Raw genomic sequence first — 121,896 nt, forward strand, 5'->3', positions numbered from 1 at the left:
AATTTTCCCCCAAAGAATTCCCCTCAAAACCCATTTCCCCAAAATTTACCCAGAGAGCACTAGATTTCCCCAAAATGGGGAAATTTCCCTCAATCTGGCAACACTGCGAGCAAGGAGGGAAGCAATCATTCGGCTCCGCTTGGTCTGCCGCCAAAACGAAAATAATGTCTGACAGTATAAAATGTTAGAATATCAGTACAGTAGACCCTCGTGTTACGCAGGTTTATTTTATTTCGATTTTACTTGGATGCGGCAATGCAAACAAATAAAATTTTTCCTCTTTCGAAATCCAAACTCTTAAAGATTGCAGATTACGCATAATCAACTGCATTTTGGCGTGCTTATTATGGAGCTTGGTCCACTGGAGACATTTAATGCGATTGGTTCCAGAGCTCTTTCCAGAAGTAAAGTTATTAAACTCATACAGTTCAGAACTCACTGGAAGAAGAGCTTTTAGGAGCGACAGAGGAGGCCAAAACCAATGATGACATCGGTGACGCACAAACGTTCACATTGAAAATTTTGAGCCATTACTAAACAACCGAAATGATCTTTCTGATTTGTTAGTGAAGGAAGATTCTATAATGGAAATGACGCAAGTGATCATGGATGAGTTAATGCTCTGAAATTGAGAAAATGCACTTTTTTTCAATGTTTCTTTCCCTTTTTTTTCATAAGAGTTGAATTATTTTGGAATATTTTCCCCTTGTATAAGTTGATCACCTCCCTCCCCCCCCCCACCTTAACATTAAATTTTTACAGAGATTTTCTTTTCTCTCAGTAGTTTTTTTTCCTTTTTTTTTTGTAAATTTCATACTCAAATGGGGGATAAGATGACCGGCACTAAGTGCCATTTGCTTATCTATCTAACAGTTTCCGGTAAAGTAAATAAGTTTAGAATGATCTCAAGTTTTAAACTTTGTTTGAAGAGAAGGTTCTACTTTTATTCGAAATAAATGGCAAGACATTGTGCGTTATTATTGAATGAATCTTTTTTCTTTCCCTTTTTCTATATCAGCTAGTAGGGATTAAATTGAAATTGTTGATACAAAATGTCAGCATTTTAACAGAAACATTGCAAAATTATTCAATTTCATGGGTGTGAAATCTTGGGCTTGAACAAATGTTTTATATTGTTTTCAGCTGTCATTTTAATTTTGAAAATGCACTTTTTTTTGTGCCTGTGTATATATATGATGACTCGTTGTGTTTGGTATGTAATCATTATTCAACATCGTAGCCATTAACATTATCTTTTAAACTAAATAGAATTTCTTATTGTTCAGCTGAAATTCCTGTTTCTGGTGACTGGATTCATAACATGCAAGGTTCTTTGCCTGCAATGCCTCAGGAAGAAGCTAGCATACCACCTTCTTTGCACAATTTTAGTGGAAACCGGTATCCTGACATGCTGACTTTGGAAAATAATCATCCAATAGATCAGACATTTCAGGTATGTACATGAACCAAACTTTATAACCATCATGTATTTTCATTTAGGTCAAATCAAACAATGTGATGCACATAGGAAATGAATCTTTCAAAGAAACAAATACACTGAAAAGCTAATGTATGCATTGTATGCTGTAGTTGGGTGGGGGGGGGGACAACTCACCTTGGGGTATAAGGGGACTCTCCTAAAGAAAAGGTGGTTTGAAACAAATTTATATTTGCATTATTTTTACAGTAAAAAACAAATAGTTCAGGAGATGCTCCCTCTTTCCCATTACAGCACTGAGTGTATATTTGGTGATCCAAATGCCTGTAGACTTCCTTAATACCTTATAACTGTTGGACTGTTTGCAATAAAACGATGTGGTTTGCACAAAAATGCTTGGAAATATTAGGAATTTTTTTCTAAAGTAAAAAAAAAAATGTGTATTTCATTACTTTTTTCACCAAAAGATGGCATTAGAGGTAACTAATAGAATAATATTATAATACAGTTCATTTTGATCAATAAAAGTGTTTCAATACAATAGCTATTCAATGTGCTTTTTATCATTAAGAATTAGTCGTCAGACAATAGAAAGCACCTAGTGTTAAAAATCATTTTAGAGGGCTTATTTCAACAGGGCCAAACAAGTTCACCGATCTCTATACACACGTGAATTTCAAAAACCCCACAACCTGAAATCACATGGTGCATTATTCAGATACAATGGTGCTATTCATACAGAAAATATTGACAAGGATTTGGCTGTCTCCAAATGTCAACCTCAGATGTGTTGTAATAGGAGTACCTATATTCGGTGGTGCACCATTGTGCATAAAAGTTATTGAACGAAGTTCTTGCAAGTAAGAGGTGAATTTTTAAATAATTTTTTTTATTGTTCAACTGTGACTCAAAAAATTTGAAATGCGTCACCATGAAGCTCTTTGAAGGAAAAAAAGGTTCTGAATTTAACTTTAGTGCCACTCTTTGGTCAAAATCAAAAATGTAACTAATGCAAAATATGATTTTCGTGATAACAGAGTGGCAGAGGAAGAGATGTTAAGATAAAAAAACATTTATTGGTTTATGTTACATTCAAAACTAAAAGGTGAGCTCATTGAGCTGATTAATAAACTTAAATTATATATCTGATCCGGCATGACATCAATCACACCATTTCTCCGTCGACTATCAAACCAATCGAACTAATTTCCAACTCTAGAGTCCTTACATATAACCGTAGAAAACAGCTACGCCATCTAGGCAATTTACATTTTGTTGTTCTTTGCATTTTCAGTTCAAATACTGTCATTCGGCCCTATCGGCATGTGTCGAATTTTCGATAACTGGAATTTTTTCGCATTCCCTGCAACTTCGACTTATTGAAGTTTCACTGTATTTGCATTCCCACTATATATTTGTAACTATTTTGTGTACATTATCTTTCATTTGTAATTAAATATAATTTTGTCATGACCAGAACTATCAGTTTAATTAAAATATAAATATGATATGTAATTGATTATTAATGTATTTAGTATTAAATTTGAAATGCTAACTATAAGTTTAAGTGTTTATGAATTTAAAACATCTAATTTTATACAAAATTACCATTTCACAGGCTGTAGCAAATAATGCTTTCCCTTTTATGAATGGATTACCTCCTCATATGATTGCACCTCATCTTTACCAAAATAACGCTGCTGCAACGGTTGCAGCAACTGGTCAAGTGGATGCACAGATAGAAATGTGGGGAGTTCCTAAAGTGCCGCTTTCTTCCGGTGGTGATGGTCTACCTCAAAGTGTAGAACCAAAAATGGTATGTAATTTTTCACAGCAGAACTCAAAAGTGTCATAGAAAAAATCTAATCAGGGACACTTCCTAGTAAAAGTTACGAAATCGTCAAGGATCTTGCGAAAACAAAGTCGTAAAAACTTTTTTTTTTTTTTTTAAATTTGAAGATCTAAGGAGGATAGTTTAGGATTTCTCTCCTGGGAATGTTTCGAAGGAAAGCTGAAGTCTTAAAAAAGTTAAGGTTAGAAACTGGATTCTTGAAAATGTAAAATAAGTCTGTGGTAACTTTTAAGAAAAGAGATTCAACTGTGTAACCCAAAGTTTTTTCGAAACTGAAGCCCTAAAAGCTAAATTTTAGGCTATAATTGGATAATTTAAAGGGACTGGAGATTCAGTGACTTTTTCTATAGAAATGTTTGAGACTGAAATCATCTCTAATGAATTCAAGGCAAGGGATTTGGAGGGTACTCTCTCAAACATTTTTGTAAGCTGAAGTATTAGAAACTCTGTTTCAGGCTGTTTTTGGAGGACTTAAAGGAGAGGGAATTCTGATGCTCTATCCCTAGAAGGTTTTAGAAACTAATGTCTTAAAACTTTTAGGCTTCTCTAAAGTAATTTCAAGGTAAAGGGAGAAGGGTTTCTTTGTAGAAAAGATTCAAAACTGAAGTCTTAAAGACGCAACTATCGGACATTTATGTGATGGGGGCTCGGGGGTTGTCAATGCCCCCCCCCCCCGGAAATATTTTGATGAGGTATTTGTTTGCTGTCTTTTGCTCTAAGCTGTCTTTCAGTGACTTAAGGAAAGTTGTATTCAGATGTTGTATTATGAAAAAATTTTGAAATTGTAGTCGTAAAACTTTTAGGTTGTCTTTGGTGAAGTTAAGATAGGAGCAGGTGTTCTTTCTAGAGAAAATTCTAAAGCTGAAGTGTTAAAACTCTAATTGAAGCCATCTTCTGATGAATTTAGTGGAAGAGATTAAAGGGCTCTCTCACAGAAAATTTTAGAAGCTGAATAAGAAGCTATCTGTGTGTGACTCATTAGAGAGGAAATTTGGAGGCTCTTGCCTGAAAAATTATCAAAATTGAAATTTTAAAACTTTTCGGTAGCCCTTTGGTGACACAAATATTGGGGACTTCAGAAATATTTTTGAAACTGGAGTCTTATAAACTTGGCCATCTTTTGTGAAAGTAGAAGTGTTTCAGGGTTGCCACAAACCGGGAAAACCTGGAATTGTCAGGGAAATGAAAATGGTTAGGGAAATGTCGGGAATTTCTTTTATTTTTCGATCGTTTTTAGCACCGGTGCTATATGACATCAAAAATAATTTCTTTCAAATGCTTTTTTAAGTCTGCAATTCTGAAGTTATTACTATTTTGAGTAAGCGGTGCATTGTTTTGTCTGAGAGTAGGTTCGAAGTTCTTAATGAGCTGCAATAATCTTTTCATGTTTTATATTATTTCTTTAAATTCAATTAATGAAATCGTTTTCTTCTAAACAGTTTTGTTCTGTAAATTTAGTTCATTAGACAATTTTAAATTTAGAAAGTTTCCTTTTTACAGGAATATCGCTAATCTTTTAGTATTTTGATAGTGATCTTTAATAACCTTCAATGTGCTTCTTTCTTTCAAAATAAAAGTTATCGGATTTTTAAAAAAAATCTGCACATCAGAGAGTTTGTGATTATTGCTCAAAATTTTATTTTATGAAAGGGGGTCATGGCGCAAGTTGCACCATAAAAATGTTTGGGGGGATTTTTTAATTTTTTATTATTTAAATTCATTTATTGATTTATTTTTATTTAAATTATTTAATTTTATTTTACTTCATTTATTTATTCTGTGTGTGTATTTTATTAGCAGAGTGCAGAATTTTTCTTTCAAAACATTAATAATTAAAAATAAATAAATAGGTAAATAAAAAAGTATTTTTAAAAAAAATAAAAAAGAGGGTTAAAAAGAAAAAGCGCAAAGGCATTCAGAAAAGGTGCGGGGGAGGGGGGGAGGGGGCACCCCTGCTTTATGAGCATCAAATAGGGAAAATATGTAGAGTTAAAAGATGCATGTTTTTTTTTTTTTTGGCCCAAGTCTATAAGTGCAGTGAATGTACTGGACTGGAGGGGTGGAAGGCAATAATTGAAAATGTTTAGGTTTCATAAGTTTTTAGTTCAGACTATTAGCAATTAACTTTTTTTTGTGATGCAGATGTCACAATTGTTTGTTTCGCTGTTCTTTCACTTGATATAAGGCAGCAGTGATTTGTTTCACTTTTGTTAGTACATTAGGGTGGTTCAAAAATACACGTAAAAAAAAGGTTCTCCTAGATAACAGGACACCACTCAATGTTTTTAGACTTGTAGATAGTAATATACTGGAAGAATTTTAGCTTCCTATTTCAACTGAAAGAGGGTGCTCAACCCCCTCCCTCAAACTTCTTAAGTATGAGGAGGGGTTTAAAACAGTACATTAAACTGAAAAAACAATATATACGAGTTATATTCATGTACATTGCAATAAAATAATTATTTACAAAAAAAAAAAAAAAAAAAAGCTGGGGAAATTAAATGTTTCTAAATTTGTGACTTTTTCTGTGCTACAGTTAATGTTAAATTAAGGGGTCATTAAGCGCCCTCTTAAAATTTAAGTAAGAAGCTAAAACTTTTACAGCACAATACTATTAGTAAGTTTAAAAAAATAGGGGGTGTCTTGAACTCTAGTTGAAAAAAGGGTTTTTTGAACCACCCTATAGTACATATTTTTGATTTTCAGCTTGAGTAAATTGAATTTGGTAACTATTGTTTGTAAAGTGTGAAAATGAGGTAAGTTTTATCAAAATTTGAGATGTATATATTAATATTGCAAAATGAAGGTGGACATCAATAACCTGGAGTTTTTCTCAAAATAACCTGGAAAACCTGGAAATGTCAGGGAATTTCATTTTTGAACTTCCATGGCAACCCTGTTAATGATTTAAAAGCCAAGCTGCTTATCTTTTGTACAGTTAAGAGCAGGGTTGGCAAAAACCCGAGTTTTTTTTAAAAAGCCCGTGGACCCAGGATTTTTTATAATAAAACCCAAATAAAGCTGGGTTTTTTTAAAGGAAATGTGTTTTTTTTTTTTTTTTTTTTTTTGTTTTTTTTAGGGAAAATGTGGGTACCTGTCGCATATTGTAGCACAAGAATATGGACAAAGCACAAAAATTGTCTTGGGGTAAAAAAAAAAGAGTTGAAAAATTCAGCGTTTTCTGAAGAAAAGTATAAAAGACGACGAAACCCAAGAATGGTGAAGTTTCAGACTTTTTAGTTTCCATGATTACCAACAGTTAAGGCGAAAAGTTACTTCTCGAGTGATAAAATCTATTGTTCGTTTTTATTTATTTATTTATTTATTTATTATTATTATTTTTTATTTTTTTGAATTTTACTTTATTGTATTTCATTTTGTTACACAAAACTACTATAGAACCTCAAGTAGTGAAATCCTTTTTTACTGAATTCCAGCTTAATCAAGACATTTCTTTGAATTTTATGTTGCCTGTTTTTCTATTTCTGTGTACAGAGTAAGAAATATTAAACTTTTCGTAAGATAATGAAAATACTGTACATCCTATTCTGTTTTCTGTCCGACCGTTTGTAACACCTGTTAATTTCTAAAAAATATTCCTTGTTTATTCGAGATTTGTGACGGGTTGGTTCGCAGAAAATAATTCAAATGAAAGCCTTTTAGCTAGAGTAGTTTCCTCTGTACAATCTACAAATATTGAGAAAATCAGACGTGACAGGACTAAGTCAAGATAATTTGAGTTATTTTTCAGTTAAAGAAAAGTTAAATATATTTATTTAAAACCTTTGAAGTATTTTTTAAATGCCGTCAAGAGTTAAGAAATGCTATTTAAGTTCAAAATTCTTTTTTTATGTCCATTGTCTGTGATGAAGAACAAATAAAAAAGAAGTTTAAATTGTGTAAATATAAATTAATTTTTTAAAAAACTTCTCAGAAAATTTTTAAAAAACCCAAAAGTGAGCTAAATAAGGATTTTTAAAAAAAAAAAAAAAACACCCATTGGGTCCAATCCGGCCAACCCTGGTTAATAGCAGGGATGCCCTTGTCCCTGAAGTATGTAAATAACACTTAGGAAATCTTTGAGTGACTTGGAGGAGAAGGGTTAATTTGGATCCTGTCTTTCAAAAATAATTTTTAAAACTTTTCGGCTGTGTTTGGCAAGGTAAAAATAATGCTCTTCTTTGCAAATTTCCGTAACTGGAGTGTTAAACACGTCAGTTTAGGCCATCTTAGGTGACTAAATATTGAGAGGATTTATGGACTTTGCTTTAAGTTTTAAGCTATCTTTTGTGAAATTAGAGGAAGGGGTGCGGTGGGGATGTTCTATAAAAGTGTTTGAAAAACAGAAGTCTGAAGAACTATTAAACTCTCTTTGGAGATGTATTGAGAGTTATAAACTAATTTTAAACATAAATCATTTTCCTTTTGTTAATGGCGTGTTTTCTGTGTTATTAAATAAATTAGAAAAATTATGCAGCTTATTTTTTCTCTAACAAATCGGCAGTCTCAATGTATTGTTGCTCATTTTGGTACATAAATAACACAGTCTGCAATGAAAAAATTGTAGCACATTTAACTAGTGGGTTTAACAGTATTTCTTGTGTTGATCACGGAAAAAATAGTTAAAGAATTCCATCACACACAGATAAATCGCAAATTTCACCTGAAATTTTCTTATTTTTAGAGGTTTTCAGGTTTAGTTCAGTATGTGTGTACGATTTTTCAATATTATAGCCTATAAAGTGGTAAATTTAGTCTGAGTTATGGAGCTTTCATGGTGAACCAGTTACTAAACAATACAAGTATGTTCTTTGCAAAAAAAAAAAAATTGTTTTTATTCTATTTATTTGAACAAAGCAATGAATTTAAACTGGGAGAATCCAGTTCCTACTGGAACAAGACAGGTCCCTGCCCAGGCCTGGATATATTAATTCCTCCCCCCCCCCTCCGCCGCAACAATCTGTAGGGCCCCTCCCCAGATGCCAGCAGTGTATATTTGCAACATTAACAAGTCTTGTTAACATTTTTTTTTCAATCCCCCCTTCAAATTCTTATGTCATTGGGCCCCTTAAGAACATGCCCCTCCCCACTGCAGGATCAGTGGATACATAGATCTGAGCCTGTATCTGCTTGTCTGCTCCCTCCCCAATACTACTGTCTGCTAGACATTGTGAGGAATGTAGTGAGCTGTGACCTTGATTGCAGTCATTGACTCTGTGTGGAGCTAGCCTAGCCACCGCTGTGTACACATCAAATGACTGCTAGAGGATGTGTCAACTTTCTTAACTATTTCTGTTTTAGTTGTGGGTCTTATACCGTCAAGAAGCAACAAAGAAACATTTTAAATTTTGCTTAGAAGATTTATTTTGAATACTTTAGTATTAAATTAGGGATACAAGGACTCCTTGGCAGGGCCATCCGAAGAGTTGATGGCGCCCAGAGCTAAAGTTTCCTGGTGCCCATTTATATACACACACCCCCTATACACACAGAAAAATCAAGTTAGTTATAACCAGGACTGTGGAGTCGGAGTCGGACTGATTTTGGGTTCCTTGGGTTGGGACTCCTTTATCAAAAATCGGACTGCTTTTTAATCAAGGAGTCAGAGTCGTTCGTAAATATGCCGATTCCAATTCCGAGTTTCTTTTTTTTTCCTTAATTTTCACTCACTCTCCTTGCATTAAAAAAAAAAACTGACTACCAATTAATTTGATTATATGTATAAAGGCCTACTAATAATAAGAAAATAACTGTCACTTTGGTAACCAGCTGGCTTGATTGTTTATGGGACTTTCTATAACAGCTACCTACGTCCCGTCGTCTCCTAGTTTGCTTATTTTCTAACTTTATTTAACTGATAGCAACTATCAGCAAGCAGTTTTGTTTGCGTAACATTTTTTAAGAAATCACTTTCAAATAATAGTTATTTACCTCGATCTTAGTTATAAAATAGTGAAAGGAATGAATAATGTACCGCTTTTAAGCAAATTGGGAAACTTCTGAGGGTGCTTGGTAAATTCAAATAGGTTATGGTACAAAAGCAATAATCCAAAACATCCGATAAAATATATTTTTTTTTTTTGTTTAATCTAAAGACTTCATCTAAGAAAGCTTGGTTATCACTGAAAAGTATAAAATAAAATTAGTACATGATTTATTGGTTACAACACTCAATAATTGTAGTCAATCCTAAAATCTTCTTATTAAAGTTAATTAGTAAGTTAATTAGCTGCCAATAAAATTAAAACTGAGCCACGAAATGTAGATATACTAAAAGCTTCTAGTTAAGTAAAGTTAATTAGTAAAGTTAATTAGCTGCCAATAAAATTAAAATTGAGCTGCGAAATGTAGATATACTAAAAGCTATTCGTACAAAACTGTATCCCGCCGCATTTTGTGTAGAATTTGCTCTCCAAGTACATCTATCCGACCCCTCTCCGCAATATAGTGCAATTATTTTGTTGAAATTTTTAAAATGAAAGTCAAGATTTATTATTGGGGAATTTTTTCTGAATAAAAGTATTCCAATTTTTATTAACACTGAAATTAAGTTGAGGTGTCACCCACCAGATGGGTGTCACCCGGGGGAGGGGAGCACTCCCTCTCAAGAAAAGTTTTTTGACTTAGCAAAAAAAGTTTTTTTTCTCTCAAAACTCTTTCTCTCCCTTTTTGTACTTTTGAAAATTGAAAGCACAGGATATGAAAAACATCTATTTATTAAACATGAAAGGGAAGCATATAATTCCGTTTCATTTTTTAAAAAAATGGGATTTTTAAGTAATCTCACTTTAGAAATCGCAATTGTGGGATAAGTTGATTTTTAAATTGAATTTCTAACGTTATATGCATCTAAGATTACAGTAAAATACAATGCGAAAATTTTATAAAAAGGAATTAATGTTGCAATCTCTGTTTAGGGGTTCCCCCCTTTCCATGAGGGGGGATGGTGATTTGAAAAAATAAATAAAGCCGGAGCCGGAGGTTTCAAAATACTGGGGTTGGAGTCGGCCATTTTTCTTCCGACACCGCAGTCCTGGTTATAACATCAGTGCATAGTACATACTTGAATTTTTTACATATTAATGAACCAAGCAATCAGAGGGCTATGCATAATACAAATTAAAACACAAGCAATGAATCTGTTTCTAATATTTGTGAAACATTAATGACCCAAAAAATGAAAATGTTAAAAACCAAATATTAATCATGTAAAATGTTATCCCACTAAATAAAATATAAAAAACAAACATTTAAAACTGAATTGGTTATACATATTGATCAAACTAAGAACACGAATAAATAATTTGCTGATTATAAATAGAAAATGTATTTATCGAAGTAAACGACACTTAAAAAAAATTAAGTGGAATACCCCCTGAATTAAAACATTGCTTAAATTTTTTGAACCATAATTTTGAACAATCTTCTTTGGAAATGCTCCATATCCTCCCATCTATAAAATCTTCACAGTTTATCTAAAGTTGCGGTTTTGAAACTTCAATTTTCAAAACTTGTAGAGGGGGAAAAAATTGATTTTAATCTATTAAAAAAAAATTGATCAGAAACAGTCTCTGTGCTCCCTTTCTTACCCTAATGTCAAAAAACATGACCTATAATCACGTTTTCAAGGCTAAAATTGAGTTTTGAAAACTAAAAGTTGAAAAAATTTATCCGACCACCTTTTGATCTTTTTTCCTATCCGATCAAAAAAAAAAAATCTTGCTTTTGTTTTTTCAATGTGTGCCCCCTTAAAACTTTTTTCTGGTTACGTCACTGCATGCAGGGACATAATTGGTGAGAACTAGACAAAGGAGAAGTGCCTTTTGTTTGATTCTAAACAGTTATGCTTGCAGAAGTTGTATCTGCTTCAATGATACAAAGGAAACACATGTTTTGGAGACTTATTAGAGAGAGGAATATTTTTGTGCCCTAGGGAAAAAATAGAGAATCATTGCAATGATTCTCTATTTTTATGTGTCTATGGCTGTGTGTATCTATGATACACAAAATGAGGGGGTGCCGCAAAGTGTCCCTAAGGCGCCCCTCATTTCGTGTGTATGTCGTCATGTTCCGTCGCCCCCCCCCCCCCCCCCCCGTTGGGACGGCCCTGCTCCTTGGACTCCTCATATAGTGTGTGTTGAAGAACTGAGACAATAATTTTATGGTAAGAAGTCATTTTGTTTTGACGTACCAAGGATTTGGAAAGATCCTAAAAATCATACTGATGATTTGTTCAGTGCAAGGTTTCAATTAAAAAAACAAACAAACCAGGGAGAACATTTCATACCCAACCAACATTCGTTCCGCTATTTGCCCTTTTCCTCATGGACCTAACCTGACTATTCCTTCACTTCCGGATACCCTGGACAATATTTTAGACAGACAATTTAGACCAAATGTCACATAGTAGCAGTGATAGTGAAGACAGCTACGATCCAAATGACCTGAAACATTTCTCTCCATCAGACTTGAATGCTTAAATATGAGACGTGGACCTTTCAAAGGATTCAGCAGAAGTTTAAGGGTCTACACTTAAAGAAAGACAGATATTAGCATCCAGTGTTTTATTTTCATGGTACCGATTTAGAAAAAAAGAATTTCCCTTTTTTTACTCAAGAGGGTGACTTAGTTTTCTGAAACAATGTGTACCTGGAATCATGGAAACATTCAAAATTACGTATAAACAAAAGGAATGGAGACTTTATATCTATTCTAGCAAAAATGAGTTTGAAAGCTGTCCTTATTCACAATGGTAACCAATATGCTTTTGTGCCTGTTGGATACTCAGTTCATTTGAAAGAATCAGGGGTGATTGTGACTCCATGAAAAAATACCTGAACTTTTTTTTCCAAGAAGAAAAAGTTTTTCGAAGGGCATCTATATACGCATTACCTGTATGCACACATTATTTATGTATATAATTATTTGCTGGGGCTAAAACTCGAAGTTTTAATTGGGCTTAATACGTCCTTGTGCATGGAGGGGATTAAATTCTTTCAATTTTTCTCATTTCTTAAAATTTTTCAAAGAATGTTTAATTTTCCTAAACTGTATCTGAATCCTTAAAAATTAATTACATTGATTTACTAAAAGTGCATACTGTCTGACCACAGATTGTATGGAAAGACAAACGTCCGTTTTACAGCCGGAAATGAACGAATCTATTATTTTTTAGCGATGCCAGCTTTTGCAGAAGCAGTCTCATTCAAATGAGCGGAATAGCGGCATCAAATTTTTACTTTTCCCCCTCATTCGGATAGATTCGTCTTATCTGGACGTTTGAAAATTCCATACAATCCGTGGTGAAAGATTTCAGAATTAAATAAGTTTGGGGCAATTGGGGCAGCATGTATTATGATCACTGTGCAATAGGGCTTGTCGATATCTGAATTTTAATACCACGATATATCGCTCTCCAAATATCGATATTTTTGATATATATAGGTCGTTAAACTCATTTTATGGGGGGGGGGAGGGGGGCGCTGCAAAGCCTATTACATAAGCATCTGCAACAGAGAAAAGCCATAGGCCATCTTGGTGAATAAATATTTTAGCAATTTATTCTAATAATATAGCTACAGTAAGGATTTTCACGTGTTTGTTCTCCGGAGGGGGGGGGGGGATCATGAGGCAGATTATGCCACAGAAACTTTTGGAGAAATTAATTTAGAAGAATTCAAGTCTTTTTATTAGTGGGTGGCCTTGAGGAAAAAGGGGGCTGGGTAAAATTGAGGGGTGCCATTGCAGTCGGGGGGAGTAGGCACCCCTAGTTACATCATCTGCATATTAAGATATGCAACAGAGAAACGCTATTGGACATCTTGAAAAGAAAATATTAAGAGGAAAAATATCAATTAACCCTCCTTCCTCTTCTTATCTAGCCTTTATTCCTTCTCCCACCCCAGCTGTTATTCAACAATTACCATGGAGATTGCAAAATATGACGGTAGCTTACACTTTATACCAAACGAAACGTCTTCAATTTGGACTTTCGGCTTTTCATTAAACATCAACCTAAATTTTACAAAAGTGGGTTTTCTGAAAGTATAAGAGTTCCGGTATTTTTGAAGAGGAAGATACCGGAAATCAAGATGAAAATACCGGAAATCCAATAAAATACCGGAACACAATCACCCCTGAAGAATGCTACGAAAATCTTATGTTAGTTCTTAATAAGCTCGGCTACTCTGATCATAAATGGACCATTTGTGGGGATTTGAAAGTTATTTTCATGTTATTAGGTCGACAAAGTGGCTAGGTTTCCAAGTTTTCCTCTGTGATTGGGATAGCCGTGATAGGAAACAACACTATGTCAAGCAGGGGTGGCCAATCAGAAAGGCTCTTATTCCTGGAAGGTCTTACTTCCACTTCACATCAAATTGGGGCTAATGAAACAGTTTGTGAAAGCATTATGCAAAGAAGGAAAGTGTTTTGAGTATCTTTGTGAACAATTTCCTGGTTTTTCTGATGCTAAGCTGAAAGAGGGAGTCTTTGTTGGGCCGCCTGACACCAAAATAGGTTTAAAAGAATAAAGCTTTATCACTAAAATGGAAATTTAAAAAAAAAATCTTGGAATTTATTTCAACTTTGTTGTAATAGGCTTTCTTGGAAACAAGAGACCCAAACTACAAAACTTGGGTTGCTGAACTGTTACAAAACTACAAACTGTTTGGCTGCAACATGAGTGTCCAAGTTCATTACCTTCACTTGCATCTGGACTATTTTCCAGAAAATCTTAGGGATATAAGTGAGGATCAAGATGAATGTTTCCATCAAGATAACAGAAATGTAGCGTAGATACCAACATGATGGCAGACTACTGTTGATGTTAAAAAGGGGAAATTCACAAGAACACAGCCGAAAAAGTATCAAAAGAAGCTTTGATGGAAAAAGAAAAATTTTACAACGACTGCTAATAACTTTGCAACACATGTAAATAAATCACTATTATACCCATTTTAGCTTGGTATCGTAGTTTATTTATTTATTTATTTATTTTTTTTTTTTGCTTTTACTTAAAATAATGAAAACAAATCCAAAATTTTGCTTTTTTTTTGCATTTTTCTCAAATAGTTCAACTTTATTTTGTAGGCAAACCTTAGGTGATAGAAAAAAAACCTATGTCATTTTTGAAATCAGCGCAAAAAACTATATAAACATCAATTAACTTAATCAAAACAATATTTAAAGTTTTTTGGTTTTTTTTGCAGACCTGTGTAATTAATGCCTGAAATAGTGCAAAAGGAGCTAGTGTATCCAAGTGTCAAAGAGTAGGAATGTAGCTTTAAAAGGATACAAATCGGTTGTAAGAGAAATCTGGGAAAGATTTAGTTGGACAGGGAAAATGATTTTGTCTTCCCTGTGGCCACTTTGAAAAATGATTGGCTTTGAGTTATTTATAACAACCTTGTTACATTCTTCAATTTTTTTTCCTCTACCCAACACACCTTCATTAAAATGGACTCTTCTGAAACTCGTCATGGTTGAGTACAAACACCTGACAATCAGACTATACTCGTTTGTCGATTACTGAAATCTGTAGGTGCCGAAACACTGTTCTTTTCTGCATGCTAATTGGGAACTATAATTATATATTTGTCAAAATATTTGTTTTTTTTTTTTTCTTAAAAGTGTTTTATGCATGTATTATAAAACTTCAATTAATGTGTATTGTTATTTATTTCGATAATTTTGTACTTTTCAGAACTGGCAAAGTTGGAGCTCCCATCAAGCCTGATGTATTCTTTTTTCCTTCCCTATCACTTGAAACTATTCTTACCCTGTAGAAAGAAAATTCAAACCATGGCTTCTGCTCTAAAAGAAGAGGTTTGCTGTTGCTTTGGACTCTATACCAAGAGAATACTTCATTATTTGTTTAGTACTATGCAAACAAACTGGTGGTTAGAGGATATTGGAATTATTGTAATATTTGTGTGTTCGCTATGATTGGGTGAATGTATACAGAAGAGAAATAATTAAAATAAATGACTTTAAATTACAAGATTGAAAATTATGCACTAAGAGATTGTATTAGCATGATGGATTGTAATGGAATTTCATGTTATAAGTAAAAATTTCCTACCTGCATTCCCTCTTCGAGTATTGATTTGTAATTAGCTGCGAATTCTGCTTATGTGAAAAAATAGTATGTATTCATTGTTACTCTTTAATCTTATTTTATAACAAAGTAAATGAATTAGTTTGAATCTTTAGTTTGATCACTAAATTTTCAGGAATTTTGAATATATCACATTGCTGCAAAACATCTTGTTAACTAATGCAGGGAGATATAATTTGCATCACTGCAGTGTGTTTATGAATACCAAATTAAAAAAGATACCTGTCTATTATTTCATTTTGGACATGCAGAATTCCAAACTAATTTAGGATTGATCAAGATTACTTTCAATGCATCATCTTTTGTACATTTTAGTTTTTCCTCTCTCTCTCTCTCTCTCTCCAAAATATTATATTGAAAATAGCTTTTAGTTTAACAATCAGATTATAAAATATTTTTTAAATAAAAATAAAGTTATTTCCCATTTTATAAAACTATATTTTGCTATTTATTTAAACTTAAATTTTCTCATACAAAATTGAACTGCATATCAGTTGAATTGCATATAACTCATATATCAATTGTACACCATATATATATATTTTTTTTTTTTTTTTTAATTTATATATTTGGGGGAAAAATAAATATCCTTAGAAAATTATTTAAAACTTATTTTTAAATAAGGAAAAAGTATAACTAAGTTCAACTAAAAAAAAAAACTTTAAACAATTTAACTCATCGACACTACATAGTTTTTACTCAGTGAACTGAAGTATGAGGGTACTTTCAAAGATTTTCTTCTTAAATGAAAAACTAATCTGATTAGATGTAAAATTGCCAATAAAACTGCGTTGCAGGCATGCTATTAGTAAAGTTTAATGAAAATATGAATTATCTTCAAAGATACTTTAAAAGTGTTGACTTCCATCCACCTTCAGTGACCACTAATAGTATTCAATTATCAATGCTCTTTTCATTTCTGTCATTGCATTCACCTACCCCATCATTCAAAACTTAAAATTTTAAAGAAGCAAAGATTGCTTCAAAAATGCTAACAAAAACTAAAAGCTAAATTTTATCACTTCAAAATGCAATGACTGAAAAAATTGTTTTTTACAAAGGGTATAAAATGAAATGGAAAGCTAGAATAAAGGGGTAGAAGGGATAAATATCTTGTGATCTTTCTTTTGACAAGCAATAAATTGTTGCTGCATATATATTTTTTTAATACAATTATCTGCTATCTATATACAGTGCATCCTCCAACACCCAGACTTTTCTTTGAATCTGGTGTGGACAAGTTGCAAGTAAACATTTTGAGAACCATGCTAAAAAAATGTGACAATCAAGTTTAGAGATCGGAAATTTGTAGTTTTTGTGACTATGCCATTTGTAGAGTACTGCTAAGTCAGGGGTGCCCACGTATAGAGGGGGGATGTTTTGACGGGTATTTTTCTTATTTTTAAGGGGGGCTTTTGCTTTTGAGGGGTCTTTGCAATATTTAGTGGGGTGTGCCCTTACCCTTGGAGGGGGGGGGCACCTCTGGCTAAGTCACTTGCCAGTGTTGGGCATCAACTAAAAAAATCAACTAAATTTGTAATTGATTGATTAGTTGACTAAAGTAATCTGACTCCCATTTAGTTCAGACTAATATTTTAAAAATTTAATTCAATTGCAGACGAAGATTAACGTTAGTTTAAACTAACTCGTTAGTTGACTAAAAAAACTAATTTAGTTCTGATTGATTTAGTTCAGATTAAATTAATCAGATTGAATTTAATCAAACTAAAAGTAATCAGATTAAAAGTAATCAAATTGATTTGATTACTTTTTTAATTCAGATTAAATTCGTAAAATATAAATATCACATGAACAGAGGCACATTTGTATTTCTACGTGTATATATATATTTATGCAAGCATACACGAGTTAATGCGTGTACATACGACTACGTGCGGGTATATACGTATATAAACGTGTTATCCCGCGTATGTTCGTGTACGGAGGTATATTTGAAATTTTAAGTAAATATACATATTTATGTGTGCATACACGAGTAAATACGTGTATATACGAGTATGTACGTGTATACAAGAGAATATGCATATGGATACGTGGAACCCCGAATATACTCGTGTACAGAGGCAAATTTGCTTTTAATTGTGTATACACATACTTATGCGTGCACACAAGCGAAAATACGTTTATATACGTGTATACATGAGAATATGCTCATAGATACGTGTTACCCCGAGTATACTCGTGTAAAGAGGTACATTTGTATTTCGACGTTTATATACATATTCAACATGCATATACGAGAAAGTACGTGTACATACAAGTATGTTCGTGTACACACGAGAATATGCGTATAGATATGTGTTACCCCGAGTATACTCGTGTAAAAAGCTACATTTGTATTTGTACGTGTATATAGATATGTATGCGTGCACAAACAAGAAGGTACGTGTATATAAAAGTATGTTCATGTACACACGAGAATATATGTAAACATACGTGTTACCCCGAGTATACTCGTGCACAGAGGTAAATTTCGATTTAAACGTGTATATACACATTGATGCATGCATATACGAGAAAATACGCGTATATACGAGTAAGTACGTGTACACATGACAATAGGTATATAGATACTTGTTTAACCCGAGTATACTCGTGTACGATGAAACATTTGTATTTCTACGTTTATATGCATATTTACGCGTTTATAAACGAGTAAATACGTGTATATACGAGTATGTACGTGTACACATGAGAATATGCGTATAGATACGTGTTACCCCGAGTATACTCGTGTAAAGAGGTACATTTCTATTTCGACGTGTATATACATATTCAAGCATGCATATAAGAGAAAGCACGTGTACATACAAGTATGTTCGTGTACACACGAGAATATATGTAAACATACGTGTTACCCCGAGTATACTCGTGCACAGAGGTAAATTTCTATTTAAACGTGTATAGATAATTGTTTAACCCGAGTATACTCCTGTAAAGAGGTACATTTGTATTTCTACGTGTTCATGCATATTTAAGCTTGCATATACGAGAAAACACGTGTACATACAAGTATGTTCGTGTACACACGAGAATATGCGTATAGATATGTGTTACCCCGAGTATACTCGTGTGAAAAGTTACATTTGTATTTGTACGTGTATATAGATATTTATGCGTGCATAAACGAGAAGGTATGTGTATATACAAGTATGTTCATGTACACACGAGAATATATGTAAACATACGTGTTACCCCGAGTATATTCGTGCACAGAGGTAAATTTCTATTTAAACGTGTATACACACATTGATGCATGCATATACGAGAAAATACGTGTATATACGAGTAAGTACGTGTACACATGACAATAGGTGTATAGATACTTGTTTAACCCGAGTATACTCGTGTACGATGGAACATTTGTATTTCTACGTTTTTATGCATATTTATGCGTTTATAAACGAGTAAATATGTGTATATACGAGTATGTACGTGTACACATGAGAATATGCGTATAGATACGTGTTACCCCGAGTATACTCGTGTAAAGAGGTACATTTCTATTTCGACGTGTATATACATATTCAAGCATGCATATACGAGAAAGCACGTGTACATACAAGTATGTTCGTGTACACACGAGAATATGCGTATAGATATGTGTTACCCCCGAGTATACTCGTGTAAAAAGCTACATTTGTATTTGTACGTGTATATAGATATTTATGCGTGCATAAACGAGAAGGTACGTGTATATACAAGTATGTTCATGTACACACGAGAATATATGTAAACATACGTGTTACCCCGAGTATACTCGTGCACAGAAGTAAATTTCTATTTAAACGTGTATACACACATTGATGCATGCATATACGAGAAAATACGTGTATATACGAGTAAGTACGTGTACACACGACAATAGGTATATAGATACTTGTTTAACCCGAGTATACTCGTGTACGATGGCACATTTGTATTTCTATGTGTATATGCATATATATGCGTTTATAAACGACTAAAAACGTGTATATACGAGTATGTACGTGTACACATTAAAATATGCGTATAGATACGTGTTACCCCGAGTATACTCGTGTAAAGAGGTACATTTGTATTTCTACGTGTTCATGCATATTTAAGCTTGCATATACGAGAAAGCACGTGTACATACAAGTATGTTCGTGTACACACGAGAATATGCATATAGATGCGTGTTAACCCGAGTATACTCGTGCAGAGAGGAGAATTTGTATTTAAGATTGTACATACAATTTTATGCGAGCATATTCGAGAAAAGACAAGTATGTACGAGTATGTTCGTGTACACAAGAGAATATATGTAAACATACGTGTTACCCCGAGTATACTCGTGCACAGAGGTAAATTTCTATTTAAACGTGTATAGATAATTGTTTAACCCGAGTATACTCCTGTAAAGAGGTACATTTGTATTTCTACGTGTTCATGCATATTTAAGCTTGCATATACGAGAAAACACGTGTACATACAAGTATGTTCGTGTACACACGAGAATATGCGTATAGATATGTGTTACCCCCGAGTATACTCGTGTGAAAAGTTACATTTGTATTTGTACGTGTATATAGATATTTATGCGTGCATAAACGAGAAGGTATGTGTATATACAAGTATGTTCATGTACACACGAGAATATATGTAAACATACGTGTTACCCCGAGTATATTCGTGCACAGAGGTAAATTTCTATTTAAACGTGTATACATACATTGATGCATGCATATACGAGAAAATACGTGTATATACGAGTAAGTACGTGTACACATGACAATAGGGTGTATAGATACTTGTTTAACCCGAGTATACTCGTGTACGATGGAACATTTGTATTTCTACGTTTTTATGCATATTTATGCGTTTATAAACGAGTAAATATGTGTATATACGAGTATGTACGTGTACACATGAGAATATGCGTATAGATACGTGTTACCCCGAGTATACTCCGTGTAAAGAGGTACATTTCTATTTCGACGTGTGTATACATATTCAAGCATGCATATACGAGAAAGCACGTGTACATACAAGTATGTTCGTGTACACACGAGAATATGCGTATAGATATGTGTTACCCCCGAGTATACTCGTGTAAAAAGCTACATTTGTATTTGTACGTGTATATAGATATTTATGCGTGCATAAACGAGAAGGTACGTGTATATACAAGTATGTTCATGTACACACGAGAATATATGTAAACATACGTGTTACCCCGAGTATACTCGTGCACAGAAGTAAATTTCTATTTAAACGTGTATACACACATTGATGCATGCATATACGAGAAAATACGTGTATATACGAGTAAGTACGTGTACACACGACAATAGGTATATAGATACTTGTTTAACCCGAGTATACTCGTGTACGATGGCAAATTTGTATTTCTATGTGTATATGCATATATATGCGTTTATAAACGACTAAAAACGTGTATATACGAGTATGTACGTGTACACATGAAAATATGCGTATAGATACGTGTTACCCCGAGTATACTCGTGTAAAGAGGTACATTTGTATTTCTACGTGTTCATGCATATTTAAGCTTGCATATACGAGAAAGCACGTGTACATACAAGTATGTTCGTGTACACACGAGAATATGCATATAGATGCGTGATAACCCGAGTATACTCGTGCAGAGAGGAGAATTTGTATTTAAGATTGTACATACAATTTTTATGCGAGCATATTCGAGAAAAGACAAGTATGTACGAGTATGTTCGTGTACACAAGAGAATATGCGAACAGATACGTGTAACCCGAGAATACTCGTGTACAGAGGTACATTTGTATTTGTACGTTAAAAAAACATATTTATACTCGCATACACTTGTATATACGAGTAAAAACATGTATTAACGAGTAGTTTTGTGCATATCCGTATATATACGCGTTATCCCGAATATTCGTGTATACTGGAAATTTTGTATTTCTACGTGTATATACCTATAAGTACGTGTAAACACAAGTAAATACGTGTATATACGAGTAGATAAGTGTAAACCCATTTTTTTTTTTTTTTTGCACTTCTACCTGTTATCCCGAGTATATTCGTGGACGGAGGTATGTGTAACTTCTAAGTGTATGTACAAATTTATTTGTGCATACACGAGTAAATACGTGATTACACGGGTATGTACGTGTACACAAAATATATGCGTATGGATACGTGTTAATAAGAGTATACTCGTGCACAGAGGTATATATATATATATATATATATATATATATATATATATATAAATAAATATATATATATATATATATATATATATATATATATATATATATATATATATATATATATATATATTATATATATATATAAATAAATTTATATATATATATAAATATATATATATAAATATATATATATAAATATATATATATAAATATATATATATAAATATATATATATATATATAAATATATATATATAAATATATATATATAAATATATATATATATATATATATATATATATATATATATATATATATATATATATATATATATATATATATATATATATATATATATATATATATATAATATATATATATATATATATATATATATATATAAAGTGTTTAACCCAAGTATACTCGTGTACGAAGGCACATTTGTATTTCTACGTGTGTATGCATATCTATGCGTTTATAAACGAGTAAATACATATATATACGATTATGTACGAGTACACACGATAGTATGCGTAAAGATACGTGTTACCTCGTGTACAGAGGTAAATTTGCTTTTAATTGTGTATATACATACTTATGCGTGCACACAAGCGAAAATACGTGTATGTACGTGTACACATGAGAATATGCGTATAGATACGTGTTACCCCGAGTATACTCGTGTAAAGAGGTAAATTTGCTTTTAATTGTGTATATACATACTTATGCGTGCACACAAGCGAAAATACGTGTATGTACGTGTACACATGAGAATATGCGTATAGATACGTGTTACCCCGAGTATACTCGTGTAAAGAGGTACCTTTGTATTTCGACGTGTATGTACATAACATATTCAAGCATGCATATACGAGAAAGTACGTGTACATGCAAGAATGTTCTTGTACACACTAGAATATGCGTATAGATATGTGTTACCCCGAGTATACTCGTGTAAAGAGCTACATTTGTATTTCTACGTGTATATACATATTTAAGCGTGCATATACGAGAAAGTACGTGTATATACAAGTATGTTCGTGTACACATGAGAATATGCGTATAGATGCATGTTAACCCGAGTATACTCGTGCACAGAGGAAAATTTGTCTTTATGATTGTACATACACTTTTATGCGTGCATGTAAGAGAAAAGACAAGTATATACGAGTAGTACGTGTACGCACGAGAATATGCGTTTAAACCATTGTTGTGCATTAATCAACTAAATCCTCAATCGACTAAAGTAATCTGACTCACATTTAGTTCAGATTATATTTAATCTGATTTTTTCAATTGCAGACGACGATTAACGTTAGTTTAAACTAACTTGGTTAGTTGTAGGGAAAAAAAACTAATTTAGTTCAGATTGATTTAGTTCAGACTAATTTAATCAGATTGATTTAGTCAAACTAATTTAATCAGATTGATTTAGTCAACTAAAGTAAGCAGATTAAACTTTATACTAAATCTAGAGAGATTGAAAAAAATCTACACCGTATGTACTTGTATTTTCTCATGTATGCACGCATAAAAATGTATGTAAAATCTTAAATACAAATGTACCTCTACACACGAGTATACTCGGTGTAACATTTATCCACACGCATATTCTCGTGTGAACACGTATACTCGTATTCTCTTATATGCACACATAAATATGTATATACACGTTTAAAAGCAAATTTCTCTGTGCACAAGTATACTCGGCGTAACAAGTATCTTTACGCATATTCTCTCGTGTGTACACATACATAATCGTATATACATGCATTTACCTATGTTTAAGCGCATAAATATGCATATACACATAGAAATTCAAATGTACCATTGTACACTAGTATACTCGAGCTAAAAAGGAATATATACGTCTATTCTCGTTTGTACATGAACTTACTCGAATATACACGTATTTTCTCGTATATGCATGCATATATATATATATATATATATATATATATATATATATATACATGTGATGCCGACTCTGGTACACCCTGGTACACTTGCATAGCCATTCTTACATTTTAGCCTTCCTATATGGAAAACTCGCCAAGAGATGACGGCGTAGAGTCCGGCGACAGAACGAACAGCGCCAAAGGCGGTAAAACTTTTTGATGAGTGAATCACTTTTGATGAGATGAAAGACGTAAGACGTGGTATAAAGACGAGCAGCAAGACGGCTGCACTTCTGCATTGTAATCATTTTTGTAAATATTAGTTATGTGTAGTTTAGTTATCATTAAATGTTTAGTAGCTAAAATTATGTTATCAATGAGTGCTTCTATAAGTGAATACAAGCATTTTCATAGTTATTATCAGTAGCTCGGCTCCCACATATATATATATTGGGTTGTTCGGAAAGTAATTTCGTTTTTTCCCGTCAGAGGACTTAATTACGTTATTTCGAAACCAACTTCAGACTTAAGCCGCATAACCATTATATGTCTTGAGAGCTGATATTGCAAGGCTTGTGTGTGAAAAAGTTCTATTAATTCTACGCAGTAGTTTTTGGTTGGTGCCCTTTTAAATATGGAGAGCAATAAGCAGCATTTTCGTCATATTTTACTTTTTTACTTCAGAAAAGGTAAAAGTGCTGTCCAAGCGAGAAAAAAATTGACGGATGTGTATGGAGAAGGCGTGTTAACAGTACGCCAGTGCCAGAACTGGTTTGCAAAATTTCGATCCGGCAATTTTGATGTCGAAGATGCACCACGGTCTGGAAGGCCGGTCGAAGCTGACAAAGATGCGATAAAGGCATTAGTTGATGCAAATCGGCGAATAACCACACGAGAGATCGGTGAGAGATTAAATTTGTCGAATTCGACTGTTTATGGCCATTTGAAAGGCATGGGCTTAACCTCGAAGCTCGATGTGTGGGTGCCCCATGTCCTTACGGAGCCTCACACAAGTTTGGTCACTCGCCAAAAACTTTTACAGCTTGAATGGGATGTACTGCAACATCCACCATATTCTCCAGATCTGGCGCCTTCCGACTACTATTTGTTCCGGTCCCTGCAAAATTTTTTGGATGGCAAAACCTTTACCTCAAATGAAGATGTCAAAAACCACCTGAACCAGTTTTTTGCCAGCAAGGACCAAAACTTTTATGAGAGGGGAATTATGTTACTGCCAGAAAGATGGCAAAAGGTGTTGGACCAGAATGGCCAATATATAATTTAATAAAATATTTATTCATTATACGAAAACTGTCTTTCATGTTCCCCCAAAAAAAACGAAATGACTTTCCGAACAACCCAATATATATATATATATATATATATATATATATATATATATATATATATATATATATAAATAATATAATATAATTAAATATGTATATATATATACATATATATATACCTCTGTGCACGAGTATACTCTGATTAACACGTATCCATACGCATATTTTTTGTGTACACGTACATACCCGTGTAATCACGTATTTACTCGTGTATGCACAAATAAATTTGTACATACACTTAGAAATTACACATACCTCCGTCCACGAATATACTCGGGATAACAGGTAGAAGTGCAAAAAAAAAAAAATTGGGTTTACACTTATCTACTCGTATATACACGTATTTACTTGTGTTTACACGTACTTATAGGTATATACACGTAGAAATACAAAATTTCCAGTATACACGATATTCGGGATAACGCGTATATATACGGATATGCACAAAACTACTCGTTAATACATGTTTTTACTCGTATATACAAGTGTATGCGAGCATAAATATGCTTTTTAACGTACAAACACAAATGTACCTCTGTAAACGAGTATACTCGGGTTACACGTATCTGTTCGCATATTCTCTTGTGTACACGAACGTACTCGTACATACTTGTCTTTTCTCGAATATGCTCGCATAAAATTGTATGTACAATCTTAAATACAAATTCTCCTCTCTGCACGAGTATACTCGGGTTAACACGCATCTATATGCATATTCTCGTGTGTGCACGAACATACTTGTATATACAAATACTTTCTCGTATATGCAAGCTTAAATATGCATGAACACGTAGAAATACAAATGTACCTCTTTACACGAGTATACTCGGGGTAACACGTATCTATACGCATATTCTCATGTGTACACGTACATACTCGTATATACACATATTTACTCGTTTATAAACGCATAAATATGCATATAAACGTAGAAATACAAATGTTCCATCGTACACGAGTATACTCGGGTTAAACAAGTATCTATATACCTATTGTCATGTGTACTCGTACTTACTCGTATATACACGTATTTTCTCGTATATGCATGCATCAATGTGTATATACACGTTAAAATAGAAATTTACCTCTGTGCACGAGTATACTCGGGGTAACACGCATGTTTACATATATTATCGTGGGTACATGAACATACTTTTATATACACGTACCTTCTTGTTTATGCACGCATAAATATCTATATACACGTACAAATACAATAGTAGCTTTTTACACGAGTATACTCGGGGTAACACATATCTATACGCATATTCTCGTGTGTACACGAACATACTTGTATGTACACGTGCTTTCTCGTATATGCAAGCTTAAATATGCACGAACACGTAGAAATACAAATGTACCTCTTTACACGAGTATACTCGGGGTAACACGTATCTATACGCATATTTTCATGTGTACACGTACATACTCGTATATACACGTATTTTCTCGTATATGCATGCATCTATATGTATATACACGTTTAAATAGAAATTTACCTCTGTACACGAGTATACTCGGGGTAACACGTATGTTTACATATATTCTCGTGTGTACATGAACGTACTTGTATATACACGTACCTTCTCCTATATGCACGCACAAATATGTATATACACGTACAAATACAAATGTACCTCTTTACACGAGTATACTCGGGGTAACAAATATCTATACGCATATTCTCGTGTTTACACGAACATACTTGTATATACACGTACTTTTTCGTATATGCACGCTTAAATATGCATGAACTTGTAGAAATACAAATGTACCTCTTTACACGAGTATACTCGGGGTAACACGTATCTATACGCATATTTTCATGTGTACACGTACATACTCATATATACACGTATTTTCTCGTATATGCATGCATCTATATGTATATACACATTTAAATAGAAATTTACTTCTGTACACGAGTATACTCGGGGTAACACGTATGTTTACATATATTCTCGTGTGTACATGAACGTACTTGTATATACACGTACCTTCTCCTATATGGCCGCACAAATATGTATATACACGTACAAATACAAATGTACCTCTTTACACGAGTATACTCGGGGTAACAAATATCTATACGCATATTCTCATGTGTACACTTACATACACGTATTTTCGCTTGCGTGCACGCATAAGTATGTGTTTTCACAATTAAAAGCAAATTTACCTCTGTACACGAGTATACTCGGGGTAATACTTATCTATACGCATACTATCGTGTGTACTCGTACATAATCGTATATATGTATTTACTCGTTTATAAACCCATAAATATGCATACACACATAGAAATACAAATGTGCCTTCTAACACGAGTATACTCGGGGCACTTATTTGTCTTGTTTACATATACTTACTCGTATATACACGTATTTTCTCTTATATTCATGCATCTATATATTTATACACGTTTAAATAGAAATTTACCTCTGTGCACGAGTATACTCGGGGTAACACGTATGTTTACATATATTCTCGTGTGTACACGAACATACTTGTATGTACACGTTCCTTCTCCTTTATGCACGCAGAAATATGTATATACAAGTACAAATACAAATGTACCTCTTTACACGAGTATACTCGGGGTAACAAATATCTATACGCATATTCTCGTGTGTACACGAACATACTTGTATATACACGTACTTTCTCGAATATGCACGCTTCAATATGAATATGCACGTCGAAATACAAATGTTCCTCTTTACACGATTAGACTCGGGATAAAACGTATCTATACGCATATTCTCATGTGTACACGTATATGCACGTATTTTCGCTTGTGTGTACGCATAAGTATGTGTTTTCACAATTAAAAGCAAATTTACCTCTGTACACGAGTATACTCGGGGTAACACATATCCATATGCATATTCTCTTGTGTACACGTACATACTCGTATATACACATATTTACTCGTTTATGCACACATAAATATGTATATTCACTTAAAATTTCAAATATACCTCCGTACACGAACATACGCGGGATAACACGTTTATATACGTATATACCCGCACGTAGTCGTATGTACACGCATTAACTCGTGTATGCTTGCATAAATATATATATACACGTAGAAATACAAATGTGCCTCTGTTCATGTGATATTTATATTTTACGAATTTAATCTGAATTAAAAAAGTAATCAAATCAATTTGATTACTTTTAATCTGATTACTTTTAGTTTGATTAAATTCAATCTGATTAATTTAATCTGAACTAAATCAATCAGAACTAAATTAGTTTTTTTAATCAACTAACGCGTTAGTTTAAACTAACGTTAATCTTCGTCTGCAATTGAATTAAATTTTTAAAATATTAGTCGGAACTAAATGAGAGTCAGATTACTTTAGTCGATTGAGGATTTAGTTGATTAATGCCCAACACTGTCACTTGCCAATGGGTCATTCCATGTTAATTCAACCAAAAAAATGGCATTTTGACACCCACCGATACGGATTTTGATAAAACTTGGTGAGTTTAGTCCTTCAATGTAGAAAAGTATCCACATCAATTTTTTCTTCTCAATCTGGTTTAGTTTTCATTTTACAGCCCCAGTAGCAGAAACTTTCTTGCCAGTCTGCGACACTGTTTTGTGCAGTTGAAAATAATCTGCAGCATTATTTTTACTTTTATTTTTAGTTTTCCTAAAATACACAAATCCCTTGAAAGGTCAAGATTCGGATATGTTTCAACTGGTCAGTGGCCACTAGACCCGAAAAACTGGGGGGGGGGGGAGTCACTACTTTCATAAAAATAAATAGAACTCTGCATACTATGAGAAACAATTATTCAGTTCATATTTATTTAAATGTGAAAAATTCAAGTTAAAATAGGTTTTTGAATTTTTTTCAAAAAATGAATAAATAAATAAATTAGTGAAGTTGGCAGGAAACTGCATTTTAGATGAATGTTTTAGTTTATAGCAGAGCTTCCAAAGCAATGAGGATCAAATACAATTGTGCAGATAATAATTCATTCTCCATGAAAATAATTAAAATTAAAAATAATAATAATTTGAATTTTGTCATCTTGAATTCAAATTATGTTTTCCGCAATCACGAGTGTGTGTTTGTGTGGGGGAGGGGGTATGTGTATGTGTATAGGCATGTGTGTTTGTGTCTGTGTGCAGTCATGAGTGTGTGGGTAGTTGTGTGTATGAGTTTGTGTGCGTGGGGGCAGGGTATGTGTATGTGTGTGTAAGCATATGTGTTTGTGTCTGTGTGCAGGCATGAATGTGTGGGCAGTTGTGTGTATTTGTGTGTATATGTAGGTGTCTGTATGCATGCGTGTGTGTATGGTGGTGTTTGTGTATGTGTTTGTGTGTGCGTGTGTGTTGGTGCATTTATGTATGCGTGTGTGTGTGTAGGATATGGACGCAACCTGGAGACGGTTTTCGCTATAGGAGCAGCATCGTGAGGCCGGCCGCCGTGACGGGTGGTGCTGGCAGAGGGTGGCGCCGCGCCGGTGGGAAAAATGATAGCACGCCAAAAACAGTCAAATGAAAGCAATAAGCAATCGTGATTGCTCAAAAAAAAAAAATCATGATTTATTGTATATTTTATGTTACCTTCAATAGTTTGTATTGAAGTAAACTGATCAAAACTTGATCCAATTCTTTTTTAGGGAACTTAGGCTCGTCTATTTCCCTCTTGTGAATGACCAAACATGGCGTCTACGCGAAAAATTCAATGATTATAAATAGATTTTTTAACTTGCAAAGTAGGAATAGAGAGAGAGAGATTCAAAATCCTGGAAATAGTCGGTTTTTAGCACATTAGCCTCTAAAACAATGAATATAGGACAATATTGTAAAGATAAAGTTTTGCATTTTTCAAGACAATAATTATGAATTATCTGAAAAAAATGGCACATTTTGCACAATTTTCAACAGTATGAATTGCAATAAACATCCAATTCCGTTTATGAAAACTTAGGCACTTAAAGAGTCTTGCGTACCAACTTCTTGGGCATGATCAAATATGGCGACTGCGCCAAAAATTAAGATCTTAATTTCTGAATTTGTTGCTGAAAAATAATTTGAAAATAAAAATCCTCATGAGACTACACTTAAGTTGAAAAGTTTTAGCGCTTTTGTGTCCAAAGCAATCAGGATAAGGTGAAATTTTAAATATAAAATTTTTCATTTCTCAAGAAAACTATTTTAAAAAATCCAGAAAAAAAAATGCTACACAGTTTAAGTCATTTTTATTAGTTTGCAGTTAAATGAAACATCCAATTCTCCTTTGTTTTGGAAAATGTAGGCACTTAAGCATCTTATCTACTTCGATCTTATGAATGACCAAATATGACGACTGTTTTTAGCTGAAATGCTGAAGCATCCATCGCTTTTCAGGTGAGAAAACGAACTCCGAATGATCTTTTTGCCAAGTTGAATTTCTTTTTTTTTTTCTTCTTTTTTTTATTAATTTTTTTGAGCAATCACGATTGCTTATTATTCTTATTTGATCGTCTTTGATCTTCCGTGCCTTTTTCAACCACCACCGTCACCTGCAGGCGCGGCTCCGTCCTCCGGTAGCCGCTCCTGGTCGGTGGCGTCCATGTCCTAGACACACGCATGCTCATACACATATGCACTCACACACATACACACAGGTCTACGCACACACAAAAGCCTACACATACACACGTCTCCGTTCAACAGGAGGGTAGACTTGGAGTGACAGGAGCCGTGTCTAGAAACAAGTGAGTAGAGTAGTAACCAATGAGTAGGGTCCTGTCGCAACTCGTGATTGCAAAGAACATAATTTGAATTAAAATTTTTTATCTTTCTTTTTGTTTTTTAGTAAAATTATCTGCAGGCTGCTGAAAAATCTGCGACGCACGTCTCGCAGTTTCTGCTACCCGGGTTTACAGCCAGTCGAAGTTTTGAATGTTTAGTATTTTCCAAACTATGATGATTCTACTCGTTGACTGAAAATAATTTGTATTTAATTTATTTTTCAGCCAATTTTTATGAAAATTTACAGTAATATTAATGAAAGCATGAGGATTTCAGAAAAAAATATAAAAAACTCGTTAGTAATATTTTAAAAGTAGAAAAAAATCATTTTCAAAATTTTTTTTCTATGAGTATGAAATACGTTAAAATCAATATCAACCAAAGGGAATATGATGATCAAAAAAATTCATTTTTCCTGATGATCTTAGATGTGTGTTCTGCCATTAAAAAAAAATAAAATTAATGGCTTTTTCAGTTCTTTATATTTTTAGCTTAAAAATATATCTGTTTCATTGTTTTTTTTTTTTTTTAATTTTATTTTTTTATTTATTTATTTTTCCATACTATTATCAAAAAATGAGTGTATTTAAAAATATAAATATCTCAATAATTTGTACATGAATTTAATTGTTTATTTTAATCACAAAAATGCTATTTTTTTTACAAATTTCATTACATAGTACACTAGTGCAGCCAGAAATACCTTCTGGAGGGGTATTTTGGACCAAAAAAACCTACTGGAAGGGTTTTTTGGATCAGTAATACCTTCTGGAGGGATTTTTTGATCAACAATAGCTTCTGAAGGGGATTTCTTGATAAAAATCTTCTGAAAGGAGATTTTTTCATCAAAACTGTCCTTTCATATGCATAAACTATTGTATTAGAATATGCATGTATGTCAAAACCAATGCCTTTGGGGGGTTTCACCCCCCTCCCCCAATTTATGTGCTGTTTACTCATTTATTCATTTGTCTGTCTTGCAAGGTGCGGGGTTCCGTAGAGTGCTGAAGAAGTTACACTTATGGATACAAGGTATATGAAATTGAAGGCATATAAATACTTTCGTTTTCTCAGTAACTTTTGATCGGAAAATTCGATTAAACTTAAGGGAAACAGTACATAGAGCCTATGCGAACGCCTGCTTCACTATTAAAGTGCGGTAAGGAGTTGCTGTGTTTATTAGCAACAATTTCCTATGAGCTTTTAATGATGAAAAAGAGAAGGAATGATTTGCACCCCAAACATACATCAGGGATGGGGAAAATATTTTATTTAAATAAAATTTTCTGGGTGAAACTTGCTACAGTGTGAATTACACAGTTTAAAAAAAAAATCAAAGGAATTAACTATGCAACTTTCTTTGTGGTGTATGTAAAAAAGGAGTTCATGAAATTTGTTCAGATTGAGTTTCTCTTAACAAGAGGGCATACAAATATGTTTGATAAAAAGTACCCTTTTTTAAATATCTGATTATTAAAGCAGTTTTATTGATTTTCAAAAATAAAAGAAAATTCTTAAGCACTCAAACTAGAAATTGCAGTCAAATGATAATTATGTGCCGTATATTCCTACTAAACAGCTAGACTCATCCTATACAAGGAGTTATAAATTTAAAGACTGTTCTAGTTTTATTGCAAGAAAAAGGATCATATTGTTCAACTGAGTTTCTAAAGGGTATTTTCTAAAACTATTCCTTAATGGCCATCTGATTCAATGTTACAAATAAATATACTGTTGAGTCAGAAAAAAACTTGTTTTTTAAAATTTGATATCCTCTTTTGAACAATGTTTCAAGGAACAAAATGGTTCTCTCACACACAGAGAAGCAAATTAAATGCTAAACATAAAGTAAGACTGAAACTGTCGGATATTTGAGTCAAACTTTGAGATACTTTAATTTCACAACTATTGCAGTAAGTTGCATTTAGATGTTCTGTGTGCTTAGAGCTGCTTATGTTTACCTGTTTTAGTAAGAAAAATGGAAGATAGGTGTGTGGGAGAGTTGACATTAACTCATTGTCACAAATTTAGTCACGGAGCACACAAGTTATCGAAAATGTTAATGATTTGTCTGAAGATGAACAGATTTTCCTATAAAGCTACGAACTGAATCAGAATAAGAATTCAAACTATTTGTCTGCATCAGCGCCGGACTGGGACCGTTAAAACGGCCCGGGCGATTACACAAAATCGGTCCGTAGCTCAGGGGTAAACTCCCCCCCCCCCCCCCTTGTAACTAATCTTGTAATTTTAAGGGTTTTTTAAAAATGGGAGGAGAAAGAAAAAAGAAATAAAACAAATGCAGGGGCCACAGTGCAAGGTCAAAAACTTGGAGAGTGTATGAGATTGGCGGGAACTTGATTTTTAACGCATTCTACAGAAAGAGATTTTAGCTTCTGGTTTAGGAGGATGTCATTACAAGATTGAAGTGTAAGCAATATAAACCTAATCGTAAGTGTAACATTCTCTTAGTTATAGGGAGTTTGGGGCTTCTCCCCCGGAAAATTTCCGAAATTGTAGTTTTATAAACGCTGTTTTGCACTATCTTTATAGCGTGAGGGAGGGAGATTTCGAGGGCCCTCGGCCAGTAATTTTTTGAAGTTGAAACTTTACAAATACGCATGCAGATTATCTTCTATTATGACGGGGGGATCTTCATAAGAAAAATTTCGAAATTGTAGTTATAAAAACCAAGTTTCAGCCGATCTTTGGTCGTGCAAGGTAGAGAAGAGATGGATTTTTTCCAGAAATTTTCGAAATTGAATTCTTAAAGGATCTCGAAATTAAATGGAGGAGTTTTCTGGGAGTCTCTTCCCGGAAATTTGCCGGAATTGTAGTTTTAAAAGTGCAGTTTTTAGACTATCTTTGGTACTGTTTTGAAAAGAAAGGTTTGAGGGTCTGATAATTTTTCGAACCTGAAGTTCCAGAAACACAATTGTAGATGATCTCCAATTGATGTTATGAGAAGAGGGAGTTCAAAATCTCTCCTCCAGAAATTGTTTAGAAGTGATGCCCGTTATCGAAAGTTCAGATGATCTTTAATGATGGACGGGGGGGGGGGGGGGCTGCCCCCTCGGGGAGTTTTTCGCAATTGAAGTCCTAAATTCTCAATTGTGGTTTAAAAACGTTCCCTCGGAATGTTTCTAAAATCAAAGTTTCAAAAACACTCTTCTATGCAACCTTTGGTGATATAAAATAAAAGAACAAGGTTCGAGGAACCCCTTCTTGACTATCCTCTGATATTTATTCTAATTATGGTTAATGTGCAAAACCCACCCTCAGTATTCTTTTCCAAAACCACCGAACTGCTTTGGTTGCTTTGTTGAGTCTAGTATTTTTATTCATTTGGAATACAAAGCTGTTTATGGCCCCAATAAAAAGAACGTTTTACATTTTGGCATAGGCGGATTTAGGACTGAGTTCTTGGGAGGGCAGGATTTTTTTTCCTTTTTGTGAGCAGCATTTTAATTTACCCCCCCCCCCCCCCCCATGTTTTAGTTTGTCTCCGGTGATGCATAAGGCCATGCTTTACCTTTTTCGTGTGTGTTTTTCATTAATGGTGTGTTTTCATGCTGTCCTTTTTTAATTGACTTTAAGAGAGGTGACTGGTATCAAGAGAGCGACGCAGGGCTCCCTTTTAAGTGGAATATAGAATATCTTCAATTTTAGGGGGTCCGGGGGTTTCTCCCCCGGAGGAAATTTTGTAAAATGGATACAAAATTCTGCATTTTGAAGCCTTATAAGGGTTAATTGGACAGACAAAAATCTCGGGGAAAAAATAGACAAATAATTTTTTTAAAAAAGTTTCATGATTGAAATGTGCTTTGTGATGTAAGTTAATACTTTAAAAGAAATGCTGTACAGATTTAGAAAATATGTAAAATGAGAGTAACATACTACTTATTAGAACAATTCATAATTTATACACTTGATAAGAAATAAAATAGAAGCACACTTTGCTTAGGAGTTTCAAAGACTTGTCTAATTATTTTCAAGGTTTGGTTGGTTAGATTGGGTGTTTTGGCACAAGAGCCCTAGTAGGCTATACTTCGCCAATTCTTTTCAAGAATTTTAGAAGATTTAATAATTTAAGGCACCTCATTTGCACTTTCCAGTCTCTGAAATTGAGTACTAGATTATACAGTTGTACAGTATTATTCTAACTTTATATATATAAAAAAAAACAGCTATTTTAAGTTTAAAAGAAAAAATAAACAAAAGAATTCTCTCATTACAACAACCTTTTTTTTAAATTATAAGCAGTGCAGAAAACGAAAAGAAATAGAAGTAGTGTATCATTTTTTCTGGGCTAAACAGATTAACAATATGCAGTAGAAGCAAGTTAAAAGCAATCAATACAGAAGAATTTCCAAAATACTGAATCTGGGATTAAATAAATAGCAAGATATGAAACATGTGAGTCACAAAAATTTATTTCAAGTAATATGCTACAAACGAAAGAACCATGATTTTTACACTTTTGATGCAGGATGTTAGCAAGGAGCTGAATTTGACATATTTTGGCATTCATCCCCCTAGCATTTGTTAGAAATTTTAAAATTTGAGGTTTGTAGCCACACGTTTCCAAATATTCAAGGTTTTCAAGCACTTGAAAATAAAATTAGTTTTTTCAAGCACTTACCATTTTTCAAGGAACAAATCATGCAATTTTTTTGCGAGTTACAGACTCAAAATGAAAATAATGAAAATATAGCTCGTTTAGCCTATATTCTCTTTTATACACTTGCCCAAATGGTTTTCAGTTCAAAATAGTGAATATAGGCATATTTTCAGCACCCCAGTAAAAGCTTTACTATTTGTATTTAATGTTTTTTTTTTTTCTTTTCTCCCTCCTATTCTCTTCATTTTCATTGAACTATTCAAAAAAGAAAAAAATAATGATTTTTTTGTTTTAAGATTTTGGATGATGTGTTGTTACTATTTTAAGTTCTCCCAAAACTGGGGGGGGGCATTGCCCCCCTATGCCCTCCTTCTATAAATCCACCCATGCCCAAAAAAATGATTAAAACAAAAATTGAAAATGTGTTGTTACTACATAAAGTCCTCCCAAAACTGGGGGGGCATTGCCCCCCTCTGCCCCCCCATAAATCCGCCCATGCATTTTGGACTGATGTGGTGTACTTTGCAATCTTTTTACCAGTTTTTTTTTTTTTTTTTTTTTAAATTCTAAATATCATACCTCCTGAATCTCTAGTTTATTTACATTCACTTTACTTCTACTTGTTTACTTAGAACAACTGGTTCGCATGTTCATTACAACATTTCAAAATTCTCCCACCGTATTTTAACGTCTTTTTTTCTGTTCAAAACATATTTTGGTAGCTCTTGTGTTTTTCCCTATTTAACTGTGATTTTCGTGATGATATTTAATGTGAGCGATTAAAGATATAAATAAGTCGGTGGTCCCTATGAAGCAATGAATTTTATTATTTTTTATTTATTTGTAAGCTGAAGCTTGCCATAAGTTTTTGCTACGTCTGTAGTAACTTTTTTCTTTGAAACAGTTTGAAACTTGCATTCGTTGACCTTTGATTAGATAATCTTAATAACACAGAATTTAGAATGATTCTATTTTATGATTACTCAAACTTTTAAAATTTTGCAGAATAAATACTTTTGTTACTCTTACTGAATTTGTTCATTTATTATTAATATTTTAATTTTTTAAGACTGTGAAGGCCTTCTTTTCTTGTGCATCGCTAAAACATAATTGGGATGGAATTCTGGAAAAGGGTGGGGCGTATAGAACCCTTTTATACCCTTTTGTAGACAACCCTGAAGTACACTCAGGGCCGACGAGAGGCCATGTAACCTAGTCGGAAACTAAGGGCCCACCTCGGAATCGCGGTCGTATAAGTTTTAATGCATAAGGGGCCGGAAAACCAACAAACAGCGGGCCCTCACTTTGGCTCTCGGCGGTCGTGAGTACACTCAAAAAATGCCTAGTAGGCACTCCTGATATTAAACCTATATTCAGAGCCTGATTGCCTCCCAAGCCTCTATTAAACATAGGTCTGACGCTGGCGTCACCGAATTTGATGGTCCTTCAAACTAGAACCCCTATAACTGGAGAGGCCGATGCATACGCCATTTTGGAGCAAGCGTACAACAGGGAAAGCTACCCCTTACAAAAATGGTTGATAGAGCTTAATATAATTCTATAGAAAAGTATATAGAAGTCTATAAGAAAGTTCCTATAGAAATTATTTCTATATAATTCTATAGATATTCATATATAACTTGAGAATGAAGTTTCTATAGAGAATTTCTTCTATAAAGTTCTATAGAAACTGCTATAGAATTTGAGCATAAGGTTTCTATACATAATAAATTCTATAAAATTCTATAGAATTTGTTCAGAAAACTTCCCTTACTGTAGAATTTTGTAAAAAGTTGAGAATTCGTTCATTTTGTTTACAATTATAATTTTCATTAGTGTTTATGTAATACTTCTAGTTTGGAAAGCCTAAAAAGCTCTAATTAATAAGGAAGTCTAATCCCTAAAATGAAATGGTTTGATTCCTAATTAATCTATTTAATTTTAAGAATAATTGTTTTAACAATTAATTATTTGTTAAGGTCATATATTTTTTATTACAAGGGCGGATTGTAGTATGGTCTTTAATAATAATACTGTTGCATTTTGTCATAGTTCGATGAAAAAAATCAAACTTAATTAAATAAAAAAAATATACTCATAAAAGATTAAAAATTATTTATTATTTACAATGTTTAAGTTATTTTATAGTAATTATAAAACTTCTAAACATTGAAATTAATTCTAAAAATGTGAGAATTCGTAAAAATTCTTGTCAAGGTTTAGTAAATAAAATAATCAAAATTCCAAGATGCAACTCCGTATTTTGTCGCGAGATTTGCCAGTAGTATTTCTCTCAATCTCTTTGCGCATGCGCCAGTCTGTTTTCCCTTTCCTGCCCCGAACGGCGCCGGCGATAGCGTCCATCTTGCACGTGCGATCCTCTAAGCGTTTTGCGATGAAAATGGCTGAACCTTGCCGAATTCATTAAAAGTATGTATTATTTTTGTGCTGTTTTGTTATATTTATATTTTTATTGTTATATTAAACAAATTGGGAATGAAAAAACTTATAAATAGTAGTTATAAAACAAAACTTGAATTTTAAATCCAGAATGAACTTCATTATGCATCGAAAATAGCATTTGATTTTACTAAATAAAGCTCATGACTGAGTAATGACATTGATTTTCTAGTGATTTTTGCGTTATAAATTTATATGTAAGTAACAATAACCGAAAGTTTGGACGTGTTAACATTGTTTTTTATATTGATTGGGGTTTTAATATTTAATTAGCGACTCCCAAATGGTACCACTGTCCAGTGTTATGAAGTGTCTTTATCTAACAATAATGTGTAATCGTTGTAAGAAATTGCTGCACCTAATATTTTTAGGCATAATTTAGTTTTGTAAAACGTATATTAATTATGTAAAGCATTGTCATTGTGTTTTATGAGACTCTTATTAGGATCTAGAGGCTGTATAGGAAGATCTATATAGGCTCTATAAGAAGATCTATAGAGGCTCTATAAGAAATACCTGTATAGAGTTTTATAGAATTATGGCCCGATTTTCTATAGGGCAGTTCTATAGAATTCTATAAAAATAACTCTATAGAATTATATAAGAAGTATATAGAATTCTATAGAACTAATTTTATAGAAACCTATAGAATTTTTCTCTATAGAATTCTATAGAAGACGGCCTATAGAAAATTGGGCCATAATTCTATAAGACTCTATATGGGTATTTCTAAAGAATTTTTTTATAGAATTCTATTGACCATTTTCATAAGGGACTTTATTGGCAATCATTCGCCAAACAGGGAACGAGAGAGCCAGAGAGCAAAGGTGAACATTGGCGAAATTTTGGAAACAATTGGCGTCATTTCCAGGCTGTCAGTCACTTCGCGGGCTATTATTTATCCATTTCTTTTTTCTTTCTGCATTTGCTGGAAATCTGAAGAGCTGAAATCCTTTTTTGGAGCTGTTTGCACAATTAACAGCCACCATTTTGACTCAATTTAACACCCTAAATAAACGTAAACATCAGCAGCAATGCTATCGCTACGAAGCACAGGATCAAGGTTGCTCCAAAATTGCGGATGCGTCGGCTCCTCGACTATAGGGGCCTTACTTCAAACTTTTATTCAATAAGAGAGTGGTGCGAGTAAAAAAAAAGGGGGGGGGGGGATTAACCACAAATCGTAACCGGCACTGCTACCCACCGGCCCTTCGGGCGATCACCCGATTGCCCAGTCCGGCCCTGGTCTGCATCACAAAATATTTCTGAAAAAGTTTGAATTTCTGCAAAAGGTAATAAAATATTAATCATCATACTACATAAAGAAGTTGGAAAAACATTTAAGTTGAATCAATGTTTCAGAGAAAAAGTAAATAAAAAAATATCTTGTAAATAATAGGAATAACAGGCTGATTTGATAGATGCTGAATGTTTAATAAAATAACACATTAAAAATTGTGTTTGTAGACTCTTTATTTTAGCATATAATACAGCTATGTAAACAAATTGGGTAATGAAATTTTTTCGAAAATATTTTGTTTTAAATATATACATACATAAAAAGAAATGGAATAGCCATTAATTTTATTTTTTTAAATGGCAGAACACACTTTCAAGATTCGTTAAAAGGCATTGGTTTTAACATATGCGTATTCTAATACAGTAGTTTCCGCATATGAAAGGACTGTTTTGATGAAATCCCCTTTCAGAAGATACTTTTGATCAAGAAAACCCTTTCAGAAAGTATTGTTAATCAAAACCCCTTTCAGAAGGTATTTTTGGTCCAAAAACCCCCTCCAGAAGGTATTTCTGGCTGCACTAGTGTACTAAAAAATAGCATTTTTGTGATTAAAATAAAAATTAAGAGTATTTCATGTGCAAATTATTGAGATATTTATATTTTTAAATACATTCATTTTTTAATAATAGTATGGAAAAATAAATAACTAAAAAAATAAAATTAAAAAAAAAAACCATGAAACAAATATATTTTTAAGCTAAAAATATAAAGAACTGAAAAAGCCATTAATTTTTTTTTAATGGCAGAACACACATCTAAGATTATCAGGAAAAAAGAATTTTTTTGACTATCATATTCCCTTTGGTTGATATTGACTTTAACGTATTTCATGCTTTTAGAAAAAAAAATTATGAAAATAATTTTTTTCTACTTTTAAACAGGGGTGATTGTGATCAGGTATTTTCGGACTTATTTCTATGTCTGAAAATACCGGAATTATGTTCTTTTTTCGTTATGCTTTTATCTCCCTACCTTCGCAATTTATTTTAAATTATATAATACTCATCAAATATACCTGCAAGATTTTTAAGATGGACAACTATCCCTTAAGATGGACAAATGTCAAGATAATTTGTATAACACCAGCTCAAAAGTAACTTTGTAATCCATTAAAAATTTAATTAAATGTGCATGCAATATTTTGACTCAGAACTATTTAAAACTACGGCAAAGGTGCACTTAAGTAATAGGGGCCAAAGATTACCCCACCCCCCGTTCTCGCTTTGAAACTTTCAGGTATTTTTTGATGAACTCACACTCACCCCTGTTTTAAAATATTACTTAGAATTTTTTTATATTTTTTTTCTGAAATCCTTATATTTTCATTAATATTACTGTAAATTTTCATAAAAATTGGCTGAAAAATAAATGAAATACAAATTATTTTCAATCAACGAGCAGAATTGTCATAGTTTGGAAAATACGAAACATTCAAAATTTTGACTGGCTGCAAAATGAAACCAGATTGAGAAGAAAAAATTGATGTGGATACTTTTCTACATTAAAGGGACTAAACTCACCAAGTTTCATCAAAATCCGAGTCGGTGGGTGTCATGGTTTGGTTGAATTGACGTGGAAGGACCCCAATGAGAAACTCCCGTTTGGTACGCAAAAGTTTTGAGCTTCATATGGGAGGGAATTTTTGTGCCAAAAAAAAAGGCGATTGATGAAACTACTTTCTGAGGCTCCATAGCAGTTTGTTTTACAGAGTTCATATAATTGTGGACGTTTTTTGCAAAAGATCCCCATAAACTTCATGACCTTCCTAAAATATAATTTTCATTTCTTATAAGAGTCATGCTTGGCGTTTGCTCAAGAACTGCAAACTTAGAACAAAAACAATGTCTATTTTATTTGTGTATTGCTGTACCCAGGGTTCGTCGATATATATCATGATATATAGTATCTGATTTTTTTTTTTTCAACCACAGTATTTTCAATATTAAAATTATATTAATCATAGTAATATTGTCCATTTATATTTGACAATAACCAAAAACTTATGTATTATATTTTTAAAATGTATTAATATATTATTAATGTAACAAAGTAATATAGTATCCCTTTTTTATTTTATATTCATAAAATTATTAGTAAATGTAACAATTTTAATTCGATTAAAAGTGCTTAATTTAATATTAAATGTTAGTCAGAAAAAAAAAGAAAATGTCCTATGACTGTGCACTAATACATATTTTTTATTTCTCAATCACTAGCTAACAGAAGAAAAATGAGTAAAACAGCTAATGCTAAATTAATTCCATTAAAATTGATTAAAATGTCAGATATAAATAATAAAAGAAACCTTATTTTTTTAAGTCTACGTATTGTAGTTAGTGATGTGCCGGATCGTTAAAAAAGTAGATCCGCAAATATGGATACAGATCTCAAAATGTTTTTGGCCAATTCAACTATCTAAGTGTAAAATTTATTACGCAAGGTATTCCCGTCACTATAATAACACTGGTTCTTCAAAAAATGTCATCTACGGCGAAAATATAATAAAGACTATGATTTACTCTTTGAAGAAATCTCCGTTAAAATTGATGGAGAGTTGGAAGGAACGGGTCAGCGCAGCATTAATACTTAAGTAGAATGGCAAAAATTATTTCTATCTTGCTCTGTAGATGTAGGATACAGGAGCAAGAATGTAAAGCTGTTACTGGATAGGCTAGAAATAATTTTTCGCATTTTATTTCAGCATAAATGCAGCGCTGACCCATTCCACCCAAATTACTCTGACCGACCAAATAACAGAGCCGGGGAACACCTTTACAAACAGTAAATAGAGACTTTTGTCTCACTTTTTTTGAAGGATGCCGGGAAAAACCAAAATGAAGAGAAACAGAAACCCCATATCAATAACAAAAACTAATATTAAACTAAAAATTAAAAAAAAAAAGGCTCAGAGGGCCGTTGGCTTCTGAAATGATATCTTATAATTTAAATAGGGAATAAAACCTAATTTAAACGTAATTTAAGAGTCTTTTATTCAAATATTTAAAATTTTTTAGAATAGAAAAGATCCATTTAAGATCCGTCAAAAAAGATACGGATACAGATCTTTATTTTTCCTCGGATATCCGGAACATCACTTTGTAATAACAATATAAGAAAAAATAGTGTTTTGAAGATGTATTTACTATTTTGAAGACTTGGGTTTGGGCTGATTGAAAATATCGGATGTATATCAAAAAATCGGATATTTTCGAACCCTTGCTGTACCCATTGTAACCTGCATTGAGAATACCCAGTCTTGTTGCTACATTAACGTTGGCCATTGTACTATTAGTGCATTTGATTCTTTACAGAAGGGAGTGAACACTGATTAGTTTTACCAATACGCAGTCTCAGTAAGAGTTTTTGTACAATTTCCCTAATTTTACCTCTCACTTAAAAGAAATATTAAAAAAACTTGATCCGCTTAACGAACAGCAAGTCATCCTGTGTTTTGTCCAAGTTCCTGTTGGCTCTTTTCGAGTTGTGCCGAATATATATATTGTATATTAGTCAGCTAATTCATTCAACATAATTTTCAAGGTACCACCTACATTTATAAGATCAGTTTCACGGAGAAAAAGACATCAGCAGGCACTTTCTGCAGATAAAAGAGCATAAATAATGTTAGGTTTTTCATTTATTTCTTCCTTGAAGAAAAATATTATGCACTTTTAGTAAGTTAAAGGTTTTGGGGGTTTCCCTTAAGCTTACTGAAGCGTTCCAACATTGTATTGAAGCTACTGCAGTGGGTTTTGCCATCTCTGATGCACTTTCCCCTTTTTTTTCTAAAGCGCAAATTTCTGGTTGTCTAATTTAATTGATGGTTTTTGAAAATTTCTGAATGGTTGATTATATGAAAACAAAAACCGAACCAGAGTATTATACTCATTTCCCTCCTTTTCTTGTTGCCCAAAGTTTTTTCACACCTTACAAAAAAAATAAAAATATATAAGCACTTAAAAAATTGCATTTTATACACGAGTTATACCGTAGATCTTAGACGCTAAGAAACTTTCCGTATTATTGACATTTATTCAAGTTACATTTATAGATATTAAGATTTAAATTGAAATTTAGTGTATTCATAATATGCATTAATGTATATTTATATTTTAGAGGATACCTTACCCATTGTTTAACTTCAAAGCCTTTGATCAATCGCGTCAACACCAGATTTTTTTTAAATAAAACAAAATAATTGGCTTTTTTTGCTTTCGTTATGATGTGAAATGGAAAGCAATATTACTGCTTTTTTTTCTTTTTGTTGAAGTACAAACATATTGTTACATCGTCAGTGATACCGAATTAAGGACTTTGTGTCTCTTGTAATGTACACAGTACTATTTCAATTGGAATATATGACTTCTTTTTTTGAGCAATCACGATTGCTTATTGTTCTCACTTGACTGTATTTTGGCGTCTTTTGATTTTATTTTCCCACCGCCACCCTCCACAGCATCACCGTCGACCGGCTCCTCACGATGCTGCACCTCTAGCTAAAGGTTGCGTCAATATCCTACACCTGCACGCACACACACACACACACACACACATATATACCTACATACACCTACACATACCCTTCACACACAAACACACACACACACACACACATATATACCTACATACACCTACACATACCCTTCACACACAAACACACACGCCTACATATATACACTCACACTCGTGATTGCGAAAAACATAATTTGAATTCAAGATGAAAAAATTCAAATTATTTTTTTTTTTCTTTTTTGAGTATTCCTACGAATGTCAGACACCATGACAGCAAAGGATTGGATAAAAATAAGATAATATTTTTCGATGCAACGGGACACATAAATGGGCATTGCAAAGGCCCCATGTAGTTCACAGGCCATAAGATGAGCATCACTGGTATAAATAAACAAAATACTACCCATTTACTATGAAATACCAAAACAAGCAACCTAATACATCCAGTATTACAAAAAAAATAAATAACTGGAGAAACATTTTTTTCTAACAGATCATTCAGCGTGAAACGTTAGCATAAAATGCTAGAAAAACAAGATACACACATTTCCCTAGATGAGGGTGGAAGGAAAAGTTCTATTTAAATAGAAGGGGTGTCAGAAAAAAATATTTTCATGCTCTACACATTTAAAATGGGTACACGGTTATTGAGAGTAAGGTAAACGTTTGGTCAATGATGCAAGAGTTAAAGAGAATTGGGCTAAAATCTGGGAAAATGTTCTCATTTCCTGTGTTTTTTCCCACAAATTTTTTGGGGAAAACTTTTGGAAATTCTGCTTTGCATTTAAATTGACCCCCTAGCTTTGAACCTGATTTTTTTGTACTAAATTTCTCGACTTTAAACAAGTATTTTCTCGAGAGTTTTCATTTATCCCAGAGTACAGTTTTAATGTGGTATATGGAAACAAATTGCACAGCAAAAATACCGGGAAGGTGAAATTCATAAATATATTTTTAGTAACATTTTACATGACAAGCAAAACCAGTTACTTGTAGCATTTGTAGATCTGCTGAAGCAAACTGAGAATATAAGATCACTAAACTTTAAAAAACAACTTATTTCAGCATTATCTTCAAACCATACAATTGTGTTCACAGACTGATTTGTTTCATTCAGAGTTCAAGCAGAGATGTGCACATCCAAAAAAAAAAACAACGTATTATTTTGCTGAAAATTTGAAACATTGTGAATTGGAACCAAACTAAAGTGTTCAGGTTATGGGAGTGTTCATTATACAGGGAGACTGGATAATGCATGTATTATGTATTCTATTGCATTAGTGGACTATGTTCAGTACTTTGCCTAGTGAGCTATACCAGTTACTGAGACAGAGATGCTGAAATTTGGATTGGTGGCTAGTGTAATGGCTAATTCAGGGCTTCGCAACCGGTGTGCCATGGCACACCGGTGCACCGCAACAAGAAACCCGTGTGCTGCAGTATTTTCGTAGTTATATAAAAATAAAGAGCCTTGATTGTATTTTATTTTAAAGTTACAACCAAATATCGTTTGTATCCTTCTTTAACTTATCAATTCACCCTGTTGATCATGTGCAATGAGACATACCCAACTAGGGGAGAGGCGGAATTTGCTGCCCCACCTCTTTTAAACTTCTTGTGATCCTATTACTTTCAGTTTTTGAGAACAGATTCTAATTTTTACAAAGTCAACTAATTAAACAGAATATTTTCTAAATCTTCCGCAAACAGGAGCATTCCCCCCTCCCCTAGGCAGGGATCGTGCCCTCCCGCCCAGAATTTTAGCCAGAGCTTTAGCTTTCCTCTTTTCCAGTTCCGATACTAATTTCATTTTATTGTAGTTCCTCAAAGCTTGTTTCTAAGACTTTGCAAAATAGTAATTAAAAGAAAATAAAAAAATGAAGCTGCAAAAACAAAATCTAGGACGAATGAATATTTTCGGTTATTGCTGTTTGAACGATTCTGAGTAAAAAGCAAAGAGTGCAGCTGTTTTTACTTTTGTTGCGTACGTTGGTGCCAGCGATCAGACATGTATTGCTTTTAAAGATGTTTTTTTTTTTTTGTTGATTTATAAAAAGCAAATCAGCGAAACAGAAAACACAAAAAAAAAAAATTTTCAAACCCTTGTTCGCTATTAGCTTTATTATTATTATTTATTTGGCTTATTTTAGACACAAGTTATTCTGGCTTGTCTTCCTACACTCAGTGTGTTATTCGGATTGGTGCAAAACATCCGCTTTAATTATGAATGTGATATGAAAAATTCTTGGTTTGAGAAGGCTCATCAGTTGCTAAGTCTGCGACTGAATGTACTGATACAGATGGACCTCCAATAAAAAAGGCTAAGTCGCTGAGTAGGCAGTACAAGGAAGGATACCTGGCTTTCGGTTTTTCGTGGATCGGAGATGTAAAATCACCAAGACCTGAGTGTCTCATTTGCGGGGAGAAACTTTCAAATGAAGTGATGGTCCCTAGCATATTAAAACGTCACCTGTCTACTAAACATCCTTCTTACCTAAGCAAAGACATCGGTTACTTCAAGCGATTGCAGAAAGAGAACTCAAAGCAAAGTTCCTTCATGAAAGCCAGAGCAAAAGTTTCTGAAAGGGCTCAAGAGGTTAGCTATAATGTTGCACGGTTACTTGCCAAAACGAAAAATCCACACACTATTGGTGAAACACTTATTTTACCAGAGTGCAGAGAAATTGTTTGGGGAATGCTAGGACCCGAAGCAGAGAAGGAGGTTGTCTGAGTGCCATTTTCTGACGACACTATCAGGAGACAAATTCATGACATGTAGGGTGACATAAAGGCAACATTGATAGAGAAATTACGAGTAGCTGGAAAATTTGCATTTCAAGTTGATGAATAAACTAATGATACTTAAATATTCTCGTTAATCTTATTTTCCTTATTCTTTTAGAAAAACTGATTTCATTGCTTGTGTTTCATAAATTATTTGACCGGTGCAATTTTTTTTTTCTCATTTCCATCCCATTAAATTTGAAAAACAAAAAATCTCAATGATTAGGGTCCTATTGCAATTCGTGGTGGCGAGAAACATAATTTGAATTTAAGATGTTAAAAAAATTAAATTTAAATTTTGTTTTTCGCAATCAAATTGCGAAAGCCTATTTGATGGGTTTGTTTCCACGAATGGAATGGAATTGAAATGACTAAGAAATTTGCACCCGTCATAATATTGACTTAATTTTCTAGAATAGGTAACACGACATATATCCGTAAAAAAGTGGCGATTAGGAAGCGGTAATAAAGAATTTATGGCCGATATTCACCAGTACCCTTATTATAAAGATTGATTATTTACAGTGTACAAGTCCTGTTCAGAAAGTATCGAGACTAAATGTATAGTAGACCCTCGTTTAATTTAACAAATCAATTTTGTGTTCTGCTTATAAAGAGGAGCTGGCTATGCTAGTCTTATGGCAGTCATTAAGGATTTTTCTCTAATTCTTTGCAGAGCATTTAACACATTGATGATCACTTGCGTCATTTCCATGATAGAATCTTCCTTTACTAACAAATCAGAGATCATTTCTATTGTTTAGTAATGGCTCAAAATTTTCAATGTGAACGTTTTTGGTTGTATGTCACCGACGTCAGTATCCTCGTTGATTTTGATCTCCTTTGTCACTCTTAAAAACTCTTCTTCCAGTGAGTTCTGAACTGTGTGAGTTTAATAACTTTACCTCTGGAAAGAGCTCTGGAACCCAATCTCATGAAATGTCCCCAGTGGCCCAAGCTCGATTTTTAGCACGCCAAAATGCAGTTAATTATGCGCAATTTGCATCCATAGGAGTTTGGATTTTGAAAGAGGGGAAAATTTTATCTGTTTGCATTGCCGCATCCACGTAAAACCGAAACTCATCCAGGTAAAATAAAATAAAGGTGAAAAATCTTAAAACGAGGGTCTACTGTGTTCTATTTATTCCAGGAAACCCTTAGCGGTAGGATGTGTGAATCATGCACGCGCCTATTTCACCTCGTCTCGCAAAAATTGGCAGGTTTGTACAGGGCGCCGTTCAGTCACACGTTCTTACATGTGGAGTGTTTGCGTGTGTTCGTCGAAAACAAAAACTCTGAAAACACAGAGCAGCGAATCTTTATCAATTTTTGCTTTAAGCTCGGCAAAACGGTTCCCGAGACCTATGAGATGACGAAAATTGCGCAGAAAACGACCAGTGCTGTGGCCGCCCTCTCGCTGAATGCTTCATCATGACGGAGTCCCAGCACACACCAACAATCTTGTGCAGCAGTTCCTGACAAAACATGGAACAACCCAAGTAGCACATCTTCCCTACTCGCCGGACATGTCACCTCCAGATTTCTTCCTCTTTCCCAAGATCAAGGACACCGGTTTCAGGACATCGAAAACCATAAAACAGAATTTGAAGCAGCAGCTTCAGGCCATCCCAAAGTCTGGGCCAAGTGTGTAGCTGTCAATGGAGCCTATTTCGAAGGAGATCGACTCAAAACCTTTTTTTGTATGTGTGTTTTTGCATAAAAAATTCAGTCTCTAAATTTTGTACGAAGATGAAGTTTTGCTGTTTATACAGGTATTTTTTCTGAAAAAACCTTATTTTTCGCACAGAAACCTTTTATTTTTTAATGTGAAGTCTGCTCGAGTTCAGCCCTGAAAAAAATACGAATAAAATCAAACCACAGATGATTTGTAACTATGATGATGAAAATTTTACTCCCTAAACAAATATTAAAAACAACCGTCGTCGTGGCAATCTGAAAAATCAGAGCAGCATCAACTTGGGTCAAATGAGGACAATAAGGAACTCGTGAATGCTCAATAAGTCCCGACAGTAAACAAAAATATTTTTTGAAACAAAAAGAGAATAGAGGTGTTGAAAAAATATTTGATTGGAATTTTTAGAAAAGTCCATTTACTTAATGATATTCGGGGGATGGAAATTAGAAGTTCTTAAAACAAAACGACAAACCACTTTGATTCCCCCCCCCCCCCCCGCCTTTTAACCATCAATAGACTTAGAGCTTATAAATAGCACTTGCTAAGTCTTTTAAACCGTTAGTATTGCCCCCTGATAACAAGAACCAAAATAAATTACTTAAACCTATTAACACACTTAGTCAATTCGTATACTTAAGAGCTATCTCGTGACGTCATAAAATGTTGGAAAATCATAATTTTTCAAAACTTCATAACTCTGTCAATTTTGGTCGTAGAAGAGTGGTTTTTTGAAAGTTTATTACGTCGGTGTGTCAAGAATATTTTACTAAACATAGTTGCCAAGACTGGGGGTCTGTATCAAAAGTTTGATTTCATAACTTTTTCAAAATTTGATTTTTCGACAAAAATTTCTTATATTTTGATTCCTTATGGAATCTAAAGATTTTTTCCAATTGGAACTATACGCTTATGTGCAACGGTTTAGAAATTAGCTATTGATCCACCAATTGGGTGGACACCCTTTGTATCACAACAGAAAATTTAACTAACTGTTTTACTGAGTTTTCCTTTACATAGTAATTGAAGATTTTAATTTGCTTTCTTAAGATCTTTTGAGTTATTTGAGGTTGTTCAAACAATAACTGGTACCAAAATGTTTGTTAATTCCATAAGAAGTGCGCAGAACTGAAGATATATTTAAAAGCAAAATGCCCATACAAGCAAGAAGTGCAATCAGGGGTGCACAAACTTAAATTTTTGGGAGGGCGGAAATTCCCAATTTGTCAAATGGAACTCCAAATTTTGCCAAATAAAATTCCAAATTTTTGCTGAATGAAACTCTAACTTTTGCAGAATATTTCGGCAGAAATTGCGGAGTAAGGAAATTTTCGGGAGGTCAGAATGACCTTTCATCAGAGCGCCCCTGAGTACGCCAGTGCAATACTGCAATTAATCCAAACATTGAAAACACACAAAAATTACTTTTTTTTTTTATTTACTGAAATTGGTTTCTGTCTCCCTTCTTTAACCATCCGGGTAAAACTAATGCAGTCTTTTCAATTTTTTACATTTTTTATTTGAAATCACATAAGGAAGGAATTGCAAGCATGTAAATATTTTCGACAATTTCATGACTAAATCTAAAAATTTAGACACGTTGTAGGATATTTACATCCAGTAGAAAAATCATATATACATACAAAACATGAGTTTATGTTTTAATTACCATATAAGAAAGCAACATACACATAAATCACTTCTGTGTCTGAAATGTCGCAAAAAGATAATTCAACACACATTTGTTCATTTTTCGTAGTCAAGTGGACAAATAATCTATGTACATATTTAAAATTTCAATTCTCTTTCACTTGGATACTATTTTCCAAAACATCAAAAATACTTAAAACTATTTATAAATTGAATGTTTTGACTCCGTAATGTAATAAAACACAATTTAGTTCTATACGCCTGTTTTATAGAGGCTGAAACATCCTTGATATATTTACAATACATTGCACTAATTCAAGGAAGTCTAACTATCGTTTGAATATTCAGCTATTTAAAAAAGTTAAAATAATCATCCGGTGACACTGATGTAACTCAATCTGCAACTCAACATCAATTTCTTAAAGTATTGCATATTAAATTTTATTTCACCATATTTGGGATATTCTCTGTTAAGCTGAAGTATTTTAACTGTTTATTTACTTTTCCTTTTTTGCTTACAGCAAGAAGAATTACAAGTGATTTATTGCTATGAATTTAAATTATTTTCTTTAGAAGAAAATAGCGACATTAATTAGTTCCCAAGTTGAAAAATATCATTGAAAAACTGCATTGTAATTTCTTTGATATAAAATTAAGTGAAGTGAGAAAAATTAACTCATTTAGACACAGGAGCAGTAGTTGGAAAAGTCGGGGGGGTTCTTAATTACTTTCCTTGAATCTGTTTGATCAATTAAAAATTTTATTTTAAATACACATATAGGCAGGAATTCATAGTGTATTTAGGGAGGAGGAGGGGTATCTTTCTGTTATTGTAACAAGACTTGATTTTCTTCTCTTTAAAAAAAAAACTACTAACTAATTGCTTCTGCCTATAACATCTTATATGGTATATTCAATGCCTTGTTTAGTTCATACAGTTTTTTTGTACAACTGCTCTTGCAAAAAATAAATAAAAATAAAAATAAATGATAGTTTCAAAGGGTACTTTTGAGGAAATTTATCTTATCACTATCAGCCCGTCACTCTTCATTGAATTGTAAAAAAAGTTTTTGTACATATATTTTGAATTAATAGAAAAACAAATTTAGTACAATGAATGCAGTATTACAGAATGAAGATATAGTGTGGATAAATTGAGAAAAGTACAACGTATCAATTTTAGTCTGAAATTATCTTTCAGCAGAAATGAAGAACATTAATGAATACAATATTGTTTATGAAACAAAGATGTTTCAAAAGAGAAATTTAATTGATATATGTAAAGCATTAAGTAATTTTTTAGCTTACAAAAAATACTTTATCATTAGTTAGTATATACTAATGCTGTACATAAAATGAAATTTGACATCATAAATTTTTGGCAAACTTTTTCCATATTTTATATCATTTTTTACAGTAAAACCTTGTTGCTACAGTATTTTGTGATCCCTATGAAGTTGTATTCAAGACAACATTATGTAAATAGCCTTTCAGTTTAACAATATGGTCTCGCTCTAAATCTCTAATATATATATATGTGTATATATATATTTGAACAACCTAGATTTGTTATCCTTTAACTTATCTTTTCCTTTATGTGCCCCACATTTTCCTTCCAAGAAATGGATCTAAACAAATTGTTCTACCATCAAGTATGTTTCTAATTTATGTATGCTTGGATAATTTAAGTTAGATCATTTTTCTCAATTCAACTAAACATATTAAACCTGCCAAAATTTGCTGTTTGAACTAATTTACAACATATTACATATAATTGAAACATCACTCTATAGAGAATAACACCTTGTTCCCCTAACAGTATTGTTGTAACGAGGTTTTACTGTGTTATATTGTTATTAGTAGTAGTATTATTGATATTATTTATCTCTAAAGAAGTATTTAAAAAATAAAAATCTTATGAGTAACTAAAACAGACACTACATTAGTATCAATTAAAACAAGTCAGATACCAAATAAGTTTTACATTTTGTTAAAATACTTAAATAAAATGATGGAAATTAGTTTGCAACAATTTGACTACACTCGTATCAAATACGAGATTATTTAAATGCTTCAATGTATGAGTAAGTATACATATGAGATGTAGCATCTATCAACAGACCTTTTAGTGACATTGAAATTAAATTGGTGAAATAATTAAAATATGTATGCATCAATGAACAAAAAAAATAATAATAACCCTTGAAATTGCATATTATATTGTGAAGGATGAATAACAATGAAGGTTATCACCACTTATAAATATTTGAATTATGTTTGAAAACATATACTTGATAGATCATCTAATAAATTGAAGGAAGTAAAAAATTTAGAAGCAATGCACTTACATTTAAATCTACTATTCAATCATATAGTAATTAGTGAAATCATTGATTATTGTACAATTAAAATAAAATGAGTCGTTATTCTGCTACATTTAATATAGTGAGACCTGTGTTAAGTTAAGCGCTTGCGGTGTGGTACTTCAGTGATCAACTTTAAAGGTTTTACTGTTTTCTTTGAACCTTCATAATTTATTGAAAAAGCCAACAATCATTTCTAAGCTATTCCGTTTCAAAAACAATTACAGCAAATAATAATTTATTTTTGACTATTGGTTTGGTTTTCCTAAATCTTTCTTAGAGTGGTCTGGAAATTAATAAGTTTGAAAAAAAAAATGAAGGGGTAAGTGAGGCTTGCATATGTACAAATTTTTCCGATGTATTTATGAGTAAGCTTTCATACATTTTCTTTCACAGCACATATCACAGAATGTAAAAAATCAGAAACACATAATATTGAAACTAAAACATTTTTAAAAATGTATAATAGATCAAAAGTTTTACAATAAACAAACTTGAGGGCTTATTGTTATTTAATTGAAAGATGTAGTATATGAAGGTATACTTGTTTCTGAATAAGCATTTAAAACTTTTAAAATAAAATAATTTTTTCCCAGATGTTCCCCACCCCTCCCCCCAGTCACTGAGTTTCCTTTGATTAAAAGTTTTTACACACATAAAAAATAACACACATAATATCTTGAAAAGTTTAAAAACAGATAAAACATTTTCGATACCCTTGGTATCAATTTCTGTACATGAAATTAACAGATTTCGTGAGAATCTGAGAATACATGCTATTTGAAAGAAAAAAAAAATCATTCTTAAAAGTTTGAAAACTTTTGTCAGAGTACTATACAAAACTAAAAATGGATCATGTAACTGTATCAAACACATGCTGAATTCGGCAAAGTTTACTCAGATTATTATGCTACTCTTAAATGTAAGAGCTTGGTAATAAACATTTTCATTCCATAAAATAAGTAGAATTATCAATATATCAGTTGCTAAACATTTAAGAACTGACCTTGTTAATTAATATGATTAGTTTTACATGTATAACAATTAGTGAAATATTCAATTTGTATATTATTTTCAAGTAGTTAATCAATTGCAGTGAAAAGAACATTTGGAAAACAAATTAATATGTAGACAAATAAATACAAAGGAGTTCTTGATTTTCAAAATGATATAGCACCTTGTGAAAAAAAATCCAATGTGTACGTTTTTGAAATGCAACATCATGAATATTGATACAAACTTCAAAATCATTACTCAACTTTTTTGAACAAATACTTTATTTCTAGGAACAATTTTATATTGCATTGAAGTATTTTGCTGCTAATTATTTAATATTTTCTGTGAAGTGTAAGATATGATTTAATCCTTAAGTTTCCACTTTGTTCTGGTGAGCCCTCTCTGTCCCACTAATTACAAACAATTTGAGAAAATCACATCACCTTCAGAAAATGCTCCAAGTGATAAAAACTAGTATATCTCCAGATTGTACAAGTGTGCATCCCAAAAGCCAATAGAAAAGCCAAAACCCTTAATCACATATTCTCACTCACACAGTCATGAATACACAACATAGTCATGAAGTTTTTTTTTTTCTTTATATATTAACTAATATCTTTCCATGCTTATATATGGCAGCAATTGTTTTTCAAAGTTTGTTCACCTATATACATGAAGATCTTATGCTCAGTCTATTTTGACAGTTGAGTAGATTTTTCTGACAAATATGCTTGTTCCCACATATCCAAATGTACCTAGAAAAATAAAATAATGACAAATAGAAAATTGTCAAGTTCATCAAACAATGAAAAGTTTTACAAAATAATGTTATAATCAGGGGTGCCCCCCCCCTAAAGTGTAAAAATGCCCCTCAAAACAACCCCCTCCCATAAAAATTTCAATGACTTTCACCCCTGCTATAATAGCCTCAAGATTTCCATGGGAAAAAACATTTAAAAATGATATTCACTATTACACAGCTACTATAACTAATATACAATGAACATAGTATAAAATACCAAAGTTGAACAAATCAACTTAATTAAAAAAAAGCAGTAATAATAAATAAAAAATTACACTTTAAACAATGAGATAAATTGAATAACTTTCTTCAGTTCTTTAATGAAAGCAATTATGCATCAAACTGTGAATAAAAATAAATGAATCAAATTAAAAATTATAAGGAGAAATGAACAGAAAATGCTGCCTAATTTTCTTCTAAGCTTAAAATTTATCATCTGTGTTGTAAAACAGATAACTAATGCACAAGGAGCCAGGAGTTTGTTTGGGGGGGGGGGGGAATTCATATATTTTCAATGAAAAGTCATCTGTTGCTATTATTTTTGAAGCATATTGCGAATTGGTAGATATACAGCAATTGGGGGGGGGGGGATACTATTGGCTGTTTTAATTTTTTCTTTTGAACAGTAATTTTACTGAATTACCAAGAGTTAAAGTTACTTTATAAAAATGTGAGCAAATATTTTCTCAGATAATTTTAATTTATTATTATAATATCAGTTAATCAACATTCAATAATGTACAAGTTTTGTTGGTTCAGAAAATGATGTGTGGTGTTGTAAATGTCGCAATTGCCAAAGATAATAATGACATGAAGACATGTATTTGGCCCTCAAGTTGGACATGAAACAGTAATATGTACCACAAATCACTTTTCATGAGCTATTAGACAGGAGCGCTCAAATGAATTGTTTGTAAGGAAGGAGCAGAACTAGGAGTATTTTTAATATTTTCAAATACATGCCAAACTGACACTGGGTTTGGTATCTCATTTCAGACTGAATTTCAAAAAACATTTAAAAAATGCAATTTCAGGCTATATTTGGTAGTAAGACTAGTTCTCAAATTTTTGACAATAAGACTTCAAAAACGGCATTACAAATTTTCTTTAGGTGAGTTTACGGGAAGGAGATGGAAATTTAGGAACTTTCCCTTTGTAAAACACCTTCTAAAGTTCTCTTAGATATGGGAAAGAGGTAGCCTAGAGAAAATTGTTCACAATCAAAGTCTAAGAAATATGATTTTTGATTGTGTTTGGTACAACGGCATAAGGGGCGGGTAATGGGTAGCTGTCCTTCCATAAATTTTCGAAATCAAAATTCTGAAAATGCAGTTTTAAGTTACCTTTAATGATATTAAGGAGGATGGAAGGGATCGGGGATTCTGACCTGAAAGTTTTCCAAACTTAAGGGCCCAAAAATGCAGTTTTAGACTTTTTATGGTCTTTTCAAAGGGGCATGAGTTTGGTGCTGTGTTCAAGACGGAAAATATTTTCAGCCCCCGTCCCAAGCATGCATGCTTAAGGAAAAATTTATGTGTGTAAATGTTGTAGATTTTAACAATGCCAGTTTTGGAATCTGATTTCAGTTTTAAGCTTTTGACTCTTCTAACAACACGAACTTAGTTTAGATTGAAATATAAGCGTTTTGATATCGTAATTCCAAAAACCTAAAAACCGCCAATAATGGGGACTGTGGGAGTTTTCCCCCAAAAATGTTTTTAAATTGAAGTCCAAAAAACGCAATGGTAGGCCATTTTGATAAAGTTCAGGGAAAGGAGGGGTTCAGGGACTCTCTAACATTAATTTTTTCAAACTGATTGCCCCAAAATCACAATATTAGGCAACCTTCAAAAAAATTCGAGAAAGGGGGGGGGCGCTCTAGACTCTCCCCGAAATTGAAGCTTTAAAAACGAAATTATACTACATCTTTCGTAACATTTATACGTTTTTTGAATGCATTATCGAAAGGATGGAGATCAAGAACTCTCCTTCGGCAATATTTTGAAATTGAAGTTCCAAAATCGCAGATTTAGACAATGTTGGACAATGTTAGGGCTAAAAGCGTTCGGGGCTCTCCGCCGTTAGTTTTTTTGCCGATCGTAAACATTTTTATTGCAGCAATAAAATCTCTTGGAACATAAGATTTTCACTTTTGCAACATAAATCAATTCTGATCAAAGCGCCAATTTAACCAGAAAAGCAGGAAAGGTGGGGGAAGGGTATGGGCGACTAATGATAATAAACTGGCACCATTCCCCCACAGTCTTCATTTGGAAAAGAAATAAATAATTATTTAATAAGATAGCAGGTGGCGAAATTAGCCATAAAAAGAAAACCACTTTAGTGAAGTAGATACTATTTTTAAACGAGGTACATTTTTCCAATATTCATTAATTTAAAAAAGTATTAGGGGAACTGAATCCTCACCCCAGGGAGGGCCCTCGAATCACATCCCTCTTAAGGCACTCAAATATAGCCTTAAGTGGCATTTTAAATATTTCAGCTTCGAAAAAATTTCGGAAGAGAACTCCCGAAGCCCTTCTTCCGAATTCACCACAAATATACTAAATTTGAGTTTTAAGGCTTCAGTTTAATTTTTTTTTAGGAACAGTACCATCTTTACCTATATACATGACTTATGACCGCTCTAAAGTTTTAATACTTTAATTTCGGAAACTTTTTGAAAGAAGCTTCCGACTCCCTTCCTCCTTATAAGTCATCCAAAGATATCCCAAAACAGAGCTCTTAAAATTTCAGAAACAGAAATATTTCGGGCTGGGCGGCGGAATACCCCCCCCCCCCTCTTTGTGTTTATAAAAGCAGTATAAACTTGTGTTTAAGACTTATTTTTCTATTGAAAGAGCAACTCCCCTCCCCACATCACCAAAGACAACCCGAAGATTTAAGACCTCAATTTAGAAAATGTTCTGAGAAAGATCCCCGAATTCCCTAATTCCTACTTAACTCACTCAAAAATAGCCAAATTAGCAGTTTAATACTTCAGCATGGAGAAATTTTTGGGGGAGAGAGTCCCCCCCCCTGAACTTCTTCCCCTAAGTTCACTAAATTTGACTTATTGCGGTTTCCCCAATTCATCACCGAAGTTTAAAGAATTTAAGTTCTAAAACTTATTGAGAGAAGGCCTTCGAACTCCTTCCTTAGTCCCCAAAGATTACATAAGCTGAGTTCTGAATACTTCAGCTTCGAATTTTTTTCGGGGAAGGAGGAGCCCGAACCCCAAGACGGTTTAAAGTTGCACTTTTAAGACTCCAGTTTCGGAATTTCGCCTAAAGAGAGCCCCTCCCCCTTGATATTGCCAAAGTCAGCCTAAAAGTTTTAAGACTTCAATTACAAACACTTTTCGGGAATGGGTCCCAAATTCCCTTTCTCTGAAGAAACTTAAGAATAGCCTCAAATAGTTTTTAATACCATCAGCTACAAGACATTTTCAGTTTAGAACATCAAAGCCATCTCATCAGTTCACCAAAGATTGCCCAAATTAATGTTTTTAAGACTCCAGTTTCCGATTTTTTTAAATAACCTCCCCATTTTTACATCATTAAAGACAGACTTAACATTTTTTACTTTTAAATTTTTAAGAGTTTGCAGAGGAAAAATCCCAAACCACTCCTAGCTTCAAAAATGACTTTCAATTCTGTTTTTCGATATTTCGTTCTGGAGCCCTTGAGTAGCCACCCCCCTCCCTCGTCTTAGATTGTCCAAGATAAAAACGTTTTATGACCTCAGTTTCGTGGGCTAATTTGCGGACACACTCTCTTTGCAAGAGCAGCGTTTTTTCGCAAATTCGTGTTGCCGTTAATTTTCTCGTTTCCTTCTCTCTCTCTCCCTCTCCCCCCTCCCCTCATATTTCCATGCTAGCAAGTGTTAGATTGAAAGACAATAGAATTTAGTGATTCCTCAAATCTAAGAAGATTTTACCAGAAACATGTCGAAAATGCAGGAACAGTTGCCCATCGGTGTTTCAAAACCAGCTCGAAAATTTCCCCCGATTCTTTGCGAAATTCCCATTTAAAATCTTTAAAGTCCCTGATAGTTCCTGTTTTGCCTGGTGTGTGGACGCCCTTTATTGTGGCGTAAACATTTAATCCCGTCAGCAATTATTCTCAATCGGGGATTCAAATTCAACTCTAAGACATTTTTTGCAACAAAAAAAATAAATAAATAAAAAGCGAAAGGATGATCGAAAATGGAAAGAGAAAAGGCTAAATTTTCAAATAGAGACGATTAATTCGATAAATTAGGGAGAATAATGAGGAACTTCGCGGTTGGAAATAACAGAGCAACCTAAAAAAAGTCTAATGGCGCGAGTCTAAAAGTTACTCCTCCAAAAGCACGTTGCAAGCAAAACAGGCGGAAAATTGAGACAATGTCGACGTAAACTCGTGGTTATGGAACGGTCCAATAATTAAAGCATACTTTTTAATCACTTAATTTTTCTTTTTTAAGTAAAAACTGAAGGAAAGTCATCGAATTTCTTTCCGTCCCGACCTCCGTCTCGGAAATTTTGTCCAAGACGGAAATCCGTCCTGAGACGGAAGGTCTTGCACCCATCCAAAGGGGTTAAAACCTTTTTTTGTCTCTGCAGTGTTTTTATCGCATAGGATCATTCAGCGGTCAAAAAAGTAAGGAGGTGTGTGACATCAAAGGCTTTGCTTTTCCCCCCATCACATGTCTTAAATACACTTCTGCCTCAGAAAGATTAAGGATTTGTGGTTTTAAAAACGCATTTTTGGCGATCTTGGGTAATGTTGGGGAAGAAGAGGTTTGAGGGTGCTCCCCCGCCCATTTTTTGAAAATGCAATTGTAAAACCGCAATTGTTATATCCTCTAATTATGTTAATAGAAGGACGGTTCGGGAGCTCACCAATGATTTTTTTTTTTTTAATTGCAACTTTAAAAATGCAGTTTCAGAAGATTTGGTGATAAGAAGAGATCCAAAGGCCCAACCTCAGATATTTTATTAATTTGTTTTAAAAATACAATTTAGATAATTTTTGGTAATGTAATGGGAGGGGGACATTCCCCAGGAATGAAAATTGAATCTTTGAAAATATAATTGTCCATTATCACCTGTTATGCTATGAAAAGGGGGGGGGGTTCGAAAATTTTTGAAACTACAGTTGTAAAAAGGCAATTTTAGACGATCTTTGGAAATGTTAGGGAAAAGAGAAATTCGGGGTTAATCCCCGGGAATTTTTTGAAATTGAAATCTTCAAAACCAAGCGTACCGGCAATCTTTCCCAATTGAAGCTCCAAAAACGCAATTTTGGTTGACTTTCAATGATGTAAGGAGGGGAACTGTTTTCAATCTCTCTTCCGGAAACTTTTTGAAATTCAAGCCCTGAATACTGAATTTAAGACAATATTCAATGATGTTGGCAAGAAGGAAGGAGGGGAGGCCGAGAGACACCCCCTTCCCCTAGAAAAATTCTTGAAGTTAGCTTTTCAAACAAGTTTTGGAAGATCTTCGGTAATGTTCGTGGAAAGAGGGAGTTGGGGGCCACTCTTTGCTAATTTTCAGGGGTGCTCCCCTGGAAATTTTTCTGGAATTGAATCTCTGAAAACGTAAAACTAGACAATCTTTGGTAATATGGGGGGGGGGGGGTTCAGGGACAACTTGTAAAATTTTCAGAGTTGAAGATTGAAAAACGAAATTTTTGATGATTTTTTTTTTATCATGTGAAATTTTGAAAATTTTGGGGAAGAGGGGTTTGACCTCCTGCCCCCCCCCCCCCCCGGCTACGGCCTTGCTGCTGCCTATCAACAAATCATGGTGTTCTCAGTGAAAATATGAGTAAGCAACATAACAATGAGTAAGCAGAAGAGCAAGTTAAATAAGTTATGCAGAACCAATACCAATGTGCGTACCAGGGGGCATATAAGCTACCTTTACTCCTGTTCGGGCATAGGGACATTTCTAGCCCACAGATTGGTTGTTCTGGATGTCAATCAAAGTTTCGACACCATTGTACTCTTATTCAGTCTCAAACCCTATATTTCTAGCTTAAACTATCAACTGAATGGAATCTGTCTAAGAATAAGATCTGTAACTGAAAATTCAATGTAGCTAATGAAAATATCTTTGTTATTCCCAAGAAATTCAATCTCTTATAACACAAATTATAATGCACAATTTAACAACTATTTTAATAACAACATAAGTGGTGGAGCCCTCTCTTAGAGAATACGAAAAACTTTACTTTTCATGAAATCAGTGGAATTTGAATTAGAATATATTTTTAACGATGTGTCAGTGTAAATTACTTTGAAATAATATTACCTTGTTTTTTTTTGTTTTTTTTTTTTTTCAAACATGTTAATATTAACATCATAGTTTATATTTACAGAAACACATACATAAATGTCAATATAAAATCAACAATTAAGATCATCTTACCACATAAAAGTCCAAGGGCTACACTAAAAAGTGCCATGTAACCAAAGTAAAATGTTGTTTGAAATAAGCCATACATCCTAAAAAAATTCAATTTTCATTTTTAGTATACTAACTTTGATTCCATTTAAAATCAGTTTCAACGATAGACTGTTTTAGCACACTTACTTAGTTTTAAAAAAGTAATAATAGAATGAGTACATATATACATATCCAGCTGTTGACGCTCCAGATAAGAAACTAGTCCACTGCCTGTGTTAAAACAAAAGAGAATAAGATAAGCAAAAGTTATGTGTTTAGAAAGTAAATATCATACACGTTATTTCTCAAAAGTGAGACAATACCATAATTTCATGAATAACTCATTAAATTTCTTGGGGCATTAACGATTTTTTTCAGCGCCTTTGGCGGAAAAAACCCCTCGTATTGCGGCGGTTTTTCAAAAAAAAAAAAGGGTTTATTTTGCTTTTTAATATGCATTGCTTTCATGTATAGCAGCCCACAAGAGAAGTTTTATAGCTCAGTTGGTTAGTGTCTTGCTAAAACACAAAGATTGTGTGGGTTCGCAATATTTTAACACCTTTGTGAAACATTTTAAAAATACCTCATGTTTATTTAATATGTCAACTGTATTTTGAAACCCTTTAAAATAAAATTTTATAGTAATTCATTTCTCTTTTAGAGTATTTAGATTCAAAAACCTTTTTTCTTTTATAAGTGTAGCTATGCTGGTTTATAAAATCAGCTGCTAATAAAAGCATAAATCCGAAAATGAGTATGATGTCATATTCTAAATTTGTCACATGTAGCTCAAAAACAGAGCATTTGAACTACATGTAAGATTATATGGGACAAAGCTGGCAAAATTTTTAAAGCAGTGCTCTTAAAGTTAACACAATATACTATTAAAACTACACAAAATAAAGTCAATAAAGCAGAAAAATATCAATTTATAAATTAAAAACAAGTTAAAGGTTGCAAGGAAAATCTATATTTTGTATATTTTATAAAAGTAAAAATAAAAATAAATAAACAGAAATTCAGTACATATGCCAACATTGAAGATCTTAGAGTGCACAGTGCAAGAGAAAAAAAAAATATGTCGGAGGTATTTGCATTTTTGAGTAGCATTAACATTTGATGAAAAAAATACAAGAGTTTAGAAAATATAGGATATATAGGAGAATATCTGACAATATGGGAAAAAAAGGAGATATTGATATAGGAGGACTATGAGCCCTGTGTTGCTAACATAAAACTTCATTAACTGCTTTTTACTAAGAATTCAAGGATTAGCAAAGATTTTATTTCTCAGTTAATGATAAACTAGCAAAAATACCCGGCGTTGCCTGGGTCAGTAATAATTGTGAGAAACAATCGCTACTTTCTTTCATTTTCTGTTTTAACTGAAAGAACTCAAAACACACTGCTTTGACGTGATTAAAAATCGAGCATCTTCCTTATTTATAAAAGTAAAATAGCAATAAGTATAAAGAACGAATGAGCATTTAGAAACAAAAGCACGAATTTAAGTATATAAAAATTTGAAGAATTGTCAAAATATAAACCAACAAAAACAAAGATCACTAAAAAAAAGTGTGCTTTATTTAATTAAATAGTACACACAGACAAAAAAAGAAGAAAAAAGCACTCTCTACCATGTTTCCCTAAGTGTGCAAAAAGTAGAGTTTCCCAAATGTTTAAATAACTTTAAACTCATGTTTGCTCCGGAGAAGCCTTGATTCAAAACTTTCAATATGATCACTATTAATATTGATGTGTAAGGTAACAAATATTTGTTACGATGGGTTTTGTATTTAATCATTTAATGGGGAAATGACATGAAATTTACTGTTTTCAATCATAACTTTTTTAAACTAAGTTTTTTAGAAATAAATTATATTCTATGTTGCTTCCTGATAATGTAGCTATCTATGGTGGAAAAATTGTTAATATGGGTCCAGTAGTTTTGAAGCTTACCCCGGACATACATACAGAAGTAGCCATTTATGTATAAAGATGTGGATACAATTCCTAGGAAAGCAATAAATGTCGTGCTTGCTCCAGAGAAGCCTCGATTCAAAATTTTCATTATGATTACTTTTAATATTGCTGTTGTAAGGCAACGAATTTTCGTAACAATGAGTTTTATATTTAATCATTTAATGGGGAAATTTCATGTCATTTACTATTCTCCATCATAACATTTTTAAAGTAAGTTTTTTAGGAATGAAATATAGCCTCAGTTACTCCCTCATAATGTAACTAACTATGGTGAAAGAATGTTTGAAATTGGTCCAGCAGTTTTGAAGATTACCTCGGACATACATACATACATACATACAGAAGTAGCCATTTATGTATAAAGATGAACTACCAGTAAACAAAAAAATTATCACACTTACCATCTGTAGTCTTCAGCATTGAGTAAGAAATAAGTACATACAATAGTCACACAGACAGTAACAATAGCTAAGATGATAAATACAAGCAGCATGAAGCCATACACATAATAAATTTTGTAAGCCCAGAATGAAGTAAATATGAAGTACCTGCAATTTTTAAAATGATGTCTTATATAACACTGCACAATCTTGTATCAAAAAAAACAGAATAATATTTCATAATTTATTTTTAAAAATGCATACACAGTAAAACCTTACTTTTCCAAAACTCTTTCAACTAACCCATTCTTTGCCCCGGCCGATTCAGGCTCGTCGCAAGAAAGTGGTTCCTAACTGCCTTCGACGATCCTGTGTCGTCACGGCGTTTTTAGCAGTTTTTGCTTCAGCCGAATATGTGTCGGCGATCCTTCCAGGGGCAGAACCCTGTTATTGCGCTTCTCTGTTGGGTTCTGGTGCTTTTAGGGGAGCGCTAATCAAGCTGTTTTCCTTAGGCAAAAGGGATGTAACTTACAGTATTTCACGAAATTTGTTGTAAATTATTTTATTTTACTAAGATATTAACCTTTCAATTACTCTTAGATGGGACACGAATAATGCTTCAAATAATCAGGCATTATATTTTTATCTTTTCGTGGAAGCATTGTTTAAAATATTTCCTTACACATTTACCAATATTTCTATACCTGAATAAAGCAAAGAAACAGAAATATTTTTTTCTTGTTATCAAAATTCCACCTTCTTACCCAAGCAACCTTCATTAAATTGTTCATAATCCTCAAATTTTATAATTTATTTTACACACTATTATTTTTTTAATTATCTTACACATCTTAATTTTGTACGAGTATGTTTTTTTATTATTATTATAATGTGTTTACTATGCTTTTTAGTTATTTGTATACTATTATTATTTTTTAATATTTATTCATTTTTAAATCATGATATTTTCAAACTTAAATTATAACGTTTCATATTCGCGGCACCCTTTGATGGCTTTTTAGTGATACAGTTTTGAATATTTTTAATTTCACAAACAAAAATTATGACGATCGCATTGATTATGCATAATAGTTGACCCCTATGCAAAACATAAAATATATACTACAGTACAAATGATATGATAATATCTTGAGTTCTTTTCGCTTTACTCATACAAAACGAAACATTCCTTTTCTCCCTTTCTTTTTCAGATTTTATTTATTGTGTTAAAATAGCTCCAATGTTTTAATTGCACCTTCTTTTATGAGATTTTAAAAATAGAAATAAAACATTTGATTTCTTTTTAATAATCAAATTGCCTTAATTAGTAAATAATCCTATGAAACTAACTAAAATTTATCCAAGTATGTTTTAAAAAAAGAAAAAACAATCCGACTCGATTTCAAGCAAAATTTTCTTTTTTTTTTCTTCTGAAGACATGTTCCCAAGTACAAGCAGTAAAGCTTGCTTTGAAATTCCTTTCTGATTCAAACTGTTTTGTTGTACGAAAATAATGCGGAAGGGTTGACCACAAGACACCAAGGGGGCACCTCCTTAGGGAATCCGCCCAGGCCGATTCCTCTCTCAGCTGGGGGCTTTTAGCTGCATGCACAAAGGTATCCTTTAGGGAAATAGGGGATTAGCCGCAAGTTTTGATCTTTTGTAAGCATTTATCTTTAAAATACTTCCCACGCTTGAGCAACTGATATCTGGACACTCAGAAGGGATTTAAAAGTCATCGGAATTAGGATAAAAGAACCGACCAGTCTCTGTGTGTATAGGTCGTTTTGAAGGGTCACAATGTATCAAAAGGCACCGAAGAATACTTTTTATCCTCTTAGAAAATCATTCCCACAGTTATTAAAGCGTTTTGTCCATTCAACAGGTCCAACTCACAGGTTGTACCGATCAGTCAATTGTTTGAAGAATGCTTTGTTGCGCCATTTTGAAAGATAGATCATCTTACATTTAACAGTTCTTAAGAAATCTTAAGTGTATAAAAAGAAAAAAAAATGATATACTGAGGTAAAAGCAAAAAAAAAAAAAATAATAATAATAATAATAATTGAATTAAATAATTAGTGTTATAAAAATAATTGCTTTTTGTCCTATCCTCTATTGTTTATTTTCCCGTAATGTACTGTGTAAATTTAAGGAATATTTCAGCACATATTAGCAACCTTGTATTTTATTGCACTATTTAATTCAGGGCCAAAAAACTAATAAAGCGAAGCGATTTTCGAATACAAGCTGAACAGCAAAAACAACACTAAAATCCCGATAGCAAAATGGGGAAAAAAGTGCTATTACAACGTAGCAAAAAGCAACTCCGTTCGTTATCTGCGGCATGCGCGTTAAGGGGTTTCGGGCTGGTTATGGAATGGGCTAAAGTCCCATTCAGTACTTTTTTTAGAGCAAATAAACAATACCACTTAAAGGATTATCGGAAGCAGCAAGTCCTGTGCTGTAGAGTAGTCTGTACTTCTATCATTCCTGACTTTATTTTTCCTATACCCATCAGTAAATTTTTGGAACAATGTAAATAATGTCAGCTTTGGAAATGTTATTAGATTCAAAAGAATTTAGAAAGTTTTATTGAAAGATTTTTTCAACTACATAATGTAGGTTCAAAATTAATTGTTCTCTTAATAACACTATAAAGATAATGTTTACTACATTGTTACTAAGTATTATACTATGGATTAAAGCTAAACATCTTTTCGTGATCAATAGAGGCTAGTGCATATATACAAATATCTTTTTCCTTTCTTTCTCCTTCCTTTACAGTAAATTTGCCATCAACCCCTTCTTTCTCTTTTCTTTTTAATTATTTTTTAACATAAAGTAGGTATATCTTATTATTTAAATTTACACTGCATTTTCTGATTTGTCTAACATTTATCGAACAATTTTTTCAATAATTATAGTAATATGTCATTATAAACCATCACATTTAGTAATTCTTTTGTACATGTGTGCATGTTAAAACCCAGAGTTAACGTCTCTGTGGTCTACTGATGGCCATTTATAAATCCCTTCTTTCAACAAAAGGGGGGTTGAAATTAAGTGAGGGTCTACAGCAGGGGCGGCATTTCAGCATTTCGTTTGGGGGGTCGAGTTTCTTGAACATGAATTTCCTCAGAACGGTATAAAATACATATTGGTTAACAAGAACTGATAATTAAATGGTTTTAATGTTAAGAATAATTAGGTTTGTAAAGAATAATTAAAAATTTTTCGACCGAAGCTTTAAATTTATTCTGTTACAAGTTATCTCACAAAATATCTCGGTACTATTTTTTATTTTTTAGTAAGTTTTAATCTGCTATTTTTGGAGTCAAGAAGAATAGAAAATTTTGTAACTATAGTTAATCAATATCCAATAACTTAATTTATTGCCAGTATAGCTAAAGAGGAAGTTCTTGCTTTGCCTCATTGCGCTTCGAAGGCAATTCTCTAACCTCTTGAGACACGAAAGTCAAAATTAGTTGACGTTCAGGTCTCCTACAACTTTCTGGTTGTGTGCGTAGTTTTTTTACACCAATGAAGAGGCTCCATTATTGTAGCCTTGAAATAGCTATATGTTGTATTTTCGTGTAAATTTGTGCTTTATTTACGTCGGTTTTTCAATTTAATCACGAAAGTCATCTTTCAAATGACTGACCTGATTGAAACAGTCAAAAAACAATGGAAGCAAGAAAGTTATGTCAAAAAAAGCACATTTCCTTTAGATTCCTCTATTTAAAATAACCAAGAAACGTTTTTAAATAGGCTAGTTTTTATTTTGTGTCATTAAAAAGTATAGTCACAATTCACAAAACAAATCCTCTTCCCTCATGCTATTACTTATAAGTGAAATATTTTCTTTTTCGCTTTCTATAACCGACCTACATAATATTGAAGTTAAGACCAATAATAAATATATCTCATTAAATCCTGTCTCAATTTCTTGAGAAACTGAATTGATCAGTTTATTCAAAATATTGATTTAATATTTTGACTAAAACTTCATCTGGGTTTTGTCACCTCTTCCACATTGGCATACATTAAAAACTGTTACGAAAAGTTCCGTCACAAAGTTCCACACCTGGTTCAAGTATGCATTAATGCGAAAATTACTAAGAGTTTCAATTGTCAATCCAAGAATTAAGATTAGCGAATTAAAATTTTTATGATAGAGTGTAGCATTTATCAAAAAAACGCTCCGCAGTATAAATAAAGTAAACGAAAAATTCAGACAAAGGCATACATATTAAAATGACATCAAATTTTTTATCAATGAAAAGGTCGCTTTCCAGTAATTCTTCCAAGGGGCTTTTATAACTCTTGAAGACCATCTTGTGTCACTCAGAGATTGTCAAGTAAAGAGCCTCAAGATACATTTGTTGATGAGAAAGTATTTTTTGATGTGAGATGTTTTTCAAAAATAGCATATCTTTACAAAAAGTTTCCATAAAAGCATATGATACACCGAGTTGCTAAAATGTGTTTCTAGTACATGGCATCAATGAACACTTACTAGATGAACATTAAGTTATATTATGAGCATAAAAATTTATGTAAATTTATTAAAAATTTATGGAATTTACGCGTAAAAATTCCACAGCACTGTACGGGTATCTCATACAAGACGCACCATCATAACATAGATTACTCAATTTTGAAATTTTTAACCCATATGAAGAGATTACTTCTTTAGTTAAGGCAAACACTTATCCTCCATCAGTTTTTTCTGTTCTGAAAATTCAGGTAAATGATTTTCTAAGTTATCTAAATTGAATTTTACCATTTTATATTATTCTTAGTGAAAAATTTGGGGGTGCAACCGCCCCCTCTCGCACCCCCTATTTGCCGCCCCTGGTCTACAGTATATTGCATTTTTATAAATTTTTAACACAGGTTTTAAAACTAAAGAACATTAACTATCACAAATCCATTAACAAGAAAAAATTGCTTTTCATGATAAAATCCTTCATAACACATGAATCAGATAGATTGAGAAACATTAACTCAAAAGCTGTCCACAGCAGAAACTACGGCATAAATAAATTACTTATTCTGAACCCATACTTTTTATTAGAGCTGGAGAAAAATTTGAACATATTTATTTTTTTATATCACTACATTTATACTAAATTATGTTTTATACAAAATATATTTTAAAAAAAATAATAATAAAAATTACTCACATTTCAATGAAAATAGAACCAAATGGCAAGATTCCACCAAGGGCTATTATTATTCCTGGCTCCATAAACCATTTCTTTTCTGGAATGGGCCTGGGAACAGCATTTATGCGACACGGATAATTTGGTTGACCAGATAAATTTCTTCCTAAGACTGTACCCACAAGAGTCAAAGGCAAAATTACAAAAAGGCAAATGCAAGATACAGCAACCTGAAATATATTTGAAAAATTTAACTTTTTCCTTAATCATCAACACACATTAACATACCAATTAAGCACCCTCCAAAGATTGAACAAAATCATTACAAAACACAGGAGATAAAAGTCAAAATAAGAAAAATGAGTCATGACATGTATAATGTCTACCAAATTATTGCAAGATTTAAGTAATGCAAAACATTTATTATACCTAAAAGGGCTTATCCAGCTCAAAAGTAAAGCAAGCCAATTTGGCCATCAGGGGTGTCAGATGCCTCCCTTCAGATTTTAGAAACAATGTAATTATGTATAAGTTTATATATTACTGTTTTTTATTTAAAATGCATTAAATATATATGCTTTACCCCCTTCCCCTGCTATTAAAAAAACAGTTTTGCAAAGAAAGATCCTTGTGAGGAGTTTGAAAGAAAGGCAGGGTTACCAAAGTGCACCCTCTCCTTCCCCCAAAAAAAAAAACAAGTTTTATTGAGTGAGTGCACTTAAAAAAAAGGAAGAAAGAAAAATACTACTCGTAAAGAGGGATTTTAAAGAATAAACTGCACCAAGTCCAGAAATTGCCTTTTTTTTTGGATAGTTTAAAAAATTTAAACTACATATAATGGATTTCAAACAAACATACTTAGCAGACACAAATAAGAAATAATCTGCCGTGGGCAAGTGAAGGGCAGAAAGAGCAAATTTTTAATTTTTTTTGCATTTTTGTCATTTATTGTATGTTGGCTTTATTGTACACTAGTGGTAACCACACGGCTTTGCCCATAGTAGAAAATAAAAAGGTCATTTGGTTAGCCTGTATATTAACAAATAATGAATGATTTTCTTAACTTTGGCTACATTCATTTGCTTGCCCATGTTACAGTTCCACGTTATGATAATTCCGTAATTCATTCGTCCACAATGTGATAATTTGCTCGGTAAAATGTTCTTAAAATTGAAATATAAAAAGAACGAAATGGAATTTTCGAAAAATGGCTTCGAGGTCCACACCTCCATGCTATTAACTAATTCTGTGCCAAATTTCATGCAAATCGACCGAACCGTCTATGCGCTATGCGCGTCACCGAGATCTTGACAGATAGAGAAACTTTCAGCTTTATTATTAGTAAAGAAACTTGCTTATTTGGTTTCTGCTGGAGAAAAAAAACAGAGAGAGAAAAAAGTGTAACTCTAACATTTCCCTATTGCTAGTATTGAACCTATAACATGTTTCCACAAATGTCTCTAAAACTCATTTTCACGGATACTGCCGTTAGCCGTTTACTTGCACGTGGCAGTAATCATTTCAGTCAGCTTCAAAGATTAATTTTACATTTTTTTCAATTAATGGCAAAAATGCTTTAATAAAACATAACAGAGAATCTCTTTTTTAACAGCAGCTTATTGCAAGGAAGGCTGGCAAGTGAAAAAGTTAGATTACAGAGTCATTCCATTTATTAAATCAACAAATGAGCCGTGCCGCACCATTTTTGATTTTGATGAAATTTGATTGGTAATATGTACCAACATCATGTACTCCAAAACAGTTTGTTTTATTTCTTGAAAAAAAAATTTCTCTGAGATATAGCCCTTTGTTTGCTCCACGGATGCGTAAAATTTGCCTTTTTTGACCTTTATTCTGGGATCTGTAGTAGATTTATTTATATTAGTTGAAAGATCAAATACGGCTCATTGTAAAGCTAAAAGAATGAACTTTTGTTTGTGCATAATAAAAAACTATTTAAGTTAAACCTAACTAGGAAAACTTCAAAGTCAAAATGCGGTCAAAAAACTGCTTTTTTGGTTATTTTGGGCATGAAAATAACAACGAAGGACTTTCAGTAACAGGCTATTTTTTTTTCTGTTGCACTTAGGTATACATACTAGAAGCAGAAGAAAAATTATGCTACTACTGATAGTCCTTCATTATGAAAAAAATGCTTAAACTTGAGAAAAAATGAAAAATGTACTTTTTCACCCTTCAAAAAAGCCCGGTAGGTAAGGGGATAAAATTCTAAAAATGCTATGGTAAGAAGCCGTCACATTGCCCTTTAAAACAAAACAAAAATTGTCTTGTTATTCCAAGGCTTAGAGGAAATATAAGCATTTCAAAACTGAAAGTTTTTTGGCCTCTTTTTTTGCACATTGGAACATTATGAGTATTAAATGAATCTGCTTTGTGAATGAGTATTAAATGAATGCCCTTAGCTAGCAGACGACATTTTCCAAAAAACTGCTACAGTAGAAATCGATAGAATTAGACACAAACATAATTAAAATAAATCAAATAACCACATGATAAAATTTTATATAGCTAAGTTTTTACGTTGTCCTTTAAAACAAAACAGAAACTATCCTTTTACTTCCTGGTGAAAAGCAGATATAAGCTTTTGAAATAATACAAAACGACCCTCTGTATGCTATTTGATACAATGTTTAAAAAAAATTAAAAAACATACTAGTTACCGAATGAAACACATTTGAGGTAAATTTAACTGAAATATAGTGAAATAAAATTCTGTACAATAAATAACGTTCGAGTCTAAGCAAATATTCTTACACAATATAATTTTACACAAAAATTGTTTTTAGTTTTTACAGTTCGTGTTTAGTTTTGTGTATAGCCTTTTACTGGAATTTTTTTGCTGACAGTAACAGCTTTGAATTCTTCTGACAGAGATGTCAAACGGACATGAAGAATCCTGAGGCGTACAGGAACAAAACTGTGTAAAGTTCTTGTTTATGGGACAGGAATTACAAGTTTGAAGCTTGCCTGCAATTGATGTTTAGTGTCTTCAATATTTTGCTTTGGACAAAATAAAAATTCAATATTTTTGATATTTTTTGAGCAACTCCAACATATCAAGCGGATTTTTAATTTGGTTTTCTAATGCTCTTTGAAGACTAGGTTTTCTCACAATCCTTTTAACAGTCCCACCAATACCGTCACATGGTCCCTTTCCATGGCATGTGGCGAAAAAACGCCACTCAGATTTCATTCCAAAATCCTGTTGGTGGTAACACAAGTTTATGAAATTTTTTTTGTTCTTATACTAGGCAGCTGACCCATCAGAAAAATAAATTATTCTCTTCAGATCAGGAAAGTATGCCTTTAAATTTTCAATTACTAAATTCTGGAAAGCATGAAAAGCTACAGTACTATGTTCTAATGAGTCACTAATTACGCAAAAGCAACGGTTTTTCAACTCTTCCTTTTCTTTCAAGTATAACATAAAGGGATGAACAGTTGCTTGACCAATGATATGCTTGTACTACTTCATCTTGTATAATGAAAGAAAAATTTGCAGAAAAGTCCCCCATTAATATGCACTTTCTCCTGCAGACCTTTCTTCTTTAAGTTCAGGAATTCTGTTTGTTTTCTTTTGCTATGAAATGATGAACTTTAAGTTTCTCTAACATTTCAAGTAACTTCTCCAAATATTCTGCAAAAGGAAGAAGACTGGTTTTGACAGCTCGCAGCGGTCGGTAGAAACCCATTGTGAAAATTTTATCTCTGTTTCATCCTTTTCAAAATCTTTCCACCCTTCTTCAAGTATTTCCCACAGCTTATCACTCACCCTGGACACTCACTACACTTTGCAAGGATACAAGACTCTTTATCAGTGTTGCAGACCATACAAGTGAGGAGATACTTGTAGTCCATGTCTGATTTCAAGGCCGAGTGTATTAGTTTTACATTCTTGTGGATGATGCATACACATGCAGAATGAGTTCCAAATGCTCCTGCTAGAATACAGAATTTAGATCTCAGATCTGCAAATTTTGAAAACCCTATCTTTATAAGGGGATATTTTTCTTTGAAAGCTCTATAAAGCCCTTTAAGATTGCGTAAAATTAACCTTTTTTGGACATTAACTTTTTCTTCATCAGGTTTTCTGACTGATATGCAGTCTCTTTGTCCGGTCATAATTCTACTGTTCTCATTTTCGTAAAATTGATGTACAATTTTGATTGAGCCTTCATCAAGTTTATTCCTGGCTTTATTCTTTCCACTTTGTGGTAGAATACCGTCTTTTTGTACTAAATATTTGGATTGTCGAGCAAGGTACTGACTGACGTTAAATTCCCGCTGGATTTTATCAATACTCCAACTACTAGGAATAAACTTAAAATGTTTACTTTTTCTTGTGTAGAAAATACAACCTTCATTTTTTCTTTTAGCTTGTGAATTAGTTGTTCATACTCATTGGCTAAATTACAATGCAAGTTTTGTGAGATATTCTCATTGTCAGCAGAAATGTTCAAGTCAAACGCTTTACTTAGTTTTTCAGCTGTAGATTTAGCTATTTTACATGATCTAGCTACATGATCTGGCCCTCTCACTTTTTCAAGGCACGAGCTGCCACTGATTATGTGATTTATTTTTTTTTCTAATTTTAATACAGTTCAAATTTTTACTTCCAACTTCTCGTGTCAATGAACTTGAAAATACTTTGTATTATTCATGTTCATGATTTATGTCATACTCAGCCATAGATAATGAGAACAAACTGTGAAAAATATATGACTACGTAACATATTTCAGGATTACAGGAGCACTTATTTCAAAATGCTCTTCACACAATTTGTTTCTGCAGAAAAGTAAATGTTTCTTTCTTGAATAGACATGATTTACAAAAATAATTTTAATGATACTTCACATAAATTTAATACTGTTTTCAAATTCATATATTTTTTTTCTTTAATTTCAACATTTTTTTACAATAATCTGAGTAAAAATAGATGCATGATTCAAAATTATATATAGCTCTGAGAAAAATAAATGTAGTAAAATGATTCTTGAAAAAATCGCATGCTTCTCATCAAAACCACGGGAATTTGATTAAAAATCCCGGTGGGCTGGGCTTTAAAAGAAACAGTTGAACCACTGCATAGCGAGCCCGGGATGAATGCCCCCCCCCCATATGTTGCAAAACTTTTAAATGGTTCCAACTGAAGCCCCATGCCAATGTATTTCCAAACACTTGTAACGATTAGTAAAAATGCTGATTCTCCAAATCATTTATAGCAATACAAAAATTTCTAGAATCTTCAGCTGTTCATAGCACTTAACCCAGCTATGATCCTTACCAATTTTAACACTGACCAAGGCTAAATTAAGCAAGACTAAAAAAAGTATGTAAGGGTTTAAGCAAATTTGTTCTGAAATAATTTCAGCAAAAGCCTACTCTCAATTTGCAAGGAATTTTTCCCAACTAAATTTAATGCAACCACCATCAGGCACAAGTGTAATTCTAAGGTAGCTGTCAGTGTAATGAGCAAGTTTTTAATGACAGAAACTAGGGAAACAAGTTGTAGATTTGTTTACACATTAATGTTGTTGTTGACAGAAAAATACATTTTGAAGGAGGTATGGAAAGCAGTCACACAATAAGGGAGTGTTGTACCTTAAGACACTTTTCATATTTCAATTTTTAACGTCAATTATTTGAATCAAATTTAAAATCTCATAGTTACATTAAAATACCTTAACATACTTCTATGCAATATATTTTTTAAAATTCTGACAGTTTGAAAATAAAATATTGCCAGTCATTTAAAGTAAAAGTTCGAAGCTGTCCCAAGGTACAACATCCTATCGTACCTTGGGACACATCTTGCTGAACAATGAGAAAGTCTTCAAGATTCAGGAAACAGTCCTATACTTAAACCAATTTTGCACCAGAAAAAAAAAAACAAAAAAAAAAAAAAAAAAACATTTTTTTCATGGTAGTGAATTAAATCATGAATAATGAATTATTACCTAACATTAAATGTGTTTAAAAGACTACAAAAGATTAGAATACTGTTTCATGTTCCAAAACATATCTTAATTATTAAGAACCATGCATATGTTGTATCTCGGAATGTGTCCTAAGGTACAAAAATGTTTGGCTGTCCCAAGGTACAATCGCAACGTATTTTAAGAAAAACCAAAATGATGGTCAATCTAGATGCACTATAATTATTTTTTCATAAGCAAAATATTTAAAGTGCTTCTCTTTAAAAAAAAATAAAATAAAATTCAGTTGGTTAAATTTACAAATACAAAGACAGAAAATGAAATAAAAATGAAGAATTAGCAGTATCCCAAGGTACAACACTCTTCCCTATACCTTATCCATTCATTATCTCCAGCATGGGTGCAAGTTTGGTGATGTGTTCAAGACGGAAAATATTTTCAGCTCCCCCCCCCCCACGTCCGCATGCACGCTTAAGGAAAAATTTATGTGTATTAATGTTGTAGATTTTAACAATGCCAGTTTTGGAATCTGTGTTTGATTTAAATTTGTAATATTTAAGCGTTTTGACATCGTAACTCTATAAAATCTAAAATCCGGCAATAAGTGGAGGGGGGATCTGGGGGACTCTCCCCAGAAATTTTTTCAAATTAAAGTCCAAAAAACGCTATGGTAGGCCATTTTGGTAAAGTTTTGGGAAAGGAGGGGTTCAGGGACTTTTACTTTAATTATTTCAAACCGATAGTCCCAAAATAACAATATTGAGCAACTTCAAAAATATTAGAGAAAGGGGGGGGGGTGCTCTGGGCTCTCCCAGAATTTGAAGTTTTAAAAATAAAATTGTTCGCCATCTTTCAAAACGTTTATACGCTTTTTGAATGCACTATGGAAGGGATGGAGTTCATTAACCCTCCTTCGGCAATATTTCGAAATTGAAGTTCCAAAAACCAAATTTTAGACGATGTTGGATAATTTTAGGGGTAAAAGGGTTCGCAGCGCCGCACCATTAGTTTTTGCCGATCGTAAACATTTTTATTGTAGCAATAAAATTGCTTAGGACATAAGTTTTTCACTTTTGCAACATAAATCAGTTCTGATCGGAATATCTACATAAGGTAGCGCCAACAAACCAGAATTGAAAGAAAGGTGAGGGAAGGGTATGGCCAACTAAATGATAATGAATTGGTACCATTCCCCCACACAGTCTTCATTTGAAAAAGAATTCTTTTATAAGATAGCAGGTGGTGAAATTAGCAATAAAAAATCGCTTCAGTGAAGTAGATATATTTTTTAAACAAGGTATGTTTTTCAATATTCATTAATTAAAAAAAGAAATAGGGGAACTGAATCCTAACCCCAGGCAGTTTTTATGACAGCCTAAAAGTTTTAATACTTTAACTTTGGAAACTTTTTGAAAGAACCTTCCTACACCCTTCCCCCTAAGTCATCCAAAGATAGCCCCCCCCCTCATTGTGTTTGCTAAACGCAGTGTAAGTTTTTGTTTAAGATTTATTTTTCTGTTGAGAGAGAAACTCCCCTCCACACATCGCCAAAGACAAACCAAAGTTTTAAGACTACAATTTCGAAAATGTTTCGAGAAAGAACTCTGAATACCCTAGCTCTTAATTCACTCAAAAATAGCCTAAATAGCATTTCAATACTTCAGCATGGAGAAATTTTTGGGGAGAGAGACCCCCCCCCCCCCCCACACTCCTTCCCCTAAGTTCACTAAATTTAACTTAAATTTGAGGTTTCCCCTTTCCATCACCGAAGCTTTAAGAATTTAAATTCTAAAACTTATTGAGAGAAAGCCTTCGAATTCCCTCTTCTTAAGTCTTTTAAAGATTACCTAAAACTGAGTTCTGAATATTTCAGCTTTGAATATTTTTTGGGAAAGGGGAACCCCGAACCCCAAGACGGTCTAAAGTTGCTCTTTTAAGACTCCAGTGTCGGAATTTCGCCTAAAGAGAGCCTCTTCCCTCCCTCTTGACATTGCCAAAGACAACCTAAAAGTTTTTAGGACTTCAATTACAAACATTTTTCGGGAGAGGGTCCCAAATGCCATTTCACTCAAGTCCATTTAATTATAGCCTCAAATAGTTTTTAATACATCAGCTACAAAACATTTTTATGTTAAAACACCAAAACCATCTCTCATAAATCCACCAAAGATTGCCTAAATTAGTGTTTTTAAGAATCTAATTTTTGATTTTTTTAAAACCTCCCCCTCTCCCGTTTTACATCATTAAAGACAGCCTAAAACTTTTGACTTTTAAATTTTTAAGAGTTTGCAGAGGAGAAATATCAAACCACTCCTAGCTTTAAAAATGGCTTTCAATTCAGTTTTTTGATATTTTATACTGTAACCTTTGAGTAACACCTCCCCCCCCCCCTCTTAGATTGTCCAAGATATCAACGTTTTAAGACCTCAGTATCGTGGGTTAATTTGCGAACTGATTACCCTCTTTGCAAGAGCAGCGTTTTTTCGCAAATTCGTGCTGCCCTTATTTTTCTAGTTTCCTTTCTCTACCCCCCCTCCCATATTTCCATTCTAGCGAGTGTTAGATTCAATGACATTGGAATTTAGTGATTCCTAGAGTCTTTGTCAAAAATGCAGGAACGGTTGCTCATCGGTGTTTCCAACCAGCTTGAAATTTCCCCTCGATTATATCCAAAATTCCCATTTTCATTGAAATATTCAAAATCCCTGATAGTTTCCGTTTTACCTGGTATGTAGACGCCCTTTGCTGTGGCGAAAACATTTCATCTTCTCGGCAATCTCTCTCAGTCGGTGATTCAGATTCAACTCTAAGACATTTTAAGACCGTACATAATTTTCATTTATGCGTGTAAAGTTTGCAAAAAAAAAAAACCGCAAATGAAAAAAACGAAAGAATGATCGAAAATAGCGTGAGAAAAGGCTAAATTTTCAATTTGAGCCGATTATTTCGAAAAATCAGGGATAATAGCGAGCAACTCCTCGGTCTGCAATGCAGTGAGTTGGAAATAACAGAGCTATACCTAAAAAAAGTCAAACAACGCGAGTCGAAAAGCCACTTCTCCAAAAGCACGTTGCAAACAAAACAAGCCCATGGCGGAAAACCGAGAGAATGTCGATGTCAATTCGTGGTTATGGAACGGTCCAGTAATTAAAGCATATTTTTCAAACACTCAATTTTTGTTTTTTAAGTAAAAACTGAAAGAAAGTCATCGAATTTCTTTCCGTCTCGGAAATTTGTCCAAGACGGAAATCCGTCCTGCGACGGAAGATCTTGCACCCATGATCTCCAGTCAAGATAGCCACATGACAATTTAATTTTTAAAAGATGTCTTAGTAGTTTCTTTCTGTTAAAAGGACATAATGTACTTAAACTTTGAATAACATTTAATTATGAACAATCTTTTTTGGAAATTCTTAATGTTGAAACATAATGACAGACTTGCCAACTTTTCAAAACTGGCATCAGTAAAACTTTTCGTGAAGCATTTAATAAAACCGAGACAAATTAATTGATGTAATATAATATTAGAATATACATTAGTACAGTAAAATTAGGCCAAAAAATGGCCAAACCCAAACATCCAAAAAAAAAGTGAAACCTGTTGCAAATTACTTCTTACCCTTCCAGCAAGAAGGGGTAAAAAGTCCCAGCACTTTGCGCGTCGGGTTTTGGGGGGGAAGGGGGGGGGGACAAAATAATTCTCTATTTAAATAAAAATAATTTCTATTACTTAAAAAAAATTCTCAAACCTCGCAGAAACCACTCTATAATAGTAAAATAATAAACTCTCACAGAAAAAAATTCTAATTAACAGGGGTGCACAGGCAGGGGGAATGAGGGGGAGGTCATGGAACAGCTTTGCGTCATTGAAATTTTTAAGACAGTTTTTTCAAGGGGTATTTCTTTCTTTTTTGAAGGCTTTTATTCTGGATGGATACTCCGTCACACTTAAGGGGTGCGCCATCGCTTTTTTTTTGGGGGGGGGGGGGACCCTGAATTTACATTCTAAAATCAACTATTGCAGTGAAGCTTACGAAAAAATTTCCCTGATTTAAACTTTTCCGAAGCACAAAATGCCACACAATGATATAGTAATGTCAGAATGATAATTCTAAAAGATCTAAGCGAGCTCAGTAACTAAATTATTTGTGACTGGAGTTATTAAACTGTTTAGAGTGCTGGAAAACAAAATTCCTTTGCAGCATAAAAAAAGTTCAAATTGGCCAAAGTTTCCCTATTTCTTCTTGATTAACAAACTTCAACTATTCTACAATCTTTTGCCATCACCGTAAGGGGGGACAAACCGAAATTGCCAATAGTGAGATGGGCAATGCTGCAATTCTGCATCCTCTAAGTCGGTGGGGGTTCTCATTTGCAAACGCCGAGCTACCTCTCTTTTACGCAGCTGGTTATGTGAATTATGCTAAATATGCGGACATATACTTTCAACACTATCTCAACCTTTTAAGTACATTATGCGATAAAAAAAATTTGATCACATCAAACATCAGCTATACAACGATCTAACTCAGTGACAAATTCAGGTGGTCTAGAACCAGTAGTGATTCAATGATAGAACAAGTCTTGATGAGAGCAACGAGCAATATAACTATAGAATGCTAAATATTTACACCCTTCTGTCTCCCAGTTTGGAAATCACAATCCATTTCTAAAGCTCCCAGAAGTTTCTTCCCTCTTAAGTTGATAGTGGTATTGCTCGTTGATGATAAAGTGAGTTGCGATGAGACCTTTAACGTTCGGGTAGTAACATCAAAGGATATTGAAAGGCAAACAATTTTGTGGCATTTCTTTGTAAAGGAGGTAAACAGTTATGTCTTAGCTTCTGTTAGGAGAGTAGTTACTATTGGTAAAGATGTGTAAGCCCAAACCATCTTTTCCACCGAATGGTATGAACAGTAAAGATGGAATAACAAATTGTTAAGAACTTCTGGTACGAGTTATGCGCTGATCCATCAGTATTCGATGAATCTGGTTTCAGAAGGAAAGAAATCTTGTATAGTTGAAGTGCTATTATCTGAAGCAAAAGGTTTCTCCACCATCAGAGAACAGCTGGTGTCATATATGACGCAGTGAGAAGCAAAGGGATGTAAGTGGACACTTTCAAGTTTTTAATAAAACGCGTTTAAAGATAAGATCCTAGGTAGGCTTTCATTGATTTTCTTTTCTAAATTATGCTGTATAGAAGCAACTACCAGGTCTACTAGCACCATCTCTTGCCTCAAGATAGAGGAGAGGTTCACCAACCATTTGTACTGGTTATCTCCAAATTTTTAATTTTGCCACTTGCATCCCTTTGCTTCTCACTGCCTCATATGTAATAGATGGAAGATACCTGCTTGATCATATTTTTGGTAATGATCTGTAAGCTTCAAGGAAATATGCCAGCAATGCAGTGTATAGGTAATTTGTAAGTATAGGAAAGCTAGTGTCATTTTTGATGGGTGCAAAGAAAGCACCACAGAAATATAATCTGCGTCCTATTACAACTGTCAAGCCTTCTGCTCTAGAAGACTTTCAGCGTCTCAAATCTTGTGCTTGCTCTGAGGAGTTCATTGGATATAGTGAATGTTTGAAAAGTTTGAAAGTGGACTGAAGTGCTCAATTATATGCACAAACTGTGTTAGACATAGCTGCAACAATAACGAGTTTGCTGAGGATCTAGATTCCAAAAAACATCTTGATAACGAAAACTTTTTGTTAGAAGCTTAGGAGAAATCATTTGAAAGCAAAAAAAAAACAGTTCAGCGTAATTTTTCTGGCCATTTAATCAAATGTGCACCATTAGAGGGGGTGGGGGAAGGATAATATTTTAGTATATAATTTCGTTTTGGGAGGTGGGCTATTGTTCTTATGGGGTGGACAGTCCTGATTTAATGCATTTTTGATTTGCATGAAATAATACTTCTACTTGAAATAAAAGGGAAAGGTGGGGGTGAGGATTTGTTTTATTTGGCAGAGGGGGGGGGGGCGCTGTAGCTTTGAGAGGAGGTGCATCATCGATCTTGGAAAATAGACACACTCGATTTCTAACTTTAACTTAGCATAAAATAATGTTTCCATATGAAATGTATGGAGAGGGGTTTGGGGGTACTGCTTCGTTTTACGGGGATAGGGGGGCTCTGTAGTATTGATGGGTTACGTCATCTCTCTTGGGGGTTAAACACCTTTAATTTCATGCTTTTAAATTTAGTAAAACATAATATTCTCACTTTAAATTTACTCTAAAAATTCTGGAAAAATACCCAAAACAGCAATTTTTAGATGCCCCCCATTCCAAAACCCGACGCACAATGGGGTGGGACTTTTTACCTGTTCTTATTGGGAGTGTAATAAACAATTTGCACCAGGTTTAGCTTTTTTTTTTTTTTTGGATGTTTGGGTCCGACCCCTATTTTTACTGTACTACATGCGCAATACTAATATATGAATATGATAAAATTTATTATGTAATTGCAATTTAAAATAAAGCTAATTAGCGCAATTTAAACTTAACTTCAATTTTAGTTTATGGAAAATATACAAAAATTCAATGAAATATAAAAATAAATATTCATATAACTTTGTCAATAGCAATCTTTTAGAAGTATATAATAATAACTTAAACAGTTTCACTTCCTTGAAAGATATTTACTTTTTCAACCTCTGAAAAGTCAAAGTTGGGAGTAAATATTTATTAAAAGTTCAAGTCCAATCAATAATGCAGCAAATATTGGAATCACACATCAATTTACTATATTTAGCAAACTTTTAAAAAACAAATGCTGGTACTCCATGATATTTCAAATCAGGGCCGATCCTAGGATGTCGGTCGCCCGTGTGCAAAGACCTAATGTGCCGCCCCTTAAAAGTTATTTGCATATTTTAACTAATCTTTAACGTCTATATAAATCTTTCTTCAAATTTCTCTACCAAGTTCTAATTAAAGAAAAAAAAAAGAAAACAGAAGAATGATGAACTTATAAGAAGGAAGAAAAGTTTTATAGTAAGAAACCTCTTAGGTACAATTTATATCTTTGAAGAAAGTATTAGATGCTAAAGTTTACTAGTCGTAAAAACGCATTTTATAGTCTGTCTTCGGTGACATGAGAGAAAGGATGGAGGAGGGGGGATTACTAAGAGAAGATTATCAAAATAGGCGTATGAAAAATAGTTTTAGTTCATCTTTGGTTGTGTTCGGTTGCAAGGACAAAAGAATAGGGTATATTCAAGGTGCATGGAGAAGTTTTCAAAATTGACGTCAAATATCGCAATTTTAGGAACTTTTTCGAGACTTCTGGGGAAAGTAATGTTGGAGCTCTTAAAATTCTTTCAAAATTGAAATCAACTTAAAGTTATTTTTGGTCAGCGTAGGAAGGATCGCGCTCTTCCCAAAAATTTTCCAAAACAAAAGTTTTAAACACGCAATTTTGAGTTACCTTTGTTGACATTTCTAGAGGGAGGGAGATTCAATCGTCTCCCATCGAAAGTTTTCGAAATTGAAGTTTAAAACGCAAATTTAGGCTGTCTTTGCTTACGGTAGGGGATCTGGCGGCCTTCCTCCGGGTGTTTCTCGGCACTATTGTTTCAAAAATTCATTTTGGGCTATAATTAAAAACGATAGGGGTAACGTGAAAATGTTTTAGAACCGAAATATTTTTCGGAACTATAATCCATTATATGGGCTATTTTTGAAAAGGAAGGGTTTTGGAGCTCCCAAGCGGATATTTCTAAAAGCGCAATTATATATTATCTTTGGTGACGTTAACAAAACTGAGAATCTTCGATGGATCTTTCGGATATTTTTCGATATTGATATCTAAAATATACAACTATTGACTTTTGTCTACCTCACCTCGACCATTGATGGGTATGCCCTAGCGCCGTGAAAAGTTACATAAGCCAGGCAGTTCTAATCCGGAGTTTCTTAGAAATTGAAGTCCCAAAATAATATTTTAGACATTGTTTAAGAACAATGAGACTAAGAGGCGGGCGGGGGGTTCAGTGTGCCCTCACGAAGTTTTTTGAAACTGAAGTCAATTTCAGGCTAGTTCAGGCAGAAAGGGTTCTGTGGTTCCACGGAACCGCCTAAAAAACGAAATTTTGAGGTGTATAGTGATAGGGTTGGAGAAAAGGGGGATCTGGGGTCCTTCTCCGAAAGTTCTTGAAACTGATGTTTGAAAAATGCAATTTTAATTTGTTTTTTCAATACGTTAAGTGAGAGGGGGTGGGATTAGAGGCCTCTCTAGAAACGCTAATTGAGACTGTCTTTGGTAGTAATGTTTGGCAATGGATTTCGGGGCCCTCCATCGCAAAAATTTCGAAAAAGAAATCCGAAAAATGTCATTAAGCAATTTTTGATGACATTAGGAAAAGCTGTCGTATGAAAACACATTTTAGATTTTAGAGCTTACATTTTTAGGCTATGTTTGATTAAGTTAAGGTGGAAGGGGTGAATCAGAGACTTAATTGGGTTCTTAAGATCGGTGGTTCAACCAGCGAAATTTTTCCGAAATTTAAGTTGTAGAAACCATTTTTAAGCCTTCTTTAGTCTCGTCAAGGAGGTTATGGCATCCTTTTGGATCTTTGTTTCGGAGCCACATTTAAATTTGCTTCCCGGTGCAAGAGCCCTGTCCTCCTACCTGATCAGAAACCGAGCAGTTCATTCGGGATCTTAATTAGAAAAAATTGCCATTAAGGGGGAAAATTACAAAATTTTAGTTCGTGTTTCAAATATGTTTGACTCCCAGGGGAGTCCGCAATTTTCCACTTTCTCTCCACGCATCCACGATTGTTGAACACAGAATTTGTTGTTGAAATGCTTGCGAGAGTATCTAACCAGTATAGCTTCTTTTTTTATATAAATAAAAAATGTCTTCATTGTTTAGGTCTATAAAAGTTTGGGGGGTAAACATTAGTGGCTGCCCACGATGCTCCTTTTAGAAGGCACACTTTCATTCTTCAGGAGGGGGGGCCATTTCTCTCATTTCTCCTCCCCTGTATCCATGCCTGATTAACGGTTCTGTCTCAAATTTTGCAACCAAATGAAGCATGTGTGTAAAGAGTAGATATTAATGGACAATGGACCAACAAAATGCTTCCTAACATTCTATTTTTCTTAAAGCATGCTATGCTGCCGGGAAATCGACACTTACGTACTTTGATAATTAAACATTTAAAATTCAGCATACTTATTCGACTTATTATAAGTTATCTTGTGAGAAATTCTTGAGGAATTTTACTTGATTATAAGAATAATATGATGAGGCCCCGCGGCCGCCCCTTGCTTTGGCCGCCCTTGTGCGGTGCACATCCTGCACACCTGCTAGGATCAGCCCTGTTTCAAATTCAAAAAAAACTATTGACAAAGTATACTACAACTATTTACAATTTACAAGATAAAAAATGCATTAATATTTAAAAAGCACAATTAGCAACTTCAGCATGTGCAGAAAATGCAGCTGAATTTAATAAACTTTTTTTTTTTTTTTGAATTCATTTTTCAAATGGACCCCCTCCAGTCACATGGTGATCTACATCGTTTCGACCGCTCTGAGAAATCATAAAGTTATTCACACAAACCTTGCAATATACATATTTTCCCCCTTTGTTATTAAACTTTTTATACATGGAGATATAAAATAATTTTTCTTCCCTTTTTACCCACTCCATTTGTAAATCGCGATTCAAAACAAACACACGTCGTGTTTCAGAACTCGTTCTGCACCGCCTCGTTCTTTGTCGCGGATCAAAAACAGCCCTGGAGTCAACCAATGAGCTTACAGAAATGAAGCTGGGAGTGGTGAGGGTTGCCAGATTTTTCCAGAGAGTAAGAGGATTGAAAAGAAAGTTTCCTTTTGCCGCCAGCTAGACGGGAAAATTATCTATTGGGCAATTTTGATGCAATCTGGCAACATGGAAGTTGCATAAATGCTCTGAGGAAAAGAGGCAAAATGGTCAGTTGTGTTTAGGAAGTAGCTTGGAGGAACAGAACCTTTATTTGGCTACTTTTCAAGCAAATCTGAAATATATTTTCTTTTTCGAGGATTCTTTTGAACAAACAGTTATGACTTGATTGAAAACACGGTTTCAAAGTGAATCGTAGGAAAAAACCGTAAAAATTGGTGGGAGGGAGGGGGGTCTATCCGTATGCCCGTAAAGTTTAAGTGACATCCGTAAATTTTACGGATGATCCGTAAAAGTTGGCAAGTCTGTATGAGCTTTGAAAAAAAGGAACAAAATAATTCACTTGTTAGTTAAGAAATCCTACTGTGTGCATTAAATAATTAATATCTGAATAAGAATAAAAATGCACAACAAATGACTAGATAAAAAAGTTACCATTGTTCCAAATGGTATTGCTCTGGATGCATGATAATAAATAGCAATGAAGTTGATGAGGAATGCAGTTCCACAGACAAGGGATGGCAGGAAAAATGCACTGACAACCATCTGTTTGATCCATCTCTTCCCTGGAAGTTTAACAGCAATAAACAAAAGCGCTTCTTACACGAAAACTAAATTACATGTTGCATTTAGGAGTAAAATGAGATTACATTGTTCATAAATACATGTAGAGAGCTTAAAAATTACATCCCGTATTGTTGGATGAATTGTTTGAAATCATTTACTGTAATTGCTTAAAAACAAAGAATTTTACAACATGGATAATGATACTAACAATGACTCTTTACAACCACTTCTCAATACTAATAATTTCATCACAATGAGAACTGAGTTAAGGGTTTTTCAATATTAAAATTATCACTTGTTTGGGTTTATAAAAAACTCTGAAATTTGAAAACAGGATAAGATTAATGCTGCCTATCTTATTGTTCAAAGAATAACTTTGAAGAAGTTTCCTTCTTTTGAGTTTACAACACAAATGAAATGTTTTGCTCCATTTTGTGAATTTTCATCATCTAAAACTAAATTCAAATGATAACATATATCTGAAGCTACATAATTTTGTACTTTTTACCAAGCAATCAGAACCATGTTAAAAAAAAATAGATTAATCTAAATTCAAGAAATAAAATGATTAATTGGTCTAAGAGTTATGTGCAATTTAGCCGATTTTTCCCTTTAATGAGCTAACATGATGGATACTTTCTATATTAAATTCATTTAAACTATTTCCCACTCTAGCAAATTAAACAAAATTTTAAAAGAATAATAATATTTAAAAAGAAACTCACCTCCCATCCTAGCAAAAAGGCCTCCACCAAAATAACCATTGATGGGTGAAGTAACAGCATAAACAAATATTGATGTGCTTAGTAAGGATCCTCTCCTAGAATTATAAGAAAAATAATCAAATGGAAGCACTTGGTTAAATTCTGTATTTTCATTCCCCCTCTAACTATTAACATTTCTTTGAATGCTTAGTTCATCATTACAACAAAGCCCTTTAATGTAAGAGAGAGTATGTTGTCAAAATACTTACCTGTCTTATTTTCTTTTATTTATTTATTTTTTAATTTAAAGAGACGAAGATACAGATAATGATGCTACAGTAAAAACATGACTTCTCAAAAAAAAAAGTACAAAAAACACCAAATTATGTATAAGCAACTATTTTTTTATACTGTAAAAGCAATTATAAACACCAAAAAGAAGATATTGGAGATTTTGCAAACTGAAAAATTTGCTAATTTTATAAGTGAACAGAAAGTTGATTATATACATGAAGACAAAGGCAAATATTTTGCAAGACTTAAAAGTTTCGCGATTACAACGGGCTTGAGAAAATCTTGAAAGTTAAAGCCAAGTGAAAATAAGTTTTTTATAGTAGTTGAATGCATGCAAATTATAGCTAATTTCTTAAATAATAAATGTAATAAAAATTTACAATAATTATCAGTTGTAAATTGAATCCAGCCATTTAAGATAATTTTCATTTTTCCAGTATATTTGAAATTAAAAAAAAAAAACTGTTGACATAGTTACTCTGCTGACATAGTTACTGTATCAGTTCTTGGCACTTTATTTTACAAAACAAAGTTGCAACACTGTATGCAGCTAATTGTATCATCCAATAATTCTAAAGTGACTGTTTGAAAGTTACTCTTGAATGCTGATTTGAAGTTGTTGAAATATCTTGCTCTACATCATCTATGCAATACAACAGAGGTTCTCAACTTTTCAAGTTCTGTTCAATCTCTTTGAGTGCAGGTATGCAATCACAATCCCCTCCCCCTCTCCCAACTATAGTCAGTACAAATAGAACAATTGGAATTTGAAGCTAAAGTTGCTAGGATGGCTGAAGTGAAGCTGGTTATTAAATGAAAATATAGATGATTTCATATTCCTGCAAATTTTATGTTTAGTACTAGCTGCGTGCCCAAGCGTTGCACGGGCTACTTAAAAAATGAAAGAGATGTCCAATTGATGTTTTTGTATTACTCTGACATCAGTTTCTAAAGCGCTAAGGAGTAAATAAATACGCGTAATGCAAGGTTTGCAAAACACCAGTAGAGCATATTTTTGACAAAAATCTCTTTAACGTTAATCATAGTTAGGAATGATACAAGTTATGAGTATTTTCAATTAGCACAAAAGATGAAAATATATGCATTATCAACTATAATTTGTGCTCATGTTAAAATGAATTACATCTGATAGATTATATCTGAACTGTTTATGTAGAATTACAATTAGTTTTTTACATAGAATAACACATACGTTTTTGGTAGCTTACGTGAAACTAAAGTATCTAGACTAAATAACTACCAAGCATTAATTTAATACCAAGTCATCAGATTCCAATTTAGATTTAGTTAAAATCCTTAAAAACAGTCGTTTTTGTTCAACTCTGTTTCACAAAGAAATCCAAACAATTTTAATTTAACATGTTCTTTTAATGATATAAACTGTATTTTAAAAATAGAAACAGGAAGGAAAAAGTGAGTTATTACAATTTGAAAACTCACCCATGTGACGGGAAAAAGTCCAACAAAATAAACATAATTAGTCGCACATCCTAAGCGTACCAAAATATGAGGCCGGTGAATGATAAACTTACACTACAATCAATAAACATAGCTAAAGAAACAACTTTCATATGCTGAAAAGAGTTAAGAACGTCGAATGTAAAAAATAAAAAAAGGTCAGACGATAAAATAAAGGCTATGTCCGAAAAGGGCAACCAATTTTAAACTAATTTAAAAAGAAATTCTAGATGAAAACGTTGTTTTAAGATTTGGACATCAGCCAAAAAAATCTCTTTTAAAATAATTATTAGAATTTTACTTGCTCACGCATATTCAAAATGGCAACAGGAAAGAAATAAAAATTCCTGAATGACGTTATGTTAATTAACGTTTTAATTAATATTTCCGCTAATTAAAGTCACGCAATTACGAGATTGGTCCTAATTTTTTCTTTGGAAAATTTCGAATTGATCGGTTTCTAGTTTGACTCTCGATTCGCAGTGGTTCTCGAGAAGATCGATCTTCAGACAGACAGACGCGAACAGATTTTAATATTATAGTGGATATTATTATTGGAAAATATGAAAGCAAAACACTGAAGAACAAACCAATTTTTTAGGAAATAAACAGGGATTTAGGTGAGACTGGCGTGGCATGTAGTACTAATCGCTCAAGATTTCGGATAAACAAGGAAATAGTTTTCAAAACTCATGTTTGCAAATTCGTTATCGCTTGCAGATTTTAGGCATATTTCTTGTTCTTGAACATGATCAGGAAGTGTATTCAAGTCTATTTTCAAAGCATTACTTGTCAACTTAAACTCTTAGTTCTCTAAACTAATATTTAGAAACTTGTTGGTAATTTCATTTTTCAATGCCACCCTGCCCAGTTAGAAGCTCCCACAGTTATGCCAACAGACTCCACAACACTACAAAAATACGAGCAGAGTTGAGAGTGGTCAAAGAGCAAAAAGGAGGAAATTCAAAAAAAAATTCGTAAAAGTGATGATAGCCAAAACCGTAACAAAATAGAACCTGGAAGCCATGATATTCAAAAATTCAACAAAGAAAAATACATTTTTTTTTTCATTAAAAACATATGAGTTTATAGTGTTGAACAAGTGAGAACATTAATTTTAAAATTAGATCCATTTGTCAAGCAAAAATTAATAACAGAGAAAAATCTAAAATTTCCCTATGTAGTAGAACATACTTTTTATAGTAAGAATTGAAAATAAATAAATATAACTGCATATACATGATTGGTTATCTTTTTCCTTGCATTGAAACACAGAATTTGTTTTTTAAAACTTCCTAATACAATTTCGGAATTAAAGAACAACTTGCAGCTGCCTCTTTTAATCATGAAATCCCAAATTTTTTAACAGGCTGTAAAGACTAAACCATTTGAGATTCACCATAAATATTTTTTACGCTTTTTATTAAATACACAAAAAAAGAAGACATGACAAATTTCAATAAAATTCAAGACTGTGGGTGCTAAGCAACGTTTTTTGATTGACTTTTGCATTTTTTTCTAAAATAAATTTAAAAAATAAAAAATTTTTTGAAATGATGAATAAAATAAGCAGATATAAGGTAGCATATAGCGAAAAACCACCGAACATTGAAAATAATTGAAATACTTGCAGGATGCAAAAAGATTGAAATATCAAATAAGGCATGTAGAGCACATATTTGACGTTGTTGGCATGATTTCAAAACATACGTTATTGACAGATATCACAGAAGATGAAGATTTGAGGGGAAAAAATAGAAAGAATAAGAAATCAGGGACCAAAAATTTTTAAAAAATCGTATTCTTTTCTGATTTTTGAGAAAAATGAGGCCTGAAAGAGGCAAAAAAAAAGGAGAAAAGGTTTTAAAAGCGAACAGAAAAGCCGGAAAAATCTCATCCCTGTATGAGGGAAGCATTTAAAAATACAGAAATTTTATCAAAGCTACCCTGAATGGCTGCAAGTATTTTGTTCATAAATAAACATAAGATAACTGATAATAAATTGAAGTTTCTTACTCAGTATACAGTTCACCAAGAATGGAGAATATAATCACACAAAGCACAACAACTGTAATCTGATAGCCAGAGCCAATGAAAGCAGTAAACAATGTAGGGTATGTTGGAGGACGAAAAACATCTCCATGCACTTGTTTCCATCCATACTCATCACCTAAGTCTCTTTCCTGTATGAATAAAGGAGTTAGGGAGAATTACAAAAAACAGTAGACATTATGATTACAACAAATTAACGACGATCCATTTGGACTCTAAATACAGAATGCCTTTGTTCTGTCATTCCCAATGAGGCATAAAAAAGTTAACAAGTGTCAAAACTGATCTAAGAGCAAAACCTACAAAAAGTGCATCGAAAGCTGCACAATCAAAAGTATTCTAAGAAAACTCATGCTCTCTCCTTTTCTCACAAACTAAGAACACAGCAAAATGACCATTAACAAATTACAGTAGATTATTCAAAATTTTTGTCACATTTGAAAAAAAATTTCATAACACCTGAAGAATATTAAAAGCATTCAGATGAATTTTCTATCTTATTTTGCAATTACCGTTACAGCACAGAGCACACAATGATGGTTCTGCCAAAATCTACTCTTTGTTGAGAAAGGTAACTAAGAGTTTTACTTGTTCTATTTATCAGTCCAACTCTTGTTTGCAATCATTCATATTTCCGGTGTTTGAAGCCATCTGTTAGCTGTGGTATGAATATCAGTTTTGCCTATTTGTTATGAAAAATTTGTCTGCCTTTAAATTGAGTTTTACACCACATTACTGCTCATTTAAAAGCATAGAATATTAAAATACAGGAATCATGGGATTTGTCTCAAAAAATCCTCCTGGAATTCTGGGATAGCATTGAGAAAGTTTCTTTCCTGATTTATTATGAACAGATTTAGAAAATTTAAGTAGAACACACAGAGAAAAAAGTAACAAAAAAGAAATTTAAAAAAAAATCAGGGAGTGAAGAGGAAGGAATCCAGGGGAAAACTTGCCACCACTGAATAGCTTTTACATTTTGTTATAAAAACACCATTAAATTAAGAGCTAATGTCTGTAAGAATCAGGCAGTTTACGTCATTTGTGATTGTTGACATTTTTAATTTTCTTTATTTTCACATATTTTGTTCCTTATCGTGAATGTAATATCTGTGCAAAATATGAGCTTTGTCTGCCTTATTGTTTTTGGGAAGTTAAATTTTTTAATTTAGGGGGTGTGGCACATTTTTGCGTGTTTTTCAAATTTGCAGATTTTGAAGTTCTTGTTGCTTTAAGCGCCCCTATAATGACATGGATTTTAAAATTCTATACTATTATATGGTCTTCTTAGATACTATTACAGCTGTCAAATCGGTGTCACTACGAGGGCGACGGCCACAAACTCCGTTTAAAAATGATCGAAAATGATTTTTTTTACAACATTCAATGCCAATTTTATCAAAGCGCCTTCATGATGACGCCAACATTTTTATATAAATTCCTAGCTACACTTGCATACATCAAAAATATGTAATGAAATTGGTGTCACTATAAGGGCGCCAGAAGATATTGGAACTTTTATGTGATAAATTTCACAAAAATACAAATGTTTAAAATCTAACTACTACTCTCGCCCTCATAGCAGAGATCTGAAACTAATTAAGTTTGATAACCAACATGTTCGTCTAACATATGAAATAAAAAAATCCGTGTCACTCCTATTACTTTTGGAAATATAATCATTCGAAATTAGTATGTTATGGAGTTATTTAAAAAAAGACTTTTCTAATTTGAATGGCTTTTTGCTCCGTTTGTTTTAAACTTTATAAAATTACTGTAGTGACACCTAAAATAATATGTTTCTAATGGTTTTTATAAAAAAAAAAACTTTATAAAAAGCATTAGAAACACAGTAAATCGATATAGGTACATGTGGACGTATTGCGTAATGTGCATTATAGGCTAAAGTAGTCGTACTCATATTCATATTTTTTCAACCATACTAATTTTTTTCAGTTATTTATATTAAAATGCAACTATTTATAACATAATGTCTTAAATAGTGATGAACGTAATGTATTTATATAGCGAGCATTCAGAATCCGAAACATAATTTGAGGATGACGTAGACTAAAACAAAGAAAACATAAAAATTCAAATCACCCAGTTTCAGAAAGGTGGTCATCTCTTATTGATATCTGGTAATTTTGTAGCACTAAAGCTTGGGAAAACATGGTATCCCGGAGAAATAGTAGAAGTTGACCATTTGCTAATCTGAATACAACTAGCCCCCTGATAGCAGAGATCTGAAACTAATTAAGTTTGATAACCAATGCGTTTGTCTAACATTTGAGCTAATAAAATTAGTGTCACTCCTACTACTTTTGGAAATATAATCATTCGAAGTTAGTATGTTGTGGTGCATTTTTTTCATTTATTATTATTATTTTTTTAATTTATTTTATTTGTTTATTTACGTATTTTCCGGTCAAATATATTTATCTATTCCAATCCTTCTTACCATGCATTTGACCTTTACTTGCAAATGGTCAACTTCTACTATTTCTCCAGGATACCATGTTTTCCCAAGCTTTAGTGCTACAAAATTACCAGGTATCAATATGAAATGACCGTCTTTCTGAAACTGGGTGATTTAATTTTTTATGTTTTTTTTTAGGTTACGATATCCTCAAATTATGTTTCAGATTCTGAATGCTCGCTATATAATACATTATGTTCATCACTATTTAAGACAATATGTTATAAATAGTTGCATTTTTAATGTAAATAACAGATAAAAAATAGTATGGTTGGAAAAATATGAATATTAGTACGACTATTTTAGCCATAACATTACACAATACGTACATCTGTACCTTTATCGATTTACTGTGTTTCTAATGCTTTCTATAAAGCTTTTTTTTTTTATATAAAAGCATTAGAAACATATTATTTTAGGTGTTGCTACTGTAATTTGATATTAAAGTTTAAAACAAACTGTGCAAAAAGCCATTCGAATTAGAAAAGTCTTTTTTTCAAATAACTCCATAACCTACTAATTTCGAATGATTATATTTCCAAAAGTAATAGGAGTGACACCGATTTTTTTAATTCATATGTTAGACGAACATGTTGGTTATCAAACTTAATTAATTTCAGATCTCTGATATGAGGGCGAGAGTAGTAGTTAGATTTTAAACATTTGCATTTTTGTTAAATTTATCATATAAAAGCTCCAATATCTTCTGGCGCCCTTATAGTGACACCAATTTCATTACATATTTTTGATGTATGCAAGTGCAGCTAGGAATTTATGTAAAAATGTTGGTGTCATCATGAGGGCGCTTTGAGAAAATTGGCATTGAATGTAGTAAAAAAAACCATTTTCGGTCATTTTTAAACGGAGTTTGTGGCCGTCACCCTCGTAGTGACACCAATTTGACAGCTGTAATAGTATCTCAGAAGACCATATAATAGTATAGAATTTTAAAATCCATGTCATTATTGGGGCGCTTAAAGCAACAAGAACTTTTAAAATCTGCAAATTTGAAAAACACGCAATAATGTGCCACGCCCCCTAAATTTAAAAATTTAATCTCCCAAAAACGGTAAGGCAGACAAAGCTCATATTTTGCACAAACATTACATTCATGATAAGGAACAACATGTGTAAAAATAAAGAAAATTAAAAATGTCAACAATCACAACCTGCCTGATCCTTACAGACAATGGCTCTTAAACTCATTTTTAGTAAAAAAGATTGTTTTAAGAGCACTGAAAGTTGTAATTTCAGTTTGAATCACATAAGTTTAATCAACTGATCATCCTCACTTTTAAGATTTAATTTAGATGCAGGGTAAAATAACAAAGCTTTTTTTACATTTTCATAATAATTTTTCTAAATACACATAATCTGAAACATTGCAATAATGTGTTATAGGGGAGGCTGCTGTACCCTCGCCCACGGATGGTTGTACCTATGGAACGGACCTATAGACGGTTGTACCTATGGACGTTGGTCGGGAAACTGATGTTAAAAATTAAGAAAATTTTAAAAAGGGAAAAAACTTTCCGTTAATTTTCAAAGTTTAATTTCTGTTGGATATTTTGTTTAACGTTATTTTCAATGGATGTTTCAAGTATTTCAATATAAAACGGCTTATGAAAATGTATTGAGTATAATCGAGTCCCTCAGACCTATTTATATATTTTTTTATATGTCCATGGGTACAAAGGGGGTGTCCACAGGGTGAACGGGGTGTTGTACCCACGGACAAAAAAGATGGTTTTTAAGAAAAAAATTTTGCAGTTGAAAGTTTTGAGATTTTCACCTGACAAAAATGGCCAAATTAGATTAAAAGTTGTAGATTCTGCCAGAACATTTTACAGATTGGTTATACATTCAGAGACCAGCAAAAATTGAAAAGTAAATTTTGTCTGTGGGTACAGCAACTTCCCCTACTCTCCAAAATTACATGCAAAAAAAAAAAATTTTGGTAAGTTTTACATAAAAGCAAATTTCAACTAATGTTAAACAAGAGACACTCTCTCGCGGAAGTCACCATCCAACAACCCACATCCCGCCACAAACAGATTTTGACTGACCCTCAGAAAGCTTACAAAATGGGGGGGAAAAAAAAAAATTAATCGGATAATGTATTTCTTGTTAAGCATTTTTAAGAAAACTGCAGCCAATAAATCTCAAAATCAGCCAATGAGTATCTAGCTAGAATAAATCGTGTTTGCATGAGGAGGCTAGCATTAGGTAGATCAGCAAAACTGAAATATTTATGAATTGTTACCATGCCTTGCTTCCAAAAATTCACAATGTGGCCTTTGATTAAGAAAAAGGTTTAGTACAGTCAAACTAAGGAAAAAATATCCTTAACATAGGCAAAATTGCAACAGAAGGTTTTTCAATTGGTTTTATATCAGTAACTCAAACAGTATAATATATCAGAAATTGTACAAATTTGGGTCATGGGAACATCCTCGAAATGAGATTTGAAAGTAGGGGGCTAAGAGGCAATTATCTTCAAAATTGGTAAGCTAGTTTTCTTCTTTAAAATATGCAAAAATACACATTTAGCCTTCTCAACTGGAATAATTATAGATAAAGCGTCTTGGTTAATGTTTATGTCACAAAATTTAACTAGAACCGCGATAACCCGTCGTTTAAATAATTGGACCATCCAGATAAATCAACGCATTTGTTTCCCTGTCTAGTTCAAGATTATGTTCATACAGGTTAAAAAAATATGGTTACACAACGTATGTTAAGAAGTAGTTCTACTTAGTCAACTACTATTTAAACTAGAGGTGGAAAAACAGAAGCACTAGGGTCATATATGGCCAATATTAATATTGCATGCCGATCCATTCCACAAACCAAAAAATAAACAAAATAAAATAGAGAAAGAAAGATATAAGCTTGAAAAAAAGAAAAGTTTTTTTTTTTTAAATTTAAAAGAAGTTTCTTCTATTAATACATAAATTATGTTATTTCCCTTCCAAACATTGGCCCCAATCTTCTCACTCAACAAGAGGTGCAATTTAATGATACATTTTTGTTTGTTCAAATGAAATACATATGGATTGAGACTTTGAATTTACCAATTACGTGAAAGTTATAATAGTTTTTAAAAACAATTCAGTTGCTACAAGTGAAAAACACTATGTTAGTTAAGTACAAAATTTTGAAAAAATAATTATTTTAATCTTTTGGGAAACCTCATCCAGCCACAATCTCTTCTCGTTTTCACAAGAATCCCACTCTTGGATCTCCTATTCTATAAAACATTGTTACAGGTCTAAAAGTAGAAGAAGAGGTGTTAATGCTGATGAGTTCTACTTATTTGGTGCAAACATAATTTCTAAAATGATAGGGGATAGGACAGGAAGTGTTTAGATACACTATGAAAGATAGGAAAAAAGTAAAAACTTGAGGATCACATACTGTTATTAGTAGTAAAAAAAATAAGATACAGATATACAAGTAGATCCTGCAGCATTACTTGAAGCTAAACACATGATGAGAAAGACAGCAAAATCTGATTGGCTCACACAGCAGTCAAATACATTACAAGCTTGTGTAGTGAAGAGTACAGGCAGAGAGGTCTGTTCAAGATAAAGGATCTCTCTTACATCGCCTTCCTTGGTGCAGTAACAATACTTATGAGCATATTGCTATTCCTTACGTTAATTTTGTTTTTATAACGTACCGGGAACCTACTGTTGTTTTTTATGGCTACAGAGGATCCCTAACAGCCAAAGATGCCTCTCACAGACAAGGAAATATGAAAGTTAGTAGAGATAATATTTTCAATCCGTTCATGCATTTCTTCCGGAAAAAATTGGTTTTTGGCTAATGGAAAAAATAAGCAAGTGATGATTTTCCTTATAAGTAATTTACTTTGGGAAAAAAATAGTGTTTTGTTCTAAACATTGATGGTGATGCTGACAGGAAATAGTGCATGCTGCAGCACCCTCCTCTGCACTATGTTAATAAACAAAGACACTGATTTGTTGATTTTACTTGTGTATCACGCAAAAAAAAAGAATAATGGGTCAAGCTATATTACCGTGCGATTTGTAAGGCGAGGATCAACTCCCAATCAGTATTCTGAGCATGATCACTAAACCTGATCACTTAACCTCGCCCTTCACTAGGTCGCGAAAACCGCAACTTCCTTCTTTTTCTTCATGCTTATACAGGCTGTGGAGAAGTACATCTACAATTTTTTCAATTGGGAAAAAAAAAACGCACTTGTCAAACTGATGAAAGATGCAGAGTTCTGTTCTTTTGCAAAGGGTTTTTCCACTGACTCATGCTCTCCCTCAGAAATTGCAGTCGCTGGGACAAAAGCAATGCTTCAACTACAGATGAATCTCAAGTGGTAGAATCTATAGACATACTACAGCATCGAATGTTGGTAGAGAAGGTAGCTATAACAAAATCTTTTATAACACCTGATAGCTTACCTCCAACTGATTCGCCAGCAAAATACTAAAGTTACCAAACATATTTGCAGACAAAGCTTGTAAAGACAGGCTCAAACCAGAATGGGGCTGGTACATTAAAAAAAATGGTACTATCCAATACTTTGTGACTTACCACCGGCCCCAAGCTATCTATGTTTTAGACTGATTAAAATAGTAGTCAGTCGACAAAGTGGATTTTTGTTAACGTGTGCAGAGCAACCTTTTTTTTTTTTTTTCAATCCATATAAATATAGTACTGTACTAGAGAGAAACAAATATATTGGTTTACCATTATGGTGGAGCTATCCAAGTGTCCAGTTATCGAGGTTCTGTTTTTTTTTTTGGAATGTTACCCTTAACCAAGGATCTTAACCTATAATTATTACAGTTGAGAATGCTAAATATATTTTATTCTGTTTTTAAAGAAGAATAATTGCTTACCTATTTTGAACATAATTGCCACTAGCACCCCTTTTCAATTCTGATTTTGGGGGTGTTCCCGTGACGCAATTTTGTCCGATTTTGGACATGTTACTCAGTATTAACTACTAACCCAAAAACTGTTGAAAAAGCTTCTGTTTCAATTTTGCCCAGGTTCAGCCAAAAATTGCTTGGACTAGTTGGAGACTCCTTCCCTTCAGGTTGAGATGTAAAAAACTAACTTTGTTTTTTTTTTTACTGTACAATACACACAACACTAACATACCTTCAAACATTGTTCACTCAGTCATTCATCATTTACCACACTATCAATATAATATAAACATGACCAATTTAAAAAAATTAATTAAAAAAACAAATATTGATGTCATAAAATTTCAAACCAGTTCAGTGTTGGTATTCTTATAATTTTCAGCATTTATTTCGAAGTTGACTGATTTTTATATCAACTTCAAAACCTTTGTAGCATTCAGAGAGTATGAATATAAATATCATACTCTCTGTATGAGAGTATCTATATAAATTGTACATATAGAAACAATATACAAACTAAAATTAGCTTTATACAGATGCATATATCATTCAAATGAAGTGACGGTTTATATTCAGTTTTTTCCTTACAGTTCTACTTCTTCATGGGCCACCCAATGTAAAACAGCATAAGAAAAATTTTCACATTGCACATTTAGTTTCACTTACCATATCATCCATTTCCTCATCTTTGCAGTATCGCGCATAATCCTTGCGCAATGTTCTCATCAAAATCATGCTCACTAGGCCAACAAGAAAGATAACCATCATAAAAGAGTTAAAGATCGAGAACCAATGGATCTGAAATTGAAAAATAGAGTATTCGTTGAGAAAAATTCAATGGCTCATCAATATTTTTGGAAATTAGTTTCATTAATTATGGAAAAAAAAGCGACTACTTCGTACATTGTCTATTACATTACACTTCAATACTTATAAATAAAAAATTAATCTAAAAGGACATCCAATTTACCCGATGTTGAAAGAAGCTTGGATCCAAATATTTATCAAATCTGTCTTCAAATTTGACACTGGATGGTTTCCAATTAACCTAAAAGACACAAAAAAAAAAAACTTATGTACTGAAACACATAAGTTAATAATGGTTTTGGCTTGCATATAAGAAGATAATTGAACAGAATGAAAGAAACAATCTTGAAACTTTTGACTATTCATACACAGTTAGTAATGTCAATAATCTATTGAATATTTTACTAAAATAAAAATTGTATTAAATTTCTTTCTGTATCTTTGATGGTGAAGCATTTTTGATCAAAAAACAGAACAGCATTTTTACATGAGAAATTGCCAAGAAAGGTAGTAACAAGAATATTACATTTCCCCACCAAATAAAAAAAAATCTTTTTTTTTTAGTGAAATTTTTAATGTTATTTTAAATTTTTGATTAATAAAACATTAGCATTTTTAAGAGAATGGGCGGGAAAAAAAGAGCTTTGAATGAAAAGATATCGCAAATCTCTGAAATTAAATTTATATTTCTATCATGGTTAAATATAAGTCAAAGGTTCGCAATAAGGATACGCTGATTAATCGACAGCAGTGGCAGCAAGTGGTAATTTAAATTAAGGTTCACCTTTCTGCCTTGAAATTATTGTTAAAATAAATCGATTTTTATTCATAAAACATCCAGAATTTATTCCATACTCCTCCCAGGCATAAGTTCCACAACCGCCCTAGTTACTTATTTCCTAAACATTAAGTAATACAAAGCAAGCTGAGCACAATTACTAAGTTATTTTTGTAATATTTTTTTCATTTCTTTAAAAAGAAATTCCTGCATTTTTCTTTTAAAGTTAAAGAAAAAAAGAGCAAACTCAAAAATTATAGGTTGAAATTCATAGAATACTGCCAATTAGCAGAAAAATCACACGCATGACTAACAGTAAGGCTAAAAATGCACTGTGAAATTAGATGTAAAATAAATTACTCTTAATAATAGTAACTATCAAGAATATGTTTAACTTTATTTTCAAATAAACCATTAGTTTCAAACACAAATTATTGCAAGCTTTAACACTAGCGTAACGGCCATCTTCGTACACCTAGAAATACGGGGGGGGGGGGGGGGGGGGGGGAGTGTCATTTTAACCTCTGAGAAGAAATCTGTTTAATGTTGTACATATGTAAAAATTCGTCAAAAATTAACATATTTCGAAGAAATGCAGTTTATCAAAAGGATGCAGAGATTTTAAGGATGTATATTGAAGTGCTGTTTCATTTGCATTTGGGTCATTCCATGTCAAGTGATCCAAAGTTTTTTCCCCTCACCTTTTAGTATTTCTTTGAAATTTAGCTCATCAATTGCACCCTTTGAGGTAATCAAAAGTCCAAATTTTTAGATTTTTATCTCTATTATTTTTTATTTATGACACTTTGATTTTTCGAAAAATCCTTTTTTTTCATGGATGTTTGAACGTAAAATGGACGATAACTCAGCACCAAATATAGATAGAAAGATTTGGTAAAAAGCATTTTAAAGTACATTAGTTGCTGTTTAATTGGATATGCAACATGACTAATTTCAGAAAATTTTTAACTTTTTAAAAAATGAAATTTAAATTTTAAATTTAAATTTTTTAAAAAAGGTATAATGAATTTTTTTTAAAAAATTCTCAAAAATTTGTGTGTATTTTATCTTTATTTGTGCAAAGTTTCAAGTTGGGATCTCAATGGGATCATATTTTTATGAATTTTTAAATAAAATTTGACTTATGAAATAATGACATTTTTCAGATTCTAACTAGTTAAGAGCCATTGTCTGTAAGGATCAGGCAGGTTGTGATTGTTGACATTTTTAATTTTCTTTATTTTTGCAAATGTTGTTCCTTATCATGAATGTAATGTTTGTGCAAAATATGAGCTTTGTCTGCCTTACCGTTTTTGGGAAATTAAATTTTTTAATTTAGGGGGCGTGGCACATTTTTGCATGTTTTTCAAATTTGCAGATTTTAAAGTTCTTGTTGCTTGAAGCGCCCTTATAATGACATGGATTTTTTAATTCCATATTACTATATGGTCTTGTTAGATACTGTTACAGCTGTCAAATCGGTGACACTACGAGGGCGACGCCCACAAACTGTTTAAAAATGACCGAAAATGAATTTTTTTCTATATTCAAGGCCAATTTTCTCAAAGCGCCTTCATGATGACACCAACATTTTTAGATCATTTTCTAGCCACACTTACATACATCAAAAATATGTATCAAAATCGGTGTCACTATAAGGGCGCCAGAAGATATTGGAACTTTTATTCGATAAATTTCACAAAAACACAAATATTTAAAATCTAACTACAACTGTCGCCATCATAGCAGAGATCTGATACTAAATTAGGTTGATAACCAACATGTTTGTCTAACATTTGCACAAAAAAAATCGGTGTCACTCCTATTATTTTTGGAAATATAATCGTTCGAAGTTAGTACGTTATGGCGTTTTTTTTATATTTATTTATTTAATCTTTTCAGCCCCAGATAGTTTTTTTGAACATATTTATTTTTAATTTAATACAAAAATGTGTATCTTTTAACATAAATAGCTTTGGGCAGTAAGAGCGTCCTTTTCTTGAATAGAAAATGCCCGTTTTGATATAGGTACAGGCAGATGTATTGAGCATAATATGTCTAGATTATCATACCAATACTCATCTTGTTTTTTCGGCCAAACAAATCTATTTATTCCAATTGTTCTTGACATACATTTGACCTCAACTTGGAAATGGATTTTATACGAAAGATGTATAGAGAGAAGCTCTTACAAACATCTTATATAAATGCTTCAAATTTTCAACTAATAAATACCCCGGCATTGCCAAAAGTTCAATTTAATGAAATTGGATGGTCCCTATCTTTACGAGCTCAGTTCAAGTTCACTTCAAAGCAGAAGGAGTATTTATAAGAACAATTTACGGTTGGTAAAAATACTGGGAAAAACAACATCCCTGTCAAGTTGCACACTAGATGAAAAATGCAGTTCGTAACGGGGAAAAAACCGTTCGTTGCTTCAGAGTATTGTACTATGAAACAAATCCTATCCTTTTTTTTCGATGGAAGAAACAAAAAGACGAATGCATTCTCAATACATCAAATGAGAATATTGAAGAAAGCGAACATTCAGAAACTGAATTTGAGTATAACATAGACCAAAACAAAGAAAACATTAAGAATCAAGTCAAACCAATTTCAGAAAGACGGTCATCTCTTATTGAAAACTGCTAATTTTGTAGCAGTAAAGCATGGGAAAACATGGTATCCCAGAAAAAGAGTAGAAGTTGACCATTTGCAAGTTTATGTCAAATGCATGTCAAGAACAATTGGAATAAATAAATTTGTTTGGCCGGAAAAAACAAGACGAGTATTGGTATAATAGTCTAGACATGTTATGCACAATAGATCCACCAGGTACCTATATCAAAACGGGCATTTTCTATTCAAGAAAAAGACTCTCTTGCTGCCCTAAGCTGTTTATGTTATGAGGTACACTTTTTTGTATTAAATTAAAAATAAATATGTACAAAAAAAAATCTGGGTGTGAAAATATTAAATAAATAAATATAAAAAAACGCCATAACGTACTAACTTGGAACGATTATATTTCCAAAAATAATAGGAGTGACACCGATTTTTTTTTTGTGCAAATGTTAGACAAACATGTTGGTTATCAACCTAATGTAGTATCAGATATCTGCTATGAGGGCGACAGTTGTAATTAGATTCTAAATATTTGTGTTTTTGTGAAATTTATTGAAAAAAAGTTCCAATATCTGCTGGCGCCCTTATAGTGACACCGATTTTGATACATATTTTTGATGCATGTAAGTGTGGCTAGAAAATGATCTAAAAATGTTGGTGTCATCATGAAGGCGCTTTGAGAAAATTGGCCTTGAATATAGAAAAAAATTCATTTTTGGTCATTTTTAAACAGAGTTTGTGGGCGTCGCCCTCGTAGTGTCACCGATTTGACAGCTGTAACAGTATCTAACAAGACCATATAGTAATATGGAATAAAAAAATCCATGTCATTATAAGGGCGCTTCAAGCAACAAGCACATTAAAATCTGCAAATTTGAAAAACCGGCAAAAATGTGCCACGCCCCCTAAACAAAAGAAATTATTTTCTCAAAAATGGTGAGTCAGACAAAGCTCAAATTTCGGATTTACATTATATTTATGATAAGGAACAACATATGTGAAAATAAAAAAAATTAAAAATGTCAACAATCACAAATGCTTTAACACTAGAAAGACGGACGCGGTCATTTTGACCACAAACGATTTTCAAATGCTCATATTTGCTGCGTTTAATTTTCAAATTCTTTTTCCTTCATTGACTTTTCCTAACTATTTATTAAGATCTTACAACAGTAATTTTTTCCCTTTAGGATTATTATTACAGTCGCTATAAATGTTTATACCTAGAAAGACTGACTACGGTCATTTTGACCGCTTAAGGGAACCTTTCTTTATGCATCCGTTTTCTTCTTTTTTCTCTTATCAGTTGTGTGTACTATGGACTATTGTTAGTTGTCAGGGTGAGTAATGTTCTTTTGAGCTTGAGTAGTACCTGCTGGTGAGTTTTAATTCTTTGAACTGTTAGGAAAATGCGAAACACCTGCTGGTTGCATGGTTTCAGTTTTCTGTTATCTGCACAGGGGCAAAGTTCAGAAAGGTAAATTTGAAAAGCATGTGACTGGACACGTGAATTACTTTGGGTCTAAAAAGAAGTAAATATAAACAGAGATAAATTCCAAAAATGTTTGCTGGAATTCTTTTGCGCACAAAACATGTGCTTTGTTTGAAGTATTGATGTTTATTTTCTTCGGTGATAATGAAGTTCTCAGTCCCATAATTATCTTCATGATATCGAGAAGAACCGTTGACGACAAGCAAAAATTATAGGATTATTAACTCCTGAAACTGCTGCACATCTAAAACAGATTATGGTTCGAATGAACAGAGTGACTTGTCTGAAGAGAAATATATTCCTAGCGATGAGAATAGTTTGCTTTCATGAGTTTATTGCGAATATTTTTCGGAGCCAAGATTTGCAGAAAAGGATTGTTCTTCTGAGTTAGAATCAGAAAAAACCTCGCTAATAAAAATTGACGCTCAAAATATAAAAAGTAGTGAAAGAAAAAGGGAAAAGGGACCGACGCCGAAAAAAAAGGGGGACAATTTCAAAAACTGAACTCCTATTTCTCCAATTCCGTCCAAGTCACCTCCACTGGTCAATTTTGCTGCATATAAATAAGTATCTACCACAGGAAAAAGATTAAAATAGTGTGAAATTAAATTATGCGGAAATCAAACTACGAGCATTTGTTCGAATTGCCAAAAAAAAAAAAAAAATGTTAATTGCTAACATACAGGCGATGTGATAACATACGTATTTCGAAATACTGTAAATGATAGTAATGTACGGCATCTTGCGATATTAAGATATTTTTTAAACCAAACACATGCATGGTTGATTATATTACTTGTTAGCTATTACATGCAAAAAAATTTCTCTTTTTTGTACAAATTTGCTCTTTCTTAATGCCAATTGTGTAAAGCATGTGTATTTCACTTGATCGAACATAAAATTAAAAAAAAGCTATCTGAGACTTATTTGCAGCTTATATTACGATTAAATTGTTAAATTAAACTCAGATATGATCAAACAAATCTTTTCTATGGTTAAAAATCCCGAAAAGAGGAAATTTCCAATCTTTTAAGTATGGCGGTCAAAGTGACCGCTGCTCGTCTTTCTAGGTATACGCAAAACGCCGTCTTTCTAGTGTTAAACTGCCCGATTCTTACAGACAATGGCTCTTAAATATAGGGTTCTCTTACTAAGGATGGTCTAGTAAGTAGTAATTGATCATGACTATGCTTGAAATGAGCTGACATGAATTTGTAGATTGGTACCCCCTCCCCCTGCCACACAACAACTTTTTATCTTTGTTTTTTTCCAAAACTGTATTTAAAAATATAAAAAAAAGCTGGCACATAAGAGTTATAATCATAATAAACTGGGATGCACGCCGCTAAACATCAGTAGTGACTAATGCTTATAAATGGGGGGGGGGGGGGCATAAAAACTAAAAGTCAGAAAAACTTTAACAGACAAATCGAACCACTCATTTGCAGCTTTTTTTTCTTTCGAAAAGCGGGACGATAGAGGGAGGGGGAAAGGGAGGGGGAAGAGCAATCTGGAATGAAGCTTAACAACATGGAAGGTTATGCTCAAACTAGCAAAATTTGTTTGATCTATGACTGCTTTTAATATATGCATAAATAGATCTCCCTGCATTGCTCTCCTTTACAAATTAAACTAAAAAGAAAACTAGCATTAAAGAAAAGAAGACCGCCACACTCCAAATGTTGTAGAAAGAGTTTTATGCGGAGATAGATATGATCTGATACTTAGATTGATTTTTAGTTTAGTGTGAAAAGAATGAAACAAAATGGGGGGAAACACTCCTATTTTGCTATGATCTTGGGGCAAACTATTTCTTTCCTCCCTTCAAAATTGAAAGTTGACGCAGGGGTAGAGGATGAAATGAATCATAACTTTCCTTATCAGATAGTGAATTAATCAAGTAAATTTTGTGAAGTTCGGATTGAAAAAGAAACACTTGGTCCGAAAAAAAAAGCGTCAGGTGAGGCGTGATACTATTATAGTGTTAATCGTATGTGTGGGTGGGGGGGGGGGGGGGGGTGGATGTACTTCGTCTTGCTTTAAAGAAGAACATTTACCAGCTTTTTATATGCTTTCTATTCATTTTGTTTTATTTTATTAATTTATTTATTTTTTGCATTTTGAAAATAGTTTTGAAAAAAAAAATAAAAGTGGTGGTGCTGGGGGGGGGAGGGCTTTTTCTTGCTTTAAAGAAGATTATTTACCAACTTTTAATAAGTTTACTATTTATTTTGTTTTATTTATTTATTTATTTTATTTTAATTTTCGAAATGTTTTGAAAAAAAAATTGAAAGTGGTGGGGGGGGGGGGGGGGCGGGGGGACTTACCAATCTACAAATTCATGTCAGCTCATTTCAAGCATAATCATGATCAATTACTACTTACTAGACCATTTCCAGTAAGAAAAGCCCATATTTAACTAGTTAGAATCTGAAAAAATGTCATTATTTCATAAGACAAATTTTATTTAAAAACTCATAAAAATATGATCCCATTGAGATCCCAACTTGAAACTTTGCACAAATGAAGATAAAAATCTAAAAATTTGGACTTTTGATTACCTCAAAGGGTACAATCGATGAGCCAAATTTCAAAGAAGTACAAAAGGGTGAGGGAAAAAATTTCCCAAATTTTGGATCACTTGACATGGAATGACCCATTTCAGAAACTATCAATGCTCTTTTATGTACAAAACATAATAAATGCTTCAATTCCAATGATATATTCTAAAAGGCATTTTTTAGGTTCTGCTATGTTTCATCATCAGTAAATGTATTTGCATTTCTTTTTTTCTCAGAAGGGTCAAAATGACACCTCCCCACACTTTTAGGAGGGTTACCCCCTTAGGTGGGCACACGCAAAACAAAATAAATATTCTTGAAAGCTTTATATTATCAAACAGCACAATTATTTAGGAAACGCAAGGAAGGATTGAGCTTTTTATGAAAATAGAGGAGAAGTTAGCAAAAAATGTTTGCTTGGGGTCAAATTGACCCCTCTCATAATTCTAGTGTTAAATAACATTAAAACTGATTTTTTGTATCACAAATTATTTTAATAAGAGAGAAGGTTTTCTTAGTTGGCATCAGTAAATGGACACTTATACAACAAGATGAAAAAATATATATATCAAAGCAAATACAGTCACACCCATTTGTAGTAAAGTCTCATATAGCTTATTTATGGCAAAAAATTAAAGTTTCTATTCTCCTTCATGTTTTAAAGTGTATTTAACTTTTTATAACAAAATTACAGCTATAACAAAAATTGGATTCCTTCACCTTTGGTATAAATAGGTACGACTGTAATTAATGTTTGCACAAAAATCTTAAGCAAATGTTATAAGAAACAAGCTTACTTCAAATGTGAAAGTTATTTTTTTCCCCTTTTCTAATTTCACTTTTGCTTCACTTGTTAAGTTCACATCCACTATTTGATCCCCATTGTAGCCAATATCAAATTTTTTATGAGTCCATAAATAGTAACTATTTTCAGATTCAACATATTCACCAACAATACCTATTTTTTTCAAAAAGAAGTTCATTAGCATTCATTTATGAGAGAAAATACCATTTGAGGACTAATATTTTAACTAGTGATTAAAATTTATTTGTTTCATGGCTTACGTTCGACGAGCACGACCGGTAGCCACCGGTTGGTTAATCACATGACAGCAATGTCAACCAGCTTAAGTTGCGGTTGACCAGTAGATCAACCGATGAAGCTCATAGAACAACATCGGAAGCAACCAGTTAACTGTTAGCTCTCAAGAACGCCGAGGTTAGCAACCGGTTACTCACCAGTCGACCGGTGAGGTTTGTCGAACGCAAGCATGATGTACATGGACAGACAAAAAAGGGAGAAAAATTGATAGTGACCGACAGTTTTTCTTTATGGCTTGCCATGCACAAAAATATTTTTAATCAGAAAAAAATACTATCACATAATATTAAAATACATCCCAAACACAGTAAATATAAAAAATTGAGGTAATTTCAGTGTGAGAAGAAAAACATTAAATGCTTATCAATGATGGATTCTGAAAATAAAATAACTCTGAAATACTGTTAAGAATAAAAGAAATAGCCATGAAAAAAATATTTCAGAAATAAGTAAAGATGAAACCCTTTAAATTTAAAAAAATAAAAATAAAAAAAAAATTTAAAAAAAAACGTTTTTAGAACTGATTTTCAGATTTTCAGCAACTACAGTCAACTCTCGATAACATGAAGTCCCAAAGGTCTGTCAAAAACCTTCGAGTTATTGGTAGCTCAAGCTATGGGAAGTTTCAACAGGTTTCTCAAGAATTTGGGGTCTAATAAAAACTTTGATAAAAGAATATTCAAGTTAGAAGGTTTCAAGTTTTCAAGAGTTGACTGTGATGGACAGCTTAAGTCAAGTTTAAGCCATTAAAACAATTTTTCAAAAAATCATAAAGTTACACACCCCAAACAGGAAGATCATCTAAGTACATCTGGTACCAATAATGATTTTTCACAGCATACACAAATGCCTGCAATTGTTCTTCACTGAGATCAACATCACAGTAAGGATTCTTTGGTGTATTAGCTGAAACAAGATGGAAAAGAAATTGTAAAATAATAAAAACAGGTTCCAAGCAATAAATTTTAAGATGTAAACAAACAATTGAGAAACTTTCCTTTTTTTGGAAGGAAAACAAGGGGGGGGAGTATTTTGTAATTATCATATTAACTTGTTCTACATAATTATAATTTTCAAGTACAAGTTGACCAGGAATTCAAAAATCTGGCTTTTAACACGTTGATTGTCAACTAAGAGATAACTCTTTGATTGCGTTCTTTCTTTGCAAAACGTTGATTTTAATTTTTTTTAAGGGATAAACATTACTGATTTTCCTCTCAAAAATGAAGGATTGATTTAAACGTTTTCTGTTTTTTTTTTTTTTTTTCAAAAAAAGATGAGGGATTGACCCATGTGGGAGTACATATACAAGTTCATTCTAATCTTTCTGTTTTAATATGCTTCCTTAACAGGGCCGCATTAGCCATAGAGCAGAAGTAGCAAATGCTACGGGCCCCGCGCTTCTGGGGGCCCCGCACCGTGAGAAAAAATTCCAGGAAAAAAACTACTTTCCGTACTTTAACCCGTTTAAATTTCTCTCTAACTTTCTCTTTTTATATATATTTAGCTTTTCTAAATGCTCAGGTAAATTAAAAATCATATTATTTCGATAGATTGCTTTCCAGAAATTTCTCCCAATTGAAGTCTTAAAAATGCAATTTTAGTTCATCTTTCTTAGTGGAAGGAGAAAAAGCTCCGTTGGTTCAGAAAAGTTTCATAACTGACCTAAAAATTACAATTTTAGGAAAGTTTGAAGAAAGAAGAATTGAGTTTTCTCTGGATTTTTTTTCTTCTTTTTTCAAAATGAAGTCAATTTTAAGGTATCTTAGGATATTTAAGGAAGTTAGAGTCCTAAAACTTTCAGCTATTCAAGCCTTAAAAAAAATAAAAAAAATTGGTTGTTTCATAACAACAGGGCTCCCAACACATTTTAGCCATAGAAAAGGGTAAAAGAAGACCACTTTGAATCAAAAAGGGGACCAAAGAGGACCAGTTAGGATTAAAAAGAGGACCTTGGGAAGACCATTCATAATTAAACCCAGGGTAGCACCAAAAGGCAAATTAGCTGCCTGGCAATAAATACGTGAAGATAATTAATTAATTAACCATAATAATGATTTTTAATGATAAATCCTTATCACCTTCTGTATAATTGAACTTCTTATCCAATGAATTATGTTATTCACACAAACATTTGGATGGGGGGGGGGGGTGACAAGCAAGCATGTAACTGACCATCTTACAGAGTAACTTTAATTGTAACATAAATTTTCTACTACTTAACAGGTAAAAACTGGCAGGTTAAAAATAATCACCCAAGTGACCGATCAATCAGTGCATACCTAATAAAGACCTTTTAGATACAGTTTTTGCAGTAAACATCTTAGCACATAGTAGTTTACAAAATTTTTCACATAACCAGTTTAAAGAGAATTCATTTTGATATAAGGTACGGCAAGACAAGAAGATATAGTTTGGAGGCCAGAAGGTTGCCCTCCCCCTCCACAGCCCTTGGTTTTTACACATATTTCCAGCCTAAATATAGTAAGTTTATATACATATGAGAGTTTATGACCAAACACACCAAAGCAGGAGATAATTCCTGGCTACGCTACTGACTGACTAATCAAATTTTCGCGAAGTATATTCACTGTTGGCATAATTTCCAAAAAAAAAAAAAAATATTCTCTAAAACTAAACATGACTAAAATTGAACATAAAATATGCTAGTCTAGGATAGCATGTGCGAAAATAACATTCAATTGCGCAAAATATCAAAATATGTACAAGATGCAAAAAGATTGAAATCTCAAAGACAAGAAGCAATTCCTCGCGAAGTTGGAGTAAGTGCAATGCTGCTATGGTTCCAAAAATAAGAAAGTTTATTATCTGTTAAAATTAAACAAAAAATAAGCTAATCTATGATGTCGTATGTCAAAATAACTTCGATTGCCAAAAATATCATAACATTAACCAGATGCAAAAAGATCGCGAAGTGCGAGTAAGTTCAATGTTGCCATGATTCCAAAAAAAAGTAGTTTATTACCTATTAAAATTAAATTAAAAAAATTTGATGTAGCACATGTCAAAACAGCTTCCAATTTTAAAAAATATTAAAATAATTACAAGATGCAAAAGGATTGAAATCTTGAACACGAGAATCAAATTTTCGAGAAGTATGTTCACTGTTGGCATAATTTCAAAAAAAAAAAAATCTCTAAAACTAAACATGACTAAAATTGAACGTAAAATATGCTAGTCTAGGATAGCATATGCGAAAATAACATTTGATTGCGCAAAATATCAAAATTTCGCGAAGTGCGAGCAACTTCAATGTTGCCATGGTTTCGAAAAAAAAAGTAGTATCTTATTTATTAAAATTTAACAAAAATAATTTCTGATTGACAAAAATATCAAATTATTTACAAGATGCAAAAAGATTGAAATCTCAAACACGACAAGCACTTTCCGCGAAGTGCGAGAAAGTTCAATATTGCTATGGTACCAAAAACAAAAATAATAAATTGTCTATTAAAATTAACCAAAAAATAAGCTAATCTAAGAAGGTGTTATGTCAAAATAACTTCCAATTGCCAAAAATATCAAAATATTTACAAGATGCAAAGAGATTGAAATCTCAAAACCCAGCAAGCAATTTTCGGCAAAGTCCAAGAAAGTTTGATGTTATCATGGTTCCGAAAAATAAGTTTATTATCTATTGTAATTAAACATAAAATAAGCTAATCTAAGTTAATGAATGTTAAAGTAACTCCTGAATGTCAAAAACATCAAAATATTAACAAGATGCAAAAAGATTGAACTCGCAAACAACAGGAAGTAATTTTCGCGATGCTACACATCGAACACAAGTTCAGAAAATTGCACTGATGAAACATTCTTGATTTTTTTTCAAGTGTGTACGAACCCGTTAGAAATATCGGTAGCAAAATGCTTTGATTTCACATCATAACTCTTCCCCCAAACCTCTCCATTTGCTAGATTTCCATGTTACAGCGGTTGGAGGAGGAGTAATGACGTCAATCTGAAGCAAAATAATACCAGAAAGTCAAATTCAATAGAAAAACGGCGCCGCAGCAGGGTGTTCAGACTTAACATACGTCAGCACACAGTATCTTTTAATGTAATGAAAATTTTTAAAATCTGATTTTTTAGTAAAAACAATATAAAAGCGGACTAAACGGACCAAAATGCTAAAAAGCGGTCTAAAGCGGACTTTAACCTAAAAAAAACGACTTTGGCGGGAAAAGCGGACCATTTGGGAGCCCTGTAACAATAGAGGAAAGGGGAAGGGGTTCTTTCCTGAAATTGTGCCCAAAGATTAAGTCAATTTCAGGCTATCTTTGGGAGGAAAGGGTTTGAGGGATCGACCCATGTTATAGCTGAAAACAAAATTTCAAGCTATGTGGGAAGATTAGAGAAATGGATGAGGGTCTGAACTTCCCCAGAAACAATTCTGACTTCAAGTTTCAAACCGTGGTTTTAGATTATCACTGGAGACTTTATCGGGGGTGGTGGGGGGGGGGGGGGGATACGGGTTTGCTTCGCAAAATGTTTGAAACTGAAATTTTCAAGATGCAGGCTATTTTTAGTTCTAATTTTAGGTAAAAAGTGATGCTTCGGAGCCCTTTCACCCAAATGTTGAGAAGCTAGGGAAGTAGATGGGTATTCTCCTTTCGAATTTTTTTGAAATTTTTAAAAAAGTAAGGGCTTTTTCCGGAATTTTTTGGAATTTAGGCTCTAAAAACTCAAATTTAAGCAATTTTTGTTGATAGCAGGAAAAGGAGGATGCTGAAATTCTTAAAGCACAAATCCTAAAACCACATTTTAAGGCTTCCTTTGGTAATGTTAGACAAGAGAGGGAAAAGGGTTACCATCCAGAAATTGTTTAAAAGTGCTTTCTTCTTAAAGCTTTCAAAATTGGAGTCCTGAAAAGGTAATTATTAGTCATCCTTAAACTCTTTTTGGTTACTTAACTTCATGTCAATTTATCACTCTCAAAATTTTCCGCCCGTGACACGAGCCGTAGATCCGGCACTGTAAACAACAATGAGCAAAATTAAGAAATCATGATAGAAGAAAAGAAAAAGATTCTGAGACTTCACACTTATGCTGAGCGAAATAAATGAATTGTTAAGAGAATATTATTTTTTGATGAACTAAAATAATTATGTGTAGAAGAAAGAGTTTAAATATCGTTTTTAATTTTTTCCTCTGAGTGGGAGGGAACTAAAAAGCTGCCACCGACGCCCCGAACCTAACCCCTTTTTTTTGCATCACCAAAGGTAGCCGAGAACTTTTTTTTATTCGAACTTGAAATTCAGAAAAATTTAGGAAGAAAATTGTTTAACATAATCGAAAACCCGCTAAAACTGCTTTCTGGAACTTCAGTTTCGAAAAAATTCCATGTATGTAATCTCGAACCCGATCCCGTCCTATAACGTCTTCTAATAAAGTGGCCTACAAATGCGTATTTTGGACTATAATTTCGAAAAATTTCAATGCGAGTATACCTCTCCCCCTCCAACATTGTTAACATGGTCTAAAATGTACTTTTAAGACTTAAACTTCGAAAATTTTCTGGGTTGCCTCGGAGAGTGCCTGAACCCCATCCCATACCGAAACGTAACCCGCGATGGTCTATCTATCACGTTTTCACAACTTCACTTTCGAGAAATTTCCAGGGGATGGCTTTCGCGAACTCCGCCCCAAAATCACCAAAGAACGTAAAAAAAATACTATTTCAGAGTATATAATTTCAAGAATTTTTGCTTAAAATTTTGTTTTTAGATTAATAACAGATAATAAATTCAAAAATTTTCCAATGGGACCTCCTTGAGCATCACTCTTTCCTCTCTTGACAACAGCATTAAGGATAATCTACAGTTTTATTTACGACTTCAATTTTAAAAAACTGCCTGAAGAGTCGATTTGAACCCAAATTTTTTTCCTTTGATCTTACCTAAGATGGGATGCTTTGACTACAGTTTCTCCAAATAATGGCATCCGAATCTTCACTTCCTAATATGATCAGGGGTCGTTAGAATTGAGTTTTCAAAATTGAAATATCGAAATTTTCCGGGGGTAAGCCCCCGGATCCTCCCCCCCCCTTCCTTTATATCGTCCAAAAATTGCGTTTTTGGAATTAAAAGTTAAAAACATGTAGTAACGGGAAGACGAGGGGCAATAGAAAGGGGATCATAACCCTCATAAAGCTCTAAAACTATATCCATTCATGCATGTTATATGTACACCTCCCGTCTCCATGAAGAAGTGCTATATTGTTTACTATTATCATTCGAAAACGAGGGCCCCTTGGAAACATTTGCTACGGGCCCCGCGCTGGCTCAATCCGGCCCTGTTCTTTAATGTGTATTGGCTACCCTGACACATCATGGTTGAGCTTATCATTTTTAATTATGGCGTTTCTAAGCATTTAAATTTTTTTGACTTTTTGATGGCGCGCCGATTAAGCGTTTCTACTGGAAATTACTGAAGTAAAAAAAATGAGCTTCCTGAGATAAGGATACATTGATCTAATTGCTTAACCCGTAACGGGAGGTGAAAAAGTAGGACGTAACAGGGAACACAAGGTCTCAAAGATCGCTCTATTTACAAATTTATTAAAAATCGTGTAATTAAAATACATTCCTGTAATTTCCCTTAGATGTTCTTTAAACTTTATTAGCGTAAGGTAAAAAAATTCTTGAGTTTTGAATCAAAATATACCTTTCCCGAGGAAATTTTGCTAGACTAAAGATTTTTCGAAAAAATCATCATCTGCTTTAAATAACTAGCTACTCATAATAAAAATGAATCTACTAATTAATAATGATTTCATTTTAGTTCTTTAATATACACAGAACATTTTAGTATCATAAAATTCATTATATCACGTTACATTAAAATTTTAACAGCCTTTTAACTATTAGTATTTCACGTCGCATTTCAAAGAATAATTCCATCTTCATTGTCCCCATAATATCATTGCATAACATTTGTGAACATTTTAAACAATTTTCAACCTCATCTAGAATATTTTGCATTTCTTCTGCATAATGCGGATAAAACAAATGAACCTACATCCGCGGTTCTAGTGTTTAAGAGCCATGTCTACTACTGCCGAAAACAGTAACACTGAAGGGGAGGTGAGGTCTCACAGACCGCTTCTAAAGAATGCACTGAAATTTAAACCAGATGCATTTGCCTAAAGATATTGATAAGCAAGTGGGGTGTACAAGGTCATAAAACAAAAAGCTATTGGGAAAAACCATTTAATCGGACTGAAAATGAAATAGGGGTAATTGGATAAACTTTTGAGCGGTTTGTGAGACAGCACCTCCCCTGTTAAGGAATAAGATTTACTTACAGAGAGAATCAAGGGGACAAGATTTGTTTTAGTTCGGAACTTCCTTGGCAGCGTTTTTTTTTAAAGAAAAAACCTGCATATGTGCGTACATTTAATACACATTAACATTCTTTCAATAGTAATAGTGAGAAAAACAAAATTGTTTACCTTTGAATCGTATCTCAAAACCACTAATTTCTAATTCAACGCCTAATAAAGCTTCACCAAGTGTTTCATGATAATGATCAATGCTTTTCTTAGGTCCAGCACAAAATGGCAATGAGAAGTATGCATATGTTTCTTGCCTATTGTGATAAGGCCCCACAGTGTTCATCCATAAAACTACCTCTTCATTTGTTTCATACTAAATAAAAGGTTAAAAACATTATTATAGGACTCTGTATTCCAGAAAAAAAAAAAATCATTTGAGTATTATTCAAAAATAAAATTTTAATAAATAAATGTAGCATAATAAAACTCGTAGACGTGACAAAATTAAACAACCGGTTACAGGTGCCAAAAATTCTGAAAAATTATATGAAATGTACAGCTCTCAGGAACAATTAGAAAAGTAGAACCATAGAAATCATTTGAGCAAAATTCATGTGAAAAAAATCAATAAAAGTCCCAAGAACGAAGTACAGCTGTTAATGTTATTATTATGCTAAAATTACATGTCATTATACACAGCAAATACATTATTAATGAACACAAAAAATAAACACACGATTCCACTGAAATCGTCTTAAATAACATCAATACGATAATTTTTTTTTCGAAAATTTTCCAAAAGAATTGTGATCAAAATTCAGTGTTTATAAGAAAACGCCAACTTACTTTGTGATTATGTTCATCGCTTGCCGTCAATGAAAAACAAAATATAAAGACTATGAGAGAAAACAGTGAGTTCATATTTGTATGGAATAAAAACTATACAGTTCTTTTTACAACAAATTTTATAAATACGTCACCGAACCGGAATGTTTATGTGCCACTATGCACTTATTTCATGGTATATGAAAGCGTACATTTCATTATCATTACATTACAGCATTACTATTCTCGGCAGAAGACACGACCAATAAAAACTTTCATTTACAAAGCCACGTATAGTTTCACTTGAATTTATTTTTGATGCAATGATAAAACTACAAAGGCTTAGTAGTATGTTTCCTTTAATGAAAATATATTTTTGATGCAGTTCAGTGAAATTTAAAAGGAAAAAGGGTAAAAAAATTATGCAGCTTTAGAGAAACGTAAGAAATTTCACGGTAAAAATTACTTCGCATTTTTATTAGAGGAGGAAACTCGCTCCAAAAAATGAATGGTGCAGCTGCTAGGAGAACTAGAATAATTTCGAGAATGTGTTTCGAAAGATAATTACTGAGCGAACAAAACTTAAATTCGGAAGAAACATCGTGCAAGAGCATTCAAAAATAAAAATTTAGTCTAATGGCGAGAGTTTTTTTTTTTTTTTTTTGAGCAATCACGATTGCTTATTGTTCTCACTTCACCGTCTTTCTCGTTTGGTTCATTTTTCAGCGTGGACCAGGGCCCTCTGCACTCTGCAGCACCACCGCCCACCGTCCTCTGCAGACGCGGCTCCTCCCGTCCTGAGCACTGTCCCCAGAAACCCGCTGCTCCTGGTCGGTGACGTCCATGTCCTGCACACACGAACGCTCGCACACTCACACACTCCTTCACACACAAACACACATGCCTACGAGCGTACAGTCTACACACACATACACACGTAATCGCCCAGGAGGGGGCAGGCTTGGGGGAACGGAGCCTTTTCTAGAAACAATAAACTCCAATGAGTAGGGTCCTGTCGCAACTCGTGATTGACTCGTGGAAGAGGGTAACTGTCTTTTTTGGTGATTTCATTCAGCCGTCGGTAATCGACACAAAATCTGGTTGAACCATCTTTCTTTTCGGACCAAAAGACGATGATGGAGGCCTAAGGACTGGATGAGGGTTCGATGACGTCATTTTCCTGCATCTCTTTCAGGAGGGTCTCAACCTCTTCCTTCTTGGCAAACGGTAGTCGTCTTGGATGCTGTTTAATAGGGGGGGGGGGGGGTTCCAGTGTAGATCCTATGTTGCGTTAAATTCGTATGGCCAACATCCTCCGATGTAGATGAAAACAGATGCTTGAAGTCGTCCACCAATTGTTCCGCAGCAGTTCATTGATCTTTCGATAATGGCGCACTCCCAATTAACTTCGATGTCAAGGGCTCAGAAGACACAGTCTCGGGGGCATTGATTCTTCTAATGATGCAGTTTACTGGAGTACAAGTTGCTAACACTTCACCTTTCCGGATATTCCTTGGCCTTTCACTCACGTTGGCGACTCTCACAGGAATTACATCCTTAGAAAGGTCCACAAGCGTAGATGCTACCAGCACTCCTTTTAGGTTATTGCTTAGGTTACGGTATTCAGTGAGGTCGAATCTAAAGCTCTTGTTTTCTTCAATGGAGCCAGGTATCAATGATTCTGTTCTAGAGGGTATGGTGAAGTCCTTTTGTGCTATTATTTGATGAGCGGATTTTACGTCATTTTCTGCGTTGAAGATGGCTATGTCTTCTCTCATTGAGTGCAGTTCATTATTCTTGAAGTCAAGAGTGAAGTCGTATTCCTTTAAAAAGTCCAATCCGAGAATGAAGGAGCCCGTGATATCAGCAACGAATGCCGTATGATGGTAGGTGGCATTCCCAAACACTATTTCCAAGTCCCCCTTTACCCTCAATCTCAATTTTGTCACCTGTCACAGTCTGGAGACTTACGCGTGGCGATGTCCACAACAGTTTCAATCCAAATTCACGAGCCACATCTGTCCTAACGATTGTCACATTGGCTCCAGTGTCGACAATCAGTTTGCAAGGATTCCCATTTACATGCGCGTAAATGAAAAGTCCATCACTGCCACTACTAGTAGAGAAAATCTGCAGAGCTCTGGTGGAGGTGATTTCCTCCCCTCGCGTAGCTTGGCGAGCCGGACAACTCCTTCGCAGGTGCCCTTCACTACCGCATTTCCAGCACTTCTGCTCTTGTTTCTTTTGGGCTGTTATGCTGTTCAGATGTCTTGCCAAGTCACCGAGTTGTCTCTCAAGTTCAGCGAGATGGGACGACCTGGAATCAGACTCATCAGCTACCAGAGTCCGGATGGAATGGCGATCCACACGGGTTGCTCCTTGGGCGACCTCGTATCTCATCGCATACACCAAAGCAGATTTCAGGTCGTTTACATCCGCCATCCGGAGGGCCTTCTAGATTTCTGGATTCCGAACTCCGTCGATGAAGTAGTTGAGTGCCAACCCAGTAAGCAAAATATCTTGCCTCAGTATTGCATAAAGGTTGACATGCAAGAAAAATCATCTTGCATTAATGCTGCCTCAATGTTGTTATGTTACTCCATTTATGCTGTCAGTAGGCTGCCACAATATTGACTGACAAGGTGTATGCAGCATAATATCAGGAAAATATCAAGGTAGGCTGCTTTTGTAATATTGCATACGTATTGATATGACAGGATAATATCAAGATGTTGTCATGACAGCATGAAATCAAGGTCTAGGCAAGATGATCTTGCTTTTGTAATCTTGCATACGTATTGATATGACAGGATAATATCAAGATGTTGTCATGACAGCATAAAATCAAGGTCTAGGCAAGATGATCTTGCTTTTGTAATATTGCATACGTATTGATATGACAGGAAAATGTCAGGATACATTGACATGACAGTATGAAATCAGCACGTTTGCAAGGTGTTTTATCTATTTATTTATTTGTATTATTTTCACTTTAAACTCGAGAATTAAATTTCATTCTTTAATTATTTCTGTTATTCTTCAAGATAGTTTTCTAGCCTAAGAATATTTCCTTAAAGCTGACATTTGATCGGAAATTCATATAAAGGTATTAATAGTACTCGCAATTTAATTTAAAAAATGAAAGTTTCTTCGTTTTGCGTAATACTTGACTTATTTTTTAAATTCATGCTTCTAATTGTATTATAAAGACATAAAATGCCTAGTTAGGAATAATTGCAGAAGTTTTTATAACACATTTAAGAGTAAAGAAAGCAAAATAATAAATAAGTAAATAAATACAATAAAGTACATTTCCAAATGGATGTCAGCATTGAAAATATCCCATGGACAAAACACATGAATTTATCTTAAAGAATAACATAAATAACCATTGAATGAAATTAATCTTACTCATGAGATTGAAGTGATAATACGAAATTCTGGATTTCATGTCCTTTGTTTCAAAGTCTAGGGACGAAAAAAGTTATTTTCGACCATTTCTAGCATTGATCGCCGTCGTCTGCGATATGACTTGTTTAGTACTATATTAATAAACAAATGCAATTATCACTCATTCATAAGTTATTCCTAAAACAATACTATTCCACACTAATAACTAAGCAACCAACTTAACGAAGCCTAAAGAACGCAACGCCAACGCCACGTGCAGCTCCTCTGAACCGACTGAATCGTAGGATAAAGGAGGGAGATGTGACAGCAATGCTAGGGACGGTGGGTAGAAAGAACTGTGCGCATGCGCAAGTATGAACGAAGGTCCACCTGTTCTATTGTGTACTAATTACCTTGACGGCGACAGCATGAAATCAATACATCTTGACGGCGTCAACATGTATGCAATGTTGTTATTGTAAGGTAATATCAATATTGATATTTTAAGATGAATGCAATGTTGTATACGTGTTGTTATTGTAATATTGCTTTTTAATCTTTATGCAAGCTTTATGCAGTATGAAACACGTCAATATTGACGCCGTCAGTATAATATCAAGATCTGTCAAGGTTGTTGCAAGAAATTTTGCTAGTAGGGAAGTTGTCTCGAACATCCGCAGAGTCGAAAAAAAGCAAGATGAGACAGTCTCTCGACGTCCACCGCAAGCTCTTGCAGGGTTTCCCCGGTTTTTCTGGAAACAGGACTTCAACTGGAGTCGACTGAAATCTTTCTGGCACTTCTCACCGAAGCGAAGCTCCAACGCAGATGTGAGGGCGGCGAAGTCCAGGCGCTGGCTGTCCGGAAGGGTCTGAAGAATGTCCGCTGCGTCACCTCTCAGGGATGCTGCATGATGACAGGCCTTGGTAACCGAGTCCCATCCATTTGCTTCGGAAACTATCAGGAACTGGGTCTTGCACACTTGCCACGAGGATTTGCCGTCAAATGTGGCGAGCTTAATTGAAGGTCGTGTAGCTGAATGTTCTAAGTCAGCAGAACCACTCCCAGACATCGCCAATTTCCTTTCTAGGTCTTTAATTTTCTCATCTACATGATTTTCAACTGTTGCGATACGGTTTTCTTCTGTTTCAAATTTTTCATCAATAGCATCAACTCGATGCACTATCTCATTAAATTTATTTTCCATCACAGTCTCTACCGAAGTAAGGTCGTTTTTAATTTCCTCTTGGTTACAAGCTAAATCATTTTTCAGCACCATTAAATCACTTTTCCACTGTTCTTGATTAGCCGCCAATTCATTTTTCAATTGTTCTTGATTAGCCGCCAAACTTTCAGTCAAGTCACTTTTCACAGCATTAATTGCTTCCAGAAGTTGTTTTAATTGGTCATCCATTGCGCTAGTAATCACCATAAAAAAATAAAGTCCAAATTCAAACAGTCTTTATGAAAAAAAATGTCCAAAGTCACACTTACTCCAAGAAAGTACTGAAGAAGCCCCACGTTGGGTGCCAAATGTAACGGATCCGATGCGACTTCCAACTTTCTTGAAAGGACGACACAGTTCGTGAGAAAAACACAGGAAATTTATTTACACTATGTACAGGAAAGATCGTCAACAACTGCTAAATTAATCATCAGCAATTAAGCAAATATCACTCAACACCGTAAACTCAACGGTTACACACATATTTACTTCTAAATAAGCAAAAATACAGCTCAAAAGGCTTCACAAAACAGAGCAATAAATGCTCTCCAGCGTTCCGCTGCAACGATTCACAAGCAAAAACTAACTCGAAACTCACTTTCTATCATGCGGGCCGCTATTTATACACATCGAAAAGTTTCCACGATATTCCAAAAGATTCCCGAAAATCGTAGACCGTTATTTTATTTCTTTCATTCACAAATTTTATCATTCAGAAAAGAGGGGACCGTATACCTCAGCCGAACGTACGGGGGCTGTATATTCATTACAAGAAACTATTTACAGGTTACGTCACTACAATAATTTTCGATGAAAGATAATTTAATAAACGCCAAATTTAGCTAGATTACGACAAATTAATCACAAAAATAATTACTACTTACAGAATTTGTAACAGTTTGTACCGTATACTGGATTATTTTATGTCTTTCTTTCCCATTGATGATTGATTTTGTGCATCGTAGCAGTATTTTATGTTGAATAAAACGGGTTTTAAAAAACATACAATTTAACGTTCAGTTCTTTATTTAAGAAACAGCAATGTATAGTAAAGAAATAGTTTTTAACAGTTGAGGGGGTGTTTATAAGTGTCTAAAATAATTGAGTACGTTTATAAAAGTTTTTACACATACCTTTTTCCACAACGCGCAATTTCGACTTACGCAAGGGGTCTTGGAACGCATCCCTCACGCAAGTCGGGACTCGACTGTATTGATAATTCCTTACCAGCATTGCATTTATGCTATATCTATGCTGACGTCCTTCGGCTGTCGGTCTGCGAGTATTTGGATTAACTACGCAGTCTTAGTAGTGTAAAAAAAAAAAAAAAAAAACTCGTTTTATTTAATGATTTCAGGCTTTCATACGCATCATGAACATGCTTAAGGTTTGCACAGACTTATCACTGCATGAAAAATGCCCAGAAAGGGGAATAGTAAACATTGAATAAAAACTAATGTTATTACACGCTGTAGTACCGGGTTTTCATCTTCTACAGTACCAACAATGCACTGCAGTGACGTCATATACCCACAGTGACGTCTGGAGAATAGGGTCCATAGAACAGGTGGACCTAGCCGCTATATAAATATCAGCCGCGGATCCATGGAGGGGGAGCTGGGGGAACATCCCCCCTCCAAATCCCAAGTGTAATTAAAATTTTCAGAACAGAATACAGGAAAATTCTTCCGTTACTTAAAACTTGAGCTTGCAGAGGCCAGAACAAGAGAGGAGAGAATTTTAAAAGCGGATCCAAAGAGTGGAACTGCAGAAATATTCATCAAAAAAAAAAAAAAAAAAACCCCAAGTGTACCTAAAATTGCTCAAAAAACAGAGTTCAGGATATTTTTTCGCTTTTTATAGCGCGAACAAAGGCACCAGAAAAAGCAATTAAGACAATTGACAGCAGAAGCGGATTCACGGAGGGGAACGGGGGAACTTTGTTCCCCTCCCTCCAAAAATACCATATACAAGGTGTTCCGTTGTAACCTGCAAGACCTTTATTTTCGCAACCGTTAGTCCTAGATGTATACTTCCAGTTGCAAAAATGTTCAAAATCAGATGCAGAGTTCAGATAATGAAAGTTTGGAGCGAAAATAAAAATGAGTCAAAAAATAAGAAATTTAACTTTTTATACGGGTCCGAGGTCCCCTAACTTATATTTAGAGAAATAATCTCTATTAAAAACTATTACTGACAAAAAACTTAACATTTGTGCGACCAAAATTCAAGGAGATATTTCAGCTTAAAGTTTTAAGGGACCATACAGAAGATGAGATTGGAACTTATGGTCCTTTCAGAAGAATGACAGGTCGTCAAAGTAAAAAAGAAAGGTATTTATATTTTCATTTCTATTCAAAAATTCATGCAAATGTTATGCCGTGATTCGCAAAAACACACTGAGTGAAAACCCTCGAACTATTTGAAAAATCACACTCTATACACACATATAACTTTAAACACTTGTTAACTGCTATATTTTCCGCCAAAAGGTGTTATTGACGGCGATTGAAAAGTGGTGTAAGTCACATTTCTTTGCTTTTCACTGCCTCATTTGTGGACGACCCCTTAACTCAGCAAATACAAAAAGCATTGCTAATCTGAAATTGACTAAAAAACATGACCATTTACATACAGGCAGATAAAAGCACTATACAGGGTGTTCCGTTTTAACCTGCAAGACCTTTATTTTCGCAACCATTAGTCCTAGATGCATACTTCCAGTTGCAAAAATTCAAAATTAGATGCAGAGTTAAGATATTGAAAGTTTGAAGAAAAAATAAAAATGAGTCAAAAAATACAAAATTTAACTTTTTATACGGGCCTAAGGTCCCATAACTAGTATTTAGAGAAATGATCTCCATTGAAAACTATTACTGACACAAAAAACTTGACATTTGTGCGATCAAAATTGAAGGAGATATTCTAGTTCAAAGTTTTAAGGGACGATACAGAAGAGGAGATTGGAACTAATTGCCCTTTCAGAAGAATGACAGGTCATCAAAAGAAAAACATGTTATTTATATTTTTCATTGCTTTTCAAAAATAAATGCAAATGTTATGCCGTGATATGCAAAAACAAACTACAAAACCTCGAACAATTTAAAAAACCACACTCTATGCACACTTATAATTTTAAACACTTGTTAACCGCTATAAGGTTTCCCTCCAAAAGGTGTTATTGACGGCGAGTGAAAAGTGGTGTAAGTCACAAAACGCTGCGGTGATCTCGGTGAATACTGGTCGTACTAATTTCAAACTTTTTGTGTTGAAACTATTTTTCAATGAAGATTATTTCCCTAACATAAGTTAGGGGACCTAGGGCCCATATAAAATGTTAAACTTTGTCTTTCCCTTGACTTAATTTTATTTTTACTTCAAATTTTCAATATCTTAACTCAGCATCTGATTTTGAAAATTTTTGCAATTGAAAGTATACATATAGGACTAACAGTTGCGAAACTAAAGGTCTGACATGTCAGGAAAAATCATCTTGCCTCAATGCTGCCTCAGTATTGCTATGTTATCCCTTTATGCTGTCAGCGTACTGCCACAATTTTGTCTGTCAATGTGTATAAAGCATAATATCAGGAAAATATCAAGGTAGGCTGCTTTTGTAATGCTGCATACATATTGTTATGACAAGAAAATGTCAGGATCTTAAAATGACAGTGTGAAATCAAGTT

General features: G+C 33.3%; 2 protein-coding genes across 2 annotated transcripts in view; one reads left to right on the plus strand and one right to left on the minus strand.

Annotated features, from left to right (window-relative positions):
- The window catches only part of LOC129220619 (ankyrin repeat domain-containing protein 17-like), a 195,540-nt gene extending 179,806 nt beyond the window's left edge, over positions 1-15,734 (plus strand). The window contains 3 exon segments of the mRNA XM_054855048.1: positions 1,287-1,453; positions 3,057-3,254; positions 14,995-15,734. Of these exon segments, the coding sequence (XP_054711023.1) occupies positions 1,287-1,453; positions 3,057-3,254; positions 14,995-15,027 (398 nt within the window). The 3' untranslated portion in view covers positions 15,028-15,734.
- A 33,893-nt stretch (positions 15,735-49,627) lies between these two features.
- LOC129220105 (transmembrane 9 superfamily member 3-like) lies at positions 49,628-113,852 on the minus strand. The gene is made up of 14 exons (XM_054854446.1): positions 113,619-113,852; positions 112,950-113,145; positions 106,259-106,381; positions 105,171-105,331; positions 97,081-97,158; positions 96,777-96,908; positions 88,680-88,846; positions 84,912-85,006; positions 84,055-84,185; positions 67,780-67,988; positions 62,612-62,758; positions 60,375-60,458; positions 60,210-60,286; positions 49,628-53,744 (listed from the first exon to the last, which is right to left on the minus strand). The coding sequence occupies exons 1-14, from the start codon at positions 113,691-113,693 to the stop codon at positions 53,677-53,679; spliced, it is 1,743 nt and encodes a 580-aa protein (XP_054710421.1). The 5' UTR covers positions 113,694-113,852; the 3' UTR covers positions 49,628-53,676.
- Between the last annotated feature and the right edge of the window lie 8,044 nt (positions 113,853-121,896).

The sequence above is a fragment of the Uloborus diversus genome, chromosome 4, assembly GCF_026930045.1.
Source record: "Uloborus diversus isolate 005 chromosome 4, Udiv.v.3.1, whole genome shotgun sequence".
NCBI classification, from domain to species: domain Eukaryota; kingdom Metazoa; phylum Arthropoda; class Arachnida; order Araneae; family Uloboridae; genus Uloborus; species Uloborus diversus.

Bases quoted from the DNA above. Each gene is read 5' to 3' on its own strand.
- LOC129220105 (XM_054854446.1), bottom strand. From the start codon at position 113,693: ATGAACTCACTGTTTTCTCTCATAGTCTTTATATTTTGTTTTTCATTG. The intron at 84,186-84,911 runs GTGAGTTTCTTT...TTAAACTTCCAG, and splicing joins CCTTTTTGCTAGGATGGGAG to GGAAGAGATGGATCAAACAG. The intron at 60,459-62,611 runs GTAAGTGTGATA...GTTTTAACACAG, and splicing joins AATGCTGAAGACTACAGATG to GCAGTGGACTAGTTTCTTAT.